Source organism: Mauremys mutica, unplaced genomic scaffold (genome assembly GCF_020497125.1).
Source record: "Mauremys mutica isolate MM-2020 ecotype Southern unplaced genomic scaffold, ASM2049712v1 Super-Scaffold_100583, whole genome shotgun sequence".
Taxonomy (NCBI): domain Eukaryota; kingdom Metazoa; phylum Chordata; order Testudines; family Geoemydidae; genus Mauremys; species Mauremys mutica.
The window spans coordinates 182,870-327,048 of NW_025423350.1; the positions used below are offsets into that span (position 1 = coordinate 182,870).

At 44.6% G+C, this 144,179-nt stretch overlaps 1 long non-coding RNA gene across 1 annotated transcript; it reads right to left on the reverse strand.

Moving 5' to 3' along the window:
- Nucleotides 1-32,783: 32,783 nt before the first annotated feature.
- LOC123361395 lies at nt 32,784-34,316 on the reverse strand. Its single transcript, XR_006576156.1, has 3 exons — nt 34,091-34,316; nt 32,931-33,061; nt 32,784-32,834 (listed from the first exon to the last, which is right to left on the reverse strand). It is a non-coding gene; the product is annotated as an uncharacterized LOC123361395 (long non-coding RNA).
- Nucleotides 34,317-144,179: the final 109,863 nt, after the last annotated feature.

The window sequence follows — 144,179 nt, forward strand, 5'->3', positions numbered from 1 at the left end:
TGATGAAGTTTCCCGTGGAAATGCTTTGGCAGACTCTGCAGCCAAAGCAGCGGTCCTTTCCGTACCTCAGGCTGAACATACTTGTGTCCTGATAGAGCAGCCTTCACTGGCCTCCCTTGAGGATCTGGCTAAGATCCAGGAGGCAGCATCGAGAACCGAGAAACACTCTTGGAGTGCTGCTGGATGCATTTTACATACTGATCATCTTTGGTGTGCCCCGGATGGTCGCCTGGTAGCACCGAAGATGTTACTGCCCTATCTTGCTCGCATATACCATGGAATGGCACATGTGAGCAAAGGGGGGATGGTTGCTGCAGTTAACCGAGATTGGTGTGCACCAAGTTTCCCTTCTGTAGCACATTCCTACTGTCAACACTGTGTGATTTGTCAACAGCACAACATTGGTAAAGCTGTTAAAGCTAAGCGGGCAGCCCACCCTCCTCCTTGGGGTCCTTTTGTAAATATTCAGATTGATTTTATTCAAATGTCTAAAGGTTGTGGTTATGAATATGTATTAGTTTTAGTTGATGTATTTACCAATTGGGTTGAAGCTTTTCCCTGCAGGAAAGCAGATGCCAGGACTGTTGTGAAACTTCTGCTTAAAGATTTTGTACCTCGTTTTGGCATCCCTGTGAGTATCAACAGTGATTGTGGAACTCACTTTACTGGACAGATTGTTAAAGGAGTTATGTGCAGCTTTGCAGATCCAACACAACCTTCACTGCCCTCATCACCCACAGTCTTCTGGGACAGTGGAACGCCAGAACGGGATTTTAAAAAATAAACTGGCCAAGATTTGTGCTGAGACAAACTTAAAGTGGCCAGATGCTCTTCCTTTGGCACTGATGAGTATGAGAGCCATTCCCAATCGAAAGACTGGACTCAGCCCTCATGAGATTTTGACAGGACGCCCAATGCGACTACCAACTGCACCCCCACTAACCCTAGCTCAGATGGACATTCATTTGATGGATGACATAATGCTTAAGTATTGTCAGGCACTAATGAAATGTGTTAAGTCTTTTTATACACAGGTGAAGGAAGCATTACCGAAGGATCCTGTGGAGCCTTGCCACTTGTTGGAACCAGGAGACTGGGTCTACATAAAGGTCCATCAACGAAAGACTGCCTTGGCTCCACGCTGGAAAGCCCTTTCCAAGTCCTGTTAACCACCAACACTGCTGTGAAGTGTCAAGGACTACCTGCCTGGACCCATGCATCGCACTGCAAAAAGACCCCTCCACCTCGGGAGGACACTCCTACTGATGATCAGCGTACTCCTTCTTCTAGCCCTGCTGTACATGCTGGACGGTGGAAGAAGAGGACAAGGTGACGTACTAGCAACCTCTCCCTTGTCCTCTGACAGACCTACTGTGCCTTTGGATTTTTCTAAAGGAATTCCAACATTAAAGACCTCTCCCCTTTATCGTGCTAAGCCACAATTGTTTTTGGAGAAGAAAAGAAGATACATTCGTTCTGCAGAAGCCTCCAGAGTCCAGGGATTCCTGACTAAAAGAGACATTAAGAGCTGGCCCTGGTGGAAGAAATGAAGCATCGTTCATTGGCAAGGAGGGAACTGTGGGGAGCGTGCTTGGGAATGTGGGGTTGAATGGTGGCTTGGATTTCTTCCAGGGGCAGGGCTCTGTGCTTATGGACAAGTACCCTGGGGATGTACTGCCCTCCCTAATTGGCTTTCAGATGATGAATACCGAAAGCACCTTGCTACCACAAAGGTTACCCCCACTAGCCCCTCAACCCTGGCCATCACTTCTGTGATTTATCCAGATATAAACAAAATTGTATATTCTAATGAAATTCATTGGCCGAGGCCTTCCCATCTTAGTGCTTTATTAGAATATTGCTCAGACAGACTATTTTTTAAAGTTCAAAAGAATTCATATGAGCGAACAATTGAGTGGAAAACAAATGGATCAGTGAAAATAGAGCTCCATAATATTACTGCAAATCAGCCCCAAGAATTTATACATGAAATTGATGGGTTCCATAGTGAAGTAGATATGATGGTTATTCCTGGAATTTGTGCTATGTTACCTAAAAGAGGCCCTTATTGTTATTTGGTTACCCAATTAGTGAATAATCAAACGAATACCCAAAGAGTTTGTTCTGCTACTGGAAGTTTTACCTGTATTGAGACCATTCCAGTGACTGATAATGTGACCTGTTCTTTATTGCAATACACTCCCTCTTATACTATTGATATTAATGCCTCCCGGAAATATATGAAGGTATACAACCAACAGATGTGGTATAGACCTACACTAAGGGGAGATGTAGCGGAATATCGATGGACTGTTGTTAACACTACACTAGGGACTGTGAGGTTTACATTGCCTTTATCTGGTTTTCAGATCACCTCTACATATCCAAATTGTTCACAAGGGGCTGCCATTAGATTAGCACAGCAGAGGGCCTGGGTTATTTCCTCTAGAAAGAAGAGGGACCTGACCAGATCCTTATGGGATGGGGCCAATAGTGCCGCAGCAGTTTGGAATATTTTTAAGAATCAAGAACATGATGAGAAATTGGGCCAACTAGAGAAGGCCACCGGTCTAATTTCTGGGGCACAGCTAACCCAAGTGCAAACCAGAGTGGGTGAGTTACATGTCATTTCTGCCCTTAGTTCTATGACCCAGAAGTTATTGAGAGAAATGGTACTGAATATCACTGAGGCTGGGAAGGCATTGCAGTGGGATCTAGCATGTTCGGAAATTCAGGATTTCCTGAATGACCAGCTGATGGCCATTCGGACTGATCTTGAGCACCAAGCTTGGCCCACTGCCCTTACAGACACGTCAGGAGTACCATCTAATTTGTGGCCATGGAGACATACTTGGAGACTTTCTGGATGGAAGTGTGGACGTTCACAGTGCTCCTTCCAAGCATATGGACCGGTTAAGGGGGTGTGGGCTCCCACATACCGAATCCTACCGGGTCCATGGGGAGGATGCATATGGGATTGGGTGATTCACCGAGATATCTGGGAAGTGAGACTGCCTGATTCTCCTAATCGATTTTTAGTTAGTGCTCCTGGGATTACAGCTGATATTTGGACGGGGTTAGGAAATCTATGGACATTTTGGCCGTTAGAACCACCACAGCTTCAGTGTGTACGGAAACTGAAGCCAGGGGAAGTTGTCACTGTCTATGACAATATTTGCTGGGAGGGTAGAGGTCAAGGAACTACCATGACAGGACACCCACTTTTTCAAGCTAATGATAGCTGTGTGTACGTTAATGCCACCACATTGCACGATATACATATTAATCTTACCACTGCTGCAGGCACTCATATCATTTACTGGCCTGCAGATAGAATGTTGCAAGTAGCTCTTAGATTTCAGGTATATTTTAATTGGACTAGAGTAGTGCCTGATCAGTTTCAAAATTTGCTTTCATTGTTACCAGAGGTTCGAAGAATCTCTGACTTGCAAGGGCAAGTTCACATGCTTCAGAATATATATCATGCTGAAAAGAATGCCTTTCATACAGCTTATAGAGTGTCTACTTTATGTACTAAGTATGATGTATTGTGCTTTGTAACCAAAACTGTACGACAACCCCATTATATTATTCCTATGGGAATGTTATTGTTTGTAGTATTGTTAGTTAGCTTCGGATTATGTTATTGTTGTTGTTGTTGTAAAAGATGTAATGATAGTAATACCTTTCATGTTCATGCTAATCATGCATTGTCATTACATCCGATGAAAACCCCTAAGGTTGACATATCTGCTGTAGAATCTGACATCCATGGTTTAATGCAAATAGAGATTTGAGAATATCTGTTGTACTGGAAGTACAAAAGGGGGGAGTGTGGAAGCAGGGAAAGAATTAACAAGGATTTGAAGGGATCTTAATGCATGTCAATTAGTTAGCATGAGTTAGGCTAACTGTGACCCTAATGACGTGAGATTTGTAGAAGCGAAGATAGTGTGAGGCAGAGAATAAACTGAGTGAAAAGTTATTACGACCTTGCAATGATAACCAAATATGCAGGCTTGCTTTTTCTAGTAGTGAGACAAATAAGATAGCAGAAAGACTTATGTATAAACAAATGCAATTGTTTCTCTTTACTGTCTGTATTATTGCTAGCTATTGTCTGTAACAAAGGTATAAATGCTTGCTGTAATTGTTTACCAATTGAGAGAGACCTGTCCGGGACTGGGGCGACCCTGTTTCCTAGGACACTCCCTCCCTCTATTGTAATTACTAGAGAAAGAATAAAGTATTTGATTTTGCTGCGCCCAAACAGAAAGCGAGAACTGAGTTTTTCTCCGACAGAGCTAAGGGTGAACCATTTAATATATGTTTGCTGATGATGTTTTAAAGAAAGTCACACCAGTGAACTGGTGGAAGTCACTTAAGCACTGGGATTCAGAGATTGTTGACATGATAATCTCACTTTTAACAGCAGTAGCTTCTTCTGCTTGTGTAGAAAAAATATTTTCTTCCTTTGGACGAATTCATTCCAAATTGAGAAATCGTTTGGGACCTGAAAATCAGGAAAGCTTGTTTTTCTTTTTCAGATTATGAACAAACAGGAAAATGAAGGTGACGACGATTGAGTTAGCTGCAGAAGCCAATATTTTAAGTTTCTCATGTTGACCTGGCTGACATAATTTTTGCTATTTAATTTTTGTTGGTTTTTTTAAAATATTTCATTTAACTATTTTAGTTCAAAACAACTTTAACAAAAAAAAAACCCCGATTTTAGAAAACGTGAATGTTTAACTAAATTCAAAAATTCATATGCTTGTTTTGTTAAAATATTATGTTTGCTGTTGAAAAAAAAAATCCAGAATATATAACGTTGTTGTTTAGTTAAATAAAACAATTTAAATGTCTGTCTGGTAATGTTCTCCTCCTAATACAGCCTGGCAAGAAAATTCTCCAAATATTAATGATTAACCTGCTGAATTGGAGATAGTTCACCTCCCAATGACTTCATAAATATCTGCTTCAATTACCTTTGGTAAATTAAATAACCAAATAATCATTCATTTTCTGATGTAGCTGTAAAACTCATCTGAAAAGTTTTCAAAATAAATCACTTTTAAAATGTATAGTGTGTACCTTCTAAAAATGAAACCTACATCCATCTCTGAGTTGTGAAGAATATGTATTAAGGTTATAACAACCAACAAGAATGCACTTTTATGTAGAAATCCATGATTAAATCGAGTCTTCCTAACTAGTGATTGAAATCACTAAATCAGCACAATGCTGAATGACAATACTTTCAACCCATGAATACACTCTTGAATCTCTGACCTAGCTCCTGGGCTGTCTCTTGACAGGAGCAGATCTACAAAGGGAGCACATTCTACAGCTCTTTGACATTTCAAGTATTTCAGCACAAGATTGCACAATTTTGCAAGGAAGTTTCATGCCAATTTATGTTGCCATTTTTCAACCAGTTTACAGAGGTGGTTGACATTTTGTGAAAATGCAATTTAAAATGTTGCTGAAAAATTGTGACAATTTTTCTGAAAAGCTGACCACATTTTTGGACCAGTTCCAGTCTATTCCAACCTTTCCATGCTGCTTTGCTGTGGTGTTTTCTGGAGGCTGACATTTTAGCACATGATATGCTAAAAGCCTGCCTGTTCTTCCTTCCTCAGAAAGATAACTGCCAGTATTTTAACTTATTTCCCTTCAACTCCACTTAGTCATCAACAGCAGCCACTAGCTGGCATACTTCTTTTCAGAACCAAAGATAAGTGAACAACATGTCTAATAAAAGCATATCTACCTCTTATATAGTTTTTCCATCAGTAGATCTCAAAGCACTTTACAAAGGAGGGCAATAGCCCCATTTTACAGATGAGTAAACTAAGGCACAAGGTAGCGAAGTGACTCTTCATCTCCATCATCTCTTTTTCAAGGTGGAATCACAGAATTCTCCCACTCTCAAACCAGGTCCTGGGCTGCTGTCTGCTGTGCTCAACCGTGATTACCGCATCAGGGCCTGACTTATCTTCAGCTCCTGCAATTTTGTTCCTGCTGGGAGTAATGATGGTGGGATCCAGTAACCAAACAGCCTTCTCAGAGCAATACATCCTTTAGTAGGAACAGAGGCAGTTAGGAGAAAACAGATTTTAAAACAATAAACTAGGGTATACGCATGCCTCTCCCAAAGGCTTACCATTCCTTGAGCTCAGGAAGGCCCAGCTCCTTCAGATTCCCTCTACAGGGTCTCTCTGTCAGTCTGTCCCACTGGGTAGCCCCTGACAATTACCAGTCGAGTGGGATGGGCTCGGGGTCCAATTTGCCATTGTCTTGAAGCCTCTTTATGCAGGTGTTATGATGGAAGCTGGGTGAAACCATCGAATCTGGTGGTTGTGACAGCCATCCTTCAGGGTAAATGTAAGAAGCAGTTAAGCTCCTTTTTGGAATAATATAACTGGAACAATAGGACCCCCCACTCAAAACATAGCCACATGCAAAGCTGGTCAGAAAATGAGCTATTTGGGAAGAGCGGTTTCACTGGGTATTGTCTGATGGAGGTGTGTGTATCTGGGATCAAAATCAGAGGCAGAGAGAAGCCAAAAAAACCCAAGCCAACAGCAAGACAAGCACTGGGAATATGGCCCTGAGAGAAAGTGAAGAGAAGTCGCTTTGCAGGAAGAGCGCTGGCTGGAAAGAGGTTTGGAACTGCAGGCAAAGAAACTGCTTCCAGTAGTTTGATTCCTCCTGTGTTCAGGGAAACAGGACTTTGTACGTTGTTTGTAAATATACAGGATTGTATCAAAGAAATACCTGACCCCATCCTCAGTTTCTTCTCCTAACAAAAACAGCCCATGGGGTGCCAAATATTGGATAACTGAGCAGGTTGAAAAGGTTACCACTGGCTACACTGGCACAAAAGGGACCCAAAGCAGATGCATGCTCCTTTGCCCCTCGCACAGAGCTGGCTCTGTTGTCTCCTTCACAAGAGTCTGGGGCACCAGCAGCATCTTGTGGTGCACAGGTTAAATGGCTGTGACACTCCTGCTATTCCACAGCTATCACAGGGCCCATAGGGACTAAAGGCAACCAGTGACCTTGGGAGAACGCCAACAGAGGATATATCTTCTGGTGGGCAGTGGGCAGGAGAAACAAATGAGGTGAGTTTTTTTAAAAGTTTGGTTTGGTTTGGGGTTTGTTTTTTCTTCCTTCAAGTAAACATCCTCTAATAATAAAGAATGAGGAGGAAATATAGGAACTTGGTGGTACAGTTTGCAAAAGAGCAGGGTTTTCTTTAGTAGCAAATGGGGTGCATAGCTGAAATAACATGGGGAACTGGCAGGCTGATACACAAACTATTCTCTGAGGGCATAGTCCATGGTTCCTAATGGTGGAATTTTGTTCAAGTGCCTAAAACAGGAGCTGAAGAGTCCTCTTGACTATCAGTGGGATTTGTGCTCCTCAGACACCTTCAGACTTTTGAAAATTCCTGCCTAACTGAGCCAAAGTTGCATTGACTTTAGATGGGAGTTGTGCTCAGTAAAGGATGCAGAGTTTGGCCCTGAAATCGGTGCTTGAAGACAATCATGTTCTTCCTTTAAAAGTAGATTTGCAAACGTGTTTGAAATTTTCTTCTTAGGGACATGAATTTAGTTGAAATCATTCAGTGGTTGTAGCAGGTTTCTGAACTGGAGCAACACTTGGGATTAATGTACTTCAGCTTCAACGCAATCTAAACCTGCTCTAAAATAAATCTGTGTTGCAGCAAACTCTTGTTAGCAAGATCAGGGGGAACTATATGAACCATCATGTGGGATGAATAAGGAAAGAGTCATATTCCTGTTCTCTTTGTACATGTATACTCACAATTTCATAGACGCAACCTCATCAAGCTGATAAGATGGAGCATTATTATTATCACTCTGCTAATTGTGTGAATTACTGGCAAAAACTGTACTGTTTATAACTGTTTTTTCTATGCTTAAGCAAGCGTTAATACACATATTTCCTGCACAGGTCAGAAATTTCCTTTTCTCTGACACCCATTCAACAATGGATTCTAAGTACATACGTAAGATTAATCATAGAATCGTAGAATATCAGGACCTCAGGAGGTCATCTAGTCTACACAAACATCCCACACACAGATGGAATACAAGCTGTCAGGAACAGTATCCCTGATGATGCCAAAGCACAACTGGTTGCTGAGCTCTGTGCCTTTATCCTCACACACAACTATTTCAAATTTGATGACAATATATATCTCCAGATCAGTGGCACTGTTATGGCCCCACAATATGCCAACATTTTTATGGCTGACCTGGAAGAACACTTCCTCAGCTCTCGTCCACTCAAGCCCCTTCTCTACCTACGCTACATTGATGACTGTTAGGATATAGACATTCAGGCCTGTCTGCAAAGGCCTATACTTTAAGAATTTAGGTGTATTCTTATCACTTAGCTAGTTATAGAGGTATACAAGAAAGAATCAAGATCACTGTCTGTGTAATGGCCTTCTCTGACTGTGACAGGCTAAGGCTGTCAGCTAAGATGTAGTTAGGCAGCCATAAGCTGGGAAGTGTATGGTCACATCCTCACATTCCAAACTAGTCACATTGAAATAAGGTGCTATTGGGCTATTAGGAATACAATCCTGTCCTGATATTCCTATTACCTCCAGAGAAAGGGTGGAGCCTAGAAGATCTAAAAGGAAACTTAGTTTAATAGCATCCTGTCTGGCAAGAACTCACTTATCAATAGACACAGCTGGAAAACCCTTATGTCTGTATAGATGTAGTTGTGAAATCCTCACTTCTGTATTGTTTTTGTATGTTTATTTGCATGGTCTCTGTCTGGTTTGATAGATAACATGATTTGTGCTTAGTTGTCTGTTCTGGGAAACGATGCTATTGCTAAATGATCCTATGACCTGCTTGCATAACCAATAATAAACATTGAACAGCACCATGGTCAAGGGGAAAAACGTAGAATGTTTAGAGTACAAGTAAATAGACCTATGTACCCCACGTCTGCAAAATCCTGAAAATATGCTTTGTCAGTGTGGTCTGATATGACGTCAATAATGGTATATATATGTACTCACTGTTCTGTATCGGTGTGTCACTCCTCTGGCATGAGTCGAGGAGGGGGCACCCGCTCAGCTGATCGTATAATAAAGGGCTGATATATGTTTATACTCTATCTTGGTCTCTGTGCCTCCTTGGGGTAATTGACTAACTCCGGGGAGAACGAGCCCTTTTGGCTAACAACTGGCGACTCCGCCGGGACCCTCCCTGTAGAGGGCGCTATCGCTACCGGGGGCTAATGAGCTGGTACCGAGAGAAGTGGCCACCTCGAGCTGATTGTGCGGCTCGTGCTCTCGGATCACCTCGGCCGACCGGGGCGGCGGTGTCCTCTTTAGAGAGGGTCCACGAGGACACAGAGATCGTGCATTTGCCCTGTTCCAAGTCCCCAGAGCCGGACGCGGCCACTCCGGGCGGTAAGTGCGTTTACCTCTAGGTTTGAGGAGTAACGCCCCCGAAGTGTGGGAGGACTAAGGGAATCTTAAGAGGCTGCATGTATACAGGAAGGTATAATGTGAGTATGTTGGTTTAACTTTATGTGTTAGTATGCATGCACAGTGGGATTCAACTAGTTTGTGGGTTATTCATGTTTTAGGCTTTGTACTCTTATTCAGTATGTTAATATTTTTTCTTTTTATTTTGTACCAGAGAATGAGTGTATGTTAGAGAGTTATTGATATATAGGGACTTTATAGACTCCTGCTAGGGGAAACCCGATGACAAGGATATCTTGATTGCAAGGGGGGTCAGCCGACCGTCTGAAGGTCTCTTCCTTTTAAGTGTGTGTATCTTGTGCATATAGTTTACGACTAAGAGAGGACCCTAAGATGGGGTCTACTCAGAGTTATTACGCAGGGACACCCCTTGGCTGTATGCTAGACAACTGGCAAGTGTTTAGACGCCAATCAGACTTTGGTATCCCGTTAAGTAAGGACGATCTCATAAAATTTTGTACAGTAGAATGGCCAACATTCGGAGTAGATTGGCCAGATGGGGGTTCATTGAAACCAGATGTAATACAAGCCGTACATAATATTGTAACCCAAGATGGGCATTGGGACCAGTATCCGTATATTAATATTTGGCAGGATCTGGTGTCCGATTCCCCGCCTTGGCTACAAAGATGTAGACAAAAAACTTTACAAATACTGATGGCCCGGATCCCGATGAAAAAACGACCCCGTATGCCTATGAAAAAGCCATGCCCACCCTTAAAGCCATGTCCACCCCCTGTAATTCCTCAGGCCCCAGATTATGTACTCCCTCCTCCATTATATCCCAGTTTGCAAGCCCTGGATAAACAAATAACGACAGGTGAGGGCCATCAGCAGCCTCCAACTGTAGTAAAAGAGACAAGCCCCACCGACATAGGGATCCAACATACGTTCCTACAGGAGAACGGTGTATATAGATACCTAAGGAGCAACACGGATGAAACCACAGTGCATAAGGCACTGCCTCTCCGCGAAACGATAGGGCAAGAGGGAAAGCCTGCCATGGTATATGTCCCCTTTGCCACAAGTGATTTATATAATTGGAAACTACAAAATCCCCCATTTTCAGAGGACCCGGCCCCCTTGACAGCAATTTTTGAAATGCTTATAACAGCACATAATCCAACATGGGGGGACATGCAAGTAGTATTAAATGTGTTGCTAACCCCGGACGAAAGGCGTATGGTCTTAGCAAAGGCCCGTGAGTGGGTAGCAGAAACCAAGGGCAATTTAGAAGCTGTAGGCGATATAATGCCCGAAAAGGAACCCGATTGGCTGCATAGTGAGAAGTGGTTACCAGCCCATCAGAGATATGCCGCGGCTATAGTGCAGGGTATGAAAAAGTGTATTCGGAAAACCCCTAATTGGGCCAAATTGTATAATATAAGGCAAGAACGGAAAGAAAATCCAGCAGCCTTTTATGAGTGCCTATGTGAAACCTGTAGGAGGTACACGGATTTGGACCCGGGGGATCAAAATGGGAAAACAGTGCTAATTCCCCTCTTTATTGGTCAATCTTATGAGGATATTAGAAAGAAATTACAAAAGGTGGAAGGCGCATCAGGAAAGAATATAGAGGAATTGTTAGAGATTGCTTTAAAGGTATATGATAGACGGGACGAGGAGGAAAGGAAGAAAGGAACAAAGGCTCTCGTTATGGCTTTGAGGCAATGACAGGATAAGGATGAGAAACAGAATATGAGGAATGAGTATGTTTTTATAGGGGATAGAGGAATGCCACGACGTCCCCGATTAGGACGAAACCAGTGCGCTCTGTGCAGACAGGAAGGACATTGGAAGAATGAGTGTCCTAACAGGCACATGATACGACAGGAACGTAGGACAGAAACAATCCCACCCCCAATCCTTTACAATGCAGGAGGCTCGGATAGCGAGTCTCCCCAATGAAGAGACCAAGGGACCCAGTGGTCCCTCTTAGCAGCACAACCTGCTAGACTGGATCCCACGGTAGAAATTAAGGTAGGGGCCTGCCAAATTGAAGCCCTGATTGACACTGGGGCTGCCCTGAGTGTACTCCCCCTTAAGTCAGCGCCGCCAGGCAGACCCTCGGGGCATACTATTGTCCAAGGACTTGAAGGACAAAGTGTAGTAGTAGCAAAAACCCTTCCCCTTTTAGTGAAAGTGGGTAACCATCATATCGTACACCAGTTTGTTTGTCACCCCTCCTGCCCCATTGCATTGTTAGGACGAGATATCCTTACTAAACTGCAAGCGGAGATCTCGTTCAATAGTGGGACCATAGAAGTACGCTTGCCTAAACAACAAACTTCCAACTATATAATGGCTCTAATGGGCGATAGAATCCTTTACTCAGAAAGCCAGGGAACCGAAGGGGATTTGATAGCAAGGGTTAATCCCGAGGTTTGGGCAGAGACAGGAGGCGTGGCGTGAGCTCGTAATGCTTCCCTGGTACAAATTCAATTAAAAGAGGGAGGCGGGCCGGTTCGTGTCCGACAATACCCCCTGAAAATAACCACACGAATTGGACTAAAACCGCTTATTCTAAAGTTCATACGATGTGGATGGTTAAAGGAAGGTACCTCCCCATACAATACTCCAATAATGGGAATCCCCAAACCTGATGGACAATACCATTTAGTACAGGATTTGCGACAAGTTAATAAACTTGTAGAGGCCCCCTATCCAGTTGTCCCGAACCCCCCCACAATCCTCAGTCAGATTCCCAAAGAACATACCTGGTTTTCGGTAATAGATCTGAAAGACGCTTTCTTTTCAATACCTCTTGATACCGAATCCCAGAAACTGTTCGCTTTTGAATGGGAAGATCCGGATACACATTATAAAGCTCAGTATCTGTGGACTGTTCTTCCACAGGGACTGACTTGTGCTCCCGAGATTTTTGGCAGCCAGCTAAAAAGAGACCTGGCCCCATTCCTAGTTAAACATCCCTCATGTACTATAGTTCAGTACTGTGATGATTTGTTGTTAAGTACTGGAACAAAAACAGCATGTAGAAAGCAAACTGTAGAACTCCTGAATTATCTTGGCAAACAGGGGTACAAAGTCTCAAAAAGCAAAATCCAACTAGTAAAACAGCAAGTTACTTTTCTTGGGTATCAAATAACGCAAGGTAGTCGCAGCCTAGGTAAGGAACGAATCCAAGCTATACTCGATAGTCCCCAACCACAAAATCCGCGTGAATTAAGGGCCTTCTTAGGCCTAACCGGATTTTGTCGGCTCTGGATCCCTGACTATGGAGGGAAAGCTAAACCCCTGTATGAATCATAAACCCCTGTATGAATCATGGACTAGGGAGATGGAGAAAGCATTTCAAGAGCTTAAAACCGCACTAATTCAACCCCGTCTTGGCTCTCCCGGACCCACGGAAACCATTTACCCTATATGTCCACGAGCAAAAGGGAATAGCGGCTGGACTCCTGTGCCAGCGATCAGGACCAACCTGGCGACCTATTGGTTATTATTCAAAGGTCTTGGACCCTGTCGCCAGAGGCTGGCCTGCCTGCTTGCGTGCCGTAGCAGCCACCGCCCTTCTTGTGCAAGAAGCTGAAAAATTGACCTTGGGTGGAGATACTGAGGTCATAGTCCCACATGGAGTACCCCAAATATTAGGAACAGGAGCCGGAGCTAGACATTTAAATCCCAGTCGACACTCACGATACGAAATAGGACTCCTGTTAGCTCCTAACCTGACCTTTCGACCCATTAGTTCCCTTAATCCAGCCACCTTGTTGCCTGACCCTGGGGACCCCCGTAAGCCCAGACCCATACACGATTGTATTGAGGTCCTGCAGCAAGAAACTAAACCACGCTCAGACCTCTCTGACGTACCGTGGCCTAACCCTGACATCAAGGGATACGTAGATGGATCTAGCTACGTAATTAATGGCAAACGATATACCGGGGCAGCAGTGGTAATTAAGAATGACAAGACCTATAAATTTAAATTAAATCCACATTGGTCAGCCCAAGCAGCAGAATTGGTGGCTCTCATTGAGGCCCTCTGAATGGGCACAGGAAAGATTCTTAATTTATATACAGACAGCCGTTATGCTTATATGGTCGTGCATGCTCACGGTATCCTATGGAAAGAAAGAGGATTCATTACAGCCTCGGGCCAAAAGATAGCACATGGAGGCCTTATTAAATCCCTACTAGAGGCTCTAATGCTCCCGCTACAAGTCGCTGTAATCCACGTGCGTGCTCACGGCAAAACTCCTCAGGGGGAGCAGTGAAAATACAATCAATTAGCCGATAAGGCTGCACGAGAGGCAGCACAAGATGGGGTTGCATGGCTTTTGATAGTAAAAGATACTGAATGTAAAGTCCCAACCCCACAGTATACTACTGAAGAAACACAGTATGCCCAAAGTATAGGGGCCCGTTTGCTCCCCTCGGGATGGTGGAAATTACCTGGAGGGGAAATTTTTGTGCCTCAGCCAATTTTAAAGGAAACCCTTCGACTGTTACATAAGGAAGGGCATATGGGATCAGCAGCTATGGTTGACTTAGCTACCCGAACCCTTAAAGGATTAAGGATGCATATGGAGGCCCAACAAATTGTTAACACTTGCCCAATTTGCCAACAAACAAATCAAAAGGGCCGAGAACCTCCAGCCCCAATGGGAGGTCAACCCTGGGCCACATATCCATTTCAGAGATGGCAGGTTGATTTTGCCGAAGTACCCCCATGCAGGGGCTACAAATATTTACTTGTCTTTGTTGACCAACTAACTGGGTGGGTGGAGTGTTTCCCCACCAGACATTGCCAAGCCCGAGCTGTTGCTAAGGCCTTGATACAAGAAATAATCCCCCGATACCACGTACCAGAGGTTATTAATTCTGATCAGGGTAGTCACTTTATTTCAAAGGTGACACAAGAAGTATCTCAAGCCTTAGGCATCCAATGGAACTTTCATACAGCATGGCACCCCCAAAGTTCAGGCCAAGTGGAAAGAATGAATAGAACACTAAAAGAGATTCTTACTAAAATATGCATGGAGTCAGGATTGAAATGGCTTGATGCTTTGCCCCTAGCACTAACTCGCCTGCGAAGGGCCCCGAGACGAGGATTAAAACTGTCACCCTTTGAACTGGTATTCGGATCAAATCCGGATTATTCGGATTAAACAGCATGTTTAAAGACAGTGACACGCCCAGATACAAAGAGAAGGAGACATACAACCGCTATTGTGCCTACAGGATCTTTGAATGGGTTCCCTTGTATGCCAGACTAAATAATAAAAGGTCACTAATCTCTTCCAAAGTCTGGGAAATGCCCCTTCTTTTCCTTGTTTACTGACTGGTCCAGACTTTAAAATACATACAGTATAATGTACAGTGCATTCAGTTACAACGTTTTCTGTTGCCTTAACAACAGGTAAGAAGTTAACTGGTCTAGCAATATTTCCTGTTATAAGTATGTGCATTCTGAGTCGATGTCAAACCAATAAGATCTGAGCCCTTTGGGGCAGAGTCACTGACTATGTCTATGGACAGTGCACAGGGCAGGGGGTCCTGATTTTGGTTTGGAACTTTCGATACACACAAAAAAAAAAATGATGTAAACTAAATAAAAGCCCAGACTCTTTGGCTGGATGCCTTTTTAATATTTAAAAACTATTTTAAAATTACTTGTCATTAAGGATCATAGGTGTTGTCCATATAATGTATATTGCGTAGAGTATATAAGGTGACATAGGCTGTTAGAAATCCTCAAAACGCAGCTCTAACTGACTGCTCATGTGACAAATTGAAATAATTTAGCTTCACAACAGCCTCTTGAGGCAGGTAAGTATTATTAGACCCATTTTCAAATGTGGTTTCCAAAGTTAAGTCCTGCCTAAGGTCACAGAGAAAGAGCTGGAAATTAAACACTGGTCATTCAAATTAGAATCCAATGGTTTAACCATAAGGCAATACTTCCTACATTACATAAGGAGTTACTTTCAGTGACCACAGCCCTTTATTTATGATGTAATAATCCATTAATTCACACCACCCTTCAACAAAAAGAAAAATTTCACTTATTTCACTTTTAATTAAACATACTTACCTTTTATTCCCACCAGCTCTCTCTCATATATCATATGAAATCTCCTTGGCAGAGTCAGGTGTATGGAAAACCAAAAATGTTGTTACTTTTCAGATCCGTATCCATTATTTTAAAATACATATAACAGTTGAACATTATGTATTTATGAGGTGGCGTATTCTTTTCTCTTATGGCAGTAGTGCATTAAAATTTTACTACATGCGTACTATTGATTTTACTTTTGCTTATGTCCTGGATGCAAAATAAATTAGTTGCACATTAATAAGTCAGCAGAGAGGATGAGAAGCTAATTGCATGGATCATGAAACAGAATCTATAATTTTATCCAATATTAAAAAAAAACCCTCGGTACAAATAGTGCCAGGCTTCAGTGGTTTCAAAGTTGATATCCATTATTTAAAATACAATAGTGATAAAAAGATGCATGTGGTGTGGTTTCCTTTGGTAGCAAACATGCCTTTATTTGGGTTTTATTATTACAGGGACATTGATTTTACTTTTGTCTCTACAATAACAGAGTGAGACTGTCTTTACTGTGAGGCTTAATTCTGAGAGAATAATGGCAGCTGCTAAGTGACAAGCTGTAATGAAAATCTAGATACTTCATTTCAGTGCCTAAATCGCAGCTGAATTCTTTGGACAAACCCAGCCAATCAGACCTTTTCTATACAGCCAATTGTCCTGGGTTAAGGAAGATAAGTTTTTTAATTGTTTTTTTTTTGTTCGGTTGTTTGTTTTGTTTTTTTCCTCCCAGAAAAAAAGGCAAACTCCAACACAAGTTAAATCAGTCTGCAACAGGCTCATATTGATTTAAACAAAATCAATACCAGTCACTTGTACACCTCTTTAAATACATCCACACAGAGGTTTGCACCAGTTGAACTATATCAAATTAAAACCCAATTTTTGTTACACTGGTGCAATTTGAGCGTGAGGTGCAGGGTGCTTAGCCCTTTTGGAAATCTGGTCCCAGACCCCAGTGATACTGAGCTTATATCCTTTGAGATAATTTTCACTCAAACGTTTTTTGTACCGCTCCACAAAAGAAGATGAACTGGTTCCTCAGAGCGTGCAAACTGGTGTTGCTCCACTGAAGTCAATGGAACTATGCCATTTACACTGATGCCTGTACTCAGTGTAAGTCCCTCCTGGTAATATAAAGTCAGTCCTGTGTAGCAAGACCAATAAACCATTTGAACGTAGGAAAACTACTTCATGTCCCTAGACTAATGCTTTAAATTGATACATATGATCATCTTCAGGAAAGCAGACACTCTGACCTTTCCAAAACTAAAAGTGGTTTCCTAATCAAAATAAGAAAGAAAGGTTGTGCCTACCATCCTTCAAGTCTGATAACGGCAGGCACATAAATTCAACTGACCGGGGAGAGGTGATTAGGATGATGCATTATAGCCAATTCAATAGAGAAGTGAAATATTGAGACAACTCTCAAATACAAATTATTATACTAAATTACCCTCAGCCCACTCCAACGTTGCAGAGAATTAGCCAGGCACCCGGGCGGAATGTTCGGACCATATGCCAGAGTGCTTTTTTCTAATGGTGGTGAAGCATCCCAGAGTTTTGCACAATGTCTAGAATACACAAGGGCTTTCCTGCATCGTAGAATCAGCGGCGTGGGCACATGGGCTCATTCCATTAGAGGACACATCTCCCGGCCTTCCAGTTACAAATGAACTTCTGGAGCAATTCAGAATGGGCAAAACCAATTGATTTTGCAATACTTTGGTTCCTTTGGGTCTGACGGCGAGCAGACTGCTGGGAAATAAGTGCCCAAGTCAGAGATGACAAAGAAGAGATGATGCCCGGTCAGGGCATGAGATCTGGATTGTATCCCCAGCCCTGGCACTGATATGCTGCCTGACCTTGAGGAAGTCACTTCTCCTTTGTGTCTCAAAATAGGGGAGCTAATTAAAACATGGCAACAATAGTTTCCCTTTCTATGTTTTCCAGCTGAAGATCTCAAAAGCTCTGCAAACATTAATGTATTAACCCTTCCAAGACCTCTGTATAGCAGACTAGAATACGTGGCTATACAACATATAGGGTAGGTACTGTAGGTGCATTAGAATAGATCACCTGTAAGTACAGTTGCTGCATCACCTGTTTGTCTGTTTAGTCGTCATCTTCTTCCCATCTTTTTGTCCCTTTTCTTTCCCCAGCCCATTCAGTATTTTCTTCTCCGTCAGTCTGGTGTTTGCGCTGCCTTATTTTTTCCTGCTCTCCCCATTCTGGATCTCAGCACCCCCTGGTGGCCGAGTTTGCTCTTTGCGGTTGGCACTCATCGTGGGGCTGGTATACCCGTCATAATACTGCCCGTGCTTTATAAGGAGAGGGCTGGTCAGCAAGCCTTGACTGAAGTTATCATGGTAGTCAGAGTGCTGGGGGATGATGTCAGGGGTAAGTGGATTCCTCAAAGGCTGGCAGGCCACACAGATTGTTTCCAGCTACTGTCAGCTAGTGGAGGATGGGGATGAGATTTCCACCTCCTCCTGCCATGGGTATCCGTGGCTCTCATCACTGTAATATCTAAGTACCAAGATGAATCATTGCAACCCTGAGAAGGGGTTACAGGAAAGGACCTAGTGGATGAGACTCTGGATATGAGTCAGCAGTGTGCCCTTGTTGCCAAGAAGGATAATGGCATTTTGGGCTGTATAAGTAGGGACATTGCCAGCAGATCGAGGGACGTGATCATTCCCCTCTATTCGACATTGGCGAGGCCTCATCTGGAGTACTGTGTCCAGTTTTGGGCCCCACAATACAAGAAGGATGTGGAAAAATTGGAAAGAGTCCAGCAGAGGGCAACAAAAATGATTAGGGGGCTGGAGCACATGACTTATGAGGAGAGGCTGAGGGAACTGGGATTGTCTAGTCTGCAGAAGAGAAGAGTGAGGGAGGATTTGATAGCTGCTTTCAACTATCTGAAAGGGAGTTCCAAAGAGGATGGATCTAGACTGTTATCAGTGGAAGCAGATGACGGAACAAGGAGTAATGGTCTCAAGTTGCAGTGGGGGAGGTTTAGGTTGGATATTAGGAAACACTATTTCACTAGGAGGGTGGTGAAACACTGGAATGGGTTACCCAGGGAGGTGGTGGAATCTCCTTCCTTAGAGGTTTTTAAGATCAGGCTTGACAAAGCCCTGGCTGGTATGATTTATTTGGGGATTGGTCCTGCTTTGAGCAAGGGGTTGGACTAGATGACCTCCTAAGGTCCCTTCCAACCCTTGATATTCAATTATTCTATGGTCCCAGGCACCTTTCTCAGCCCTACACAGGAGATGCAGTTGTGACAGAGATGACTATTTCCTAGACAAGTCTTACTAAATTATGTTAAACCTTAATGAATTAAGTTTAAGTATTTTAGGAGTCTGTTGTATTACAAATGCAACTATTTATGTGTTATTGTGTGTAACTTCTTTATGGGGGTGTGGGCACGGAGAGAATGAACAAACCCTTGGAAGCCTCATGAGCTTCAAAAGACCTGTGACAAAGTTCCTCCTCTACCTTGGTGGGTCCTGAGCTTATTGGCAGATTTGCTCGCCTCAGAGATTCACCATGTGAGTCAGGAAACAGCCCAGAGACCTTACCCTCTGGTAGAAGCCACAGTCCAGGTCAATTCCTCTTGTGTTGGATCAGGAGTTGGGAGGTTTGGGGGGAAACCTGGCCCACCCTCTACTTTGGGTTCCAGCCCAGGGCCCTGTGGATCACAGCTGTCTATAGTGCCTCCTGTAACAGCTGCGCAACAGCTACAACTCCCTGGGCTACTTCCCCATGGCCTCCTCCCAACACCTTCTTTATCCTCACCACAGGACCTTCCGCCTGGTGTCTGATAACACTTGTACTCCTCAGTCCTCCAGTAGCACACCCTCTCACTCTCAGCTCCTTGCACCTCTTGCTGCCAACTCCTCACACACACACCACAAACTGAAGTGAGGTCCTTTTTAACTCAGGTGCCCTGATTAGCCAGCCTGTCCTTAATTGGCTCCAGGTGTCCTAATTAGCCTGCCCGCCTTAGTTGGTTCCAGCAAGTTCCTGCTTGTTCTGGAACTGCCCCTGTTACCTTACCCAGGGAAAAGGGCTCTACTTAATCTGGGACTAATATATCTGCCTTCTAACACTCTCCTGTAGCCCTCTGGCCTGACCCTGTCATAGACCCTTTTAAAACAATCATCAGACGAGATTGATCTTTTAGCTGAGTGGGTTTCTTAGGAAATACTGGTGGGGACGGAGATGCAAATTACCCAGCTCAAGATCCATCCTTTTGAAGCTGCACCCTGAGGAGAAACCCTTTGTCTGCTGATCATCATGAGGACAAGACCAGAGGCCCAATCTGGGTAAAGGGGCGGCTCTCACATTCATGCAGGTGTTTGTTCTGAGCTAACAGCTGTTATGAACTTCTGACCTAAGGAAAACGCCATGGGTGGGGCGTTTGAAGGACTAAACACCAGCCAGAGCCTTTGTTGGAGGTAGGATGATCTCCGGTAAGATTATTAGTAGGCATGTAGGTTCTTCTCTTCTAATATGCTTTCTCTTGATGCTTTTACCTTAAGAACAGATGTGCATAGAAAGAGCTGTGCAGTAACTTATAACTGTGGCAATTACATTGTTGGTAGCCTCTGAGGAGCAAAGCAGAGCAGGCCAGCTGATGATGCTACTGGTGAATTCACAGTGTAGGCAGGAAACGGAACAGTCTGAAATACCCCGGTCAGGAGGGAGGGAGATGTGGGTATTCGCCCAAGCGAGGGGACAGCTAGGGTGCTGGAAACCTGAGAGTGGGACCACAAGTGGAAAATACAGATGTGGATGCAGAGATCTTTGCAGCTCCAGCACAAGGATGATAGAAGAGCAAGACTCAAGAGCAAGACAGGTTGGATCACTGAAACCCCCCTGGGAGCTGCCAACTGATGTGCCAAGACTACGTCTGCTCTGTTTTCCCTGCCAGCTCAGGACTCCAGCACCCTGTCTTGCTGAGCCAGACACTCCCGTCTGCTCCAACACAGACCCAGGGTCTGAATTACTTGCCCCAAAGCTGCAGGTTTATCTGAAAACAGCTCACAGAAGTGTGCTTGTCTCTGACACTCAGATGCCCAATTCCAAATGGGATCTAAACCCAAATAAATCTGTTTTACCCTGTATAAAGCTTATGCAGGGTAAACTCATAAATTGTTCGCCCTCTGTAACACTGATAGAGAGATATGCACAGGTCTTTGCTCCCCAGGTATTAATACATACTCTGAGTTAATTAATAAGTAAAAAGTGATTTTATTAAATACAGAAAGTAGGATTTAAGTGGTTCCGAGTAGTAACAGACAGAACAAAGTAAGTCACCAAGCAAAATAAAATAAAATGTGCAAATCTATGTCTAACCAAACTGAAGACAGATAATCTCACCCTCAGAGATGCTTCAGTAAGTTTTTTCCTCAGACTGGAGACCTTCCAGGCCTGGGCACAATTCTTTCCCCTGGTACAGCTCTTGTTCCAGCTCAGGTGGTAGCTAAGGGGTTCTTCATGATGGCTCCTCTCCCCCATTTGTTCTGTTCCGCCCCTTTGTATGTCTTTTGCATACGGCGGGAATCCTTTGTCTCTCTCTGGGTTTCCACCCTCCCTGACTGGAAAAGCACCAGGTTAAAGATGGATTCCAGTTCAGGTGACATGATCACATGTCACTGTAAGACCCCAAGCCTTCATTCCTCCCAGCCTGGCTCACAGGAAGGCCTGCCTGCAAACAGAGCCAGCCAGTCAATTGTCCTGGTTGATAGGAGCCATCAAGATTCCAAACCACCATTAATGGCCCACACTTTGCATAATTACAATAGGCCCTCAGAGTTATATTTCATATTCCTAGTTTCAGATACAAGAGTGGTACATTTATACAAATAGGATGAACACACTCAGTAGATTATAAGCTTTGTAATGATACCTTACAAGAGACCTTTTGCATGAAGCGTATTCCAGTTACATTATATTCACTCATTACCATATTTTTATAAAACCATATACACTGCACAACGTCACACCAAGGAGGATTGCCTGGAGATGGGAGGAGCCAGGAGCCTCTTCACTCACTGTATACACTGGGTCAACTACACCCAGGACAGATTGGACCACTGCAGACAGACCCGCAGTACATGGAAGTAAGGAGCTTTCAGAGTACATGGGAGCAGGCAGAATGGAGGAAATACGGATGATGGGATATAGTCTGTAGAGACACTACTTTTGTAACTCTTACTGGATAGCTTCAGTGCTCTTTTTAATGAGTTCATTCCATGATCCTTCTTCATTTCTTCTTCTGAGTCACATTCCATAGGGGTACTTTTTTTTTTCTTACAAGGCAGATCACACACATTTATTAGCTGTAGTCATGAGGACTTCACACACGGATCTGTGTTGGTTTAATTTCAGCAAAGCAGGACATTTCACTAACACCATAATGAAAGGGATTTGAGGGGAGATCCCAGTAATAACTCTTACATCAATTATCTGGCATCGCAGGAGAAGTCTTTCAATTTACAACGCTCCCAAACAACAGTTGTTATCTCACAAGGAGCTACACTTTCACAGCTGCATTAGATAGTGAATTTAGTCTAAGACTTGGGTGTGACACTACTGAATCGTAGTGTTCTACTACTAGCCTCTCCAAGAGGATGGTATTCTGCGGTAGTGCTAAGCATTATAAGCCTGGTCCAAGTGAACTGAAGACAACTGAAAGAGTTCCATTGACTTCAACTGGGCTTTGGATAAGGTCCTACATCTTTCTTATCACCTAGAAAAGTTTGCTTGCCTCACTTCTCTTTTGTAACCTGCTGTTGCCTCATATGGTCTATCATGCCCTGTAGTTTTGTGGAAGGGCGTATGAATTCAGAATATCCATTTCATTGTTTTTAACCCAAGATCTGTCCCTGCTTCCCCTACCCACAATTCAATAGCAGATATTTAGAGTACGGCTATAATTCCTGGCTCAGCGAGACATACACAGGCTAGCTCGGCTTCAGCGAGCACCTAAAACAAGCAATGTCACAGCAGCAGCCCGGGTGGTGGCTGGGCTGGCTGAGTATAATCCTGCCTAACCCCCTTGGTATAACTCGGACAGCTAACCTGAGCCAGCACTGGAGCTCCAGTACAGCTAGCTTGTATTTATCTACCTGAGCTGGGACTTGCACCTTCCAGCTGCCGTGTAGATCTGCCCTGTTCTGGCTAGAGCTGAGCAAATCTTTCTAATAAATGGGTTTGCCAAATTTAAAATCTCTAACCCACTTACAATTTTCTCACATTAGATACTCAAAGTTGTTTCCAAAATCATTTCAGCAAGTAACGCTTGGTCAGTGGATTGTTTCCATGCAGTTTGTGGTGAATAGTCCATATCCAGAATTCAAGCTGGTTTGATTAGTTTGATTGAATACATCAGTCAGAGGTGAAGGTTGTTCTGTTCCTTGAATGAATGAGCATAACTCCTAGAAACAGGATTTTGGTGTGAATACTCATGCTTAGGAATTCAAACTTCCCCTTCACAAAAGTTTTCTATTCACTGCAGCGCCCATCCTGCAAACACCTATGAACATCCTGAACTTCAAGCTCCAGTAGTTCCAATAAAGACAATGGGACTACTCACATGAGTACAATTAAGTGCACGAGTCAGTGTTTGCACATCAGGGCCTTAACATTCATTTGTTCTCACCAATACTTCTCCAATGTCTTTCTATAGGGGTTTGAACCACCCTATAAAATTCGGTAGCAGGAATATGATTCTCTGTTAAAGTCTCTCAGCTTTAAGAGTAATTTCTATAGAATCTCATTATACTTTTATGAAACCTTATAGTCATTCAGAGAGGCAGCAAATTAAACGTTTTATTGGAGCCAGTATCTGTGGAATGGTTTGTGAGTTATTTAGTGAGAGACTTAAAGAGTACAATCTGTCTAGTTTATCAGAAAGGAGATCAAGAGGTGACTATATTACAGTGTATAAATACCTTCATGAGGAGAAGGTACCTGGTACTACAGGGCTACTTACTCCAACGGAAAGAGGCAGAACAAGAGCCAACGGCTGGAAGCAGAAGATAGACAAATATGAATTAGACATAAGGCACAATTTTTTAGCAGTACTGTGGGATTGACCATAGTCTGTATACACGGGCACCGACTTTCCAAAGTGCCGGGGGTGCCCGACCCCCGGCTCTGCCCCAGGCCCCGCTCCCACACCACCCCTTCTCCCAATGTCCCACCCCACCTCTGCCCACCCCCTGCTCCACCCCACCTCAGCCTGCTCAGTTCTGCCCCCTCCCCCTGAGCACACAGCATCCTCGCTCCTCCACTCCAGAGCCTCCTGCGAAACAGCTGATTATGGTGGGTGGGAGGCATGGGGAGGGAGGAGGAGCTGCTGATCCGTGGGGCCTGTTGGCGGGTGGGAGGTGCTGGAGGGGGGAGCTGATAGGGGGACTGCCGGTGGGTGCTCAGTCCCCACGGGTACTCCAGCCCCAGAGCACCCATGGTGTCGGTGCCTATGATAGTATAAGAACCTATATAGAATATAACAGAGAGGGTGACTAACTGTTGGAAAAAACTCCCAGGGGAAGTGGTGGATTCGCCATCTCTTGATGTCTTCAGATCCGTACTGATGCCTTTCTGGAAGATGCTTTAGTCAAACACAAGTTATTAGGCTCAACACAGAGGCAAGTGGGAGAGGTTTAGTGGCCTGTGCTAGACAGAAGGTCAGACTGTGATTGAATGGTGCCTTAGAAGCTATGAATTTACTTGGCTCAAGTCCTATCACGCATGCTTGGGGGCAGGTTCAATAGCAGAAATTCTTATAACTCAGGTTGGCAAGTGAGACTTGGCAGCAAGAATAAAATTCAAACAAAGCATAAGACACACTTTAAAAATGCCCGCACTTAACTGTAGCTGACAAGCCATCACAAAATAAGCTTATATCATCTCAGACAAGAGTGGTATCTAGGAGCGTTTTTCAACAAGAGAAATTTGTACTAATTATAACCAGTGCAAATCCCAAATGTAGGCACTGGAGAGAAATGGGGTTTGCACGGGTGTCACAGACAGTATGCACAGTTATCACATTTGCTTCACCCGGCTAGCCAGTTTGTGAATAGAAGCACCTTCCTATGCACACAGCTACAACAGCTGTACCCACAAATGTTTTTAAATGTGGGCCCTGCTCGGCAAACACAGATGTAGTTGCTCATGGATATAAAGTTACTCAGGTACATAAGTGTTTGTGAGACCAGGGCCTCACATGGGGCAGGGAGGATGCCAGTTACATGGAATGACTGTGCATCATGCTCCTTTTGGATAACTTATCCCAGACTGGTTTCAGTGATGTGGATCTATCAACAGGAGACACACTGGAAGTATGGGTGGGGATGCAAGCTCAAAACAGTCTTTAAACACAGCAGCATTACGCACCAGTGCAGGACAGGAAAGAGAGATAGGTAGGGTTACTAATTACTTAACTGGAATTTAGTCAATGTACAAAGCCTAAGACACCTGGGGCTAACTTTTAGGCACTTAGAAAATCACTGCAATTCACAAAGCCTGAGTGCAGTGCCTAGGCTCCTCATACACTGACCGGGGCAGGAGAGACATCTCTGAAGGGGATTCAGAAAAGTCAGCATGCCAAGCGGCTGCTCCCCTAAGCCAGCCAATGGGAGATGTCAAGGTGAGGAGTGTCTGCTAAGCCTTCTCAGGGAGTCTGGGCTTCTTGGAGTCACCTCCCTCTGCTTGGGATGCTCAGCTGCAAACCCTCTCTTGGCATGGAGGCGGAAGGAGGGGAAGAAAGGAGAACCACTTCCCTCATACATTTTAGTGCAGAGTTTCGGGGTATTCACTGGGGATGTGGGAAGCTCCACCGGAGGGGAACAAGGGTTTTCGTTTCTGCACCCTCTCAGTTGAGCGCTATAACCAGAGGGCTATGGGATATTCAGACGTGCGGTTCCCTCAGGCTACTCTGTTGAAGCTGTTCCGCTATGAATAAAGAGCAACAGACTCATTGGGCCAGAGAGAGAGCAAGCAAGAGAATGACTCTGTAGGCTGGTGGTTAGAGCACTGTGTGACGGGTTGGATGACAGAAACCTCCTGGGAGCTGCCACCTGATGTGCCAGGACTACCTCTGTCCCCTGCTTTCCCTGCCAGCTCCGGACCCCAGCATCCTGCCTTCCTGAGTCAGACACTCCCGTCTGCTCCTACACAGACCCAGGGTCTGAATTACTTGCCCCAAAGCTGCAGGTTTACCTGAAAGCAGCTCACAGAAGTGTTCCTGTCTTTAGCACTCAGACACCCAACTCCTAATGGGGTCTAAACCCAAATAAATCCGTTTTACCCTGTATAAAGCTTACGCAGGGTAAACTCATAAATTGTTCACCCACTATAACACTGATAGAGAGATATGCACAGGTCTTTGCTCCCCAGGTATTAATACACACTCTGAGTTTCTTAATAAGTAAAAAGTGATTTTATTAAATACAGACAGTAGGATTCAAGTGGCTCCGAGTAGTAACAGACAGAACAAAGTAAGTCACCAAGCAAAATAAAATAAAATGCGCAAATCTATGTCTAATCAAACTGAATACAGATAATCTCACCCTCAGAGATGCTTTGGTACATTTTTTTTTCTCAGACTGGAGACCTTCCAGACCTGGGCACAATTCCTTCCCCTGGTACAGCTCTTGTTCCAGCTCAGGTGGTAGCTGGGGGATTCTTCAGGATGGCTCCTCTCCCCCTTTGTTCTGTTCCACCTCTTTATAGCTCTTTTGCATAAGGCGGGAATCCTTTGTCCCTCTCTGGGTTCCCAACCCCTCCTACTCAATGGAAAGACACCAGGTTAAAGATGGATTCCAGTTCAGGTGACATGATCACATGTCACTGCAAGACTTCATTGGCCACTTGCCAGCACACACTATACAGGAAGACTTACAGGTAAAACACACCCATCTGCAGACAATTGTCCTGGTTAATGGGAGTCATCAAGATTCCAAACCACCATTAATGGCCCACACTTTCCATAATTACAATAGGCCCTCAGAGTTATGTTTCATATTTCTAGTTTCAGATACAAGAGTGGTACATTTCTACCAATAGGATGATCACACTCAGTAGATCATAAGCTTTGTACTGATACCTTACAAGAGACCTTTTGCATGAAGCATATTCCATATTCATTCATTATCAAATTTTTACGAACTCATATAGAGGGCAATGCCACACAGGGTTTCTCAAAGTGTGGGGCATGCCCCCCTGGGGGGACCATGGAGGAATGATTGGGAGTGTGTGCAGCAGAGCCAAGGCCACCCCCAGTCTAGCTCCACCCCCAGCCTCATGCCTCCTCCTACCCACTCCTGCTCCGCCTCTAGGCCCAGCTTCACCCTCACTCCCTCTCCTCCCCTACCCCAGCTCTGCGGTCAGCCCGAGCTCCGCTGCTGAGGCAGCCCGGACTGTGCAGTAACGGGGCGGGTGTGGCCAGATTCCATTACTGGTTGTGGGGAAACGTTTGAGCACCCTGAGTTAGAGCACTCCCCTGGGGGACACAGGGCCAGTGCCCCTGCTCCAGCGCTTTTCAAAAATGATTTATCCACAAGTGAAGCTTCAAGAGCAGAGGCTGAAGGAGCCTCCCCCACCATCAGAATGTGGTTAGTGCACTCTCCTGAGCGGTGCAGTCCCCGCATTCAAACCCCTTCTCCCCCTCAAGCAGAGGGGGGATTTGAACTGGGGGTCTCTCATATCCCAGGTGAGTTCCCTAACCACTGAGCTATAAGTTAGGAGGGAGGTTAGCCACCCCAAGCCGTTTTGTGTAAGCTCCCATGTGGGGGGCCTTATCCAATAGGCAAGCTCTCAGCACCCTTCCCCGATGGCACCCTGTGGGTGAACTAGGCAGAGGAACGCTTATCTTCCTCCAGCTCAGGCATCCCTGTGGGGCTTAGGGGTCTGCACACTTGGCACAGAGCTGCAGTGTGCATGCTCAGAGGCAGAAACATGGGCACTTGCAGTTCAAAAATGTAGGTGCTGTCGTGGAAAAATTTGCCACGCCGTTGATTTTTGGTCAGACAGCCTTGAGGCTCCTTTATTATAGTACAAGTGTGCACACAGGGAGGGCCGGCATGTCCCCAAAGGATGGCGGGGGGGGGAACCGCCCTCCTGACAAGGGGTAGGTTCCCAGGAATATTACCTCTGCTGAACCTACAGGGCGAGCGGGTAAGGGGGGGCGGGCTAAATGGAAAAGCCCGTGGTCCCCGCACGTCTTTTCTCAGCCCTGAGCACCAGCCTTCAAGCCAACGGTGCCTCAGCAGCTTTTGAGCTGACGGTGTGGTTTTCCCGAGGCTTCCCTCCTCTCCGAGAAGGGAAGGGAGCTTGTGGCTCCAGGGGGAACAAAAGGGACCTTGCGGCCTTTGGTAAAGGCAGTGCTCGAAGAGCGGTCACAAGGACATGGGGACGTGGACTGGGAAGGGTAACGGGACAGGGAACACGCAAGCACCTCGACTGGTTAGCCACTTACCAAGGCCTGCCAGTCGGGGAAGCTTTTACAGTCTCTCTTCAAGCAAGGTTGTGGGGCTTGCTTTCAAGACACTCCTGGTCATGAGCTTTCGCTTCGCAGGAGGCTTGGGGCGTCTTCCCACAACCAGCAATCACTCTGTCTGCACGGCCTTATACACACGTACAGGCACATTTCCTGGCACAGCAGCCAGGGTGAAACAGTCCCCTGGTCCCTCCCAACCTAGTGGCTCCGAGACCCCGAACTCCTAACTAGGGGATCAGTCTCCTCCAGCCCAAAAGAGCGTGGGCCAAGGTGTGGGGCTGCCGGCACAACCAACTCTACAACTGAGAACGAAAACTCAGCCTACCTGGTCCAAAACGAAAATGGACCTCCCCAAACTCTAGGCTCAGACCGAAAACTGAACCCCTAGAGCGTCAAGCGTGTCTGACAACAACAAGGGTCCAGATCCAGCTTGTGACTTACTCCAGCCGGAGCCTGTGGACCAGTCCTATCCCAAACCCAGCAGCTAGAGATTTCAAAAGGTCTCTTACCTCTCAGATGGGCCCAGGGGTTGGAAGGGAACTGTCCGCGGTCCTCCGATCCAGGGATGTCATCTGTGGATCCCGGACGAGCCCCCAAATTGTCGTGGAAAAATTCGCCACGCCGTTGATTTTTGGTCAGACAGCCTTGAGGCTCGTTTATTATAGTACAAGTGTGCACACAGGGAGGGCCGGCATGTCCCTAAACGATGCGGGGGGAACCGCCCTCCTGACAATTAATTTTGCCAAGCTTGTAAAGGTAAAAACCGCAAAGCGTAATTCACACATCACACATATTACACTCTATTATCGCCTTATTTGGCATATATCTTTAACTTCAAGCAAGCTGGTCACTGCCCTTTTCCATCTAGGGTTTTTCCTGTTATTGTCCTGGCTGGTGGTTTGACTGTACCATGCCCCTCTTCTTGCGTTAACCTATTGCTAAACTTTTTGTTGTATGCACCCCTTACTTATGATAATATTGTACAATAAGCTCTTTCCTAACTGTAAGTTTGCCCACCTACGTGCGGTTACATTGTACAATATAGCTTTTGCTCAATTGCTATTGCCACTGCTGAGCTGGTACACTGAGGCCTTGTTGCAAACTGTCCTTTTGGTCTCTCTCTCGCCCCCCCCCCCCCCCATCCTCAGTTGTGTCACACAAGCTATTGCAAACTTTTCTCTTGCCCTAACCCTGAGTTTGGCTCTTGGGCCTTGGCTTTTGCTTGCAGGCTCACAAACTTGGGCCTGAGTAATGATTCGCAAAGCGCTTAGAATTGTCGAAGAAAAACTCAGTTCTCGCTTTATGTTTGGGTGCAGCAAAATCAAATACTTTAATTTCTCCAGTAATTACCATGGAGGGAGAGAGTGCCATAGGACACAGGGTCACCCAGTCCTGGACAGGTCTCTCAACTGGTAAACAATCACAGCAAGCCTTTATACCTTTTACAGACAATTTCTAACAATAATACAGACAGTAAAAAGCAACAACTACATTTTGTTTATACATAGCAAAAAGGCTTATCTTATTTGTCTCAATCCTAGAAAAAGCAAGCCTGCATTTTGGTTAGTGATTGCAAGGTCGTAATAACTTTGTACACAGTTCCTGTCCTGTCGCCTCGCACTATCTTTGCTCCTACAAGTCTTACGTCATTAAGGTTACAGTATGGCCTGACTCTTGCTAACTAACATTCATTAAGATCTCTTCAAATCCTTGTTAATTATTTACTGGCTTCCACACTCCCCCCTTTTGTACTTCTAGTACAACAAACAATTTCAAATCTCAATTCGCATGAAACCATGGACTTCAGATTCTACAGCAAACCTGTCAACCGTCATGGGACGTAATGACAATGCATGATTAGCATGAACATGAAAAGGTATTATAACTATAATTATGTTTTTTTTTTGTTTTTTTGTTTTTTGTTTTTCAAAAACAACAACAATAACATAATCCTAAACTAACTAACAACACGACAAACAACAACAGTCCCAGAGGAACAATACAACGGGGCTGTTGTACAATTCTGATCACAAAGCATAAAACAACATACCTAGTACATAAAGTAAACACTCCATAAGCTGTATGAAAGGTATCCTTTTCAGCTTAAAATATATTCTAAAGCAAGTGAATTTGCCCTTGCAATTCAGAGATTCTTTGAACCTTAGGTAACAATGAAAGCAAATTTATGAAACCGATCAGGCATTATTCTAGTCCAATCAAAATATACCTAAAATCTAAGAGCTACTTGCAACATTCTATCTGCATTCTATCTGCAGGCCAGTAAATGATATAATTGCCTGCAGCAGTGGTAAGATCAATATGTATATCTTGTCAGGTGTTATTCTAGGGGTACTGTCTATAAATCAGGTAGGTATACCAGGTGGTCTAATTTCCCAGATGTCTCGGTAAATAATTCAGTTCCACATGCATCCTCCCCATGGACCCAGCAGGATTCGGTATGTGGGAGCCCACACCCCCTAACTGGTCCATATGCTTGGAAGGAGCACTGTGAATGTCCACACTTCCATCCAGAAAGTGTCCAAGTATGTCTTCATGACCACAGATCAGATGGTACTCCTGACGTGTCTGTAAGGGCAGTGGGCCAAGTCTGGTCCAGATCCCACTGCAATGCCTTCCCAGCCTCAGTGATATTCAATACCATCTCTGTCAGTAACTTCTGGGTCATAAAACTAAGGGTGGAAATGACATGTAACTCACCAACTCCAGCCTGTACTGAAGATAGCTGAGCTTCAAAAATAAGACTAGTGGCCTGTTCTAGTTGCCCCAATTTCTTATCATGTTCTTGGCCTTTAAGAATAGTCCAAATGACTACTACACTATTGGCCCCAGCCCACAGGGATCTGGTCAATTCCCTTCTTGTCCAGAGGAAATAACCCAGGCCTTTTGTTGTGCTAATCTAATGGCAGCCCCTTGTGAGCAATCTGGGTATGTAGAAAACTGGATAAGGGCAATGTCAGTTAAAATCCAATTAGGGAGGGCAATACATACTGAAGGATTTATCCAGAACACAGGGCGCAGCCTGTAGAATAAACCCCAAAATCCAATTAATACCACAGTCCCAAGCATGGGTCCCACAAATTTCTTCCTGCCAGTATGTAATTCTGTGTTTCTTCACCAGGGTCAGTTCTCAATGTCCTTTTAGTCAGGAATTCCTGGACTTTGGCAATGTCAGTGGAGTGAGTGCTTCTTCTGCCTTCCCAAAACAATCAAGGTTTAGCATCCTACAGGGGAGAGGTTTCCAGCACATATCACCCTGTAATAGCTGTGCTTTTTCTAGAAAAGTCTAAAGGCACAGTTGGTCTGTCAGTGGACAAGGGAGAGGTTGTCCAGAAGCTGTCCAGAAGCACAGTAGAACTAGAAGAAAGAATAGGCTAATCATCAATAGGAAAATTCTTCTGATGTGGAGGGGTCTTTTTGCAGCGAGAATCCTGGGTCCAAGCAGTCAGTCTGTGGCACTTCACAGCGGTGTCGGTAGTCAGCAGGACTTGGAAAGGGCCTTTCCAGCATGGAGCCAAGGCAGTCTTTCGTTGATGGATCTTTATGTAGACCCAGGCTCCTGGTTCCAACGAGTGGCAAGGTTGCACAGGATCCTTTGGTAGTGCTTCCATCACCTGTGTATAAAAAGACTTAACACATTTCATTAGTGCCTGACAATATTTAAGCATTATGTTATCCAGCAAATGAATGTCCATCTGAGCTGGGGTTAGTGGGGGTGCAGTTGGTAGTCAGCAGTGGGTGTCCTGTCAAATTTCATGAGGGCTGAGTCCAGTCGTTCAATTGGGAATGGCTCTCATACACATCAGTGCCAAAGGAAGGGCATCTGGCCACTTTAAGTGTGTCTCAGCACAAATCTTGGCCAGTTCATTGTTTTGTAAGTCCCGTTCCGGCGTTCCACTGTCCCAGCGTTCCCCCCCCCTTCTCTTGGTAGGCAGCCAAGCGGTGTCCTTGACTGGGGCCAGCGCATGTTAGCCATTCTCTTCTTGGCTTTTTTTTTTTTTTTCAGTTAACCTACAAAGAAAACTTTTACTCTTCAATTATACACCTTTTTCATACCATGAACACATAAACAGTACTGTTATACAGTACAGAAGTAGTATCATTCAATGTATGCCACATATACCCTTGCACTAAAATAACCTTATTACAGAACTTTGGAAGAACAAGCCAGGACAAGCACACCCACTTTGAGAAGTTCACTTAATATAACTTCTAGTCCAATAGCTATCCACCATCCCCAGCCCTCTGGCTAAAAGTCTGAGGTAGCCAGAAGGATCCCTTGTACAATATGGGGAGTGGGTTAACTTTTCATGTCCTCGCTTCCAAAGACTGTCAATATGCAAATTTTAACAACAATTCTCAATTAAAAGATTAGGCCAATGTAGTTTCTTTCTCTTACTTGAAGAAAATGTATTAGACTCTAGTATATCACATTCCTCTAATGTAACCAAACACTTTGTATTCCAAGTTGAACAAAACAAGTATCTGCATCTCAATCCAACATTTCCGCTTGATATCAAATCAGACCATCTCATGAAAATATTAAACACAACAATTCTGGCCACAAAAAAACACAACAAGACAGAACAGAGAACACACAACATAATTTTTTTACTGTGCCAGTAAATCAAGGTACGTTGAATGCTGTGCAGCTGGCATTAGTTTTCTTTGATTATCTGAAAGACAAAAACAGAGGTCCACCCCGTCTGGGCAATTAAATACTTAAAATATACAAATACTCTTGTTGATTCGAGGCAAAACAGAGGAATTACCCCATATTTTCTCGTATGTGTTTCTTAGACAGCCTTGGTTTCAGCGGCCTCCACCTTATCAGTTAGTTAATTTGCATTATCACAGATGCTTTCCGGCTTGCTTTCCTATTGTTAACTCCTGCTTTTAAACACTGAAAGAAAACATCACCACTTATAGTGCCTGTAGAGCCTAATAAAATTATCATTACATAGTACTGTATACAGTCTTCAACTGATTTAACAAAATTGGTCACAGCCAAATTATTACAATCCAATAAATTTATTTGCCTGAATTTATTTACAAACATTTCAAAGACACCAAAAAACTGTCCTCACTTGCTTTTCCCTTCCAACAGCCACTTTACCAATTCAAATCACCATTCCAAATATACTTCTGAGTATTTGAAATTCTCATGCTTATATTCACTTACTCCTTTATTCCACTACACCCTCAAAAGTTTCCAACCTGTTGTCCAATCACTCTGTCTGTTGCCTGCTCGCCTGGGCCCGATCCTTTTTTCTTGCTGAGCCGTCCCTTCCATTTTGCACCAATTTGCTCCACTACCAGTTTAGCTAGGAGGGTGGGCTTCACAACTAGCCCTCACCCTTCTGGTCTTGTCCCCAAAACATTTCTACTCACAAGACTACCCGAGTCCTCCCTAGTAAGGCTTGCCACCTGGGCAAAAATACATGGCCATTTACTTAACACATAATCCAAACCCCTTTGGGGGTCTACCCAGAGACCCACCCATTTGTCTGCTGACACTTAAACAGAAAAGAAAATTACACAGAAAGCAGAGAAAATTACAGTCTAAGCCAAATTTTTCTACTTCTATTATATTGTCCGCTACGGGGGGGCGGGACTGTAAAAAATCTCAGGACAACCTCAGAGCTTCATCGCACACATGGCTTCCACCCTGAGGAATTACGAACGAGAAGTTCAGTTCCGCTCACACACCTAACGGCCAAATGAACAGAGCAGAAAAACATCAGTAACCGGTTAAACAAAACAAAGCCAAAGCTAAATAATGCACCAAAACCAAATAGTGTTTCCGTATTCTATATCAAGTTTTAAAGCTTCATTAAAATAATAAAACAACAATGGAGAGTATTGGGAAAGCTCCCACCTCACACAGAAAAAAACATGAATGCCCCAAGCCTTAAACCACTTTAATACTCACACATGTCTCACTGGGAAGTTAAGCTTTGCAAATATAATTCCAATTCCGCAATCTGTACTGCCTTCGGTTTGCCCGTCTCTATGTTCCACAAGTGCAAAGCAGTTTTCCTTTGCACTTAGCATAGTCCGCACTGATTTTCGACCTTGAACACAAAACAACTTCTCCTATCTCTGGGTGAAGCCGAATTTCAAATTAACCCGTTCCTAGACAAATTGCTCACACCGTGTCAGAGGCTTTTCTTTGGTGATTAAAAGCTCCTCTTAGATATATGATCTTATCTCGATTGAAGGTGCCTTCTAATGGACATTGTTTAAATGAATTTTTCACGCATGTACAGATTCCAATCATTTAAATACCTGCAGATTTTAGGACCATAATGTACGTACATGTAATATGCTGGGGCACCCTTAGGGGGTAAGGTGGAATATTTAGACTGTCAGTAGCCCACACGGAAGGGAAAGGGGAGGGAAGATGGGTTCACACACCCCTAGACCCAGGCAGCTTCCTCGCCGGACTATGCCAGGCTGAGTCAGCCCACCGTGGGTCGGATCTCCTAAAGATCCACTAGTTACTGGGCTAGCCCGGTAACAGCCACTCACACTGGTGTACACACACACACACCAAGGCCTCTTTTTCTTCCTTTTTCTTTTTTCTCTTTTTTTTTTTTTAACCTTTTTATCTCTTTTTTTTTTTTTTATTTTAACCATGATGCATCTTTACCTGGTCCGGACCAATACCATGAGGCGGTATGACAACCCCTCTTGAGGCGGTAAAAACCCCTCAGCACCGGTGCATTCTAATGCATTTACCTATGCATTTACCTTATGCATTACCTTATGCATTTACCTTGGCCAACTCAGCAGTTCCCAGTACTGCTATAAACTAACCTTATTGGGGCCTCTCCCCAATACCACTTTGCATCTGATCCTGCTGCACAGTCAATAAGTTCAGATGGCGTGAGCCCAACAGAGACAGACGTCCTCACGGAAAGTCCTCCTCCGATACCCCAATAGAGATTTCAAAAGGTCTCATACCTCTCATGTGGCGCCATGGGGTTCGAAGGGGAATGATCCGTAGTAGCCGTCTGTGGGTCCGTGGGCGTTGCCATCCCGGACGAGCCCCCAAATTGTCGAAGAAAAACTCAGTTCTCGCTTTATGTTTGGGTGCAGCAAAATCAAATACTTTAATTTCTCCAGTAATTACCATGGAGGGAGAGAGTGCCATAGGACACAGGGTCACCCAGTCCTGGACAGGTCTCTCAACTGGTAAACAATCACAGCAAGCCTTTATACCTTTTACAGACAATTTCTAACAATAATACAGACAGTAAAAAGCAACAACTACATTTTGTTTATACATAGCAAAAAGGCTTATCTTATTTGTCTCAATCCTAGAAAAAGCAAGCCTGCATTTTGGTTAGTGATTGCAAGGTCGTAATAACTTTGTACACAGTTCCTGTCCTGTCGCCTCGCACTATCTTTGCTCCTACAAGTCTTACGTCATTAAGGTTACAGTATGGCCTGACTCTTGCTAACTAACATTCATTAAGATCTCTTCAAATCCTTGTTAATTATTTACTGGCTTCCACAGCTGTGGGGCCTTGTACGACCCCTAAAATTCCCTATCAGTGCTCAGTGAATTTAGGCACCGCTAGAGGGCAACTGAGCAGGGGCCTTGTGACTCCCAGCAGGACCCAATTCTGGGATTTGGGGAACTAAAGTGACAGTCAGGCACTTACCTTCTCTTGTGATTCTAGCTCCTAATGCCAAAGGACTCCTAGTGACTGTCAGTAGTCAAGGCCTCACTCCAGAAAGTATAACTAGCCCTTTGTTAACCTAAATCTAGTCAAAAGTCAAGTCTGAGGCTTAACATGTTACAGCCTGATGTACTGAGACCATCTGCGGAGTTGCCAAGACCAGGTAACATTTTTGCCAGTGTGTGTGTCCTGAACCTCACTCTCAGAAGGAGATCGTCAGACACGGAGTGACAGGCACTCACAGGGAAATGGGCTGACATTTAAATCCTGCACTTTACTGCAAATGACATGTAATAACGTTAATAAAAGCTTTATCAGCCCAATGCAATCTTGGAGAATGCCATGAGAGTACAAATATCAAAGAGGGACATACTCCACCAAGGATAGGAATCTAAATGTTGTCATAAAAGCCCAAGACAGGAAGAGATTTAGCAGCAAGAAACCAATATACTGTCCTGTGCCCCTAGATAAACGTCACTGCAGCACAAAATGTGCCCTTTGTGTTTTTCCATTGCCTTATAAGTGCATCTGCAATGTCTGCTTTTAATGCAGCAAAATGTACATTTTGGTTTTAAATCATTTGGTGTTATTACTTTACTTCCAGAGGGGGGAAAAATCGACATATCTGAGTCTTTAAAGTAGGATAAAGTCCAGCTTCAACAAACACCTCCCCACAGCTGAAAGTCTCAGTCACATAGTTGATTACACTACAATGTATCCTTCCTCTATTGCTACATTTCCATTGCTTTGACCACTAACTGTGGAAGATACAGGTCTTCTTTTCTGAGTACTTCACTCCCATTCTGTTTGCAGTGGGCCTCAGTCTGCCCTCATGTAATTTGTAACAATCTAGTGTGCAGTGACACACCTGGGATTTTTGTTTGCAGTCAGCAAATAGCACAAGCTCTGTGAGAAGCAGGTGCTTTAGCACAGACCCCTTCACCTCTAGGAAAGGTGCACCGTCCCCCACCTAACAAGAGGGGTGAGTCAATAAAAAAGCCCTGGCAAAATGATTTCAAACACTGAGCTGGGATCTAAATGTGAAAAGTTTTTGTTAATATAAAGGCCAGATTTTCAGTTAGCCTGGCAAAAGGGGATAGTAAGGAAGTGGATTTTGAGCTAATGTGTAGTGACCTTTGCATCTGTCTTTGGGTCACTTAAAGGTTGAAGGAAATCAACAGTCGGACAGTGTGTGCCCTGACAGCCTGTTAGCACGTGTAAAATAATTGGGGTTACCTTCTGGCATTCGTGGAGGAAGAAATTTACAAAAGATCCAACTGATCAGCTCCCCCAACATGCTTATAGACCTAATAAAGTGGAAATGGAAATGTCTTATACACCCCCTAAGTCATTAGCATGTCATTCTCGACTGGGACATGGCCTTATGATTGAAGATCAAAAATGCAATGTGGCAATGTTCTGAACTGATTACCTAACGTTCTTCCACTGGGAATCTTTGGAGGGCCTCCCAAACTTTTGTCTAACTTGTGCCTTTTTATTACTTGAAATGGGTCAGTATATATTTGGTCCAAACAGAAATCCAGTATGCACTTCCCTGCATTAGCCCTGGTCAAGGAGGGGCAGCAGGTCGGCACAGAATTACTATACTTCTCACTTGTGCAGCTGAGACTTTCCCAGTAGATCTGGAAATGCAAAGTAGCCTGTGGAGCTGTATTGCTTGGCCGCTCCAGCATGAAAGTAGTGATGGCTGGAACACACAATGCTCCATATGCATGTCCAGGCCGATGGATCTCCTGTAGACTACATGAGGGATCTGCCTGGGATGGAGAGTGCTCATCCCTAAGCTAATACAATGCCTGCCTTTTGAATTAGCAGCAGAGTCATTCAGGAAATTGAACCTTTATCCAGTTTAATCCACTGATGCTTTCATCTTCATCTCTTGTACAGAGGCTGAAGAAAATTCAGAGGCAGTGGGGAAGGCTCTCGATTTTGACTTGTTGGTGCTGATTGGAAGAATGGGTCTAACAAAAGGTTTGACTTGCGGGCCCCAAGTGTATGCAGCATGCTAGGCTCCAAAGCGTCAGAACCGTGGCAGCGTGGTTTCACTGGTGGCCCAATCTGAAATGGCGTGTGTGTCCGAGGAGGACAGCTCTGTGGCAGGCCTACACACAGCACCCTGGGCATGCCAGGGGCACAGTCAAAGGAGAGTCATACAGAAGCTGCATCTGAGACGCCTCCATCACTAGTCTCAGTCGGATGTGGGCTAGCCGCCCAGTCTACTGAGATTTAGAATTCTATCTGCCATCTCCCTCGGCTTTGCACCCAAGTCTGGTTATCTGGTTACCACTGTGCTTGCCAGGAACTAGTCCCGGGATTAGTTCCAGGAATGCTATAGCAGGTTGAGCACTCACCACCATGGCACCTCCTGCTGGTCATCCGGAAATGAGCTCAATTCCAGCCTTGGCGTGCCCCCTGCTGGCCGGTGTCTCGCCTGCCACAGGCCCCATGTCCTTCCCAGACCCCAATGCCCTCTTATCTTGGGATGCTGCCCCACAGCTCTGGGTCTCCCCTCCCCCTATGGCCACTTTGCCTCAGTGGCTACTGCCAGTTGTCACCTAGCCCCCTTTCTCTGGGGCAAACTGCAGTCTGTCTTGGCCTCTCATCATTGGCAAGGGGGCTGGACCAGCTGCCACTGCAGCCCCAGTACCTCCTTAGGCCTTTAACAACAGGGGCGGCTCCAGGCACCAGTGCACCAAGCGCATGCCTGGGGCGGCATGCCGGTTGCCGTGAGGGCGGGAGTCAGGCTGCCTTCGGCGGCATGCCTGCGGGAGGTCCGCTGGTCCCATGGCTTAGGCGGAAATTCAGTGGCGTGTATGCCAAAGGCGCGGGACCAGCAGACCGCCTGCAGAAACGCCACCCAAAGCTGCCTGACTGCCGTGCTTGGGGCGGCAAAATACATAGAGCCACCCCTGTTTAACAAGACCTCAGCCTGGGGAGTTGCCAGGCTGGAGCGCCCCAGCTCCTCTTGCCTTCCCCAGCCCTGCTCTGTGTCAGGTACCCTCAGCTCCCAGGCAGCCAGGCCCTTCCCACTCCAAGGCTGAAGTGAGACTGACCCAGCACCTCCCTGAGCCCTTATATCAGAGCCAGCTGTGGCCTGACTGGGTGTGGCCACAGCTGAGGCTGCCTCTTCAAGCCGCCTACCTCAGCTGACTTTAACCTTTTCTCCTTGTAACTGCCCCGCTACAGACACACACTGCAAGGGATCAGCAAGCTCCTGGCTACGTCCTGTATGAGGCTGGGAGCTTGGATAATGTACATCTAATATGTTATGACACACGGTATTAGCAGACTCACAAAATCCACAAACGTCAATGCCTGTGGGACCATTGTATCTGTCTTGCAAGTCACTCCAGCAATTATTGCCAAACTACACCCTTTACGCCCACATTCCTGCTTATCAGAATCACCACACCTAGATACTACAGAGATATGTGCAAACAGGGATTTGGGCAACACAGATATCTGCAGATACCGGCACACACTCTGTTAACGCATCCTCCTGACCCTGATTCTGCACTGTGCCCAGGAACAGAGGAGGGACTAATTGCAAGCAAATGCTGCTTCAATTCTCGACTACCTTGCCCCAGCATAGGCTAAAGCTGTAGAGGAGAAACTTTCACGTATGCTTAGGCATCAGATCCGTCAGAAACCAAACTCCATTGGGGGAATATCTCCCCACACCTCTTCTCCCCTTTCCCCAGCACACCCCATACTTCCTCTTTCGCTGGGAGAGTGGAGTTCTGGTTCAGGACGCAGCATTTCAGGTGCAATGTGTGAGTGAAACAGACCTGCCTACCATATAGTTCCTGTTACCCTTTTCTGCCTAGTTTTTCTGCATATACCCTGTGTTTTAGAATTCCTACTCAATACATCTCTCCAAGCCTGAAATCACAGAGTGCCCTGGGTTGCACCCTCTCCAGGGTAATGGCATAACAAAGTAAATTGCAGATAAGTGGATCAACAGCAGTAGCATAATTTGTGACCTGACCATCGCTGGTGCTCCGGATAATTGGCCCTTGGATAAGTTTGAAAGGCTGATGCTATAAAAGTCTGTTGATGGGCTGAAAGGTGAGCGGGAACTAGTGGGGAAATGGATTTGAAATTCATAGCTGTACATGAAAGAGAACTTCATTTTGTAGCTATACTGTGTGCTTTTGAGGGCTTTTTTTGAAATGTAACATTTTACACGTGGGACATGGGAAGAAAAAACTTACTATAGCAGGGCTGCTGGCCTGTTAGAACCACTTGGGTGTTATATTGCAAATGTTAGTCTTTGAACTTATCCTAAGGGTCATATCTTGCTAGCTGGTGGATTTCATGTGAGTTTTTATGGGATGACTTTCCCATGCACCGTGCACCCCAGTGTTCCAGTGTGAAATACGATTCAATACCATATAGTTTATATTTGTCCAGAGCAGTTTTGCAGCGCCTAGTGTTACAAACTGGGGTCCCAATCGTGCACTAGGATCTGCGTAGGCACAAGGGTCGAATACCAGACCAGGGCCTAGTTTGTAAGCAGAAGGTTCCAAGCAATCTTGTTTACAGCCATTTTTCTGACCATGCTGACCACACTTTAAAAGACTGATTTTATAATTTACTGCATCTGAGACCCTCTCCTCCCGCACTTCGCTGCACTGGTCTCTGCTGCCTTTCCTGTTTAGACGTAATGGGGATGAAATTTAATAGCAGCTCTGCTCACAAATAGTTTCTTAATACGTCTCATTTTGCTGGAGTAGATTTCCCTATGTATGAAAGTACAGCCATCATCGCTCCTCGGGGCACTTTTCATTCTCTCAACATCCTCTTTCTGGAAGCCTCGCACCACTGACTCTTCCCTTTAGTACGTTGCCATCATGAGTATTTTGATATTGGAATCACTAGATTCTAGATGGCCCCGAGCTTCTACCTTATTTATCATGTATAGCATTTTCCCTAGTTTGAAGTCCATAATAGCCTCCGTGTATGGAGACTTCAAAACCAGCCACATAAGAAAGTAGTAGTGCCTCTGGAAAGAGAGAGTCTTACTGGTTATCTCACGCAATTTCTAAATAATTAATTGGCCATGCCTACCGTTATAGCCTTCATCCAAACCCTATTTTCTATAACAACTGTGATACTGCTTTACCCTCCATATGAATGACCCTTCCTTCTTGCTATGGAATTGTATCCCTGACCGACTTCTGAGTTATTTTGTCTACATTTTTAGTAAATTCTGTATCCTAGCAGTTAAATCTCTAGGCATTCAAATCTCTTTGGCTCAACCTGGTTTCTACATCTCTAATAATATTTTTCTCCTTGCAAATATTCAGCTCCAACCCAGCAGTCATGTTCTGTGTATTCTTAGCATATTTTTTCTCATTTAGACTTGTTATTGTTTTGTACACTGAGAACAAAGTGAACCTGTCTATTTATAAGTAAGGACACCTTTGAAAAAGAAAAGCAGGGATGGCTACACACATGTTATACTGCAAATATTACTTACTGTGAGTATCTAGGTCTGTTTGTTAGCCTGGGATAGAATTTTGGGTTTGACTTTTTGATACTCTTATACTAATACGTGTAAACAAGGGACAAAGACACTGTGATGTTGCTTCTGCCCAGTCAGCTGGATTTGTTAGGACAGTGGGAACAGATAGGAGCAGTGAACGTGTTCCTCAGAGCACACTTTAATAATGCCTCAACCCCATCTCAAGGCACAGTCAACCAACCAGTCGGGAGGGGCAAAGGGGCTTGGGGGGAAGATGTAAAACACTAAGAGACCAAAGAAATGCCCGTCCCTGACCGGAGCAGAACCTCACTCCTGACCCCTCCCATGGGGTACAAAGAGGTGAGATGAAGACCCCAGACCCAAAATGGAACATGACCCTAAGTTGTAAGGGGTGGGACTGAGGTCCTGCATTGCAGGTATAATTGTGCCTCTGGGGGGGAGGAGAGACACTGGGAAACAAAGCTCTGTGGCGTCAGAGTTATGGAACATGTTTGCTGGAAACTAACCCCAATAAACATCACATTGTCTACACTTCAGACTTCTGCTCTTCTGCTTTCTGTCTGCGTGACAAGAACCAGTGGAGAGGGTGAAGGGAAACCCTCTAACACCTACTAGGAGCATGAATTCAACAAGCATCCTGAGAACCCTTCAAAGAGCATTCTACAAAATTAAGTGGAAGCCCTGTTTGCACCAGGAAGTTTAGGAGAGGATATTTCCAGCTGAAGAGCTGGCAGTGATCACATCGCGTTCGGAGCAGTATCGCAGTGTAATGTATGAAATTTAAGATTGCATCATTTAAGACTGTATGGGAGCATTAGATTGATATTTTCAGAGTCAATAGCAGCTGGGTCCCTAATTTTCTCCAGTTCTTTTGAGAATCCAGGCCCTAATCCTCAGCACCATTTCTCCTGTTATTCATCTTCCATCACCCACTTCTGCTTTTTATGCTCCCGTTCTTATAGAGTTTGTCTACAAAAGAGCTGGTGCTGCAGTTTTAAGTTAACTGACTGCCAATTAGCGAGTCTTATTGTGGAAAACTGGTCTTGATGCGCCACAAAATGTTTGGACTAAGGGGAAGAAATCATGAGGGTTTGTGAAATGTCTGGATTAGCATTTACAGTCATCTTAGCTAACTCAAGTTAATTGGTGACCAGTGAACTCCACTTCAAAGAAAACCACAAACTCTAGTCTAGAGGTAGCCTTTGGGCCATGTCTACATGGGGACACTCAGGAAAGCTAAGCTGTGAAGTCAATGTGTGTTAAACTCCCATATGGATGCTCTCATTCAGCAGTAAAGTGACTTCACTTCACTGCAACTCATCCTCCTCAAGCTGTAGATGTACCCTTAGGGGTTGTCCACATGGTGCATTAGTCCCATTTTAACAGTACTACACTAATGTGTACTGGGTAACTTTTAGCGTGCTCCAGCAGGGTCCACATGGGCCTGTGAGTGCACAACAGGACAGCACACATTAGCCTTTACTCCCAGCTGGTATGAACTAAGGCAGCACGTAGACAAGCCCCCAGTCTCCTCTTCCCTTCCCACTGCTTTCCTCCTCTTTCTTCTCTTCCTTTTTGCATTTCACTATTATCCACAGTAATGCCCAAGCATGGAGTAAAGCCGTAACGCAGCCTGGTATTCAGCTCCTGATTTCAAATGCTGGAGCAGGCCATACACGTTAGCTAATGATGAGAGTTGTTTTCAGAATACTGTAAATAATTTTAAATTAAAATATTTGCATAGTGAATGCCAGATGATTGCTGATCTTAATCACTTGATGTCCAAGCACAGTAGACAGCAGAAATCGCCAGACATCACAGCATTAATAGAAGTAATTTGATAGTCCTGACAAAATGAAGACCCCTGTTGCTAGTTGTGCTGGCTGTGAAATATGTAAGGGAGATTTTAAAATTATTATCAATAAATAACTTGTAAAAGCTCATTTTTTAGATAGCTAGACATAAAAATGAATGGGTAAAACATAAAAAAACTAACCTAGGTTTGCTTTTATCCAGCAGAATCTAAATATTTTAGGTCCTTTGTGTGTCATTAAGCAACATATTTTTCAATTAATGGCTTTTAAGAGGTGGAGTTTCTCTCCCCCCACACCCATTCCGCTTCAACACAATGTGTAATACACCATCCTATTGTGAGCTAATATATTAAGCGGCCTGTTCTTGTCACCATATGTTGCCCGCCCCTGAACTTCTTCTGGATCTAAAAAAAGTTTGGCACAGATCACAGCAAGTTCCTGCCAACAACAAGTGCCTCAAGCAATTTAGTCTGTCTGCTTTTTGGTCTTTATTTCACAGAGGTTGGGCTCTACAACCCCTGACTATATAGCCATGGAGCCAGACTGTGAGCACAGTACAGGGGCATGAGTTTCAGTGCAGTACTTATATGAGAGGCACCAGGGCCAACAATGTGGAAAAACAAAACTTCCTCTCATTCCCCTGTGAATGAGTCTGAGGTTTGTTCTTCAGGGACTGGCTGTAGAGCCATCATGAGACTATATGCTAGTCCCATCAGTGACCTCCTCCGCTGAGACCTAGACAAGGGGACCAGTTGTGAATGTACTTATGAGTAATATTACAGTGGTAATGGCAGGCACTCACCAAGATCAGGGGCCTGTGTGCTAGGCACTATACATGCACATGGTGAGAGACAGATGAACAGCTTACACTCCAAGTGCCTGGTTCAAAACCCTTCAAGTCAATGGAAAGATGCCCATTGACTCCCATAGGGTTTGGATCAGGCCCCCAGTAGACAAGACGGACAAAGGAACATTATTCAGATGGGGAGCTAAAGCACAGAGAGATGACGTGACTTGTCCAGGATCACGCAGTGCTATCTTTGGACCCAGCACAGTGAAGGAGATAGACACCAGAGGAACTGATGCGCTCTGGCAGCACACAGGAACAAACGGAAGTGAGGCTGTGTGCTGTGTGAAGAGTGCTTGGCCATTTAAAGGGTCCAATTCGCCCTCTCATCCGGGATGAGCCACCTTTCTCCCTGTTCCAGAACTGAGCCAAATTCTACCATCCACGGACTGGTAAAATGGTAAGGAGTGGATATTTAGAGCTGGGTGAATATTGGATTATTCAGTTTCACAGCTGAAAGAAAAGAACAAAGTGAAAACATTTGTTTTGGGTCAAATGAAACAGTTTGTTGGACCTGACACTAAATTTTTCCTTTCATTTGGGGGTGATTATTAATTTTTATTAAGTTAAATCTAGCTGAGTTTCTGAATAAAATGTTTCAAAATGAAACATTTCATCTCGAAAGCATTGAAATGAAATTGTTTTACTTTTGGAAGTTTTTCCATTTTTTCCCCTTTGGCTAAATCTATTAGCGGAATTTGACCCCAAACTGCACTTTTCAGCATTTTTCACTGATTTTTTTTGCCAGGTTCATAGAATCATAGAATCATGGAATATTAGGGTTGGAAGGGACCTCAGCAAGTTATCTAGTCCAACCCCCTGCTCAGAGCAGGACCAACACCAACTAAATTATCCCAGCCAGGGCTTTGTCAAGCTGGGCCTTAAAAACCTCTAAGGAAGGAGATTCCACCACCTCCCTAGGTAACCCATTCCAGTTCTTCACCACCCTCCTAGTGAAAAAGTGTTTCCTAATATCCAACCTAAACCTCCCCCGCTGCAACTTGAGACCATTACTCCTTGTTCTGTCATCTTCTACCACTGAGAACAGTCTAGATCCATCCTCTTTGGAGCCCCCCTTCAGGGAGTTGAAAGCAGCTATCAAATCCCCCCTCACTCTTCTCTTCTCCAGACTAAATATCCCCAGTTCCCTCAGCCTCTCCTCAGAAGTCATGTGCCCCAGCCCCCTAATCATTTTCATTGCCCTCCGCTGGACTCTCTCCAATTTGACCACATCCTTTCCATAGTGTATGTGTGTGGGGGGGCCAAAACTGGATGTAATACTCCAGATGTGGCCTCACCAGTGCCGAATAGAGGGGAATGATCACTTCCCTCAATCTGCTGGCAATGCTCCTACTAATACAGCCCAATATGCTGTTAGCCTTCTTGGCAACAAGGGCACACTGCTGACTCATATCCAGCTTCTCATCCACTGTAATCCCCAGGTCCTTTTCTGCAGAACTGCTGCTTAGCCAGTCGGTCCCCAGCCCGTAGTGGTACATGGGATTCTTCCTGCCTAAGTGCAGAACTCTGCACTTGTCCTTGTTGAACTTCATCTGATTTCTTTTGGCCCAATCCTCCAATTTGTCTATGTTACTCTGGACCCTACCCCTACCCTCCATCATATCTACCTCTCCCCCCAGCTTAGTGTCATTTGGTTCTATTGACATTCATGTCAAGGGGGTGATTTTCCCTTCTAAACATCAGCGAAGGGATGGTTTCATTATGCTGTGTCTAAACAACGGACATTCCCATCTCCATTAGGACAGCAAACAGCATCAAGATGGTTGGAGAGCCAATCAGATCGGACTAAAGCTAAGGCAGGTTGGGTACTGAGCCTGGAGACTGAGGCCTGGTCTACACTAGGGGGTGGGGGAATCGATCTAAATTACACAACTTCAGCTATGTGAATAACATCGCTGAAGTCGACATACTTAGATCTACTCACTGCGGTGTCTTCACTGCAGTAAGTCAACTGCTGCCACTCCCCCATCGACTCTGCCTGTGCCTCTCATGGTGGTGGAGAACAGGAGTCTATGGGAGAGCACTCGGGGGTCGATTTATCGCTCCCCACCGATCCGGCAGGTAGTATAGACATACCCTCAGTTATCTAATTTCACTGACACGGATAGTTATTTCCAAACCTAAAATCCATAATTCTGCTCTCACATTGGAAGCATCTCCTGCGACTGCCATCAGGATCACTCAGAGTAGTTGGTCTCTCTCTCTGGAAAACATGGCAACCCCTCTGAAACCTCTCTCTGGAGATAGCACATCATCTCCTCACAAAGACCACTTGATGAAGAGAGCACAGAAGATTACATACAGCAAAAAGAATTTGTATCTGGTCAAGTGGCTGTTAAAGATGCATGTATGTAAATGAGGTTTATAAATGCTGTTCTGTCAGAGAAGCGTGAGCTGGTACTGTCAGAGTGGTGGGAGTCTAAGCAAACTTGGAAAGCTGTCGTCTGCTTTGCCTGGTGGAGTTCCTTTTGTTTCTGTGTTGTGGTGTGCTGCTGGACAGAAATCCATACAATCTTTACATAGCACTTGTCAGGGTTCCCTCCTCACTCTGAACTCTGGGGTACAAATGTGGGGATCTGCATGAAAGACTCCTTAAGATTATATTCCACCAGAATAGATTAAAAACTTGCCCAAGGCACAAATTTCTTTCCTTGTCCTTGGATGCTATTCCTGCCACCACTAAGTGATTTAAACAAACATTTAGGGAGGGGCCACTTGGAGCCCTATCCCCCCCCCAAAATATCCCCCCAAATCCCTTCACCCCCTTTCCTGGGGAGGCTTGAAAATAATATACCAACCAATAGGTTAACAAGGTGAGCACAGACCAGACCCTTGGGGTTTTAGGACACTAAAAACCAACCAGGTTCTTAAAAGAAGAACTTTATTATAAAGAAAAAAGTAAAAGAAGCACCTCTGTAAAATCAGGATGGAAGGTAATTTTACAAGGTAATAAAAAGATTTAAAACACAGAGGATTCCCCTCTAGGCTTAACTTCAAAGTTACAAAACAGGAATAAACCTCCCTTTTAGCATAGGGAAAATTCACAAGCTAAAACAAAAGATAATCTAATTCATTTCCTTGCTATTACTTACAATTTCTGTAATTTTAGATGTATCATTTCAGTAGGAGCTGGGTTACGTGCTTGGTCTCTTTCTTTGTCCCGAGAGGGAACAAAAACAAACAGCACAAACAAAACCTTCCCCTCCCCCCAAATTCTTTCCCCATTGGTCCTTCTGGTCAGGTGCCAAGTAGATTAATTGAACTGATTAACCCCTTACAGGTAAGTGATTCTGTACCTCTGGCCAGGAGGGATTTGATGTTACTGCATACATAAAGGTTGTTACCCTTCCCTTTATATTTATGACAGCACTCTTCTTATGTTATTACAGAGCAGCTCCACATCTGTCACATTCCAACTCTTCCAGATTGGACACAGCGGGGTTATCTGTCAGGTACCCTCAGGAAGTCCACATATATCCTCCTATGTTTGCCCAGTACTCCAAATTAATCATCCTAATCTCCTTGTAGACCCCAAAGGAGGGGTACGTATGGGCAGAGTTCCTGGGCCCACATATGCTCATCACCCCTATACTTCTGACTAGTGCATTAAAAGGTCTTTTCTCTTAGCACCCCGCACATTAGCATCCCTACCCCTTCCTGGGTCTGTATAGGAATCCACAGCAGGCAGTGTGGATGGTCTCACATTTGGAAGAGACAGTGGACACCCAGATGTCTGGGACATTCACACCTAGACCCAACAGCCAGGAGGAGGAGATTTCCCCACCACCACCTCTCTGCAGAGCAGAGGAAAGGCCTCGAGGTGCAGAAGAAAGGAGAAAGGTGTCATTGGGCTGTGTCAAGACCTGAACTCACAGAAACACAGGGTCTCACCGAGGGGTAAGACAAAGGAACAGAGACAAGGAAAGGAAACGGAGATGGTTCCAACAGCAGCCTGGCTCAAGGAAGCTGTGTCTATAGCTAGTACAGTCTGTGTTCCAACCTCTGCTTCTCTGTGTTAACCTAAGGTAGGGTCGCCATCTTTCCATTTTTTCAAAACCAGACACTACAGGACCCCCTGGTGCTCCTCCTCCACCCCTGTCACTTGCTGCCCCCTTCCCTGGGACTCACCTGCAATCTGCATAGCCTGGCTGGGAGGAGTTGAGGCAGAGCCTGCCTGCCTGCCTGAACCTGCCTGTTCTGCCAGCCTGGGCCCCATTTACCCTGTCTTGCTGAGCCAGGCTCTTAATCTTCCTCTAGCACACACCCAGCTGCAGAAAGACACAGACACTGAGATCAGCTCTGGCAAGACTCAGCTTAAGGGACGTGCCCCAGCACTCAGCTGCCCACCTCCCCTGAAGCGCAGACCCAAACATATATTACCTTGTGCTGTATAGAAAAATCTGCCCAGCACAAGCTCATAAAAATTCACTGTCTCCTTCAATGTGAACAGAAGGATGCACGTCTCCCCCCCTCCAGTTAGAAATTGCACAAACTGGGTTTAATAATAAACTAAACAAATGTATTAACTATAAAAGGCAGATTTTAAGTGATTATAAGAGATAGCAAACAGAACAAAGCAGATTACTAAGCAAATAAAACAAAACACGCAAACTAAGCTTGATTCAGTAAAGAAAGAGGTTATAGAATGTAATTTCTCACCCTAAATGTTGAAGTAGGTTGGATGCAGAGTTTCTGTGACTCAGAGTTCCAGATATTTTTTCTTACAGACTGGACCCCTGTCTCAGTCTGGACTCACCCCTGCCTTTTCCTTCAGGTTAGTTCCTTTGTCCCTTCAGGTTCTTTCAGTCATCCTTCTTCTTGCATAAGCAATGGAGGAGAGTCCACATCAACCCCCTCCCCAGCCTTAAAAGGATTTACCTAACGTGGAAATCATTTGTTTGACTCCCATCCCCCTACAGTGGGAAAGTACCAGCAGTGTCCAAGGGGTATTTTGCATCAGGTCACATTATCACCTGACCTTGTGGAGTCACAGCTACCTTCCAGGACACCTCTCAGGAAGGAGAGAGATTAGTATCTCCAGAGTTCTATTGTCCTTCTTAAATGGGTCATTCAGGAGGATTTCCTACTGCATGGTGGGCGTTCCCCCAAGTACACACACAGTTGTAATTGTTCCATAGTCAATTATACAGGCATACAAATTGGATAATCACGTTCAGTAAATCACAACCTTTCCAATGATATCTTACATGAGCCGTCTTGCATAAAGTATATCTTAGTTATACCAGGCCATATTCATATCATGACCATATTTATATGAAGACTATGGGGTGTAATGTCACAGTCAGTCCCCAGAGTGAGGGGCCAGAGAGAGCCAGGGCCCTGGGAGGCAGAGAAGGCAGGACGTGGCATCACGGGTGGCATACCTGGCCACCGGCCCTGCTCCTCAAATGCTGCGCGCTGTCAGGATCCCTCCTCCTCTAGCAAAAGCTGCTCTTCCCGGTTCCCACCCTCCCAGCAGCGAAGGCCGATCACAGTTACTTTGGTAATTGGACTGTTGGTGTCCAGTCAGCAGTACTGACCGAACACTGCATAGATCCCCTTTTGACCAGACTTTTCAGTCAAAAACAGGACACCTGACAACCCTGCCCTCGGGACTTTCAGATGCTGCATTCGGGGTGATTATTAAATTGCTACCTTGTTTTGAAAAGTCTGCCTGGTGCCATTGCAGATGCATTGGGAATATGGCACCCTGAAAGGGGTACAGCACGAGCCTCCCGCAGGAGTCTGGACTCACTGCAGGGAGCCATGGAGGCAGATAGGGATTCTCTGGCACCCGAAGGCCCCATTTTGGAATCATGGAGGCCACTGGCCTGCCTCTGTGGAACTGTGTGGATCCTTGGATTCTGGTTCAGTAAGGGGGCCAGACTAGAGGACTGGTTACACACTGGGGCATGGAGCAGATCATGTGAATCAGTGACAAGGGCAGACACCATATACCTGGGTCTTCAGGAGTGATAGATTCTAAGTTATTACCCCATTAGAGGGGCCAGGAGGACGTCAGTGTGTTTATAAATGCGTTTGAGATGAGTTGTGAATTTAAATGGGTAGCCACCAAGCCCAATGTCTGTCCCACTTACTGATGGGGAAGGGACCAGTCACATGTTCCCAATTTCATGTTCATGCTGACATTCCTTTTCACTCTCTGGTGTAGCTTGTCTCTTCAGTGCCAGTTCCTGCTAAAGTGGTGAACTCATCTGGATGGAGCCCATTGCTTCTTCTGTCATCATCTTTTGTGCTCCTGTCCAGGAGATCTCCTGGTCCCTTCTGGCCTCTGTCTTCCTCAAGCTCTGCTATCCCCACTGGTGATCTGGATGTTCCTCTAGAGTTCCCTCATGCTGGAAAATGATTTTTTTCTGGTCCTCAGAGTAGAGCAGGTCAACCAGCTGTGCCTGCGTCAGCTCTCAAGGGTTTGGCTGCCTCTGACTGCATATCTCCGCAAGCTGACTTTTGTTGAGTTGTTCATAAGCTTTTTCCAAAAAGACTATGAAACCCTTTTTGTCTTTGCTGTTTCCTACTACAACACTTGCTTTCTCAGCCGCTGGCACTTATTCAAAATTCACCACTGTCACCATCCCACCAGGCTAACCAGGTCACATGTGGCATTTGTACACTTATTACATATCAGTATTCTTAGGATATTACCCAGATGCTTCACATCTGTCACAGGAGTGATATCTACTCTGGCTTTCACCAGATCCAAGCCCCAACCAGCTCTAGAAGATACCCACCCCTTCCTCCTCATCTAGCATTTCCCTCTTCACTGTGTTTACCTTCACCAATCCCCAAGCCCAGCAGGCCACAGAGCCCTGGTTTCTTTACAGAATTGTCCCAGAATTTCATATTCTGTATGTCTGTGTCTATGCAAATAGTTGGTTACATGACACTGAGGAACTGCAGGAATAGATCCTGGGTTTTGCAATTCTAATAAAGCTTCTTTGCTGGGGGCACTGCAAATGGCTTCCTCTGTGCACTTCTTCACATCCACCTTTAACATCTCCGTGGGACGAGAGGTGATGTGAGTAAGTAAAGGGATCTGAAACTTCCAAAGCACTAACAGAGGGGAGGGGACCGGAGGGAAAAGTAGCGACCAACACTTTACATTTAATGAACACTTTTCCCTACACTGGTCAGTCTATCCAAGGTCCTGCTGAATCAATACGAGAAAGCAGCTAAGCAACATGGAGGAATCTCAAGCATGCATGAAGTCTGGGAGTTAACAAAAAGCAAAACAAAAATGCTGGAGCATGCAATTTGGTTTGAAAACAGAGCAGCCGCTTCTTTGAATCGGATGACATAGGAGGTTTAATAAAAAATAATTAAGGGGCTATGTTGTCTTGTAATTAGTTTTAACCCCTGTCGTTATTAATTATTATTATTACAGCATTTCTCATCTGCATACCTCTTGAAATGTATCTTTGATAGTTTTAAAGCAAATCTGCTGACATAAAAACTGGGAACATTAAAGATATATTAAAACTCTTGTCTAAATGTTCAACTTGAATAGAGTCTAGATTAGTATATTACACTTTCATAGTAGAGAAAATGTGTGAGCATTAAATTGCTTCCCTTGACTGGTCTATTATCAGGCATAAAAGAACATTAGTACTTCAAGTCTATAACACTAAATACAGGTTTTGCATCAAGAGAACTTCAAATCAAGGTGCATTCAGTACAAAGCTTGATCAAAATAATATAATAAAGTGTGTCTGTGATAAGTTTGGCAGATCTGTATTTCTTTGGTTTATATTAAGAGTGTCCCAGATATTTGCTTGGATCCATGAGGACTCTGAATAGGATGTGCTAGTTATTTTGTCAGATACTAGTTCTGTGCATGATGCACTAAAACAGGGAAGCCACCTACCCTAGGAAGCTGAGATCACTGAGGCTTTAACCAAGAAAAAATAAAAATGTTCCATTCCCAGCTTCCCTTCCACCCTGCTCCCCCACAAATGAATAATTATTAACAAAATAACATTTAACAACAAATTATGGATGCAGAGGAGGTGCTGGTTTCACTACTTGTCCAGATCTAGTCAAATCCTGGCCTTTGGGAGAGTTCTGAGCAGCTGATTGGCCTGGGTTGACTTTCCTGGTCAATAGCTTTAGGATCCTTTTCAGCAGGGTTATCTCCTTTATCACTGTTGTTACAAGAGTCATGATGCGACTCAGTTGAGTTTGAAACAAGCTGAAGATGCCACCTGTTCCTTCTAGACCAGTGGTGGGCAACCTGAGGCCCGTGGGCCGTATGCAGCCCATCGGGGTAATCCGCTGATGGGTCACAAGACAGTTTGTTTACATTGACCATCCACAGAAACGGCCTTCCGCAGCTCCCAGTGGCTGCAGTTCACCGTTCCTGCCCAATGGACCCTGCTTGCAAACCCTGGTTTAGGCGGCGTGCGGGGGAAGGGCTGGGGACAGGGATTCTGGGTAATGCTGTGACCCCAGGGCTATCTCTATTACATGAGGGGTCCCTCCAGGCCCTGAGCAGCTCCAGGACGGGAGGGTGAACAGGTGGATTTCAGCCTTCTTCATCCCCTCTCTCCCTGGGCTCTGAGTTGTGTTCTGCACGTCTAAGACTCTCACCCATCCTGGAGAAACTGTGTTCTCTCATTCATTTACAAACGCATTGAAAATGGGATTCGATGCTAATATTAGCCATCAAAAGCAAAGCTGTTGACATTGCCCTTTGTGCCCATCAGAGCCAGCTGGCCTCAGTGCGCAGAATTCCAGTAGGTTTGTTTAACGCAGTGTTTCTTCCCCATTGGCTTTTAAAACATACTCAGCTTGTGGGACGGGGCAGCGTGCTGGAAATCGTGACTGGAATGAATAATCCATCCCCTTCCCCACCCTGCCTGACAGAATACAGACGGGGTTGCGTTATCCCGCTGTTCTGCTGGGATAGTTTCCAACAAGCACAGGAGTTCAGCCAAACCGAGGCAGCAAGGCTAGTGCAATGGTTTGGAGGTTTGCATGCCTCCCCCCGTCCCCTTCTCAACTAGCTGGTCCGCAGACAGCCAAATGCTGCAGCCTTGGAGGGAGAGAAAGAATGAGACCTTCCATACCCTCCTCCGCCAAAACCAGCTCCCTCCAAGAGACTGGGAATTTTGCATGAAGAATCATGGCCCAAAATTCTCAAGTGGTGTAAATCTATTGGTTACATCAGTAAACACTCAGGGCTTTTTTCCCCTCTAAGTTTCATTGAGTTTTCTAGCTTGTCTTGGAAGCAGGGCTGCTTGTCTCTGAGCCTGAAACCAAATTAAACAGCTGCCTGGAAAACCAGGAAGCATGAGACTACGTGACAGAGAGGTTTTGGAGGCTTGTTCTTAATTCCTTCAGCACTAGTGACAACTACAATAATTTGTATTAGACAAATGCCTACAAGTTCCAATCAGAGTTCATAAAATGAGCATGCAGTCCCTGCCTGAAAGAGCTTACAGTTATAGCAAACACTGCCTGCCGTGAATTTCAATGCAAACCAGTTGCTTTGCCATACCACTAACGCTGCTGAAACAGACACTGTGCAGGAGAGATTCTGTGTAATCATGAATAGATTTGAATAATGACCATGATAGAGGAAGAGCTCTGGTAAGAATCGATGCCAGTTTGAAAGTGTTCTAATTAAATATTGATATTTTTAAGTCTGCATTAACACTAATGGCAAAACTATAAATCATGGACAAGCTTAATAAAATGTATCCTGTCTTGTGACTGCTTAACAGAGGCCTTTGATTGATTTTTGGCACCAATCAGGTAATTCTGAGATCAATAGGACACCGAATGCACCTGTTTTCTTGTTAATAGCTCAGAAACACGCACCACACATAAAGACATGATGCTTCCCACTAAAGCACCCCTGTGTTATGTGTAAAGAATAATTCTCTTTTAGCTATGAAATTGTGCTTTATCACATAAGAGGTGTTTGAAATAAATGCAAACACCTTAAACTGCTTATTTTAAGCCTAAATCAAAGACCTGTTAAACCTCTTCAACTGAATCTTGTGAATAATCAAATCAGTATACAAATGTAAACAGAATATTGCCAAGCTTGAAAACATGAACACACAACAGTAATAATCCATAGTGCACTCTGCAAATACAGCTGCAGATTGACACAAAACAAGCTGTTCCTGCAACGTAAAATTGCTCTGAAATTGGCCTGCTGACAATTACAACAAAGGCCAAGTTTTATTTGTAAAGCATGTATGTGGGAAATAGCTCCTTCAAGGAATTTGCACCTGACCTGAGGGAGAAAAACAAACAAACAAAAATGATGACAAGTTCTTAAAACTACCTGTGAATACTCTGACAAAAGCATGGCCAGGTTACATACTTGGGGCTGAACAATGTGACCCATATGTTGGGATTCCTTCCCAGACCTTTTCCACTCGGCTTATCTGAACACTTCATCCCGACCTGGGAGAATGCTTCATCCAGTTTTCTGGATCCCCAAAACCTCAGTCCAACTGCAGCTCGTCACTCAGGTTACTTTATTGGGCATGCACCAATATTCCAAATCACTCTACACGGTTTATGTACATTTTTCTAGCTACTAACATCTGTACTTCTTGAATCTAACTGGTTTGGACATTGTATGGATCACATAAGGACCAATTGCTTTGCAGATCATATAAGGACCAATTCTTTATGTCCGCACCTTATCTACATTTCAAGCTTATCAGTTCAGGCTGTTCCCACTCATCTCAACTAGCCTCCAAACACCATCTCCAGCACACAGCTTCACAGTTTAACCTTGCACTCAGACCAAGATATATACACGTTTCCTCATGCCCAGCAAGATCTATGCCTACACCATATAGCTCCTGTTTAACAATGAGGGGTGATGTCGCCTCAACACTATAAGGTACAACATGAAATTAATTATTCTAATCATGGGGACTGGCTGTTCAGTCAAAATGAAGCACGTCACGCTTGAGCCCTTTGGGAGCTAGACCTTTGCACTAAAGATGACAGTAGCTGCCATGTTCTCCATTTTATGATAGAAGTGGCACATTTACCATCTCTTTGTGTCTTGAGATCGAGCCTGGATGCCTTTGTGGAATAGATGCTTTAGCCAAACCCAGGTTGTTGGGCTCGATGCAGGGATAACCAGAGGCCAGACTAGATGATCTGATAATCTTTTCTGGCCTTAAAATCTATTAATTCAGGAGACGGTGCCAATGCAGCAGAACTGTTGGCTAGCCTTTGGCCATGCCCTTCTACAATTATTTGACATACACTCCTCCAGAGTGAGCAAAACATTACAAATATGGATTATTCACTGTCACACCTGACATAAAACCTCTTCCATTTGCCACTTTGACCAGACTAACCTCATCCATAGTGACTAGAGTTATGGTCTCGCAGGCAATATTCAAGAGCCAAAGTCTTATTGGATTAAGGGAACCATTTACATTAGAAACAGATCGATTTTGATGCAACATCACTAGAAGGACTGAAACCAAAACAGAATGGTGCAACACAGAGCATTATAAATAGAGCAATGGTACCAGAGGACAGTTATTATGGCAGGAAGTTAACTTAGAGATTTGGGAATTGAGAATGGCATAGGATTTAGTTAGGGAAAAACCAGTAGCAAAGTAAAGTAAGAGGTTTTGAGGGTAATGGTTAGCAATGTGTTAGCAAGAGGAGTTTCATGGACAGCTCAGTAAGTTCAGCAACAGGATACAGAGGTGAGCCATGTCTGCAGATCCCAGTCATTATTTTGAAAGAGTGGGAACATGGACAACTTTCCAGCTAAGGCAAATACTTCATTGCAGCAAAGCTAGTTCTCATCCTTTGCTGTACGCCACCTTGTGCCCTTGTTTTTGCCAGATTTATGTAACCCATCTGTTCTGCTAAACTGCTTCTAGTTTGTAAAGCCAAAGTAATTGCTTTTTTCATGCGCATTTATGATAATTTTTACTGTTTGTAACCAAATACCCTGATTCCTGCAGAACCAGTTGTTATGCATCAGGACCTCCAAGTTTTGTGAAATGGCCGGCAGATGGGTAAAGCATCAACTTACGTGCAAAAAATAGCACATGGAAAGGGGAAAATGAACCCACAGTCTCTGGGCATTATCATTGGGAAAACCCAACAAATCCCTGGTGGGAGGAGTATCATCATAATAAAACAATAGCTAATGCAAATTCTGTTGAAAATGTTGAATACAGCCCTGAGTGCTGCCAAATCCATGGCCTCTCAAACTGAAGGAGGAAGAGGACAGGCTTGAGATGAATAGAGTAGTAGAGCACATTACAGATGCAATACAGCGGTGCCCCTATGGTGTCTGTTGTTTTAAATAAAACGGTCATGTCTGTATCTGTGTAATGACACTCAGGACAAGTCTACACTAAAATGTTGCAGCATCTCAGCTTAATGCAAGATGCTGTATGCTGACAGGAGAGAGCTTTCCCATTGGCGTAGTTAATCCACCTCCGCAAGAGGCAGTTGTTGGTGGGAGGGCTTCATGGCACTGTCTACACCGGTGCATACGCCGGTATAACGGCATCACCCAGAGGTGTGGATTTTTCACACCCTAGAGCAACGTAATTCTCTAGCATAGATCTGCCCTTAGTGAAGCAGAAGTGGGGAACTGATTCTTGCCACCATGGGATACGTCATCTCCAAGTTAACTGGTGCAACAACATTTTCTTCAGTGGACTCTGGCAAGTTCTGCTCCACCCCAACACTGCTAACCTGACAACTTTTATAGTGCCATTGAGAAGATATTGCTTTCCTTGTTTCCCATTCAGCATCACAAGTAACATTCTGCAAGGCCTGGAGGGAGTGCACGTTTATACAGGTGACATTTCCATTTATGGGAAGACAAAGGAAGACAATATGTGAGGTTCAAATGAGTTATGAAGGCAGTTAAGGATGCTGAAATTAAATAGAGAAAAATGTATGTTATGACAGTTCTTAGGGCATGTTACTGATAAAGTGGGGGAAGGGCGTGCCCAGAAAAAGTGAGACCAAATGCTGAAGTGCTGCCCCCTAAAACGATAACAGACCTGATGTGCCTCCTTGCAATGATGAATGTTTTGGAACAGATTTGCACCTTTTTTGTCCTCAACCCCCCAAGCTCCTTATGCACACTGCTTAGAAAAAACTCTGTTGATCTAGGATAAAGCAGAGGATTGCACATTTGAGGAACCAAAGAGTCCATTAACCACATTGGAAGTAATGGTGTTTGATGAGATTTCCAACTCCACAGGCAAGAGGATGCTACTCCAGTTACATGGGGATCATCTGAGGCATATCACTCCAGACAGCTTGGAGATGCTGAGACCTGGTGACTCAGATGAAGAGATTTAGTGAGAGTTTGTACACACGAGAAATTCCCATGAATATTTTCAGTATTTTGGTAAGTTTAAACTGGTAACAGACCCCTTGGCATCACCAATAAACAGTAAATGCCTACACAAGGTGGCCATTAGGTGCCAGAGACTTTTCATAATTTGACACAGTCAAACCCAACTGCAGAATATGTGCCACGGAAGTGCCTAATGATCCCCTCAGTTCTGTTGAGGTTCAGGGTGACATAGTAGAACATGGGATGCCATCTTGAGAGGCTTGACAATCTCACTACAACAATTAGAACTGATTGAAATAGCCACCACTGCAAACTATATCCAAGTTTATGAGGACTAGTTGGTTCAGTATTTTATTGGTAATCCCATACTGAGCCAGTGCCTTCTACGCAATAAGAGGTCTGACTATTGCAGTCCTTTAGTCCTTGATGGACGTGTTCCAGAACAGTTCAGTTTCTTTCTCTGCAACATGCATCTGAAAACATAGTTATGTATGGTATGGCTAATCCAATAAAATGCTTTCAAAGCATTTTATAATCTACGTCTGTTAAATTGCATTTCCTATGAATGTCTGTATAGCTGTAATTGAAAGTATTTTCCTATTGATAAATACTTAAGCATTTTTAAACCTGTGAATGCAGAGAAATGATAAATAATGTGCCTAAAATGTGGGTTTCTGCAGTGCTCCAGAACACATTTTACAATGAACAAGGACGAAATCAAGATGGAAATTGTATAGGAATTTGAGCATCACAGGGAACATATTCATAGATTTTAAACATCATAGCCAAATTAGAGAGCTTTTTACAAAGCAGGAGCTGGTTTAAGAGCTCCAGGAAAAGTGACTTATGGCTGTCATTTAATTAAAAGCCTGTCTCCACAGTCACAATGATTTATAGTTACAGATCTGACACATAAATTGGGAAAGACAAATAGCCTCGTTTTTCCTGCTTGAGCTGCCAACTAGCCCTGAGTTGGTTGCACATCAGAATATGGGAATGGCCATTTCAATATTGGCTTCATTTTCCAGAGCATGAAAAATTAAGAGTTTGCCACATTAAGAAATAATCTTTCTGATCAGCCCTATTTTAGCCATGGTCACTTATTGTGCGCACAGTGATGGTCCAGATCTCAGCTGGTGAACTTCAGGGAAGCTCTGTTGAACTGAAGGGAGCCTAGTAGATTTACAGCAGCTGAGGACTGGCCTTAAGCGTTGATTGGGTTCAGAACAGCTCTCCTCATTTCTGCAGTGTGAGGGGCTCTTCCCATTCCTAAGAGTAAGAACAGCTAGCTGTGTTATTATTCATTATTTGTGTCTTAGTGTCCAGAGGCTCCAACCAAGATTTGTTGTCTCATGTGCTCAGTGCTGTACATACACATACTAAGAGGCCACACGCACAGATCCTGTACTCAGGACAGCCAGGACAGACAAATATTATTATTTCTTTTTTTTCAAATGGGGGAACTGAAGCAGTGAGATATTAACCACTGTGCTCAGGGTCACATGAGAAGTCTGTGGAAGTAAACCCTACCACAGTGCCTTAAACACAAGGCTATCCTTCCTCCCAACTTTGTTTCTCTCTTTTAAAGCATTTTATATCTATATGCCATCACATGCGCCCGGAACAGTAATATTATTGGTGTCTTGCTTGGAATCTACCATGTGCTCCCTTGATCCAGCTTCTGTTCCCAAAGCATCAGTCCTGTGCAGCGAAGCGTGAGGTGAGGAATGGTGCCGGCCACTGGCCTACCTACAAAACACACACACAGGAGAAGCAGAGTCCTCCTGCAGAGGGTCCTGGCCTGCATACCGTTCTAAGGAGAATAATTCGCCCAGCTCTTTCGAAAGGCACCCAAAGTACATATCGGAATCCTTCCCATACCGTCAAATATCACGTAGGGCATGAACAAGACTCCATGATCCCTGTCTATCCTGGGCTGCTCTTTGCAGCTCACAATGTGGTTAAGTCCCTATGTTTTCCCTCTAAGTACTGTGACTTTGGCATGCTGTTTGTTGGAATGGCTCCCTTGTTGTGTTCCTGCAACTTATTTTTTTTAGAGCAAGCAGATAGATTATTGGCCTATCATTGAACTTCCAACCTGGAGACCCAGTGATGCTGGAACAGGTTTTATAGTGGGGGTGCTGGAGGTGGAAACCAGGCATTTGGGTTGTTATTACTACTTCAAGCCAGGGGGTGTGGCAGCACCCTGAGTTCCAGCACCTATGGAGAGACCCCTCATGAAAAATCATTCATGATCTTCACTTAGCAATTATTCATTGTCTTCGCATCACTTCAGCTGTTGTGTCAATGGGAACATTTTGCAAGTATGTTTTTGTCTGTTTGGCTATTTAGACAGCAAGCATGTTAGGGTAGGGGCTGTGCCGATACAGCTGCTCATTCATCATCAATGCAACGGCAAGGTTAGCCACCACACCACCGCCATGTTCCAAAACAATCCGATCATGCCAAGTGGGTTTGGTGCAACTCTTGCATGCTAGGAGTTCTGACAGCCTAATGCAGGGGATTAGTAGTTACATCACATGAAACATTCCAGTTGAGCAGGGATATTTTCCACCAGTCATATTTCAGCCACTTGCTGCCTCTCGCTGTAGAGTCTAGAAGATACTAGTGCTTATGCTGTAAGAGTAACCTTTGATGTCATGTATTAATGTATATTAACAGAATGACCCATTAAGGAATAGTGCCACTGATACAGCTGCAGTAAGAGGAGTGCCTAAATCCCACAAAGAACAGCTGTACTCAAAGGCCTTTATAAGGTTATCGGAAATTTAAAAAAACAACCATAACATATTGTGGATTAATCTCAAGGCTAGCAAGAATCACACAAGGCACTAAACAGATAAAGACACAGCCCTAGTGCAACTGCACTTGAAATATCATGTGCCATTCTAGGGCCAGATCCTTAGCTGGGGTAAATGGGTGCAGAGCCATTGACTTCATGAGCCCATTTATGCCAGCCGAGGATTCAGCTCCTGGTCTCCACAGTTTAGAAAGAACAAAATAATAAATAAAAAAAAGGCAATGAAAAGAAGAAGAAGTGGAGCGGAACGTGAAAGAGTTACTTGTATATTGTCAGCAAAACGAGGGACACAGGAAAGATGTGATCAGGGTTCCAAATACCTTCCAGGCAGTATAAATCAAGGGAAGGACTTATTCATACTCTCATAAGATGGTAGGATAATGAACAAGGATGTGATGCTATGGAAGGACTAGGTTAGCAACTGTGAAAATCTGCACAGTGAGAAAAGCCAGCAGGGAAGTAGACAGCTGGGAGAGGTAGTATCACCACCACTACTGATATTCAGATACAGGTTAGACCAGGTATGACTATTAGGAGTAGAAGAACCCGTTTTAGAAAGTGAAAGGATCCCTGCGGTTCTTTGCATGCAAATGCACCTTCACAGAGAAGTGAACACAAACCTCTGAGGTTCTAAACAAAGAGTTACTCTCCAGAAATTGAAATATATTGGGGCAGATCTTCAGAAGCTGTGATATTAGAGCACTGAGGATCTGCCTCATTGTCTCTGCAGATCCACTTGAGTGCCTGCCTCAATGCAAGCCCAGGAACCCTTCAGAAAACAGCATTTGTTGGGGGCCCATCTATGCCCTCTTGGCTATCTGAATGTTTGCTGTAAGACCATTATAAGGCATTGCAAATCCAATTGCCCTCTGCTCCCTGCAAAGACCTGGAAGAGCACTGAGCAAAGGTGGGTGGGTGTGGATCTGCAGAGGTGAGGCCTGTATTAAGAAAAGAACTTCAGTTGTTGGTGAATAACTTTCCTTTCTTCATTGGGACTTGCTTCTGCAGATCCTCAAACCTGGAGGTTGGTTAGTAGAAGTTACAAGGTCCTACTAGGCAGTATTGATAAGAGAATCAGCAGTAAGTTAGGGGGCCCCATAAACCAAGAAGAACCTGAACGTTCAGGTCAGCAGAGAAGCAAAACCAGGCTGAGTCCTTCTCTCGTGGTGACTTGATGAAATACGTTGCATGGCATGAATTTCTGATGTAGCTGAGAAGACCAGAGACCTTTGTTTAGGGAGATTGCTAAGATCATTGGAATCCTTGTTGTGGCTTTCGATGCCGGTGGTCATTGGTCAGCTCCCACTGCCAAACCATACGTGAGCAGAGGCCTTTGGCAGTCTCTACAATTCCTTCATTGATGAAAAGAACAATCTTTTCCTTTTCTTTGACTTTCAGTGTCGCAAACTGCTTGTGACTCCTTCTTGATACTGAAGTAGCATGTCATGAGACATCCACGCCTGGACTTTCTGGCAAGCATGGGACTGGACACTATAGGGAATCCCTTCAAAGGGGCTCAGGCAGGGCTGCTCAGAGGGGGGGGGCAAGTGGGGCAATTTGCCCCAGGCCCCGGGCTCCGCAGGGGCCCCCACGAGAATGGCTGAGGCTCCCTCCCCGGCCCCAGCCTGACCCAGTCTCTGCCCCTCTCCCGGAGCCTCAGCGCATCCAGCAGCGTCCCTGGACAGGTGGGGCCCCTAAGCTCCGCCCCGCTCAGAGCCGTGTGGTCAGGGGGCGGGGCTACGAGCTCCAGCGGGGCCTGAGCTCCCTCCGCTCAGCCTGGCGCTCGCAGCCCCGCCCCCTGACCCCGCGGCTCTGAGCAGGGAGGGGCTTGGGGCCCCGCCGGAGCCATGCTGCAGCTGTCAAGCGAAACTCCTGGATGGGCTGAGGCTCCGGGTGAGGGGGGAGCCGGGGTAAGAGGCCGGGGCCAGGGGTGTTGGCTGCGGGGCAGGGAGTCCCAGGGACAATCAGGGGACAGGGAGGGGGCAGAGGCTGAGGGGGGCGGTCAGGGGACAGGGAACGGGGGGGTTGGATTGTGGGCGTTCCGGGGGGTCTGTCAGGACTCAGCGGGGGGCGGGGCGTGGATAGGGGTCGGGGCAGTCAGGGGACAGGGAGCAGGGGTAGGGTCCTGGGGTGGTGGTTGGGCGGGGTCTCTGGGGGACGGTGAGGGGACAAGGAGCAGGATGGGTTGGGGATTCTGAGTAGGGGCGGGCAGTCGGGGGGCAGGAAGTGGGTGGGGGTCGGATAGGGGGCAGAGCCAGGCTGTTTGGGAGGCACAGCCTTCCCTACCCTAAAGCTCATTCAGCAGTTTGAGGCTTGCAGAAGAGCCAAGCTGTTAGCTTTTCCATTAGGGCTACCGTCCTTTTCACTTCACAATGCCAAATTATAGTCTATATGTAATTTCAGTGCCATAGGGAGATTCATGTCAGGGGAAAGTAGCTTCATTTAAAATTAGCCACTGGGGGAGGGATCACATGAGAAGAGCAATATCCTTCCCAATCCTACCAAGGAAGACCCCCCCCCTGCATTCCCTGAGGCTTCTGAGGGGTTAATTCAGTGGTTCTCAAACTTTTATACTGGTGACCCCTTTCACATAGCAAACCTCTGAGTGCGACCACCACCCCCCTTATACATTAAAAACACTTTTTAATATATTTAACACTATTATAAATGCTGGAGGCAAAGTGGGGTTTGAGGTGGAGGCTGACAGCTCGCGACCCCCAGTAATAACCTCGTGACCCCCTGAGGGGTCCTGACCCCCAGTTTGAGAACCCCTGGGTTAATTTAATTTTAGCACCCTGTGTCCATTCACATGCATGTGCTATTTTGAGCATTTCAGTTTTCACAACATAGGCCCATCACAGATTCTGGAACAAGCTCAAATGCCCAGTTCGTGCAGTATGTACATAGTCTATACTAAAGACAAACCCACAGTAACCGTCTCCAGTTTGTGAGGGACCCCATGGAGCCAGTCTCTAGGAAACAGATAAATGCATGGAGGTTAAGTCCATTAATGGCTATTAGCCAGGATGGGTAAGGAATGGTGTCCCTAGCCTCTGTTTGTCAGAGGGTGGAGATGGATGGCAGGAGAGAGATCACTTGATCATTGCCTGTTAGGTTCACTCCCTCTGGGGCACTTGGCATTGGCCATTGTCGGTAGACAGGATACTGGGCTGGATGGACCTTTGGTTTGACCCAGTATGGCTGTTCTTATGTTCTAACCTAAATGAACCCAAAGTTATGGAGATGGATGAGAGCCAAGGAAGCCAGCAGAGTATCAGAAACCTGGAAAAATCTCTGACTGGATAGGCTCAGGCATTTGGTCACAAGCTGAGGTGGTTCAAAAGCTTTGGATTTTTTTAAGCAGAATTTTTTTATTGTTTCTTTAAACAATCAAACACAGCAAGAAGCAAATATTTGGCCACACATTTCTGAAACCCCAAACCATATTTCGGTTTTGGCAGACTAATTTCAGCTTTTTAATTAAAAAAACCACAACAAATTTTGAAGGAAACCAGACATTGGCTGTGATTTTGTTCTGCTTTTTAAAAACCCCTAGTTTTCGATCCAGAAAAAGTTTTGACGGAAAATATTTGTCCAACCCTTTTAATGAGCTTTAGTGCCTTTTAGCACTAGCTGATGCCGAGAACCAGTGATACCTTGTAAAGAAGTTTTCTCAAAACTGGGTTTGTGCCAAGATGCAGAAGGTTTATTTTTCTCAGGGCTGCCTGTGGGGGGGGGAGCAAGTGGGGCAATTTGCGCTGGGCCCCGCAGGGGCCCCCATGAGAATATAGTATTGCTTTTTTTTTTAATGGAAGGGGCCCCCAAAATTGCTCTGCCCCAGGCCCCCTGAATCCTCTGGGCGGCCCTGGGCTCAGGGACTGGTGTGCACCCATTGTTAACCTGCAAAGCAAAGTAAGGGCTAGTATTGCCCAGAGGAGAGGGTTTGGGTGACTGACAGGCTGTCAAGTCAGGAAGCTGGCTCCCAGCTCAGCACCAAGCAAGGCTCCCACACACTGAAGGCACGAGGGTAACATGATGACTCAGAGTCCTGGGTACCCCGAAAATCATCACAGTGGTATTAAGAGGTTTTTGGGCACAGAGAAGGACACCTGATTATGACCCAACATACAGCAACCATCAGGGCGGCCACTCACCCAACTGCACATCAGCAAAGGGAAACCATTCAAGGGCTTAATAAAGCTGTCAGCAAAAATAAAATCAACTATTTATTGTGAAACCAAGATTTCTTTTTGATTTTTGGCAACTGAGAACCAAAATAAATTTTTAAAAAAGACCCAAAACTGAAAATCCACAAACATTTTCGGTTAGTTGAAAATCAGCCACAGTTAACAAAATAAGCAGGAAGTATGATCAGCATCAATAAGCACAGTTGTTTCCTTGCTTGGTGGTTGCCACACATCCAGTGTATGGGGCATGACAGAGCCCTGTGGATTTTTACATCATTGGACTTGTCCCTCTGAAAAGCTTCCTGGATTGCTGGGAACTATCTGTCTGAGGAGATTTTGTTATCAGATTTTGTCATCTCCCAGGCATTCTCTGTCCAGGATATTGCTGGAGAGAAATGTCGTCTGTTGACAACTACAGTTAGTTGTGATCTATCACTTTAAATTCTCAGGGCTTTTCCTGGTGCTGCTTGCAGGCTAGGAGGGAAGCGTGCAAGTCACAGTCAGTTCTGCACACAGACAGACTAGAGGTAGGGTGAGCTATGCCTCCATTTTTTTTTAGGGAGTAGCCTGTTTTCTCTGTGTGTTTGGGGGTTCTTGTGTGTTCTCATTCCGGATTCTAAGAAATAAAATAGTGTTATATTTCAGCCTTGCAGCAAGAGTATTTTATGTTTTTGGCTACTGTCTCTGTGTCTGTGCTGTGAATATATGAAAAATAAAGAGTAAAATTCTTTTTAAGAAAGTTCTCATTCTTGCATTGAGAAGGTGTATATTGGAAATATTTGTTTTTGTTGGACTCTCATGAAAATGTTATCAAAGGAAGTTTCCTCAGGTGACTTCCCATGCATAAAAGATCCCCACGTCTCCTGAAAAAAAAATATTTTTAGAACTTAAGAATGCCAAGCCTAACAATGCTTTCAGTGAAGTACAAGAAAAATGAAATCAGCAGGACTGCCAACATACTAAATAACTTTCCCACTCTTGTTTATTTCATGCTAAGGATATATACTGATTTTGTCAGATCACTGCAACAAGCTGTGCAGTGTGAGCAAGATATCCTTTCACAGAAGGAACAGACATTGCTTTGCAATAATTCCAACTCACACATAGCTAGAAGACCAAGTTCAGGAATCCTACACAAAACACACACAGAGAGAGATAATTTATTTAGGCCTCAGTCTTCCAACCAAATACACACAGTCCTTACATCCATGCAGCTTTTTACTGAATTCAATGGACTCCCATGCAGCATACACACACACATCCAATTGGAGGACTAATATTTTCATTTCTCCTGACACTTCCTTTGGACGCTGATTCAGAAAGGTGCTTCAGTTATAGACATGCCTACATTTAACTACATGAGCGGTCCCATTGAAGTCACATGCTTAAAGTTAAGCACACCCTAAATTCCTCAAGGAACTGGGGCCTACAAACCAGAAGTTTATGGCCTCAGTGAAAGCAAGCATTACCCTGAGCTCATTCAGAATAAAAGACACTGATATTTCAATCAGGTACAAGTCAAAGAGAAAACAATTGCAAATAAGTTCCTAAAATTCTTTGCAGAGAGGGGTATTTAAGTGAATTAAAGATTTTTTTAAGTCAGTACAAACTGTTCTTAAGAGCAATTCTGAGCATTCTGGGACATTGCCTTCCAGCAAATACCTTAAAGTGTCCCCAGGAAAGATGATCAGGAACCAGAGCTTTGTAAAGTTAGACAGTCTTTTGGCCTTGGTCCACTCGTAGGTATTTCAAGGGGAGAGATGCTGAGCTACAGCCAAGAATGAAAGTGCCGGGTTCAGCTAAAACTAGAGATTTTAGGCTCCTAGACTTAGCTGAAAAGATCCGTTACTATGACCAGTCCCTGTATATTCAGTAATAGATGGATTTTTAGCTGTTGATATGATGTTCAGTTTCCCAAAATAAGAGATTTATCTAAAGTGGGAAATGTATTTTTCACCCCAGGAAGTAATTCATATCATTTCACCCTTCAGGAACTCATCCTGGTTCAGATAAGCCCCCAAAGTGGGCCTACTTAATGGCACTGTTGCCAACTCTGGCCGTTTTATCACAAATCTCACAATGGAATTTCTCACAGACTCAGCTGATTGAGTCAACAGATTGCATGAAAGTCTCTGCTTTCATCCTAAAAAAAAAAAAAAGCAAGATTTTAGGTTTCATAATTGCACAAAAAAACCTTGAAAACATGAACCAAGTGTACCCCAAAGGCTTAGAAACCAGAAGGCTAATAAAGGAACCCCAAATTCATTAATTTTTAAAGTCTCGTGATTTCCAAGCCAATCTCAGGACTTTTGGGACCTGACTCATGATTTCTGAATGCTTGGAGATGGCAACACTGTAACTGTAGAACAGAGTCAACTTTTTTTAAACCTCAATAAAAGGTGTGATGCTTAGTATTTTGTCCAGGCCAATTTGCTGATCTCCACCAATTACATGTTTGATCTGTGCTAACATTTCCAGTAACTATAGAAAGACAGGACAGGCTGCATGCGTGACCAGCAAGATACTCATTGTCCCTACAGTAGGTAGAAATACCCCATTTTGGACGTTCTTTAACAATGGGGTGTGTAACATTTAGGAGCTGGGTAATATCCCAGGGAAGCCCAATAAAGAACCTTCCAGAATGCTTCCATAGCAGTGGTGTATATAGGAATTAGGACTTGTATATTTATGCATCATTAATAAACATTATCTGGAATCCAGTTGTGCCAGTGCGGTTTCCCCATATTCTAAAGGTTGTGCAGCACGCGAGAACTCAACAGTTTGGTTAGGCGTGATTTGTTGCTATTGAATTGAGTCAATGGTTTCAGAGGCAAGTAGGACATGCCCAAAACTAGAATAATCAAGATGGAAGGATCTGCAATAGCCTGAATTTTTTTAACAAAGTTTCTCTGTTTAATAAAATACAGTTTATATTTGTAGCTACCAGCTCAGCAAGTTTTAAAAAATAGCTACAATTGGAGTCTACAGTGACACTACGATACGCAGGACACAATTAAAACATCTATCAACCCTTATGCTTTGAACATAAATGAGCTGGTCCTAAGCGCATTGTCAATTTCCTTTACCCTCAGTAGGCTTTGGATCATGGCCAAGATGAAAAAAATCGTGTCAGGAGATTTGTGGTTTGTTTGTTCGGTTTTTTTGTCTTACTCTACTGACTGATTAAGCGGCTTACAATGTATTTGTGTTTTTCTGTGGCGGGCATGATACCAGACTAAATGAACCAGTGTCTATATGTGCTACAACATTCAGAGACAAGGTGGGTGATTTATCCTGGGACTGCCCCAGCTACAATGACACTGCATACTGCAACATTCACACATCTCAACAGCTCTTCAAAGACGGGCACTAAATACAAAGGTGAGAAATTGCAGAACAGTTCTGAGAAATGTTTGGACATTTTGACAGTGAGAGCCGTGCGTTTTCTTTTTTTAGTAGGCCAGTGATTAGAGGTGGCTGAGTGAGAAGTGTGGGGAGGTCACTCATGCCAGTTGCGTGCGGAGCACGGCCTTTAAAAAGCATACCGGCTCCCAGTGGCTGGTAAGGGATGTGGCTGGTGAGCTGAAGGTAGCTGGGAGACTAGCTAGAGCCAACGGCTAATGGCGGCCAGCACATCCCTCGGCCCACGCCGCTTCCCGCAGCCCCCACTGGCCTGGAGCAGCGAACCGCGACCAGTGGGAGTTGCCATCGCCCAAACCTGCAGACGCTGCAGGTAAACAAACCTGCCCGGCCTGACAGCGGATTTCCCTGACAGCCACGTGCCAAAGGTTGCCAATCCCTGCATTAGACATGGTCTTGGAGAACTCCTGGAGGATGGGTAAGGTCCCAGGGGACTGGTAAACGGCAAACACAATACCTATCTTTAAAAAGGGGCCCAAACAGGATTTATAGACCAGACAGCCTCACTTCAATACCTGGAAGGATACTGGAACCAATTATCAATTTGTATGTACCTAGAGGATAATAGGACAATAAGTAATAACCAGCATGACTTTGTGAAGAATAGATCATACCAAACCAACCTAATTACCTTCTTTGACGAGGTTACTGGCTTACTGGATCGGCGAGGAAGCAGTACACATAACATATCTTGATTTTAGTAAGGATTTTGAAACTGTCTCGCGTGACATTTTCATAAGCAAACTCGGGAAATGTGGTCTGGATGAAATTACTGTAAAGTGGGTGCACAACTGGTTAAAAGATCATATTAAAAAAGTAGTGATCAATGGTTCACTGTTAAATTGGGAAGACGTATCTAGCAGGGTCCCACAGTAATCTGTTCTGGCTCTGGTACTATTCAATATTTTCACTAATGACTTGGATAACTGAGTGGAAAGTACGCTATAAAATTTGCAGATGACCCAAGATGGGAGGGGTTGCTAGAACATTGGAGGACATGATTACAATTCAAAACAACCATAGCAAATTGGAGAACTGAGTCATAGAGTTTAAGGCCAGAACTGACCACCAGATCATCTCTTCTTCCATTCTGCATGCCACTAGCCACCAACACCATGCAGCACCCACACATTAAACCCAACAACCAAAATTATTCCAAAGCCTTATAGCCTGTGTGAGACTGATCTATTATGGGGGACAGGCAGAGAATTTGAGGGGTTCAGGTGAACCAATGCCTGAGGCTCCAGCAATAGCAGGGAGTTCATTAAGTGAAATATACCCAAATAATCCCAGCAAGTGACCCTCACTCCACCCTGCAGAGGAAAGCAGCAAACCCCCAAGGTCACTGCTAATCTGTCCTTGGGGAAAATGCCTTCCCAATCCCACATCTGGCCATCAATTAAACCCTGCATATGTAAGTGAGAACCAGCCAGCCAAGCACCTAAGAGAGAGAATACTCAGTGCTGCCTCAGAGCACTGACCCACCCCATCCAGTGTCCCATCTCCAGCCATGGCCACCCCTCCGTTCAGAGGAAGGAGAACAAAACCAAACAACCACCCAGAATACATTGGGGGGAAAATCCCTCCCAGATCCCTACAAGTGACCATCTGAAACTCTGAAGCATGAGCTTTGGGAACATAACACACACATAAATCACCCCATGGCTCCTGACTTCTGCACAATCACAAGCAACCTTATCATACAAACCTGCTCATGGCTAGAGCAGTCAGGAGGGGGTTAAACTTATAGCAAAGGGCAAGGCTAAAAAGACAGAAGATATGAGTGCTCAACACAACATTGAGACCTTGAGAACCACACTGATCAGGGAACCAAAGGACATGAAGAGAAGAAATTCTTGAATGGCTTATACACCAGCACTAGGAGCCTGGGTAACAAGCAAGAGGAATTCCTCTTTATGAGTATAAAGTTGATCTAGTTGGTATTCCTGAAACCCAGTGCCATGATTCACATGATTGGAATATTTAAATCAATGGTTATAACTCATTCAAGAAGTTACCAAGTGGGCAAAAGGAGGAGGGAATGCAGCACTCTCAAAAATGGCATTACCTGTTTCCAACTCACTGAAAACTTGGACGAAAATGACCTTGAGTGCATATGGATCAATGTCATGACAGATAAAGCCCAATATTGGGTATTCTGTCTGCTACAGACCACCAAATCACACAAAGGAATAGGATGATGGCTTCCTTAGGCACCCATCTACAATGTGTAGGGAACCGAACTGTGTGGTCATGGGGGTTTTGCGGCAAGTGACACTAGCTGGAGGTCTCATGCCGCCAGCGCTAAAACATCCTTGGAATTTCTAAACATTAGAGATGACAATTTTCTAACTCAAAAAGTGCGGCATCCAACACAGGGAAGTCTTTATTAGGCCTTGTCCTAATAGATAAAGAGAACTAAAAATTAATGATAGCTTATGTACAAGTGATCATGACTTGATCACAGCTGTACTCTGTAAGCAGAATAAAGTGCAGACCAGAGAGATATATAGTTGGTGCTTTAACAGGGCCAATATCACAAAGCTGAATACAACTATGAGCCAAATCATCTGGAAGGAAGAATTTAATGAGAAAAATATGAATGATCATTGGGAATCATTTAAGAATATCCTACTAGATGAGCCAAAAGACAGAAAAATAAAACCAATAATATAACTGAACGTGCTGCCTGGGGTGGCGGGTCGCAATGAGATCACGCAATCAGGGAAAACTGCAACGAATGCAGCAGATGATCCCCCAAACTGGTGGTTTGTTCTAATAATTAGATTCCCCACACCAGCAACAAAACAGCTTCTACAATACCTTCCTGGTGACCCAGAAACCAAAACACAGCTCCCTTAAACCAACCCAGCCTTGGGCTCCCACCCAGACAGCCAAGTCAAACAGGGTTAGGATTATGTAAAATCTTTCTATGAGGAAAAGTTAAAAAAAACCTGGCATGTTTAGTCTTGAGAAAAGAAGACTCGCTGGCTTTGACAAATGCGAACGTGCCCCTCTCATATGCATTCAGAATGCTGCTACCACGACTGTTTGCCTAGCCCTTTGCCTTGGCCATGTCACCCCTCTCTTTGTATCCTTCCACTGGCTTCAAACAAAAGCGGCTTATCTTCACTTTCAAGGCCGTTCACAGTCATTCCCCACCCTTCCTATCGTCTCTGATTTGCTATCAAGCTGCCGATGCTCACCTCAGATTGGCCAATGCTGCCAGCTTCCATTGCCCACCAGTTACATTTTCAAGGAAGCTCTTTTGTGATGCAGCCCATGCTGGGCCTCACGCTTGGGAAGAGCTCCCTGTAAACATCCACAACACTCATTATTAGAGCCTCCTTCAAATCCCTCCTTAAAACTCTGCTTTGTTGGGGCACCGCCAAAAAATGTCACGAGGATTTTGCTCCTGGTTAACAGCCTATTCTGCTGACCCATAGTGTCTCATTGGTTCCTTTTACTCCTTGGTCTGTCTTTAGCTGTTGTCTCTTGTCTTACACTTAGATTGGAAGCTCTTTGGAAAGACTGTCTTTTCATTCTGTGTTTGGATAGCACCTATCACAACGGGGTTCTGGTCCATGATTAGGATTCAGAGATACTGCAGTAATACATGTTTGGGGTGCTTTTTTTGGGGGGGGGAGGGGGGAATTATTCATATAGACCCAGTTTTAAATTTGCAGCAAAACATGCCAGTGCACACATTTCAGGAATTCTAGCTTTCACTGACGCTGTCTTACACGTGTTTTAATTACAAATGACCCCATGTTAGATCCTTATGCTCAGAGTTGCAGGGAGTTCCTCTGAGCCTTGGTAAAGACCTTGACACAATGCTGCTGCTACCGTTTCTCTCTTTTTTTCTAAAATCGCCTTTTAAGAGAAAGAAGCCTGCATAATCCTAGAACTTGCAGATAACAAGCATGTGATTTTATGAACTGATCTGACTATAAACAACCACCACCAAACATGAATAACATTTGATTTTATGTTCCTGGGATTCAGTGTAAGTCAGGAGGAAAACCAATTTATTATTCTTTGAGCACAGGAGGAGTATAAAACTTTACATAAATAGATTTTTAGCTCCTGGCTAATAATGTATATGTGAACTTCTACTAGGTAAGGATTGCCACTGCTCAGTAATCCAGACCTACATGCTACGTTATCTTTTTCTTCTATGTTTGAGGAATTGGAGAGAAGGCTTCCAATGATACTCGCTCTGCAGGCAGACTACATTTGACCGTACTTTCTGACCAGGGATTCCACTGTATTTTATTTTTTTGGCTAATATCTGTTTGTGTTATTTTGCTGTAATGGCTTCTATTTTCCACTCTCAGTCTCTGCATTTCTCTGGTTCCCTCCCCCGCAACCCCTCATTGCATCTGACCTTTTAAATCTCCCTCCTCCCCCAACCAATTCTTCCTTTTATGATAAGGGCACATTAAATAGCTCCAGCACTGAGCACACCAGGGCTCATCATTGCAAGTGCTGAAATGTCAGGAAGTTAAAAGCACATGCAGTAGTTATACTTTCAGAGGTCGGCTTTCCATAGGAATTCTGAGTTTTCTTCCCTTTGCAATCGGAAATTGAATTAAAAAACTGTATATAACCTGTTCCAATTTTCTGCAGGGCTTGGGCCAGCAGCAATTCACTTCTGTGACTGGCCCCCATGCACTTGGGGAGTCTCTTTCCTGTGCCAAGAAGGAACAGCTTCCCCTCTGTAGCAGTTAAATTATGCCACGGTACTACGGGTTCTGCTTCTGGCCCCTGAAATGAAGCAGAGCTGTGACTCCTCAGGATATAGTACACTGGGCTTCTGAGAAGGATTGTTCTTTATGATTTCTAAAGCACCATAGTAGCACCTAACACTTTACAAAAAGCCCCTTTGGCTTACAATTTCAGGACCTGATCCTACAAGGTGTCATGTGCCCGCAACTCCAATGGCACTCATTTTGCAAATGCACTATAGCAGGAGGTGGGAACAACCCAACCTAAAGGCTAGCCGGCCAGCTTGCCTAGCCTTAATTGGAGACAGAACTGTGAACGACCCAAACAGAGTTGCTAAGTGGAGTTATGAGCGCTATATATACACTGTACTGTGAGTAGGAGGGGCAGAGCATGCGATAGCTTTTCACAACCACTGGTGATAGGAGGACATTTTGGCATATTTTATGGGGAGGCAGTGTGTCCTAGTGGATAGAGCACTCAGGACACCTGGATTCTATTCCCTTCTCTGCCACTCACCTGTTGAGTGACCTTGAGCAAGTCACGTCATCCCTCTGTGCCTCGGTTTCCCCAGCTGTCAAATGGAGATAATGATGCTGACCTCCATCAAAAGCTCTTTGAGATCTGCTGCTGAAAAGCGCGATAGATGAGCTAGGTATTATTACGTCAAAGGGTGAAACCCTGGCCTTGTTGAAGTCATTGGGAGTTTTGCCTTTGACTTCAATGGGGCACAATTTCACCCACAAAGACTTGCTGAACAAGACAGTGTTCTGGAGAACAGAGGGTCTGATTTTGATTCAGAGTCAAGCAATAAATTGTTGTTATCACATAGCATCTACACAGGGTTTTCCCCTATGTATCTCCTGTCAGGCAGGAATCCTGCAGCCATGTGTGATGACTGGTGCATTTTTAAAATGACTGCCTTTTAGAAATGCGTGTTTAGGCCCCAATCTTGCCAGCAGCTGACACACATTTGGCTTCGAGCCAGCAGGATCTGGGCCTTAGAGTCTTCATTGGGCTTAACAGCAGGGCTGTATGGCCAGATCCAACCCCCATTCACGTCAATGGAAAGAGGCCCATCCACTTTAATGGGAACTGGATTAGACCCCTAGAGTGAGAGTTAAAGTGGCAGGCAAGATTACAATCCGGTCAAGCCACAGACCCCAGAGTTGTTCAGACAAGACCATGCTTCATATTCTCCGTAAGTTACATAATGCCTCTGGCCAAAGGAAGCGTTTGTACCCTATGTGTATTGACAGTGAGATAACGATGCCATCTAGCTGCAACTGCTGAGACATGCTGGTTCAGCATGCAATGCTGGCAGCCTGTTCTTTCAACTGCTTTGCTTGTCACATAACATTCATAACATTTATTTCTTCCATGCCATGCTGCATATTAATTCCTGCCAAGGCGGTTAGTCCAGCCAGGAGCTGCATTATTAGCAAAAAGGACTGATCAAACATTTAGTTGCTATGAATATTTATAATTTTATTCTATTGCAAGCTTAGCTAGTTCTAGGATTGCCATTTTGTGCTACTTGTTTTGCATCTCTCTCTTGGTTTTCTGTCTGGTCATTTTAGGTCCTGTATTTCAGCAAGACACTTTTTACCCCCAGATCTGGCTACTTGGTAGCCAGGCAGTTCATTCCCATGTACCTAATCCAATCAGCTGCAGCAGCCTCCCTTGCACACCCAACTATTGAGTTTACAGGCTGCACAATAACACACATTTGGAAGGTGCGGGGATAGAGCTCATAATTTAAACTGTAAACCTGGCCTTCCAAATAAATGTAGATTAATCAAACCACCTGTCTTTACAGCATGGATTGGTTTAATGATGCAGAGAAAAATGAATATATTTTGTTTTCATTTGTCAAGCATTTCTGGGTGATTTTTATAGGTGATCTAAACTGCATATTTTCCACCAGGAACAAATTCAGTGACTAGATAAAATCAGATTAATGGATCCAGGGCCTAATTAGCAGTGGGTTTGTGAAGCACTATGTTTCCGGTCATTCTGGACCAAGTCTCATTAACCCATCTATATAGTTTGCTGCCTATTGACTGACATAGTAGAGGAGGATTCAGGAAAAAGACAAATAGAAATGGCATATTATCATTCCCAATTTACACATGGAAACTGAGGCACAGAAAGATTAAGTGGCTTGCACACTCCTTGGTCACACAGAAAGTTTGAAGTACACCTGGGAATTGAACTCAGAACTCCTAAAACCTACTCTAGTGCCTTAGCCACAAGATAACGCTGTCACTCCATGGACTGCTTGAGGGAAAGCACCTTACAATCATAATTTGTATAGTGTCGATTTTGTATTTATAGACGCAAACTAGTGTAGTGAGAGGCATTATACTGCCTTGACGTACAATCCAGCCAAGACCCCCACTCAGGGCTAGGCCTAAAGGCCAGAGTCTGGCCCTACATGCTAAGGCATCCCCATGCCAGTCAATATTCCACAGACCAACAATGCTGCTCACGGGATGGCCAATAACCTCCGCTCACATCCATCAGCACAGAGAGCTGAAGTGGAATTTTACCACAAAGGGACTCATTACAAACTAACAGGTTCAACAGCAAAACCAGTGTCCTTGTCGAAGGCCAGAGCCAGACAACCTTATTCACATTTTGTGCTGTGCTCAAGTGGCCAGCATATACAGAACTGTCAGCATCTGGCCCCAATATAGTGGTACTGGCTACTCATCACTGATTAAAGAATGTCACTGAACTACTTCCTGTTACTGGTACAGCAGCTGTCAGAAATACCAAAGAAAGTCAAAAAAATATCGACCACAGCTGCCGGGTGTTACATATTGTTCCTGCTTGATTGCTGTCATGGCACATCATGGGCTTGAAAGACAGCGAGATGCTCATTGCCATCATTAACACTGAGTTAGTTTATCATCCAATCTCTAGGTTCCCCTTCTCGTTTGCCCCTCTGTTCTCTCACTCTACTATTGTTCATCTCTCATTTCTAATTTCCCTTAAGATACACTTCCCCAAATTAAAATAATTCAAACTCTTTACTCTTCTGTTTTTTACATCTTTCATTGTCTTTACTGCTCTGTTTCGGTTGGATTTGGCTCACTTTTCCTACTGGAAGTGTTTTACGGTATCTCAAAAGCCTTCCTGTTTTTCATTTTCTTCCTCATTAGCAGATACATAATCACCACAGGACAGTGTTCCAAACCCTTTGTTTTGTAAGCCCAAATTCAAAAAGAATCTGTATCTGTTTTGTTGGCATCAGAGCCTGATCCAGTCTCCTGGTAGCTGGGTGAAGTTGGCAAGCAGGGTAGGAGACCATCTGTCGTACAGTTCTGTGCCCTCCCCAGTACATTTGACAGAATGCCTGGGCTCAGAAGTCATGGTTTGCTTTTAAAGTAGGTTCTTCTGAAGAGGAAGGAGACGTGCAGATCACTTGAGAAGGAGTTTTACATTAAAAGTTATACAAACACGAGAAACATTTCATTCAAACCATAATGTGCTGTATTTTCCATTTCAGCATACCATCTAAGACACCAACTAAGCTATGCCAAAGATTGAACATTCAAATCCCAATGGCAAACTTTACTTTGTTTTGGTATTAAAATGAAGCGCAAACATATTTTTTTGCAAAAGCAAATCTACTCTTCATCATAAACAAAAAGCACGGGGCATAGAGAAAGCTGCGGGTGAAAGTCTCTGTTCCTCTTGCTACAGTGCATGGTTTCTCGGGCTGAATAAAGCATCATTTGAGCAGCAGCACTTGGATTTCTGAGTCTGGGATGTGGCAAGCATGGTGGATAACTCCAGCAGACATGAGACCATGTAAGTGCTTAACACTCAGCTATTCTCACTGGGACATGTCTGGGCCAGCTCTCAAGAGAACTCAGCATCCAATGCACTAACCTCTAGGGAAAATTGGGCCATTGATTTTGGTGCCGTACTGGAGCTGGGGTCCAGACTGTCTTGAAGTATTTTTTTCCTTCCTCTCCAATTTCAGTGGTGAGGATTTTCAAAGGAGCCCGGGATGTTTAAATATCAAAGTCAGTAGGCGTTAGGCATCTAGGTCCCTATGGCAACTTTTAACATTTCAGCTAGTCATCTTTTTTCATGCTCCTGTATGCCTGGAGTGTCCTCCACTCCCTGTTCCATAAGCGACCATGCATGCCTGTCCCATGGGGTGGTTTGCCTTTCCAGTGCCAGGACTGGCTCTGCCTCAATTCACTGGCCTCCAGCTCAGCTGCCTCACTGTCTCTGGTTGGTTCATTTAGGCCTCCCACCAAAATGGCAAATTCTATCATTTCAAGGGTAATAAAAGTCCAAGACAACCCTTCGCCTTCCCCGGGTCACAGCTCTTCGCCTAGGGTCCATGCGACCATCACCCCTTCGCAGCAGGAGTTTCACTGGACCTTCTCCCCTTGGTTTAAGGGGGTCAAACTAGACAGTATCCAGCCAGCCTTTCAGCTTCTCTGGTCCTGGGCTGCCCGACTGGGTTACAATCAGCTCCCATATGACTGCAGTGGATAAGCCTTAGGCTAAGTTTCTACCAGCATCACTTGTTTCCAGGTGTCCTTCCCAGACTGCTTCCTACAGCTCTTCCCAGGCTGCTCTTTGCAGGTCCTCCTCTCATTGCTGAGACCCACAAAGGGCCTTGCCTCTTCCTTGATCTCGTTCTTTCTCTTTCTCTCCTGGTGATGAAACAGCTGCTCCTTTATTTCCTGCCTCTTTCCCTGCATGCATTGCTTCCCAGCCTGCAATTCCCATAGTCCCTCTTTAATAATAGGGGAGGTTCTCCTTTGCTTTTGATTCTAGTGACACCCTCTCTTAGGCTAGCTACAATGACACGAGCCCTCTGGAGTCAGTCTGTTGACTCTTTTACACGAGGAATAACAAAACTGAAACAAAGGACTAGCTCACAGCAAGGAATTGCCTACTGGGGAGCATAGGCAGGTGCCATCTCAATGTGCTGGCTTTGGTGCATCCCATTCTGAGGGACCTCATTATAAAAAAATTAAAGCTGCTCCTTGAACCAGCCAGGATGTATGTAGAGTGGGTTTTTTTCTAACCTCATTACTGCTGATAAAAGACTGTTTACAAGTTTAAATCGCTTTTAGAGATGGTTCTAATTACTATAGTCTCGTCTGCTATAGTAACCCTAGCAAGGAAATTAACCTCAACTTCCATTACACTTGCTGACTTTCAGCCTGGCACATATAACTCACGTCATGCTCAACTGCCTAGTCATAGCAGTGCCAGTAATAGAGGAGATGAAAGTTTAGACAGAAATAAAACCCCACAAATGTATTTAAAAGATGTAACTTAGAGGTGCAAAGCTCTGCAATGAAATGGTTATAGAGGCTATAGCTACCTCATCATTTTACTCTCAGTCATCTAACCATGGGGAACCGAATCGAGCCAGAAGTGCCGGAAGCTCTCTGGACGTGGGGGAGGCAACCGGTGCCCGAACCAGGGCCCTGCCCCACCTTTCTGCCCAAGGCCCCACCTCCACTTCAATTCTCCCCCGAGACCCCTCCCTCACTCCACCTCTTTCTCCCAAGGCCCCACCCCCACTTCAACTGTCCCCTGAGACCCCTCCCTCCTCCTCCCCACATTGATCCCCCTAAGGCACAGCCTCCCACTTTTAAAAGTGATGGGGCCATGGGCCCCTGGCCCCCCCTGAACTGAGAGCCCCAACTCATTTCACATAGGGTCATTACAGCCTCTGCCAGATGCTAACCAGGAAAATAAGGCTACAATGCTCCCTCCTAGCCCATTACTGGCCCCCTGCACTATCCACCCGCTGGGAAGCTCTATCTGCAGTGGGAATTACCTCTGGAAAACTATTACTGGGACCATTTCCTGATGATCATCTTTCAGGTCACTAATTTGCATGTAATGCATTTTCCATAAGGCAGTAGTTGATGTCTTGTATAAAATGAGTTGAGCTTTAAAAACACAAGGGCAGAAAAGGTGGAGTGCTACAGGAGGTGGAATCATCCTGTGATAAATGATACTCTGTGTTTTACAGTAAACAGTTTGCTTATGCTGGAGCTTCATCTGCATTCAGATCAGGGCTGTTGTAGACAATGCTGGATCTCTGATTTGCTGAAACCGAGAACTTTAATTTTGTCTAATAATATAGTTTGTTTAGTGTGCACCGGCTAAATTGCCTTTGTTTATCCTAAAGACAAGGTGGGTGAGGTGGGTGGTGATATCTTTTATTGGACCTACTTCTGTTGGTGAGAGAGACGAGCTTTGTAGAGCTCTTCTTCAGGTCTGGGAAAGGCACTGGGAGTATCACAGCTAAATTCAAGAGGGAACAGATTGTTTAGCATAAGCAATTAGCACATATTCTAAGGGACCATTCATGGTGAAGTGGCCCATTAACACCCCTTTAACATCGGACAAAAAGGGGGGTTAGTGGTTTACAGAATGTTGTAATAAGCCATAAATCCAGTGTCTTTATTAAGACTATGATTTTTAGTGTCTGTTTATCCTGGCATATTCCAAAGTACTAGTTTTTCCAGGACATAAGGGGCTAACAGCATTGCTTGGTGTAATTGCATTGACGCCAGTGGAATTACACTAGGGATGAACTTGGGCCGAGATGCACAATTAGTTTCAAGAGAAGCACTGTAAGTATTTTAAAACCTTCCCCTTGGCAACAATCAATCTCATGTGGGAAAAACCAAACCTGTGTGCGATAAATCCTAATGTCACAAAATCCAGGCTGGGAGGAACGAGGCTTTAGCAAGCAATTACCTTTTCACATACATTTAATCCAGTAACACTGTAGTTCACTCTGCTAGCGAGATAGAATTCGGTCTCTGGTACTTTGCTGCTCAGCCTACACAGAACCAGTAGAAGTTTGCCTTAAACTAGGTCCTCATGTTCCTCCACTTCTTCTGAGGCCCATTCAGGAGCGGTGCCAGGGTTTTTGGCGCCCTAGGCGCAGGGCCGGCTCTACCCATTTCGCCGCTGGTCCCGCGGCTCCGGTGGACCTCCCGCAGGCATCCCTGCGGAGGGTCCGCTGGTCCCGCGGCTCCGGTGGACCTGCCGCAGGCAAGACTGCGGATGCTCCACCGGAGCCGCGGGACCAGCGGATCCTCTGCAGGCACACCTGCGGGAGGTCCACCGGAGCTGCCTGCTGCCCTCCCGGCAAAATGCCGCCCCCCAAATCCTGGTGCCCTAGACGACTGTCTAGGTCGCCTAAATGGAAGCGCCGGCCCTGGGCCCATGTTCCACCCCTGTCCTTCAGCAAAGAGTCCTGTGGCACCTTATAGACTAACAGATGTTTTGGAGCATGAGCTTTCATGGGTGAATACCCACTTCGTCAGATGCATGTATTCACCCACGAAAGCTCATGCTCCAAAACGTCTGTTAGTCTATAAGGTGCCACGGGACTCTTTGCTGCTTTTACAGATCCAGACTAACACGGCGACACCTCTGATCCCTGTCCTTCAGACATCTGGGCGGGAAGACTGATAGCAATACCACTCCAGCCAGCAGATGGTGCTCATCTTGTGAGCCGCTGACACTCTACCCTCGCCAAACACCGCCATGTACGTACCTGTCACCAACCCAGGGCTTGTTGGGATGGAAGAAAGCTCTATGGGGATCGGGAAGCAATAGCTGGAGTAGGAAGGGCTATGTGAAAGGTTGCCAGGAAACCCTGTAGTCTCTTGCACGATAGTGAAAGCCTACTTACGAATGCATATCTAGTCCAGCGGTTAACCCAGGGGTCAGCAACCTCTGGCATGCGGCTCGCCAGGGTAAGCACCCTGGCGGGCCAGGCCAGTTTGTTTACCTGCTGCGTCGGCAGGTTTGGCCGATCACAGCTCCCACTGGCCGCAGTTTGCCGTCCCAGGCCAATGGGGGTGGCAGGAAGCTGCAGCCAGCACATTCCTCACCTGCACTGCTTCCCAGTGGGAGCCGCGATCAGCCAAACCTGCCAACACATCAGGTAAACAAACTGGCCCAGCCTGCCAGGGTGCTTACCCTGGTGAGCTGCATGCCAGAGGTTTCTGACCCCTGGGTTAATTTAAATTTTTTAATTTAATTATTGGAGATATACCAATCTCCTAGAACTGGAAAGGACCTCGAAAGGTCATTGAGTCCAGCCCCCTGCCTTCACAAGCAGGACCAAGTACTGATTTTTGCTCCAAATCCCTAAATGGCCCCCTCAAGGATTGAACTCATAACCCTGGTTTTAGTAGGCCAGTGCTCAAACCACTGAGCTATCCCTCCCCCTTATGAGCAGGGCAGGTAAGGAATGTGCTGGCCATGGATTCCTGCCACCCCCCCCATTGGCCTGGGATGGCAAACCCATTCAAGAGCTGGTGTGGATAATTCAAAGTTTTCAAGCCACTGTCATGAGGCTTATTGGGCCTCATCCTCAGCTGTTGTAACTTGGCTTAATTCCATTGATGTACATTTACAGCAGCTGAGGATCTGGCCCCACTGCATCTGACCCCGTCCTCCTAAAGATCGCCTGTCACTATAAGATATTAATCTACAATCCTTCTAAAAACAACGAGGAGTCTTTGTGGCATCTTAGAGACTAACATATTTATTTGGGCATAAGCTTTCATGGGATATAACCCACTTCATCAGATGCATGAAGTGGAACATACAGTAGGCAGGTATGAATATACAGCACATGAAAAGATGAGAGTTGCCTTACCAAGTGGGAGGTCAGTGCTAATGAGGCCAATTCAATTAGGGTAGATGTGGCCCATTCTCAACTGTTGACAAGAAGGTGTGAATATCAACAGAGGGAAAATTATTTTTTGTACTGACCCAGCCATTCCCAGTCTTTATTCAGGCCTAATTTGATTATGTCAAGTTTGCAAATTAATTCCAGTTCTGCAGTTTCTCATTGAAGTCTGTTTTTGAAGTTTTTTTGTTGAAGAATTGCCACTTTTAAGTCTGTTATTGAGTGTCCAGGGAGATTGAAGTGTTCTCCTATTGGTTTCTAAATGTTACAATTCTTGATGTCAGATTTGTGTCCATTTATTCTTTTGCACTGAGACTGTCCGGTGTACATGGCAGAGAGGTATTGCTGGCACATGATGGGGCATATATCACATTGGTAAATGTTCAGGTGAATGAGCAGCGTAGCTGATGTGGTTAGGTCCTTTGATGGTGTCCTCTGAATAGATATGCAGACAGAGTTGGCAACGGGGTTTGTTGCAGGGGTTGGCTCCTGGGTTAGTGTTTCTGTTGTGTGGTGTGTAGTTGCTGGTGAGTATTTGCTTCAGGTTGGGGGGCTGTCTGTAAGCAAGGACTGGCCTGTCTCCCAAGATCTGTGAGAGTGAGGGATCATCTTTCAGGATAGGTTGTAGATCCTTGATGATGTGCTGGAAAGGTTTTAGTTGGGGGCTGAAGGTGATGGCTAGTGGCATTCTGTTACTTTCTTTGTTGGGCCTGTCCTGTAGTAGGTAGTTTCTGGGTATTCTTCTGGCTCTGTCAATCTGTTTCTTCACTTCAGCAGGTGGGTATTGTAATTTTAAGAATGCTTGATAGAGATCTTGTAGGTGTGTATCTCTGTCTGAGGGATCAGAGCAAATGCGGTTGTATCTGAGGGCTTGGCTGTAGACAGTGGATCGTGTGATGTGGTCTGGATGAAAGCTGGAGGCCTGTAGGTAAGTATAGTGGTCAGTAGGTTTCGGGTATAGGGTGGTGTTTATGTGACCACACTGGACCTTGAGTCTGCAAACCCTGTGGGCTGTCAATCATAAGAATAAGCCCTCATGAGTTTTCCAGATAAACTGGCAAAACCAAGAAGACCGCTTCCTTCAGAATATTTTAGCATTTCCACTGCATCTTCTGGGCAAAACCAGGACGTGAAAAATAAAAATGCTGGCAACGCTTTTGAACATAAAAAAAGGATTAATTTCTATTTGGGTCCCTTTTCTACACCGCCCCCAAGACCGGTCTGCACAATGCTAACGCTGCTCTGAAAGGAGACATTTACTGACCCTAAAACCAAATACCTGCAGAATCTCAGCATTCAGTGCTCTGGGAGTTGTTGAGATTTAAGGAGCATTTAGATTTTAAAGCCAATGAAGCAGATAAAAGTTCTAAATTGGCAACAATAAAGATACATGGGACAGAGCTGAATAGTTTATATCTTTGCTGAAATGTTAAGACCATTTAATTCCTTTTTTACATATTGCAGATATTATCTTAGTAGCATCTTAGATGCATCTAAAACACTTTGCATTCCTCGCCAGTAAAAATCACAGACTATTTTCAAAGTGGCTGTGCATCTCTTGAATGCCATAATCTCCCTCTACTGTCTGACTGAAGCTAAGAGCATTTCAATTTCCAAGGTGGTGGGATGAGGAACCTTCAGGCTTTGTCATTTTTGGTTTTGCTTTACAAATATATTTGCTCTACACCAATTCGTTCCTTTTCTAGGATCTAAAATTCCTTTATGGCCACTGACCTAAATAACTGGAGTGCAAAACTTTTATAATGTGCTAGATGACCATTAATTCAGGCTGGCAAATCCAATCCATCACTTGTCCTTGATAGAACTATAGAATGCCCTGGATTGATAATTAGAACCGTCCATGGAAAAATGTACTCAGCCACTGAATGAAACTTAATTTTACATGACAAGCCATTGTCCCTTCAGTTACTTATATTCACACATCAAAGACATAGTATATTGTTTGCACTAAAATGGAAGATTTTCCCAGCTTCTCTCTTTATTCTAAACCAGCCATATCTCGTCTTGCTGATTTAATTCCCTTCTGGTGCTGTAGTGTGGCGTCTTTGTAGATAGATTCACAGAGCAGAAATTATTTAATTAAAAAATAGGCTTAGCTCCTTTCAGGATGGTTAAATGTATATTTTTTCTCTCTCATGCCACCCTTGGCAATCTTGCTGGGTTTGTAACTAAGATATAGTATACAGGGCAAATCTTACTCTAAAGTCCAAAGTCACTTCTTTAACCTCTCAGGAATGACCTGATATTTTTCTACCATGATAAATGTGCAATGATTGCATTATATCTTTGTTGTATATTAATGTCTTTATGGATCTCTGTAGTTGAGGTGACAAATCTATTATTTATGCATTTTTTCCAAAGTTCAAAATACATCTGTGAGGGAAGTGGAGCCGCTCTGTAACCATTTATGAATATTGTATGCTGACCTGGTTAATGAAATGTTTACAGGGGGGCTGTATTGTTTTAGTTTAGCAGGGGGCTGCAAGGGAAAAACCAACCAAACAAGAATGGAAGAAAGACAGCTCAAGACAGCTTGAGAGTTTGCTCACCCAGGATCTGGGGTCCAAAATATATTGGAAGGCCAGAAAAGTTTGTACTTGTGGGGGAGCGGCACTACATGTGAAAGAGACCATAGAATCTAATGAAGTAAAAATGTTAAATGAACCAAACTGTACCATATAATCTCTATGGATAGTAATTTCATGCCTGAATAATAAGAATATAGCAGTAGGGATATACTACTGACCACCTGACCTGGATGGTGATAGTAACTGTGAAATGCTCAGGGAGATTAGAGAGGCTATAAAATTTTTTTAAAAACACCTCAATAATAATGGGGGATTTCAACTATCCCCATATTGACTGGGTACATGTCACCTCAGGATGGGATGCAGAGATAAAGCTTTTTGACACCTTGAATGGCTGATTCTTGGAGCAGCTAGTCCTAGAACCCACAAGAGGAGAGGCAATTCTTGATTTAGTCCTGAGTGGAGCACAGGAACTGGTCCAAGAGGCAGATATAGCTGAACTGCTTGGTAATAGTGACCACAATGCAATAAAATGTATCATCCCTGGTGGGGGAGGGGGACACCAAAGTAGCGTACCACGGTAGCATTTAATTTTAGAAAAGGGGACTACACAAAAAAGAAGACGTTAAATAGAAATTAAAAGGTACAGTGCCCAAAGTGAAATCCCTGCAAGCTGCATGGAAACTTTTTAAAGACACCATACTAGAGGTTCAATTTAAATGGGTATACCCCAAATTAAAAAAACATAATAAGAGGACCAAAAAAAGTGCCACTGTTGCTGAACAAAGTAGGCACTTTGAGGGACAAAAATGCATCCTTTGAAAAATTGACGTTCAATCCTACTGACAAACAGCTAGCCAAAGCCTCAAAAAGTAACAGCAAGTGCATCAGAAGCAGCGAGCCTGCTAAACAACCAGTAGGGCCACTGGACAATTGAGATGGTAAAGGAGCACTCAATAAGGCAAGGCGGTTGCAGAAAAACTAAATGAATTCTTCATATCGGTCTTCATGGATGTGAGGGAGATTCCTAAACTTGAGCCATTCTTTTTAGGTGACAAATCTGAGTAACTGTCCTGGATTGAGGTGGCATTGAGGAGTTGATACACTAAACAGTTATAAGTCACCAGGACCAGATGGTACTCACCCAAAAGTTCTGGAGGAACTCAAATGTGAAACTGCAAAACTACTAACTGTAGTTTGTAACTTATCATTTAAATCAGCTGCTGTACCAGATGACTGAAGGATAGCAAATGTGATGCCAATTTTTCAAAAGGGCTCCAGAGGCAAGCCAGGCAATTACAGGCCAGTAATCCTGTCAGAAGACAGGATACTGGGCTAGCTGGACCTTTGGTCTGACTCAGAATGGCCGTTCTTATGAGTGGTTAAAGGACAATGCCAGGACAGGAAAAGGCCTGGGAACCAGAGATGAAAAGAACTGTGGCAGATTTGCTAGCAGAGCAGTGCAAACTGGCCATGTATCCTGGGAGAATCAAGGACCCAGTTTGTAGAGCCCATTGGGAGGAGAGGCACTAGAGACGTGTGACACTTTTCAAATTAATGGTCTAAAAATTCTGGAAACCCTTTTTTGTGTGTGCCATACCACCCTTGTGGCCAAGATGGAGTCTGTTCTGTGAGCAGTTCCAGACATGAAAAGGTGCACACAGGAACACGGCAAGGAAACTTCCTTCTAGCATAGTGGCACCAATTCCAGCCCTCACCTATTCCCCCCCTCCCAAGTAAATACACACGCTGGAACAGTACAGTAATTATAAGAAAGGGAAATATTCACTTAGAAAGGAATGGATGGCGAAGATAGGGGGAGCAGTAAAACACAGTTACATCCAACACAAGGACCCAAGGGCCCAGTGGTACCACAATATAAAAGCACCGACGCTAAGCACTGCATCTAGACTCAGTTCAGGAATTTAGGGCAGAATTCTAGTCCGGCAGTGAGTTTTGGGTGCTCCTAGTCAGCTTTGATGCCAGTGAACTTTCCCCAAACCCTTCTGGTGCCCTCATCTACCGCTCCCTGCAAACCCACACAGAGCGACAACTCCCCCCTTAACTAGCTACAGCCTCCTCCCTTATTCCCAGTGCAAGGTCACAAGCCTCAGTACTCATGGCCCCAGACAGCTCTGGGCAATAGTGATGCTGCGTCTGGCTCTGGTTTCTCCTTGGGTGATTTCCTCCTGGCTCCTGTCCGTGGACATCCCCCAGTTGGCCACTCTGTCCTTCCCGGGCTTCAGGCTGGTTCTTGGCTGCTTCACTATGTGGGGGCCTGCTCACTGTAGGCCCTCTTGTCTGGACACACACACACACACCTGTTGTCAGGGCCGGCTCCAGGTTTTCTGCCGCCCCAAGTGGCGGCGGGGTGGGGGGGGCAGGGGGAGAGGCAACCGGCAGCTCAATTGCGCTGCTCCATTCTGCGGCCGCAGCGAGTCCTTCACTCCCTCCCTTCCTCTTCAGTGGCACTTTGGCAGCAGCTCAAAGATAAAGAGAGGGACTGTGGGACCTGCCACTGAATTGCTGCCGAAGACCCGGATGTGCCACCCCAATAGCGGACGGAGTGCCGCCCCTTTGTATTGGCTGCCCCAAGCACCTGCTTCCTACGCTGGTGGCTGGAGCTGGCCCTGCTTGTTTTTCTCTCTCCCCCCACTCCCCACCCCCTGGAACAACCAACACTTTCTTGCACTCAAGACAAAGTTTTAAAGGGGCTTTCTAAACCCCAAGGAGGGTAGATTTATAACACTGAAAACCAAACAGAATCACTCCCCTCAGTTACAGAATATTATTCTACTCTAGAAAAAAGTTCATTACACCCTTTGCTCAAAACAATGACCCTGAGAGTGAGTCCTTTCTCCACTTTGGGGTGTTTAAAGAGATTGCAAATAGGTAATCAGCAAGGCAATGGGTCCCCTCCCCGGGGTGAAGCATCAAATGGTTGAGTTCTTTCATAACCAGAGGAGTTACATTAGCATACCCCCTCCTCCTGGAGAGTTCCCAAAGCCCCACTTACGTTTAAAAGTCCACATTGGTTCAAAGAATCCTTTGACGTTCTGTCTCCTAGAGAAGTTACATATAATCCCACCATAAGACAAACAATTGCATTTTTAATACAATGGACCTCAAAGGTATTAAACTTAATTCAATAAGATTTTATCCAGGAGTTTGCCCTATTTGTCACACTCATCTAAGTATCCTAAACATAGAGGCAATGAGATATCCATTGATACAGTAAGTCTGTCACATAAATGTTAGAGAAAAATGTATCAGGACTCAAAACAGCAATTTTTCTAGACTCATTTTGTACTGCAGGCCCAATGTATTAGCATCAAAAAGGCAGTAGAGAGAAGCTAAGGGCCACTAAACATTGGAGTGTGTCTCAGTGCAAAAACGTTCATGCTAGGAGCAGCGGAAGGTCCCTAAAAGTGGGGGGGACACCAAGGTCCCCCTCCATTGCTCGCCCTTACAGATGGTAAAAAGGGGGAGTGCATGGCTCCCTGCCTACCCCCATTTCAGTGCCCCTGATTCACGCTACATAAGTCATTCTGAGCAAGTGTAAAAGTGAGCAGAGCTTGTCTGTGCCTGGCCCTGTGTAGCAGCAGAACAAGGGGGAGGAGAGGCGACAATGAGCCTTTTTCATCCCCTCTGCTCAGGGCCTGGGCACACCTGCAGTCTGTGCGCTCCGCTGAATGCCAGGCCTACACAATTCGAGTGTCAGCACCATTGCACACTATGTTCTGTTAAAGGGCATCACAGCGGCCACTCCTCGCTCTCCTACAGGCCGTGTGCTCCCATCTGCACTGCCCCCGCTGTGAATTTGCACCTTCCAGACCCAACTGAGCCTGCAACCTTTATCGCTTGCAGTGGGTGGCTGCTGGTTGCAGGGCTAGCAGAGATACAAACTGCGGATAACTGTGACGTGCCCTTTTAGTATCATGTGTAGCCACAAGGTATAAAAAAGAAACAAACCAAGCAGCTAGAGTAAATAGGGGACCCTGGAGTGAATCCAGCTAAATGAGCTTGGAAACATTCTCCATTTCTTAATGATATTAAGAGATGTGTCAACCTCCACCCCCAATTTGTCAGCTCCCTCTTGAAAATTACATTTCAAAGCCTTTTTTGTTAGATTCCATTGCCACAGGAATAGCTAGAGGGCTAGACACAGACATCTGCAGCCAAACAACTGCAGTGTGATCTCCACATTGGTTCATGAGTCCAGATGAGACCAGGGACCACACTTATTAACAGCTTGTTTCAGGAACCTGGCATGCCCGAGGAGAAGAGGCTGGGATTATACAACTAGAAGCCCAGTGGGAGGCAGGAGGGCAGTGACCTTGCAGTACAGAGCAGTGGATGCGACTTCATTAGCCGCAGTCAGAGTGCCTTCTAGGCTGGGGAATTGCTGTGCTGGAAGAGGTCACACGCACTGTTTGTGGAGGAGTCTGGGGTGTCTGTCTTTCACTAGCTGCAAATTGTTGCATTTTATTAGTATTATTGTGGGGAATTTAGTCTCAAATGCTTCTCTGTGGGGGCCTGATCCAGGAGTCTCATGAACAAGAAGCTGTCACACGCATTAAAATTATTTCAAAAAGTCCTGGCTCTTTGTGGACAGACCCCAGCTTTGCTGCGTGGGAGGTGCATGAGCTGCCTTAATGGCACTACCCTCATTACTATGGCCCTATGGCGTAGCGCCGATTCCATGAGTTCTCTGAGCTGGAGCACCCACAAGAAAAGAAATCATGGGTGCTTAGCACCCACTGGCAGGCCTCACCGATCAACTCCTCCTCCTCCCCCGCAGCACCTCCCGCCCACCGCTGATCAGCTGTTCAGTGATTTCCAGTGATTAGGCCCAGATGCAAACAGAAGCTAGTAATATTGTTTCCAAATCCTGGTGACCCAAGAGGATCACATATTGACCATTATGAGCAAAAACTGTAGACTCAAAAACTGGATGACTGATGATCCCAATGAACAAGAGCGGAAGAGAAAAGAGCATCGCAGTGAACCTTAAAAACAAGCAGAAAACAATGGTCCCAGAATTTGCTCTACTCAAGGATACTGGCATGAAAAAAATTCAAATTTTTGGAAGGAAAAAAAAAAACACACGTGTACCAACCTGGGATGAAAGATCAGAAGTCAAACTTTTCAGAGGAGGGAAAAATAAGAAAATTCCATTTAGGAAGGATTTGAGGATTGTGCTGGGCAGCTGAAATCCTGGGGACGTGCAGAGCCTGGGGAAGCGGCGGCTGGCAGGAAACCAGACAGGTTTGTGATAGAAATCTGCCTGGTTTCCACTGAAAGTTTCAAAAGTCGACACATTCCCACACAACATTTTCCAAGGAAGAGATGTTCTATCAGAAAAACCTCCAATGTGCTCTGATGCAGGCATGACTTCCTCCATTCTTACAGTCTACAATGCAACAGCCTCTAGGGTGGAGGCTGTTAACAGCCTCTAGGATGGAGGCTGTTTCACCAGTCAAGCTAGGGAAGCAAATTCCATGCCCAAGCTCTTTCCTCAGAGTGTTATTTAGAACAACCATCACAAATAAAACAATTGAGAGTACTGGTCACAATGCCAGAGGCTTTCCCCATGGCTGGCTGAGGCAGAGAAGAGGAAACCATCTTCCTCTATACCCCATCAGTCATGGGATAGGCAAGGATCTCTTAACCCTTCCCAGCCAACACTTTTACCTTGGCACACCGGTTCTGGAAGAAGCTTCATAGTTGACAAGCACACAGCGACTGGCTTAATAATCTTAAAAGTGAATTCAGGGCTAAAGGAAAGTGACTTGTGATTAAAAGAACAAGAGTACTTGTGGCACCTTAGAGACTAACCAATTTATTTGAGCATAAGCTTTCGTGGGCTAGAACCCACTTCATTGGATGCATGCAGCGTTAAATACAGTAGGAAGACATATATACACAGAGCACATGAAAAAATGGGCGTTGCCATACTAACTATAACGAGAGTAATCAGTATAGATGGGCTGTTAGCAGCAGGAGAAAAAAAAACTTTTGTAGTGATAATCAGAATGGCCCATTGACAAGAAGGTGTGAGGAGCAGTGTGTGTGTGTGTGTTTGGGGGAGGGGGGAGAATTATAATGGGGAAATAGGTTTTACTTTGTGTAATGACCCATCCACTCCCAGTCTTTATTCAAGACTAATTTAATGGTGTCCAGTTTGCAAATTAATTCCAGTTCTGCAGTTTCTTGTTGGAGTCTGTTTCTGAAGTTTTTTGTTGGAGTATTGTTAACCCTGTACCAATCTCTAAGGTAGGGGAAATTTAACTTGAGAGAGATTTCTGGGACTGGTAACAAACCTGTATCAGTAGCCTAACAATTCCACAACTAATTTAATGCCATCACTAGTAACAGGTGTGTGATCTTCAAAAGAGAGTGCACGAGCTGTGCTGTGGATAAGTATCCACATTTCCAGACACACTTGAATGTCAGGAGCTCTCGCCTCTGTTTTCATACAGGGAATTTCAGCACTTTGGATTCTCGTTCTATACAGAATGAGGAAGTACAGAAGCTCATGCAACTGAAAATAAGCTTTCACTTATTCTTGAATGTCACCAACATTGACTTCAAACTCAGGTCAGGTTCTAGGCTAAAGCTGGTGAACTATTAATTGCAAATAGAACTGGTAAATCATTTTTAATCTTAGATGACAATCTTAATGATAATATGTTTGGAAATTTTCACCAAAAAAGTCACTATCCTGCCTAGCTCTAGTTATGAATAACATAGTCAACTAACACAACCCTTACTTCTAGCTGTGAACTATCTGCAAACAAACACCAATTCAGTCAAACCATTATGAACAACAAGAAGCAGTTCATGTAAAAAAGTGGGAGGGTTTCCACAAGCAGTGCACTTTGACTATTCATGTGGCAGATTACCTAAATCGCAGAGTATTGCTCTGCTTCTTGACTGGGTATCTGAACCTTCATCAACTAGAAAAGAGTAGATAGCTGGGTGCATGTATGTGTGTATTCATTCAAAGAACAGCAATTCCTAAACATTAGTACAAAATCTTGTCTACCTGACGACTGGAGAAAAGCAGATAAAAATATGGGCAAAAGATGGCTGCTTTGGACTCTCATTTGTCATTCATATAAATGTTAATGAATTTGTTGCAGAATTCACCCAATTCCACTCTGGGCAAGGTTTGTACTTTGGGAAGATGCATTTGGATTGTTCTCGCTCTCTCATACCGTGTCTAGAGTTATAGCGTGATGCTTCTAGTTTAGCCTTCTCCATAGTTTTATATTATCTGTTCAGAGATACATCGATTGTTTCGTGTGTGCAATCATGAACTCCTATATATTCCTGCCAACTTGATATATCTGTATCTGCTCTTCAGTGATTTGTGTATTATGATTATTAGCCTTGTAGCGGTAGGTTTATAGGTTAATAAACTGCATGTGAAAGAGCAGGAGGGAGCGTGGTCTCACTCTTAAATGAATACAAGGAACATAAATCTGACTCAGCCTTTGTCTAGATTTAATTGCCCCTACCAAATTGTTACTTGTTCTTCAGATTGTAGTCACACTAACTAGTGACTCATTCCTCCTTTTCAAAGCACTGTTTGTTTATGATCATACTGTGTACAAAGGATTACAACTGTATTTGGAATTGCATTGTGAAGCTGTGCTGTGAAAAGTGCATCATGCTGGGTAAGATTTACATTTTGGAGAGTCTGAGATAACAGAACTTAAAAAACAAAATTAGACAGATTGTTTTGCAGTGATAGCTAACTGAGACGCAGACTGTCTAAGTCAGCAGCGCTATGGCCAAATCTGCCATCCAGGACAGAAGCTATTACTGAGATTTCCCCAGGCTTCGTTCTTAAAAGCAAAATGAGGTGATTTTATTGCTTATATAAAGTCCTGGCTTCACAATCCCATGGACTGAGTTGATCATAAATGGCACAGGCTGCAGCAATGCAAATTGTCCCATTATTTATTTTTTAAGATTTTGTACTGCTCCCCATCACCATAGTATCAGAGCCCCTTCCTCATAAAATCAATAGCAAAGTCCCTAGTGGACTTCAAAAATGGAGAAGAGCTGGAGATCCCATGGGGATTATTGTTTGGTTTTGGGATGGGTTTTTTGGTGGGAGGGTTGGTAGAGGTTTGGGAATGGAAGGGTATACATATTGTATGCATCACTTATTATGGAAAGTCTTTTTCCTAGAGGAAGGTTTTACAACATTTCCTAGAAAAGGAAAGACTCTGGATTCACCTGATCCCCTCTGGAAGGCTGTTCCCTACCTGGATCCCCTGGGCAGAGAATGCTTTGGCCACAGGTCACAGACTTCATCCCAGTGGATCATAGTTGGTACAGTAGTTCAGATATCAAAATTTGATCTTTTGATGTAGCTGGGGTTTGATCCATTAACTGCTTTGAAAATTAGGACGAAAGTCTTAAACTGGCAGCAGAAGCTGCTGGGAAACCAGTGAAGGGACTGGAGCATGGGCCTGATGTTCTGAGAGCAGCCTGAGCCATGGAGAAGGATTGTTGTGGCCTGGTCCTCATCCAAAAGGAAGGGATGATGTTTCCTACCAAGACAGAGATGAAAGAAGGCAATTTTGGAAACTGATACTCCTTGGTCATCCAAGCTTAGTGAAGAGTCAAAGAGGATCTGAGACTTCACAGCATGTTGATGAATGGGGGTTGTAGCCTTCAGTGAAAGGTGGGGATAAAACATTGGCCAGTTCTTCAAAAATTTCTTCTTTCCAACCAGCATCACTTTGGTCTATTCCTGGGTTCAGTTTGAGCCAGCTGCTGTTCTTGTAAGTGTAACCTCACTGGCCTGATGATGTCAGCAGCAACAAGGATAGCTAGAGGTCCCTTTTAAAATAGACACACCCCACCTAGAATTCCTAGGATGAGTAAATACTTTCCCTGAGCACCCTCAGCAGCCATACCTTTCCACACACAAGAACCAAGTTTGTGTATGAAACAAGAAAAACTTTGTTAGGGGAAAGGGCACACAGGCATCAACTTAAGAAAACAATCTGTATGAATGATTAATAGAATATCCACCCAAGGCAGCTTTGTCAGTGATGGAGAATTCACCACATTTACCAATGTTTAAACCAACATTGTATTTTCCCCCCATAAAAGATATGCTCTAGTTCAAACAGGAATTAATCCAGATAAACTCTATGTCCTCTGTTACACAGGAGGTCAGTTTAGATGATCCCAATGGTTCCTTCTGGCCTTGGTTTACCACCTAACACAGCATAGTGATTTCCTGTTTAGCTAGTGGTCTGGTAGGAGAGGCCTCACCAGAGTTCACTGAACTCTGCTGCTGTCTTCTGCATCATCTCTTATGAAAGAGGTCTCTCAACAGGACTGAATCCTCAGTGGAAGGCAACCAGTAGCATATAGGCCCTTAAGCAAACTCCCTGCCACTAGAGATGCACTCCTTGCTCTTATTTATCTTAATTTAGTTCCACTATCCAACCAATTCTGAGCTTATGTGCAGTTATGGTGACTCCCAAAGTGTCACTAAAGGCATTCTGGGTAAAAAAAAAGTATTCAAAGGAAGCTATCACTGTAGCCATATTTCCCCTTGTTCACCAATGGATGGGAGCAGCTGAGATAGGAGCAGAGCTCCATCTAGAGCTTCAGGCCATCAGGTCTCCATAGATATTCAGACATGTTAGTGGTGGCAGTGGTTGCCTCAGCTGAGAATGTTGAGTATCTTTGGCATGCTGTTGGCAGTGGAGGGAGGGATACCTCAGTGGTTTGAGCATGGGCCTGCTAACCTCAGGGTTGTGAGTTCAGCCCTTGAAGGGGCCATTTAGGGATCTGGGGCAAAAATCTGCCTAGGGATTAGTCCTGCTTTGAGCAGGGGGTTAGACTAGATGACCTCCTGAGGTCCCTTCCAACCCTGATATTCTATGATTCATGGTGTCTGACTTCCCTCTCTCACAGGGGTCTCATGTAGCTAATGAAAAGAAGCAGAGGTAGTATGGATCCCTGCCAAAGGCCTTTGGACTGGAGTCACCCCAAGAGTTCTCCTTCTTAGGAACAGCAGGAGCTACTGTAGTGCTGGGCCATCAGCTCCTGCTGCTTCACTAACACAGTTTACTCTAACTGGATGAGAAGGTGACCCCATTCACTTGGCAGCCTCTCTAAAATCTTCCCACAAGGTTGCCAATGATGGTGGTGACTTTTGTCAAGTTGACACTTGCCCATTAGGAATTGGACTGAGAGCACCTCTCATTTCACACAGGACACCAGACAGTATTCCAGTGATAATAATGGCTGGTAACTACCAACCAAGCTGGATTAGAGCCAACGATATAAAGATGAAATACTTCCTGTGCCATTAACAATGAATGCCCTGATTCATCAAAACACCAAAGCATGTGCTGATAGCGTATTGACTTCAGGTGCTCTAACCACCAGATTACAGAATCATTTCTACTAACTTCGGCTTTGTGGTTCACAGTAGTGTTCTTATGATTGTCTAGGCGCTATGCCAATCAGTGTTGCAACAGCTATGTCCCTTTGTGGATTTGGGCCTAGGGTACGTACCTTTAAAGGTATCAATATTTTAGAGAAGAAATACCCAACCTGCCTCAGTTTCTCTAGCTGAAGTCCTGCATGGATTAATTAGCTAATTCATGTTTGTGGCGCACTTTGGATAAGTAAAAGGCACTGTAAGTGGCATTATTACTATTGCCCCTAAAAGAGCTAAGAATTGGAGAGCTGTTGTCCTAAGCAGAAGGGACCGTTACAGTGAACGGTAAAGGCAGAAAAGCCCTACATAGGATAGGTTTGCAGTAAGGAACAAGATCCAGAAAGAATCCTTTGCCTTATGTTAGCAGCAAGTTCTTACTCTATACCCGAGTGAAGTGAGCTGATTGATAGGATGGGACTGGAAGAGTAAGGGCTAGTCTAGCCTGTGGAAACTGTCACACTGCAAATGTAGTCATACAACACACAAAACAGGGCTTCTCTCAGTGTGATTTACAGGCTGTGATGGGGCGGCTGCCCCTCACTGGCAGAAAAGGGGTTAAAAGCAGCCCTAGGGAGGCTATGCTGGAGGCAGCCAATCAGAGAAGGGCTAACGGGAACAGCCAATTAGGGCCAAGCAGGCCCACATAAAAAGGGAGCTTCAGGGAAGAGGATGGTAGTTCTCTGCTTGGAGCCCAGGGAGGAAGGACTGTGTCTCTGGAGGGCTGAGACAACTGCCAGCACCCTGGACAGAGCACTGCTGCTAGCAGAAGCTGGGGGCCTGAGACAGAGCTCTGGGCTGGCTGCTGGGGTTTACAGGTTGAGGTCCTGAGGCAAGGGCAAAGAGGATGCTAAGGCCATGAGGAAGTGGTCAGACAATTTGCTGCAGTAGCCACTGGCGAGACGTGGCTGAACAGCAAACTGTAGGTCCCCGGAAGGGGGGAGCACAGTGTGTGGCATGGTCGGAGGGCTGTGTCGCTGAAGAGGACACCGTGGTCCTTGGAGAGAGGTGGGCCCTAGAGCAGGAGTGACAGCGGCAAGGCACCACCCAAAGAGGGCACACTAACACACAGAGCTAATTCCCAAGACAGCCAGCAGGAGTCGCCAGAGTGCTGTGTGAATGCCATTACACAGGCCTAAAAGGATTTTTGAATCTTGAGTAACAATGAAATTCAGCCCTTGCAGTAGCCCAGTCTAAGACCTATGCACCTCTTAAGTGGTACTTAAATAGTGCATAGACCTCAGGCTGGACCTTTGTACGGGGGTGAATTTCACCCCAAACTTTCCATTGGGCATTACAGTTTTGGTTCCTTAGTTAGCTAAATTCTGTATTATTGCTGACCATAGCATACACGTCCACACAGAGAGGGGCTGCAGCTGCTGCAACATTTTTAAATGAATATCAGAAGTAAAGTAATAATGATGTGACTGATGTTCACTCAAACAGCGCAGATGACACTATCCGATTCCATACTTCCTGAATGCAAATGTTTCGGTTTCTGGAATGATAGTGGTTGGGAGAGTTTGTCTTTTTTTTTTTTAAACATACATCAGAGATGTCTATCTTTCAGGAAGAAGTTATTTATTTGTAGTGGTGTTGCTCTCATTTACCAACGAAGCATTAGATGCTAACAGAGTTTGTATTATATTCTACTTGTCATCTTACTGAGAGTCTCAGCCTGAGATATTTAGGAGATTTCACTTTGACAAAGTCATATTAAATATACTTTCCTTTTGGCTCTGCTTCTGTTTTGTAGATATTATAGATCATTAATTACACATGTAATCTGTATAAAATTGAGGAGGGGGAAGAAAAGATGAACTAGCGCTGCACTTACACATACTAAAATGACTGAAGTCAAGGGGGTGGGGGGAAGAGAGCTTGGATTTTAAAAGGTCACGTCTTGCAGAGATTTTTGATTTCCAGACAGCCACCATGCTCTCCCTACAGCAATGGATGGAGAAAAGGAGCTGTGCAGGCACTTTTTGCAGAAGTTTATTAAAGTTTGCTACCTTTTGGAAAGACCACAAAGATGCAGGAGTTTGTTGAAGACTGTAATTTATTATTGACTTACTGACACAAAATGGAAAACTCTTCACTCATGGCAATACTGATTTCTAACATTCAGCTGCCCTCTGCTGGGTGTGGTTTTTTTTGTTTTTTGTTTAATTTAAACAAGGTTATTTTCTTCTCCATTAGTTTTTCCTCTAAGTTTTCCTTAAACGGATTTATTATAAGAGTTCCAAATCCAAACACTGCTTTGGCACAAGCTGCAACCGTTATTTTTACAACATACAGATGGATTGCATGCAGTCAAATTCCTCAAGCTTCATCTAGCCTTGCGCACGTAGACAACAGCACAAGAGTAGAACAGCAAATCAGAAAAAAAGACAGAACAATGAGGCTTTTCATTCTGTGCAACAATATTGTTTGGGATTGGAGCCACAGAAAACTGTTTGTCCAAACCACATTCTTCCAAGCCTGATAAACAACAACATTATGAAACTCTCGTTATTCCCCATAGGATTGAAACTGGAAATGGTCCCGCTTTGAAGATTGAGAAGGACATTTTCAAAGTTTTCTGGGATATTAGCGAAGCAGCTTCCACTCTCTTTAATTGGAGTCACGTAACCAAGCTTCCCCCTCACCCCAACACCCACGAGCTGCTGGTAAATGGCACATTCTTAAAATGAACTTTTCATGCCTGGAATTAACTCATTACCCACAGATATTTTTTTTGCCCTTTTTAGAGTAGTAGTATAACAATCTGCCTAGCTACTGTGAAATAATGCACATTACTTTGCAGTAGCTATATGGTAATGCCATTAAGTAGTAATGGTTAATACACGATCATTTGTGTTGACTTTACAGCTTAACTTCCTGAGAAATACAGCCCCAGAACTTTCTCTCATTAAAGTCAACAGGCTTTGTGCCATTTACTTCAATGGAAGCAGGCTCACTCTCTGGGTTTCTGGCCAGAGACGAGATGAGCACCAGCAGCTCCCATTGGCTTCAGCAGGAGTGGCAGATGATCCGAATCAGACCCTATGTGCAGTGGTCACCATGAAAAACTCAGCATTTACCAACAGTTCTTGCAGAACAGCGCCTAAGATGCTACCAGTGGGAGAACACTTCAACCTTTCTAACCACTCAGTGACAGATTTGAAGGTGGCAATTTTGCAACAAAAAAACTTCAAAAACAGACTCCAAAGAGAGACTGCTGAACTTGAATTAATATGCAAACTAGATACTATTAACTGTGGTCTAAACAAAGACTGGGAATGGTTGGGTCATTACACCAATTGAATCTATTTCCCTATGTTAAGTTCTCCTCACACCTTCTATGGGCCATCTTAATTATCACTTCAAAAAGTTTTTTTCCTCCTGCTAACGATAGCTCATCTCAATTGATTAGACTCTGCCTGTTGGTATGCATACTTCCACCTTTTCATGTTCTCTGTATGTATAAATATCTCCTGTCTGTGTGTTCCATTCTATGCATCCGAAGAAGTGAGCTTTAGCTCACGAAAGCTCATGCTAAAATAAATTTGTTAGTCTTTAAGGTGCCACAAGTACTCCTGTTTTTTTTAAGATGCTACAGTTATTTCCTATCCTAAGTATAGGAAGAAGCTGTGCTATGCTAGAACCACTGCATAGTACCTATTGGCATAATTCCTTCCCTCTTTTCTCCAGCATGTAGCACCTGATATGAGCCCATACCAAGATATGACAGCCCCACTTGTGCTGGCTTAGCAGGTCTTGTTCATGATGGCTCTCCAGATGGCCTCCCATCCAAGACTCTGCCCATTCTGCTCTGCAGCAGGGAATAGCAGACAGCTAAGGTCCAGGGACGACGCATAGGGAAGTAGGATGTAATATGCTGCCTCTTATGTCTCTTCGTGACACTGGAGGATGAGATGCAATCTAGCCCCTTAGCATCAGTAAATGTAATTAAACAGAAGATACTGTAGTACTGTAAACAAACAAAATAGAGAATTGATTCAGGGTAAAGCTCTAAAAATTTGCCTGTCCATTGAAGAAGGCCCCTTTTATTGGCTCATTTCAGAAACAGTGCAGGTTCTTAGCTACTAATCAGTCTGCCTAGTTACTACTGAGATGTAGGATGTATAAACAACAGGAACATCTTTCACTCATGAATTTTGTTATCCTCACAGCAGCCGCACGAGATGGAGATTACCATTCTTCCCTCTTCTACAGAGAGGGAACTGAGAGAGAGGCAGAACTGCCCCCGGGCAGACAAGAAATATGTAGCAGATCCAGGAGGTGGACACAGGTCTCTTCCTTCCCAATTTAGTGCATTGAGCACACAAGCCACCTTCCTCCCAGTAGCCAGCATCTTCAGAAAGGAATAGCCTGGTTCCACACACATCCTGATCTGGTTCAGTCATCTCAAGGGGACAAATATTTGTGCCAGAAAGTCAAAACAGTCACTATCCTATTCAGATATTAGAATGAAAATTACGCACAACTGTGCAATGTATTTCCCATGCACATTTCAGACCACAATATCAGTGTTATGGTATATGCCCCCATTTGTTATATCTGCTTGTTGTCTCATCTTATACTTAGATTGTAAACTCTCTAGGGCAGGAATCATCTTTCTGTTGTGTGAGTGTCCAGCACTTCACAGAAGAGGGCTCTGATCCCTGATTGGAGGCGCTAGGTGCCATCTTGTGTGACAAAGCACCGAGCCTATATTGGTGGGTCCCACAGTTCCAGGCAGATTCAGTGGCCTCAGAAGCTTGCTAAGGCCCTCAATGTGACCTCCCTTTCTCAGTACAGCGGCAAAGGTCACAGTTTATTGAGCTACTTTCATCACAGGCCAGTATGGGAGGTGGGAAGGTGGAATGCCCACAGTCTCTGTTGCTCCTTAGTACTTCTAGACTAATCAAGGCACCCCTTAACTTTCTTTGTTAAACTAAATAGATTGAGCTCCTTGAGCCTATCACTATAAGGCAGGTTGTCTAATTCTTTAATCAGGCTCGTGGCTCTACTTTGAACCATCTCCAATTTTTCAACATCCTTCTTGAATTGTGGGCACCAGAACTGGACACAGTATTCCAGCAGCAGTCACACCAGTGCCAAATACAGAGGTAAAATAATCTCTGCTCCTACACGAGATGCCCGTGTTTATGCATCTCAGGATCGCATTAATCCCTTTGGCCACAGCATTGTACTGGGAGCTCACCTTCAGCTCATTATTCACCAGGACCCCACATCTTTTTCAGAGTCACTGTCTCCCAGGATAGAGTCCCCCATTCTATAAATATGGCCAACATTCTTTGTACCAAGACGTATACACTTATATTTAGCCATACTAAAAGCACAAGTTGTTTGCTTGCACCCAGTTTACCAAGTTTCCTTGGTTTTAGTGGCCAGTCCTCTTCATTGTTTTCCATCCACCTCCCACCCCAATTTTTAGGTCATCTGCAAATTTCATCAGTGATTATTTTATATTTTCTTCCACATAAATATGTTAAAGAGCATAGGGCCAAGAATCAATCCCTGTGGGATACTACTGAAAACACTGGATAATGATTCCCCATTTACACGGAGACCCATCAGTTAGCCAGTTTTCAATCCACTTAACGTGTGCCATGTTAATTTGATATCTCTAGTTTTTTAATGTAAATGTTGTGCGGCACCAAGCCAAATGCCCTAGGTATGCACTAACACTACTACTTTTATCAACAAAACTTGTAATCTCATCATAAACCATAAACCTATGTTGACTGGCATTAATTCTATTACCCTCCTTTAATTCTTGATTAATTAAGTCCCATATCACCCGCTCCATTATCTTACTCAGGATCAAAGCAGACTGGCAGGCCTATAATTACCCAAGTCATCCCATTTACCCTTTTGAAATACCAGCACAGTATTCTCAGAAAAGCCAGAGTCAGCACCACACAGAAGCTGTATTTTGCATTTTCTTTTCTCTTCCCTTGAGGATTTGGTCTTGCTTTGTCTTCAGGAAAAGAGGATTGGACTTTAACAGCTCCAGCCCAGCTCACCTATCTTCTTCTCTTTTCCCCAAAGAGGACAGTTATGACCATCTAAACAACTGCCAAGTGGGGGCTTCCCTTCTAAAAACTCACTCCAGTGAGAGGGAAAGGAATGCTGTTAAAATGAAAAACTTAATCATTTACATTTCTAATGCTTTTGCTGTTTTTTCCTTCTTTTCTGTATCTATCTAAAAGGATTGTTAGTAATGTATTTGCCACAGCCCTAAACAGGCAGAGGTCTCTGTATACCAAACCCTGCATCATGTTTAAAGTTGGACAGTAATATTAGGAAAGGGTCATGTTAACACCTTTGATTCTTTGGGCCCATTCATTCAATTGCAATTAATTCAACATAGCTTTGGGCAGGTGAAAAGTTTGGCGCACCCCTTTTCACGTTTCCCTACAAGCTGACATGGTACCTGCAGATGGAAAGTGCCACAGACACTATAGGGCATTGAGTGTTCAAGCATAATGAGAGAGTGCACCAAAACAGTGCAAAACACTGAACCTATTCCTTCCTCCACATATTCTGTCCTCCCTAACATGCTTCTTGGAAGTAGAGTGCTCTAAGTTCCTAGACATTACCCTATACATAAGCATAGTATCATACCATGTCCCCCTATTAGTGAGCGAGCCATCATAACATAGGGAACAGTGTGATATTTATAACTCAGGAACCAATGAGTGCCAACACATATGGGTTCTTGCTTTGTTGTCTGGTGTTAATACAGGCTGAGTGTGGCAGGGAGGAATACAGTCTTGGTTCAGGATTAGGTTACAGGAGCAATAACCTACAGGCAGGAGGAAAAGTAGCAACCTCAGGCACATCTGTAGTATTATTCACATGTGGATGCGTGGCTGGGGCAGAGGGGGCCCAGCCGTCTAGGCACAACAACAAACTACAGGAGACATCACATGAAGTTCTCAGGACACAATAAATGTGGATTCCGGCTGAACCATTGAGGAGACACTTACTCTGCCAGAGCAAATTGGACCTTCACTCCTTGCAGACCATGGATATTGGAATAGGACACAGAGTTTCCATCCAGGTAAGCACCTTAGAATGCTACCCAGCCAGAGGTTCATGGTGCTTGAGATTTACTTCATTAGTCCAGCATTTTATGTATATTTTCCTAGGGATTGTTTACTGTCTGCGGGAAATGCGACAAATTGTAGTATGTAACAAAAGGTGTCCCATCCAGCTGGACTTAGGAGAAATAACTCCAGCATTCCTAGCGTATCACATCACCTGTAGCTAAATACTTCAGGGAAAGACTGTTCCCTGTCCTACACAGGTGTCACAGGGATGTACAAGGAGCCTTCACTCCACAATCCCCTCACAGGGACCGAATGCAGTGTGGTACTTGGTACCAGGAATATGGGCCTAATTCAAAGCCTACTAAATCAATAGAAAGATTCCAAGTGCCTTCAGTGGGCTTTGCATCAGGGTCTATGTAGCATAAGTGCCACTCCTGGCAAATGCCCTTCCAAAGTGGGCAGGACCCTATCTCCATCTTCTATCTATCAGCATAGCTGGCCATGCCCAGAAGGGAGTGGCATTTCTTCTATGATGGCAATTTAGGTCCTTCAGCGCATACCTGTGATCCCGGCTGCTCCAGGAAGGGCTGGCCGACTTCATGCATAAATGTTCCTGATGGAGTGGCGTACTTCCAGCTAGTGCCAAGACAGGGCTGTCTCAGGACACAACAGGCCCTTTATGAGGATGGAGACACATCCCCGATAATGTTATACGGCCCAATTCTGCAACCCTTATTTGCACTGTCAGTGGGACTAACTCTCTTGAGAGATGCTCAGTGTGGGAAATATTTGCAAAATTGGGCCCACACTTTGTGGAGTCTATTGCTGCTATGGAACAAATGGAAAACAAAACCGTCTTTCAGTTTGGGACCACAGAGCCATCTAAAAGTGTAACTCCTTTTGCACGCGAAACACATATTACATAACAAAAGAATTCAGTGTGAATGAATAATGGAAGAGAACATTTTCTTTTCTGAGTGAAGAGATCGTGTACTTTTTGATCCTAGTCTTGATCACGTTCAGTCAAGTGCTGATTTGAAAGACTACCATGGGTTAGCCACTTTATTGAGTAAACACTTTAATTGTGAAAAAGCAGGAAATAGCTTTACAAGAGACAAAATAAGGAAGGCTTTTCTAGCATTCTTCAGTTTAGAGTTGAAGACTCCGTTGAAGAGGTTGCTTAATGCATTGAGGGGGGCATGGTTCAGGGACAAGAATTTTCACATTTTAATTAGGAAAAAAATAGATCTGGCTTTCAGAAGGTGCATCACCAAGCCGGAAGTAAGGGAACAAGACAAAGACCCCACAAAATCCCACCAAAAAACCAAGACACCCTATGGCACGCACAGTTCCCCTGCTGAGGGGAGAAAGAACAATTTCCAATAAAGTATCCACATGTGACAGAAGTTAGTTACACTGCTGACTGCACTATTGGCAGGAGCTCAGATACTACCATGATGAGGGCAGTACAAGAACAAGAACAGGATAGAATATACCGTAATAGAAAGACACTCCCTGATTCCTCATGTCAAGTTATATCTTACTCCAAGTCATCCCACTGAAATCAAATGGGGCTTAATCAAGGTAAGAGAGGGTGGCAGAATCAGTAACTATCATGCAGCGGTTGCCTCACCAGAGGAATGTTTGTTGTTCTTGCATTTAACCCATTCACTACCATCTCATATTGACTTAACAAACCATTCTATTAAGATCCCTGCATTTCTCTGGGTAAAGCAAGTTTATTTTTCCCCTTCAGGACATGTGCAGATATGGTTTATGATGGGGCACACTCACCTCGTGTGAGCACCTCCTGTCAGCTAGGTGCAAACCTGCATTCTCTCTCGGCTCTCAGTGGCCCCTATTAGCTGTTGCCCCCATCAGGCAGGAGATCAGTGGCTCAGCCCTCCACTAAGAAATACAGTTTAGACACCTGAAGGATCCCTTGCGGGGTAACACAGCCCGAATGGTTGGCCCTCTCTTGGGTCTTCAGACCCATCCCTAGGCCTGTTTAAATTCTACCCCCTTTCTTGGGCTTTTAGTACTGAGTCTCATCCTCTTCTTGGGGCTTAGGCCACTTCCCCAGTGGCCCGTGGGGAGACCTGGGTCAACCCACTACTCCGGGTCCCAACCCAAGGTCCCTAAAAACAGCAACCATGTGCTGCTTCCCTTTAACAGTGGCTGCTGCTATTCCCTGGGCTCTTTCCCACTCTTCGGTTCTGTCTGTTCCCTGCTTGAGCAAGGTCTCTCCCATGGCCTCTTTGCCTGGAGAGTTTCTCTGTCTTCGACTCCTTCTTTCCCCTTCTGGCCCCAGCCAGCAACTGACCAGCTCAGGCCCTGCAGCTCCTTTTAACTGAAGCCTGCTGGGCTTTGATTGGCTGCTTCCTTGCAGCCTTTCTAGGCAGGCCTGGAGGACCCACCTTTACTGCTCCTTTTCTGGGAAGGGTATGGTAGGACAAGTAGGCATCATCTCAAAGGGCCTGGTACACCCCACCACTAGGGTTGCCAATTTTGATTGGATGTATTCCTAGAGGTTTCATCACATGACAATCTTTAATTAAAGATTAATCTTTAATTTCTTGAGACTCCAGGCCAATTCTGGAGGGCTGGCAACTCTACCTGTCACATAGTTAAACACCAGAGGGAAGGTTCTCTTTTCTGATCCAAGCTTCTTTGAGCCACTGAGGCAGCACAGAGAGGCCGGAACTTGACCATAACAGGCCAGCAGAGAATCTCCCCAGGGAGGTGATCTCTCAGCTTGTGTATAGCTTGCAGAGCTGGCTCCTGCTCCAGCCCCTCACCACATACTGCCAAAGGGGAAGGATGAGGTGGGGCAGACACCAGTTCTCAGCTGGTGCATGGCCCTCTGGGAGCCATGGCCAGCTGTCGAAAGTTATAGCAACCCCAACTCTGCTCACGCTTACACACAGAGATGGGTTGGAGCAGCTTTGACTTGAGAATCAGGGGGCTGCCGCTGGCTGTGAATGGCATCTTTCCCACCCCTCTTGTGCTGAATGGATTTCAGGGCAGGAGAGAATCCAGGCCCTGCCCAGGAGTTCAGGTCTGAAGTTTCTCTTTGTTACTGTTCTCTACCAGCTAATTTAGGATTTATATTCCTCTTCACTAGACTATCACCATGCTCTGCCTCCATGCTATAGTGTCTCTCACCATTCTGCCCTGGCAAACCCCACATTAGCACCATTGCTACTGGAGCTACAGTGCCCTGCTTCCACGGTTTGTCTTTGACCAGCACTCAGAATGTAACACTGATGTCCTTTGTGCATGGAAGTAGGCACAGAATGCTAGTGAGCCTGTAGCGGTAAATGGACAACCGTTCAGCTATTGCCCTAGATATTGCAGTACTCCTAGCAGTACAGTCAAAATAGCCTAGATATACCCAACCACAGGCTATTGGCGGTACGGCAGCATTCAGAATTTAGTAGCGCTGGTTACTTACTAACCCAAATCCTGCCATTGTTCCATGTGCAGAACTCCCCCTAAAGTGAAACAGAGCGTGATCCATTACACAGGACATGGGAATTGGGCACAGGAGAGCTGGATTCTATTCCCAGCTTTGCCAGTGAATCATAATGTGGTCTTGGGAAAAGGCGCTTTGCTTCTGTTTCCTCTACTACCCCTTATCTACTCAGACTGCAAGCCCTTTGGGCAGGACTGTAATGCACTACATGTATGTGCAGCGCCTAGCACATGTTAAGGGGGAGATTTAAGTATTGACCTATATCAGGACTAAGCTCCAACTGCGTTACAAGTAGATTAGAACTATCATTTTAATCCAATTTTCCAACCCTGGAGAGTGGGATAATTTACAGGCTTTTTATTGTAAATATTCAGAAAAAAATTGAGAATTAGCATAGACAAAAGCACAGGAAGAGTATGGGAAAATGATCAGAATACACAAGCTGGAGTAAACTAACTCTTGATTCTAACACTGAAAAATAGCTTATAAGTTCTCATCAAAGAGATGGCTGCATAAACAATACTGATTCAGTGGATGTAACAATCTAATTGTGCCATTTTTTATGTATGAAGAGCAACATTCTAATTACAGCGAAAAAATGAAAATTTTTCAATTCTTCAATTCGATAGATTCCGTTGTAACTTATTCATTTTCCCCATGTTATTAATTAACATCTGATTGAATCCCCTAATATTACAGTATTGTTAACATACACAAAATGTATAATTTCTGCAGGCTCTTTCCCATCAGGCAAGAATGTAATTATCCCTTATCTTTCAACACAGCCAAGTCCTGCAAATATAATTACAGAAATTTATGTTTACTGGAGTGTAAAAAATAAGTCAAAATTAATATTGTATTTATCCTCTTACTTGTAGCAGTTATTAAAATGCACCATGGATTTTGCAGCTATTCCTTTTGACTATAATTTCTTGCCAGCGTTGTCTATGACCTTGTCTCATGTTTTCAGAGTGATTTGATGCTTGCTATAGGTAGAATGACACTATAGAGGCTATAAGATGTGTATTGTTTATTTGTTTGTAACATGCCTGGGGCAAGTAGGTGAACATAAGTAACTGGAAAAAAAACAGGAGTACTTGTGGCACCTTAAAGACTAACAAATTTATTTTAGCATGAGCTTTCGTGAGCTAAAGCTCACTTCTTCGGATGCATAGAATGGAAAAGTAACTGGGTTATTAAACTTGCTGTGATTAAGGGCCTGTTGTATTATTGTGAGGCCTTGTGGAAGTAGTTATGCTAAAGGTTGAGTTTTAGCTAAGATGTGCTAGGCATATAAAGATAACCCCAGGTCACTCATTCTGAGAAGGAGGACAAGGGACCATAAATGGGACTGGGCACTGCAGGATTTTATAAGAAGGGAGTTTTGGAGAGCTTCAGCAGCATCATTGCTAGGCAGTAACTAGGCAGTTAGACTGCATTCACTGAAGGAATGATTAGGAATTTCTTAAGAAATCTGTGATATAGTTTATTAATATTAATGATTACGTTGCAGTTATGAAAATGGGAAAGTCCACATATGGATAACGGGCAGGTGTCAATCTTGTTATGGTCACAGAAGGTGCTCAGATATGGTTACATATCCAACAGGGTATATGAAAGTGGAGTATTCAGTTTAGTTCCCTATTTTTGGCTTCTTTAGCTCCTGAACTGGTGTCAACTAGACTTTTGAGGTGCTCCACTGACTTGTACACATCTCTTTATTTCTTCCAGGCATTGCAAGTATTCAATGATAGGTTGATGCTTCAAAGGTTTTGTTCACTTTATATCATGGTGCTGTGCAGTTATATTAATGAGTGTCTTTATTCTGTACATACATAAAGTCAGCATGAAGGGTGTATCTTGCTATCTCAAGTTATGTCAATGCCCTAAAGAAAGAAGAATTTCCAAGTGAAATTTTGGTGTACGTTGCCTCATGAAAGAACCCGTGATAATCAATAAACATTATACATATGGAAAATTTCTATTCTTTATTACAGCTACAACAGAACAAACGTTGACTTTGGTTTTCCAATTATTACAATCACTTGGATTGTTGAGAAACAGGCTTCAGGCAGAGGTTGGAGACTCTCTGCCTCTAACATTAAAATAAGCTTTGCTCAGAAATTGTGCAAGTCAATGTCATCATTTGCCTCTTGTTTTTGTACACTCTGTTCATTCAATCTGCAGCTACACTGAGCCTTAAGACTCAAAGCCCTTCCCAACCCCCAGAGCAGCACGGAGAGGATTTGTGACTCCGGACCTCCCCTGCTCCTGGGTTGGGTGGGAAGTAATTTGAAGTTGCCCATTACAAGATGAGCCTTACTTCCGCCCTCGTGCCAGCTCAGCAACGCCTGCGGGTGTGTTAGGGTGGACGATGGAGCCAAGGCCCTGCCCATCCCCCTCCCACACAGCCTGTCTAGCCCTGGGGAGCCCAGCAAACCACGCACAGAGTTGGAGTTAGGCAGCACAAGACACACCCCTACACAGCCTCATCACAGACAGGGACAATCTGGAACATGACGATTATATGCCAATTACCAATACAAAAACAGATTATACTGTCTCTGCTGCTAATGGGTTGTTCTTTTGGGGGTGACCATGGTCATTTAGGTTTATCACTAGTCTCTTTAAGTGGGAGTAGTAAGAGCTAAAATTCCTTCTGTAGAATCGTCCTGTCTACTTTTCTACATACAGTGCTTGCCTTCTGGATCAGACACAAGAACAAAACTAGACTGAGTCACCTCTGCTAGAGAGATCCCCCCCAAGTATTTAGGCACTCAAGTCTCATTGATTTCAATGGGAGTTAGGTGCTAAATATTTTTGAGGGGCTGGGCCTAAGTACACCTTATCCCAGGCATGATATATCCAATGAGACTACAAGTTAAGTCATAGGTATTTATAAATGCAGGCTTCATTGAATCACGACCCAGGCAGCTGTGACATTCTGCGCAGGACACCCAAACTGTGAGCCAGTGGGTTACCTCTCTGCCTCAGCAAGAGGGAGCTTTGTGGGAGATTAGACTGTGGATCAGCTCCTTGCCACTCCAGCCTGTCCTCCTCACCAGCAAACTCTGAGACTCTGCCAGCTTAAACCCTGCCTTGAAGGTAACAACCAGTAATAGAAGGTCAGGGAAAGTGTGGGACCCCAACTGAATGGGAGAGGAAACCTAGTGACAGAGGATGTGGAAAAAGCTGAAGTACTCAATGATTTTTTTGCCTTGGTCTTCACAGACAAGGTCAGCTCCCACACTGCTGCACTGGGCAGCACAGTATGAGGAGGAGGTGAGCAGCCCTCAGTGGTGAAAGAACAAGTTAAGGACTATTTAGAAAAGCTGGACAAGCACAAGTCCATGGGGCTAGATCTAATGCATCCAAGGGTGCTGAGCGAGTTGGCTGATGTGATTACAAAGCCATTGGCCATTATCTTTGAAAACTCATGGTAATCAGGGGAGGTCCCGGACAATTGGAAAAAGGCAAATCTAGTGCCCATTTTTTAAAAAGGGAAGAAGGAGAATCCGGGAAAACTACAGACCGGTCAGCCTCACCTCAGTCCCTGGAAAAATCATGGAGCAGGTCATCAAGGAATCCATTTTGAAGCACTTGGAGGAGAGGAAGGTGATCAGGAACAGTCAACATGGATTCACCAAGGGCAAGTCATGCCTGACCAACCTGATTGCCTTCTATGATGACATAACTGGCTCTGTGGATATGGGAAAGTGGTGGATGTGATATATCTTGACTTTAGCAAAGCTTTTGCTATGGTCTCCCACAGTATTCTTGCCGGCAAGTTTTAAAAGTATGGATTGGATGAATGGACTATAAGATGGATAGAAACATGGCTAGATCATTGGGCTCAATGAGTAGTGATCAATGGCTCCATGTCTAGTTGGCAGCCGGTATCAAGCGGAGTGACCCAAGGGTCGGTCCTGGGGCCAGTTTTGTTCAATATTTTCATTAATGATCTGGATAATGGGAATAATTGTGGATGACACTAAGCTGGGGGGAGAGGTATATATGCTGGAGGGTAAAGATAGGGTCCAGAGTGACCTAGTCAAATTAAAGGATTGGGCCAAAAGAAATCTGATGAGGTTCAACAAGGACAAGTGCAGAGTCCTGCACTTAGGATGGAAGAATCCCATGCACTGCTATAGGCTGGGGACCAACTGGCTAAGTGGCAGTTTTGCAGAAAAGGACCTGGGGATTACAGTGGACAAGAATCTGGAAATGAGTCAGCAGTGTGCCCTTGTTGCCAAGAAGTCTAATGGCATATTGGGCTGCATCAGTAGGAGCACTGCCAGCAGATCAAGAGATGTGATTATTCCCTTCTATTTGGTACTGGTGAGGCCACATCTGGAGTACTGCATCCAGTTTTGGTCTCTCCACTACAGAAAGGATGTGGACAAATTGGAAAGAGTCCAGTGGAGGGCAACAAAAATGATTAGGGGACTGGGGCACATGATTTATGAGGAGAGTCTGAGGGAACTGGGTTTATTTAATCTGCAGAAGAGAAGTGTGAGGGGGGATTTGATAGAAGCCTCCAACTACCTGAAGGGGGGTTCCAAAGAGGATGGAGTTGGCTGTTCTCAGTGGTGGCAGATGACAGAACAAGGAGTAATGGTCTCAAGTTGCAATGTGGGAGGTCTAGGTTGGATATTAGGAAACACTATTTCACTAGGATGGTGTTGAAGCACTGGAATGGGTTACCTAGGGAGGTGATGGAATCTCCATCCTTAGAGGTTTTTAAGGTCAGGCTTGACAAAGCCCTGGCTGGGATGATTTAGTTGGAGCTGGTCTTGCTTTGAGCAGGGGGTTGGACTAGATGACCTCCTGAGGTCTCTTCCAACCCCGATATTCTATGATCTCCCGGCAGTGTCCAGTCCTTCTCACAGTGACACTCACAGAAATTTCTAAGTTCACAGCCTCCAAAGAGATGCTGTACACTCCAAAGGGTTGGTTTGCTGAGGACTGACACTTACTTCCACCCTCATGGAGCTCAGCAATGCCAGGGGTGTGTTACGGTGGAAGATGGAGCCAAGGCCCTGCCCATTCCCCTCTGAGCTGCTTTGTAGTAAACCTAAGAAAAAGTTTATTAACAAACTAAAGAAACAAACCAATTAAAGGTTTAAGAGATATTCAGCAATAAGAAGAGAGACAGGTCTAATTACAGTCACAACAAGACATGCTTTCCAATGATGAACTTAATTTTAACAAGTTCCAATCTTTGCCTAAGCAGTTTTCTTACTTACATAGACTCATAGATTTTAAGGCCGGAAGAGACCATCATGATCATCTAGTCCAACCTCCTGCACATTGCAGGTCACAGAACCACACCCACCCACCCCTGTAATAGACCCCTAACCTCTGGCTGAGTTACTGAAGTCCTTGGGTCATGATTTTAAGACTTCAAGTTACAGAGAATCCACTATTTACTCTAGTTTAAACCAGCAAGTGACCCATGCTACTAAGTGTACAGCTATTAGTCAGTGTACACCCTGCTCCTAGATAGCAGCACGGAGCTCCTACCTGCCTAGCACCCCTACAGGCCTGAGTTCTAGACCTGTGTGGCCTCACGCAGCTGTATATACAGTACCCAATGATATTCATAACTGATGTGTCACCAGCTTTTGTAGAAGACCTTTCCTGATGCACTTTTGTAGTACAGTAATAGTGTATATAATCAGCTGATTCAATTGGTTATTCTTTGGGGTTCAGACCCCCTCTTCTTCCCCTACCACGTCTACACACTGATTGTCACAGGAGCCTATTAGGTGGTACAAACAAAGAACATGTGAAGGTCCCCAACGTGCTTTACACCAAAGGCCACACAGCCCACTGACATTGACCCAGGGGAAGACAAGCCATGAGTACTACAAATCTATAGTCTTCTAACCCAACATTCATCACATGGTCTTTACCAATATTTGCCAGCTTTTGCAAAGCCTTACTGCCAGGCCCAGAATGTCCTGAATCCGATCCTAGAGAAGCAAGGCTCGGAGTTCAGATGTGCCTGGCAGAGCAACTCTGTACATCTTCCAGTTGTCTTTTAGGGACCTGCTGGGACTTGGGTAGTTTCTCATAAACCTTATTGAGTCCAGCTTTGTGATGATGGTACAGACTGATTCTTAGTGATTGTCTCATAAGTCTGAGAAACATCCTATAGATGAAATATGCCTTTATGTGCAAAAACAACTGCAGGCTAAAGAATACATCACCGCTAGAAAGAACACAATTGTTCCCAGAAACACCATCTTGGGTTTTTTTTAAACTAGATAGAAATATGAGGTCAAGCATGAGACAGAGACTTCTTGTTTTCTGGGACAAAAATCAAAGGAAAAGCAAAGGAAAGCAAAGAAGCAAATTATGTAACCTCACTGAGCATATGTCTGAATTCAGTAAGTGCAACCAGGGATAGAAGGCATGGGGTGGCCAAAGCACTACCTAAAGGGTTCCCAATGGCTTGAAACTTGAGCTATAGAATTTATAATTAGTTACATGCTGAAAGCATGAACCCAGATTAAGGAAACCACCACATCAACCCAGAGACACCTCCTGAAATTGTCTTACTTTCTGGAAGCACCGAATGTCATATATTCATAGATTCCCAGGCCAGGAGGGACCATTGTGATCACCTAGTCTGACCTCCTGAATAACACAGGCCACAGGACTTCCCCAGAATAATTCCTAGAGCAGAGCTTTAAGAAAAATATCCAGTCATGATTTAAAAATTGCCACTTATGGAGAATCCACCACAACCTTTGGTAAATTGTTCCAGTGCTTAGTTACCCTCACTTAGTTCCAATGCTTAGTTACAAATTTACACCTTTTTTCCTGTCTGAATTTGTCTAGCTTCAACTTCCAGTCATTGGATTGGGTTATATCTTTCTCTGCTAGATTTAATAGCCCATTGTTAAATATTTGTTCCCCATGTAGGTATTTATAGACTGTAATCAAGTCACCCCTTCTCTTTGTTAAACTAAATAGATAGAGCTCCTTAAATCTATCACTAGGAGGCATGTTTTCTAATCATTTAAGCAGTTTTATCTAGTTTCAGCTTTGAACCTATCTTCCATCAAAGTCAGACTACCACAGAGAGAAACGAGAGGGTAGCTGTGTAGAGACATTTTACCTGTTGGAGGAAGAGTCCATCTAATTATGAGCCCAGTTATGCAAAGCATAATTTGTGAATAGTCTCATTGAAGCCAATAGGGCTACCCACTTAAGTAAGGGTGTGCAAGATCAGGCCTCGTGTCTAATAATCCATCAGTAGACTCGGGGCCAGTAGATATTCCAAGCAAGAGAGTTCTTCACTAATATGTCTCTAAATTAATGTGTTTGATTTCAGCATTTCGAAAAAGCACAAAGTATGTTCTCGGGTAAATGTTTTAACTTGGTATTGATACTTTATGGAGTTTAAGTGTTATTCAAGTGTTAAATGAATGCTTCCGTTTTATCTAGGTGTTTATGGAACATAAACTCTCACTGAATGGCTTTTTTCAAACTGTCAGATTTGGGTCTGAGTGAGAGAAGTGTAATGACTTGACAAGTAAGCACTGTCTGTATCATGTTATAATTCTCTTTCCTTTTCTGATTTACCGTCAGCACACTTTGGAAAGAGCAGAAATCATAGTGCTACATGCAGCCTTTAATCATAATGCTGCTGATAAGGTTACCCGTGCAGTGAAGGCTACTTGGTCAGCTCACATGGTTCCTCTTGACACCTTAAACTAAAACGAAGAGTGCAAGGATGCTATATAATTACTGACAAATCCCTGCTCCCTGATTAGCTGTGCACTGACTCTGTTTAGTGACTATTCATGGATTTCACTAGCTATGCAGAGATCAATTTTCAAACCTGTGAACCTAGGTGAGGGCACCCATTTCCCTGTTTAATTATTTGATGTGAAACTTAGACACCTACAATAGCAATTTGCGACCCCAATGCTTGGGCTTCCAAGTTTGAAAATTGTGCCCCTGTTATACCAAATCCCTGCATTCTGACTCCTAAAGCCATGATAAATAGGACCACTTTACCTCACCTCATCATTGCATCTAGTTTTGCTGCTAATTATTTTAACCCAAAGATGTATCACTCAAGGTCCCAGAGATTCATTTTCCCATCAGTGAAAACTGAATTCACGCTTGCATGGTATTTTGAGACTCAGATGAAAAGTGTTACAGAAAGAGCAAAGTATTAATATCAGCATCATCATAATGGAAAGCAACCATAGACCTCCATGTGCCTTCACTTTCACTCTGTGGGGTAGGTGTTGATATTTCATGGACATACAACAGTTCAGATCCTTGTCCCACTCAAGAAGGGCCAGCTCAAACTTTCCCAGTAACTTCATTGGGGACTGCATGAGGCCTACAAGGCTTTTGGTGGAAAGACGTTCCTACATTTCCTTGGGGAAGTCTCTGAGAGTGACCGAGAGGCATTACTCTTCATGCAACAGCTGGAATGTGACTGCAAGTACTCCTACTGGAGCTCTGAGGATCTCTTTCTGTATAATATTCAAAATCTGAAACAATATTTGTTTGGGATTATATGAAAAACTGTCAATCAATGCAGAGGATGCATCTCCCACTCAGCACAATACAGGTATCAATGCACCTTCCAATGACTGATACCTCCTGAAAACACTAAAAAGATTGTACAGGGTTTGTTTGTTTTTTAATGTAACATTTTATATAGACAGAATCATAACACATTCCAATGGCTGGAAGTTGAAATCCGAAAAGTTCCAAGGGAAAATAAGATGCAAATTTTTGAAAGAGAGGGCAATTAACAATTGGAACTTGTTATCAAGAGAGGTAAATTCCTCATCACTTGGAATCTTTAAATCACAGATATTTAAAGGGGGGCAGATATTTAGCTGGTGTGAATTGTCATAGCTCTACTGACTTCAGTGTAACTCTGACCATTTACATTAGCTGAGGATCTTCCCTAGGTGTCTTTAAGAGATATGGCCTCGTTCAACCACATATTACTGGGCTATATTCACTATTGCTCTCTCTCTTTTACAGGAAGCGACTGTATGAAAATGACACCTTCTGATCCCCCAAAATAGCTGGTCACCTTGTGGTCCATGCTTTGGCCTCTTAGTGTCACCAGAGCAGTACCAATGCCCAGTCAAGCTTCCTAAGTGGGCAGCTGAGGACTCACCGGTGCAATAGCAAAGACTAGAGCACGTGAATAACCAATTTTTTGGCTCAGAGGCCAAACCCAACAGAAATCCTTCTTGGCTGGCCCGATATGAAAACTTTTCAGTGAACCAAAAGAAGTAAAACACTTTGTTTCAGGTCAAGCCAGACTTTTTTCCCCAACTGAAATGAAACAGTTCAGTTCAATGTAACCTTTAAATATATATAAAATTGAATCAAAAACCTAAACACAATGTCTTTTAGAATTAAAAAAACAACAACCCTGAAACATTTCATTCTGAAAATGTCAAAATAAAATGTTTCAGGTTTTTTCAGTCTTTTTTGGCAGGAGGTCGGAGGTTTCCAGCCAGAATAATTTGGTGAATTCACAAACTGTTTTGACCTGAATCTGCATTTTTCAGTGAAAATAAGTTTTGTCCAAAAAATTACAGCCAGTTCCAGAGTAGACAAAGCATCGGGGCTTTTCCACCACCGTGCCCTCTAGACTGGGGCTGAGCAGGGTAGACAACAATGTGGTAAAAATCTCAATGGTCACCCACTACTCCCCTGCACTAGCACTACCACCATTGCTGCCCTCACTGGAGGTGCAAAGGTCTTAGCAATGGTGGGAAATCTTGGGTGGGGGAAGCAGGAAAGGCTAGAGTAGCCCCACCACTTTGGTACTGTAGTTGAGAGGTGGTAGCATTGACATGGGGTATTGACCAGACTGGACTCAGTCTCCTATACAATATGCTATGAAACTGTGTAATAAACTCATCTTGTTGGGCTCAGTCCCAAAGTAGTTACTCAGACACAACTCCCAGAGTCTCCAAAAGGGTAGGGCTAATTAAAGGCATCAGGACTAAAGCCCCAATTCAGCAAAGCACTCAAGAAGCAGCAAAGAATCCTGTGGCACCTTATAGACTAACAGACGTTTTGCAGCATGAGCTTTCGTGGGTGAATACCCACTTCTTCAGATGCAAGCAGTGGAAATTTCCAGGGGCAGTGTGTATATATAAGCAAGCAAGAAGCAAGCTAGAGATAACGAGGTTAGATCAATCAGGGAGGATGGGGCCCTGTTCCAGCAGCTGAGGTGTGAAAACCAAGGGAGGAGAAACTGGTTCTGTAATTGGCAAGCCATTCACAGTCTTTGTTTAGTCCTAAGATGATGGTGTTAAATTTGCAGATGAACTGGAGCTCAGCAGTTTCTCTTTGAAGTCTGGTCCTAAAGTTTTTTTGCTGTAGGATGGCCACCTTAAAATCTGCTATTGTGTGGCCAGGGAGGTTGAAGTGTTCTCCTACAGGTTTTTGTATATTGCCATTCCTAATGTCTGATTTGTGTCCATTTATCCTTTTCCTTACAGACTGTCCAGTTTGGCCGATGTACATAGCAGAGGGGCATTGCTGGCATATGATGGCATATATTACATTGGTGGACGTGCAGGTGAATGAACCGGTGATGGTGTGGCTGATCTGGTTAGGTCCTGTGATGGTGTTGCTGGTGTAGATATGTGGGCAGAGTTGGCATCGAGGTTTGTTGCATGGGTTGGTTCCTGAGCTAGAGTTACTATGGTGCGGTGTGCAGTTGTTGGTGAGAATATGCTTCAGGTTGGCAGGTTGTCTGTGGGCGAGGACTGGCCTGCCACCCAAGGCCTGTGAAAGTGTGGGATCATTGTCCAGGATGGGTTGTAGATCGCTGATGATGTGTTGGAGGGGTTTGAGCTGGGGACTGTATGTGATGGCCAGTGGAGTCCTGTTGGTTTCTTTCTTGGGTTTGTCTTGCAGTAGGAGGCTTCTGGGTACACATCTGGCTCTGTTGATCTGTTTCCTTATTTCCTCGTGTGGGTACTGTAGTCTTGAGAATGCTTGGTGGAGATTTTCTAGGTGTTGGTCTCTGTCTGCGGGGTTAGAGCAGATACGGTTGTACCTCAGTGCTTGGCTGTAGACAATGGATCTTGTGGTGTGCCCGGGATGGAAGCTGGAGGCATGAAGGTAGGCATAGCGGTCGGTAGGTTTTCGGTATAGGGTGGTGTTAATGTGACCACCACTTATTTGCACCGTGGTGTCTAGGAAGTGGACCTCCCGTGTAGATAGGTCCAGGCTGAGGTTGATGGAGGGGTGGAAGCTGTTGAAATCATGGTGGAATTTTTCCAGAGTCTCCTTCCCATGGGTCCAGATGATGAAGATGTCATCAATGTAGCGTAGGTAGAGAAGGGGTGTGAGTGGACGAGAGCTGAGGAAGCGTTGTTCCAGGTCGGCCATAAAAATATTGACATATTGCGGGGCCATGCGGGTGCCCATAGCGGTGCCACTGATCTGGAGATATACATCGTCATTAAATTTGAAATAGTTATGTGTGAGGATAAAGGCACAGAGCTCAGCAACCAGTTGTGCTGTGGCATCATCAGGGATACTGTTCCTGACAGCTTGTATTCCATCACTGTGTGGGATGTTTGTGTAGAGAGCCTCTACATCCATGGTGGCTAGGATGGTGTTTTCTGGAAGGTCACCAATGCATTGTAGTTTCCTCAGGAAATCAGTGGTGTCACGGAGATAGCTGGGAGTGCTGGTAACATAGGGTCTGAGTAGAGAGTCCACATATCCAGACAGTCCTTCAGTGAGAGTTCCAATGCCAGAAATGATGGGGCGTCCAGGATTTCCGGGTTTGTGGATCTTGGGTAGTAGATAGAATAACCCTGGTCGGGGTTCTAAGGGCATGTTGATTTGTTCCGGTGTTTGTGTAGGGAGTGTCCTGAGTAGATGGTGCAGTTTCTTAGTGTATTCCTCAGTGGGATCTGAGGGAAGTAGCCTGTAACATTTGGTATTGGAGAGTTGTCTGGCGGCCTCCTTTTGGTAGTCAGACCTGTTCATGATGACAACAGCACCTCCTTTATCAGCCTCTTTGATTATAATGTCAGGATGGTTTCTGAGGCTGTGGATGGCATTGCGTTCTGCACGACTTAGGTTGTGAGGCAAGCGATGTTGTTTTTCCACAATTTCTGCCTGTGCACGTCGGCGGAAGCATTCAATGTATAGGTCCAGACTGTCATTTCGACCCTCGTTATCTCTAGCTTGCTTCTTGCTTGCTTATATATACACACCTGCCCCTGGAAATTTCCACTGCTTGCATCCGAAGAAGTGGGTATTCACCCACGAAAGCTCATGCTGCAAAACGTCTGTTAGTCTATAAGGTGCCACAGGATTCTTTGCTGCTTCTACAGATCCAGACTAACACGGCTACCCCTCTGATAGAAAGCACTCAAGTAAGTGCTTAAATCCCACTGAAGTCAACTGAACTTAAGTGCTTTGCTGAAACAGGCCCTGGGCCCACAATCTTTTCATTAACACACACAGAGGTTGCTTTGCACTGGATCTGCTTTCACCCTGCCCAGCTTGGCAAGGAGCAGTGCGTCGGGCACAGCACGTTTTCTACAGCGCCAAAGAGAAAGAAATGACAGTGCTGCCATGACACACACTGGGAGTCAAACGGAAAAGATGGCTTCTATTAATCATGGTAACTACCCTGAGCTGACATTTGCCAGCAGATAACACTGTGCAGCTTTATAACAAAAATGTAATATTACCTCCAGCCCCCACACTTTTACAGTAAACACCACTGCACGAATCATTTGCCAATACACCTACCCTGGCACCAAAACAAACATTGTACGATTGCAGAGTCCAGCCTGAGCCAAGTAGCAGCCTGAACTTGGCCTCCACCTGCATCTCGTCCTTGATCCACCCCCCCACGTAAGGAGATCGGTGTCAGAGCTGGCTACATGCAGGCCCAGCAGATAAGAAATTGACAGATGCAGATTGTTTTCTTTCTGACAGACTCAGTTTCCAGTGAGTTAGAAGCACAGTGAGGAGCAGGTTTTCTAGCTGAAGTGTGTTGTGAGTGATGCAGATGCTACAAGAAGACTGATGCATTTGAACTAAGGTTCCATGCAGAGCAGTAAAATCACAAAAAGCCACCGCACAGACAAAATCTGACAGATACATGCATTCCATGGAGTTCCTCTCTAAAAGATCCTTGAAATCACCCACTTCCCCCCAACCCTCCATTGCATCTAGGTTTGACATACCTGTTATATCCTTGGGGCAGCCGGTTTAGGAAGAAATCACTTGAGGCCAGAGAGCAGACAGCTAACCAAAACCTCCATTTTATTTACAGAGACAGAAAGCTCACTCAGCCGGTTGAAACCGGCTGAGCTATCCCTTAATAGTCTAACTCAGTTGCCATAGTAACAAAACCCATGACAACCAAATACACAACATATTCCTCCCCCCCTAATAAGAACATCCCCTAAATAAAACACACACTAAACTAGAGAAGGAGGGTAGACTGCCTCCATTCCCGGCTAAACCCTGGGGATTATTTTGCCCCATAACCGTGGGTTCGCCCTAACTAAAGCTCCAGCCGATGAGGAGGCCTTCTGTCTCTAGGTGGATTACGGCGAACTTCTGGTGTTGTTGCACCCGAAAGTACTAGGGGCTCAGGGTCCGCAGCACGAATAGGTGAGGAGGTGGTATCAGCTCGTGCTGGGCAAAGGGGTATCTCAGCTGCCGGCAGTAATGGAGGAGAACAGTCAGGAACAGGTGACTCATGATTCGGTGTCTCACCAGGAGGGGTGAAGTCAGACCCCTCAACTGCAGATGGGTCCTGTAGACTGGCATGACCTGGCAACAGCTGATCTACATGTCGCCGCCAGGTAAGATTATCTGCAGTCCGGACTGTATAGGAAACAGGTCCTGTTTGAGTGATGACTGGCCGGGACCCATTTAGCTCTGGAAGTATAATTCCGAGCCAAAACTGGCTGCCCTGGACTAAAGGTTCGGTCTTTTGCTCTGTGTGCCCGTCTGATGACTTGATATTGCTGCTGATGTTGCACAGTTTGTCTGGGTTCAGAAGGTTTCAGCAGATCAAAGCAAGTGCGCAGCTGTCGTCCCATCATTAGAAAGGCTGGGGAAGCCTGGGTCGTAGCATGAGGTGTGTTTCTATAGGAAAGTAAGAAGGTATCCAGACGCTTTTGAATGGAGTGTTGTCCCTTTGCTGATTTCAAAGCGTTTTTCATTGTCTGCACAAATCTTTCAGCTAATCCGTTGGTGGACAGATGATATGGTGCTGACGTGATGTGGTGTATCCCATTTGCCTTCATAAAATTTTGAAACTCCTGAGAGACGAACTGCGGTCCGTTGTCGCTCACAAGTTGTTCTGGCAGACCAAAACGACTAAAGAGTCCTCGTAGTTTTTGGATAGTACTCTCTGCAGTAGTGGACTGCATTATAGAGACTTCTGGCCATTTAGAATGGGCATCTACTGCCACCAAGAACATGCTTCCTTCAAGGGGGCCAGCAAAGTCAACGTGAATACGTTGCCACGGGTTTTCAGGCCAGTCCCATGGGTGTAGGGGTGCCCACTGGGGTGCATTTCTTACACCCTGACATGACATACAAGCTTTTGCCTTCTCTTCAATAGCACTGTCCAATCTAGGCCACCAAAAATAGCTTCGTGCAATTTCCTTCATGCGCACTATTCCACAGTGACCGGAATGTAGCTGTTCTAACATCTGTGATCTCAGGGGTGGTGGAATAATGACACACCTCCCCCACAACAAACAACCAGATTGGACTGATAACTCCGTCCGCCTGGACATGTAGGGAACAAGGTCGGGTGAGACCGAAGAGGTTTGTCGAGATTTTCCATGCATCACTAGGTCCATAACTTGGGATAATACTGGGTCAACGCGGGTTGCCTTCTTTATCTGAGTAGCAGTGATGGGTGTATTCTCTACCTGTTCAAAGTAGAAGATTTCCTTTTGGGCACTATCTTGATGTTTGACCGGTAAAGGCAACCTTGAGAGGCCATCTGCATTGCCGTGCAGAGTGGATTTCCGATATTTGATTTCATATGTGTGTGCAGAAAGTATCAATGCCCAACGTTGCATACGACTAGCAGCTAATGGGGGAATGCCTGTGTAGGGTCCAAAAATTGATGTCAGAGGTCGATGGTCTGTAAGAAGAGTAAACTTTCGCCCAAACAGGTACTGATGAAACTTCCTAATTCCAAAAACAATTCCTAATGCCTCACGTTCGATTTGGGCGTAGTTAGTTTCTGCTTTGCTTAGAGTGCGTGAAGCAAAAGCAATAGGTCTTTCTTCTCCCGAAGGCATAATGTGTGACACGACCGCTCCCACTCCATAAGGGGAAGCATCGCAGGCCAATTGCAGGGGTAAGGACGGATCAAAATGCGTTAGAACTTCAGAATTTAACAATGCATCCTTAGCTTTGTTAAATGCAACATCACAGGCTTCAGTCCACTTCCAGGCCTTGTTCTGCCCAAGGAGCTCATGAAGTGGTTTTAGCAGTGTGGCTAACTGTGAGATGAACTTCCCATAATAGTTCAGTAGTCCTAGAAATGAGCGCAGCTGGCTTACATTTCGAGGTGGGGGAGTCTCCACAATAGCTTTAACTTTTGCAGGGGCCTTATGAAGACCTGCAGAATCGATGATGTGTCCCAAATATTCAACAGAGGGCTTGAAGAATTCACACTTGTCTTTGCGAACTCGTAGGCCATACTCTTCCAGTCTTTGTAGGGTAGCCTCTAAATTCTTTAAGTGATCCTCTTCATTTCTTCCAGTGACCAGGATATCATCCAGATAGCACTGAACTCGTGACAAGCCACACAAGATCTGGTCCATAGCCCTCTGGAACAGGGCGGGAGCCGATGTGATTCCGAAGGGTAGGCGACAGTATCGATAAAGCCCCTTATGAGTCACAATAGTCAACAGCTCTTGGGACTTTTCATCGACGTGCATCTGTAAATATGCTTGACTCAGATCAATGTTACTGAACTTTTGTCCCCCAGCCAGGCCTGCGAAGAGGTCATCGATGCGGGGAAGCGGGTATTGCTCTGCACACAACACTGGGTTGACAGTGACTTTAAAATCACCGCAAATCCGGAGAGAGCCATCTTTCTTTACTATTGGAACGATAGGAGTGGCCCATGAGCTATGGGTAACTGGTATTAGGACTCCATTGGTGACCAGGCGCTCCAGGTCTGCTTCAACTTTTGGCCTGATGGCATATGGCACAGTTCGGGCTTTCAGATATTTTGGTGGACTGCCAGGTTTAATGTTCAATGTCACAGTGATTCCCTTCATACTTCCCAAATCATCTCCAAAAACAGCAGCATGTTTCCTTAGTATAGGGGTTAGACTGGTTTCTTCTTTAGTCATCCGGTGCACTTCTGCCCAGTTCAGCTGAATCTTCCCAAGCCAAGACCTACCCATTAAGGCTGGGTAGTCACCTCTCACCACAAACAGTGGCAATTTAGCCGCCTGTCCATTGAGCTCCACCTTAACATCAATAGTGCCCAACATGGGCACAGCTTCACCTGTATACGTCTTCAGAACAGTTTTTGTTGCCTTAAGCGGAAGATGCTGTAGCTTTTCCTTATACACAGTCTCAGGAACCAGCGAGACAGCTGCACCGGTGTCTAGTTCCATGCGTATAGGTTTGCCCTCCAATAAGGGGGTTACCCAGTATTCATGTGAGCCCGCTGCCAAAGACAAAGCATGCAGTGGCACTTCCTCTTGTGAGGAGGTGTCACCTTGATCATCCTGGGTCTGCTCTAGGGTATGCAAGGTTCCTCTTTTTGTCGGCCAGACCACAGGCCTCTTTTTCTTTTGTTTACAGGCATACTCGATGTGTCCCTTTTTGCCACAGTGTCGACACACCAGGTCCTTACACCAGCATTCTGATGCCTGGTGACCCAGCTTACCACAGCGGTAACATTCTTGACTCTGCACCGTTTTGTGGGTCAGTTCTTGTGACACTTTTTGCACCCTAGGGGATGCACCGATGTATTGTGCCTCCCTTGTAGCCAGTTCCATGGAGACAGCAATATCAACAGCCTTCTGTAATGTAAGCTGAGCCTCTGTCAGTAGGCGCTTCCGTATAGCTTCATTGCAGAGGCCACACACTAACCTGTCACGCAGGGCATCATTTAACATCTCTTTAAATTCACAGTGTTCTGTTAGCTTTTTTAAAATGGCTACAAATTGTACAACTGTTTCATCTTCCTTTTGGTCTCTTTTTGGAACCTATATCTTTCAGCAATTACCAGTGGTTTTGGGGAGAAATGAGACCCCAGGATTTCCACAATGTCACTGTAAGATTTAGTCTCAGGCTTAACAGGGTGTAGTAAGCTGCGTAGCAGAGAGTAGGTTTTAGCCCCTACAACAGTTAAGAATATTGGCACCTTCTTCGCTTCTGTAATGTCATTTGCAATACCAAAAAGCTCAAAACGCTCAGTATACACATGCCACTGCTCTGTATTCTCATCAAAAGGCTCCAGGGGCCTGGTCAGAGTAGCCATGATTTTTAGTTTCACTTTCACAGTCAGTTCAAACAAGCAGCTTTTTTTCTTTGTTTGGTCTTTACCTTGACTTCTACTTCCTTCTGTTACTGGAGCAGCACCAGGATACCACCCTCGTCGCCAGTGTTATATCCTTGGGGCAGCCGGTTTAGGAAGTAATCACTTGAGGCCAGAGAGCAGACAGCTAACCAAAACCTCCATTTTATTTACAGAGACAGAGAGCTCACTCAGCCGGTTGAAACCGGCTGAGCTATCCCTTAATAGTCTAACTCAGTTGCCATAGTAACAAAACCCATGACAACCAAATACACAACAATACCCATTGATAATGACATCTGTGGTAGTAAGTCCTCTGTCACTGCAAACAGTCACATCTGGAAATCCCAACCAATGACAGCTCTGGACAAGTGTCACATGCTGTGCAAATCACACAAGCCTTTAATTTGGTTCATTGTTTCCCCTTGACCAGTAGTTCTCAAACTATTGTACTGGTGACCCCTTTCACATAGGAAGCCTCTGAATGCAACCCCCCCTTATCAGTTAGAAGCACTCATTTATATATTTAACACCATTATAAATGCTGGAGGCAAAGCAGGGTTTGGGGTAGAGACTGGCAGCTCACGACCCCCCCTTTGTAATAAACCTCACAACCCCCTGAGGGGTCCCAACCCCCAGTTTGAGAACCTCTGCCCTTGACAGAGGAGAAAAGGGAAATTGTGAGAGCACTAGATGGCCACAATGAAATGCTAATTGTGTTGGATAGACAGACATCCCCCTTAACGAGTCATGGTGGAAAATATGCTATCAACTTCTGGTTTTTTGTCCATAATCATCATGCAAACTGAATCATAGTCGGTATATTTTCCACTCAGATTGAGGTGTATTTGTTGAGGTTTTCAACACATACCTTTTTCAATGAAGAAAACAATCTTTTGGGGCCCAAAACATATCATCAAATTCAGGTTTAAAAAAAAATGTCAAAAGAGTCTACATATTTCTTTCAAATTTTGTTGCCAAACATTTCATTTTGAAGCAGTTTAAATGGTTTGTTTCAACTTTTCTATGTGAAATATTTCAATATCAAATTTTGCCAATTTTTTTTAAAAGCCCACAAAATGACTGAAATGAAACAGAGGAGGTCATTTAGAGACAGCTGAAAGTGTTTTCATCAACTCAAAATGGATGCAAGTGAAAAAAATTCATTTCAAGTCAAAGCAAAACATTTTGATCAATTCAAATTGAAACTGAGATTTCAATTAGTTGAAAAAAACTGAAAAAGTTTGCTTTCAGTTCGAGTTGAACTGGATTTTTTTTTGGTTTGGTCCCTTGTCTTTAAAAAACAAACAAACAAAAAAACCCACAACAACCCACCAACCCAACGTTATAATCTCAGCTTTAGTTATAGCCACAGTTCTTCCCCCTATTAATGGAAGCTCTGCACCTACCTTAAAATGCACCACAGAATGTATCACAGACCAAATACAAAGATCACTTTAAAGAACAAAGGATCAGTTTGACATTAAGGTGCAATTTATGTACTAACAGGCCATCTACTGTATCCCTTCTCCAGTGAGGCTGTGTGTTCATGTCCCAATTTTAACCCGAAGAGTGTATCTATTTACAAACCTATTGGATTTTCCTCATTGTTCTTTGCAGCTTTACAGGCACGCTTTCAGCATGAGGGGTCAGATATATTTCTGCCAATATCCCGTTGACCATCTGCCATGCTCTTGTGATTAAACTTCAGCCCAGTATTGTTAACCTTTTATTGTTCAAATTAACTGGTTGGATTTGGGAACAAAACATGTTTTGCAAAGCGAGAGAAAGAGACTGTGTTAATAGTCCCCACTCTGATGCAGATTTGAATTGCCAACAACTAGAATAATAAATAGCTGGGAGTGTGGCAGATAGCAATTAAATCTCCTGCAGTCAAAACATCTGAGGAAAAGAGATACTTACCTTGTAGATAAATGTTTCTTATCAGATGCATTTCATATGGTCCAGAGTTTGGCAGTCATGGAAAGCTTTGTCTCCAGGCATAGCAAAGACCTACAGGAATGTGGGGATTTTGGTATCTGTGCTGCTGCTACTGAGCTTAGAAGTGTGATGGGGTGTTCACCCCACACATGCCATGACAGGGTTAATATGGGCCTGAGTGGCCAATTAACATGTCTGCTCAGATCTGGAGGGTGGGCCAGGACTAATTAGTAGTACAGCCCAGGTGAGGGAGAGCAGGGTTGTTTCCATAAAGAGCTGAGTGAGCCCAGCTGAGAGAAGGAGACACCTCCAGAGCTGAGAAGTGGTCTGAAAGGTGCCTGAGAGGGAGAGCTGAGCAGGCAGGATTCTCCTGAGCGAGCTGGAAGTCTGACTGAGGCAGGAACCCTGATAAGCTGCAGCTCTGAGCAAGGGGAGGAGCATGCCAGCCCCTGGACAGTGGGGTTTTTGGAGATGTGGGATGAGGCGTGAGGAAAAGACTACAGAAGCCACGATGGACCTGTGAGAAAGAGGTGGCCTGCTCAGCCCAGTGGGGCTGAAGGTTTGATCATTTTGTTGCACTTTGATAAAAGATTCTGAAGCCCAAGAAGAAGATGGACTCTAACATGGTCTGGCTGGAGGACCAGGACATGCTGGCAGCTGGAGGAGAGTGGGGGAAACTGAGGCAAAAGTTGCTGACGCTCCACAGCCAACCAGGAGTGGGGGTGTTGGGATGGCAAATTTGTACAATGTCAAGTTGGCTTTGTTCGGAGGAACTTTGACAGTAGCCAGAAGGCCATCATGAGGGACCGAATGGCTGGGCAGTAGTTCTGCAGAAAAGGACCTAGGGGTTACGGTGGATGAAAAGCTGAATATGAGTCAACAGTGTGCCCTTGTTGCCAAGAAAGCTAATGGCATTTTGGGTTGTATAAGTAGGGGCATTTCCAGCAGATCGAGGGATGTGATCATTCCCCTCTATTCAGCAATGGTGAGGCCTCATTTGGAGTACTGTGTCCAGTTTTGGGCCCCACACTACAAGAAGGATGTGGATAAATTGGAGAGAGTCCAGCGGAGGGCAACAAAAATGATTAGGGGGCTGGAGCACATGACTTATGAGGAGAGGCTGAGGGAACTGAGATTGTTTAGCCTGCAGAAGAGAAGAATGAGGGGGGATTTGATAGCTGCTTTCAACTACCTGAAAGGGGGTTCCAAAGAGGATGGATCTAGATTGTTCTCAGTGGTAGAAGATGACAGAACAAGGAGTAATGGTCTCAAATTGCAGAGGGGGAGGTTTAGGTTGGACATTAGGAACTACTTTTTCACTAGTAGGGTGATGAAGAACTGGAATGGGTTACCTAGGGAGGTAGTGGAATCTCCTTCCTTACAGGTTTTTAAGGTCAGGCTTGACAAAGCCCTGGCTGGGATGATTTAGTTGGGTTTGGTCCTGCTTTGAGCAGGGGGTTGGACTAGATGACCTCCTGAGGTCCCTTCCAACCCTGAGATTCTATGATTCTATTCTATGATTCTATGAGTCCAAGGACATTTCAAGAGTTATTTGTGTAGGCATAAAACTGAGGATTTACCCTGGGAAGAGAGCAAGGGGGAGAGAAGGGGTGATAAGAGTCTTCCGGCTTGGCTTTTGCATCTTTAATAAACCAGGCACTACATATCACTTTTCTTTGCACCCCTAGAAGGGTCTGGACTCCTGTAAATTTCTGGAAAAATGGTCTAGGCTAACTCAGGGGGATCCCAAAACTCAGTGGCCACTGTTAAAATCTTGGAACAAGACCGAGTGGACGTCTTAAAGGACAAACTCGGCCAACCTAAAACTAAATTGGCTAAAGAAGAGGTTAATTGTTTCACTCAGTGGTGGGAAGAGGCAAATCGTAGCTGGACAAAATAAAAAAACTCGCCTCTCTCAAATATTCAAATAATAAGTTGAAAGCTTTATTAAAAGCCTCCTCTCCCACCACCAGACCAAGCGCTCCCCTTTACCCCGTTCTCAAAAACCCACCCTGGATCGATCCAACCCCCTTAATACTCCCATCTCATTGTAAAAAGGACAAAAAGCCCCTTGTTCTGTTCCCCTTTGTTGTCTGCCTCAAAAACTGATTCTTTAGTGTTCCACTACCAATTCAGCAAAGAAGGTGGGCTCCTCAACTAGCCCCCCACCCTTCCTGGTCCCTTTCCTTGAACATTTATTTCAAAATTGTGAAGTGACCACAATATCACTCACAGACGGTTCATTGGGAAAAAAAAAAAAGCAAAAGCAGGATCAGGCCCAGAAAAGCAGGCAAGCAACAGATAAAGAAACTGAAAAACAGGTTGGAAGCACTAAGGGCATAGTATAAGGAGTAAGAAAAGCAGCAAATGCAGGCATGAACCCCTGGAACAATATTTAAAATGGTGAAATCTGAGGTGATAAAGGTGTTATTTTGGGAGATAAACGAGTGATTTAAGGAAAGAGAGTGAAAAGTTAACTCTACAAAGGCTGGAGAGAATTAAGCAGTTAAACTTTGTGAAAATGTTAAAAAGGACCATGTTAAGGAGAGAATTCTTGGTTTCTTTGCAGTCATTCTGAAGGGAAAATGGGCCCTTTTCCAAAAGAATGCCTGTAAATAATCCAAATATATAGAGAGCTATGTAAAAACAAAGCAGTGTAAAGGAATAGAAAATGTGTATGTATCTATTTGTCTGTGAAAATATGCAAAGTTCTAAGAATCTAAACCAGCACATCTGGTTTGTAAAACTCCTGTTTTGTGGGTGTAAGATAAATTGGTTTTGTTTTTGTTTTTAATGCCACTAAAAATTCATTTGACTCTTAATTCAAAGTTGCAAAACTGACAGACCTTTTTGCAAGACACAGGTAATTAGTGTTGTTTGGCTTTGGGATTTAGCATTTAACCCTTAAGGGGTAATTTGATTCTTTATAAAATTTAAAATGTTTTTTTTAAATAAAAACCAAGTCATGGTTGCAATAGGGCAGTCAAAATCAGGAGAATAGGGAGAGATTCTGGAGTCTTTTTGGTTGTTGTTGGGTTTTTTTTGTGTAACAATAGCAGATAAGAGCTGTAGTGAAAGAATAAAAAAAAAATTAACAGTGCCCCTCTGAAGCAACAGCAGAGGTGAGGTGCATAAAACAAAAAGAAGCAATGTTAAAAATACTGAGCCTTAAAATGGCTCTGTGTAATCAGACTGTCACTTTTGATAAGGGTACATGAAAACTCTGTAAGAAAAAAGAAACAGTTACATTGTATGTAAAAATTGATATGGCTAATGTTTTAAAAAAAAAAGTTGTAGTATAGAAGGAATGTGCTTTTTCCCTAGGACATGTGCAGTATATATTGTAAAAAGGGGTAAAAGAAATACAAATGAAATATGCTACTGAATTAAAATCCTATTAGGGCTCCAAAAAGAGCCGCAATACACTGTTTTCTTTTTCAGATCTGTGTGTGTTTTGTAAGCAGGAGTTGAAAGTGGAAAGAAATCAAAACTCTGGTGGAAGCTGATTGTGTCCCTTTTAAGACAGAGTCTCTGAGCTCTGCTGATGGCTTTGACTCCAAAAGCCAATCCTGTGTTGAAGCAAATTACCTAACTGATAAAGGAAGGTGAAAACTGCCAGCACAAAAGAAATTGCCTAAATAAAAGACATGGTATAACAAGATCCCTTTAAGAGATTTGATGCTAAATGTTATTGTTAATATTAAACATTTAAATAAATTTAATGTTAGTAAGTACCCCTGTAACAACGTATAGTGTGTATGATTTTTGGAAAAATCCTTGAAGGTAATATGGTAATGATGCTTCTCAGCTATTACCTGTGAATAAACTTAAAACTTAACACAGCAGGAAAAACATTACAAACTTGGTCTGCTATATAAGAAGAAAAACTTGAGGTACACCATCTCATGAATTTAATAACTAAACAGTGGAATACCGTATTTTCCGCACTATAAGGCGCACCTAAGAGCCTTAAATTTTCTCAAAAATTGGCCGTGCGTCTTATAATCCGGTGCGCCTTATGTGTGCACTGAGTTCCAAAATCTGTAAAAATGTTGTTGTGCGACTTTGGTAAGCACTTTGCTTGATTGACTGTCGGACCATTTTTCGCTGACACAGGGACGTAATACGCAAACTACGTACTCTGGCAGCGATAAACCAATCAGAGAACATTACATAATACGTACAGTACATATGTTTACCTTCTCCACTCCTCCGGTAGGTATACTACCGGTATGCTGCAAAACAACATTTGTTTGTCTAAGGACCCCCGAAAATGGCACCAGTGAAGAGACATGCTTACGAGGCACAATTCAAACTACAGGCTATCAGTTACGCGGTTGTAAATGGGAATAGAGCAGCTGCGAAAGAATTCAACATCAATGAATCTATGGTTCGGAAGTGGAGGAAGCAAGAAAATGAACTGCGCCAAGTTAGGAAGACGAAACAGAGTTTCCGTGGGAACAAATCGAGGTGGCCACAGTTAGAAGACCAACTTGAACAATGGATTATTGAACAAAGAACAGCCGGGAGAAGCGTCTCTACAGTCAGCATTTGACTGAAGGCAACAACGATAGCACAAGACATGAAGATCGAACACTTTCAAGGAGGTCCGTCTTGGTGCTTTCGTTTTATGAAAAGGCGTCATCTCTCCATCCGCGCAAGAACTACCGTGGCGCAGCAACTGCCGGCGGATTACAAAGAAAAGCTGGCCATCTTCCGCACCTACTGCAGTAACAAGATTACCGACAAAAAGATCCAGCCCAACCACATCACCAACATGGACGAGGTCCCCCTCGCTTTTGACATCCCCGTGAACCATACTGTGGAGAAAAAGGGGACCAGCACGGTATCGATATGCACCACGGGGCATGAGAAGTCGGCTTTCACTGTTGTTCTTGGTTGCCACGGTAATGGACAGAAACTACCACCTATGGTCATTTTTAAGAGGAAGACGCTGCCAAAAGAAAAGTTTCCAGCTGGAATCATCGTTAAGGCCAATCAAAAGGGCTGGATGGACGAGGAGAAAATGAGAGAGTGGCTGAGAGAGGTGTATGTAAAGAGACCGGATGGTTTTTTCCACGCATCACCGTCCCTGTTGATCTGCGACTCCATGCGTTCCCATCTTACCGCTACTGTGAAAAACCAAGTGAAGCAAATGAATTCGGAGCTTGCCATCATTCCGGGAGGATTAACAAAAGAACTCCAACCGCTGGACGTTGGTGTAAACAGGGCGTTCAAAGTGAAGTTGCGAACGGCGTGGGAGCGATGGATGACAGACGGCAAACACACCTTTACTAACACTGGGAGGCAGCGCCGGGCGAGTTACGCCACCATATGTGAATGGATTGTGGATGCCTGGGCTAAGGTATCTGCTTTAACTGTTGTCCGAGCTTTCGCGAAAGCTGGCATCATTGCTGAACAGCCACCTGGCAACGAGACTGACTCCGACAATTATGAGAGAGAACCCGGCATGTTTGATGGCGAAATTGCCCAGCTGTTCAATTCAGACACAGAAGATGAGGACTTTGATGGATTTGTGGGAGATGATTGATTAAAAAATAATGTGAGTGTATTGTTAAATAGTAGAATAAAGTTCAACTAAACTCACTGTTTGAGTGAGTTGTTCCGTTATTCCGTTAAATAGTAGAATAAAGTTCAACTAAACTCACTGTTTTGCTTCCATTACCTTTTTACTACACTATGAACACCGTTACCTTTTTTTGTAGACCGTATGTTTTAGCATGCACCTTATAATACGGTGCGCCTTATGTATGGGTTAAGTACAGAAATAGATCCCGTAATTGAGACTGCGCCTTATAATCCGGTGCGCCTTATAGTGCGGAAAATACGGTAATTTCCCCATAACCCTTAAAAAGTAGAAGCCATTAAAACCTGGCCTGCCTATATAAAAAAAACCAAAAAACAAAAAAAAAAACCACACACACAGGAAAATATGGGAGTAATTCCTCTGTTTTGCCTGCAATCAGCAAGGGTATTTGTAAAAGAAAGGAATCTTTTAAGCAACAATCAATGCCACCCTGAAAGGGGTAGAAAAATGTTATTTTTGTCTTTCAGAAAATCAGAAAAAGCTAATACCAGCTACAGAACAACCTATTACAAAAACAAATAAAAGTTAAAAAAAAAAAACATACTGCAATAGCTATGGAATGTACTAAAATGCAGATATTTAGAACATAAGATGTTTTGGGTAATATCATAGAATATTAAGGTTTTAATACATATGTTAAAGCAAAGAAAAAGATAATTGTTTAATACCTATCAATATAACTGGATGCAGTATGTCTCCAGTACGGTAAGACAAAATTTGTTAAGTGAAGAAATTGTTGTTAAAATTGCACACCAACAGGCTCTGGAAGCAAAGATATGGAAAGTTAGCCCACTCCACAGATTGCACCTGGGATCCTTCTGGCTACCTCAAACCTCAAGCCAGTGGGCTGGGGAGGAAGGGAAACTATTGGACACTAGAGGTTGTACCAAGTGGACTCCTCAAAAGTGGGTATGCTTATCCATGCCTGTTGCTCCAAAGCCCTGTAGTAAAGACGTCTCACTAGGATCCTATATGTGGGATAAAATTAATAATTAGACCAAAGTATTGTATAATGGGCAATGTGTGTGTTAATTCTTGGAAAGAAGTGTTTTAAAAGGATAAAAGTGTTAGCAACCCACCAGTAGACAAATGTACATGTAATGTAAGTACTGTGTTTACCAATAATCACATTTACTATTTGCCACAACCAAAAAGTCTCAGCTTACTGTAAGCACTGATTTAGCTGAGTTCTCTATCAGTCTTGGCATTGAATGGCAAACAGTTACCAATTATCTGTTTAAAAAGGTAAAAAGGTAACATAGTTCCTAAAAACAAACAAACAAAACAATGTGGGAAACAGAACCATTCATATTATCTGGATTGTCTCCCACAACTACTGGCATACTAATGTTGCTACCCCTAATTGTTTTTGGTTTTAAACTGTATGTGTTTAATTGAAACGTTTAAAATATGCTGGTGGATAAAACAAATGTATGCAAAGCTAGAGCCCACAGGCCCAAATCACCTCCCAGTATTTTACTATATAAGAAGTGACACTGGCGATTGATAATCTTAGTGTCAAAAGGGGGATATGTAGGAGCTGGACTTTATAATGTATAATTTAATTTCATCCTGCCAGCCACCCTTTTTGAATAGCAGAAAGAAATGACCCTCTGGGACTATAAATAAGATTCTGTTTTCCCATATGCATTACAAATTGGGCCCTCTCTAACTCTTTGTTTTAAGAATTAGGTAGTAAGAGACAGGATTCTCTATTGTGTCTATGTTAAGTAAATTAGAGAAACATTGAAGGACTGGGTCTCAATGTAAATTGTCTTGGTTATTAATTGTAAAACTTAGCAAGGTTTAATTTGCAATGCCTTTTTGCTCGATATAAAATACTACTGTTTGTATTCTCAATCTGTTTGTGTGAATGAGGAATGAATGCATCAGGAAAAGATAAGGTGTGAAGGCCATTGTTATAGCCAGAGTCAAGGAAAGAAGCAAAAAGACTTAAAGAGTATCAAAGAATCATCAGGCACTGCTTACTACCCAGACAGCTGTTAAACTGTCTGGCATCCGCAGCATGAATACATGCTTTGCCGTGTAAGAATGCACCACCCCCAGCGAACCAATCATCACCTCAGGACCACGCAGAGTCAATTTTGACTCCAGAAGATGACGTAGAGGAACAGCCTGCAATACCTTACAATCTACGTTCTCGTAAGGGTTGCCAGAAGCAGATGACGACCTAAAGCAAGGCCCAAGAAAAAGCAGTAGTGAGCCTAGCGCCTGCTGCCTGGTGGACATAAAACTGTGACTACAGTTCCCTCAGCTGAGGTTGTCAGAACCAGAAGGGCCCTGTCTCCAACATGCGCCTCTGGTGGTGCCTGTTCCTCGGCTGTTGGTGTCTGTAGGTCTGGGGAGCCCACAATGACAATTCTTTTATCCAGCAGCAAGTGTGGATAGCTCAGACCCTTAATATTTCTAAATGCTGGGTCTGCAGCCACATCCCTGCCCACTCTCAAACTGATGTTCCTGTCCTGGCTATCCCACTCAATTCCCCAGACCTCACTGGAGGACCTTGACCGTTTAACACAATATGGAACAGTAATGATACCTGGGAAGAGACTATTGGCAGTTCCTTTAACCCACTTGGGGGAGTAATACACCAGGAAAAAAAAAGGCTCCTGAGGTTAAAAGAAGTAGTTAAAATAATAGCAAATAAAACTGGAGAAAGTTTAAGAGCCCTGGCCAAAGAAACAGGGGCAATCCAACAGGTGGCCTCCAAAACCGTCAGGCATTGTACATAGTGCTGGCGCCCAAAGGAGGGACCTGTGTTGGGAATATTTTGCTAGCTTGGCAGATGGTAGTGTGGGAAGCTTGAGATGTTTAGGTTTCTAGGTTGGGTTAATTAGGCTGTGAGTTTTGTTATGAGAAGTTGGCCTTGGCTAACTTCTCTCTAGCAGGCAATAATAGGATAATAAATTAGAAAGCTGTCTAGGATGATGTTACCCTATGAAGTTATGGCAGTGCTTGTGTGTATTTTGTTAACCAATTAGCAATTGCTTGCTTGCCTGCTTTTAGAGTATAAAGATGTATGCTGGAGAGAAATAAATGACTCTGCTACCAATCATACTGACTGCTGAGCATATGTCCACGCCCACATGAGATGCACTGAAGTGCAACAAATGGTGACCCCGACGTGATTCGAATCGAATGGTGATAGTGTCGGTGGCCTGACCCAGGCGGAAGAGCCACAGCGGGGAGAGCTGGAGAAGGGCCAGCCCCTGGCGTCCGAAGGAGAGGCGCATCTGAGCTCAGAGGTGAGCGGCTAATATGGGTACCGCTGCATCAGCGGAAGAAAAAACAGTGCATGAATATTTGATACGCATCGCGGAACGGCAGGGAGAAAAGCTCCCCTCTGATACGTTATCCCGCCTGCTACGGTGGGGACAGAAAAGGGGACTTTTCGTTAAGCCGAGTACAATTTTTGATAAAACTGTTCCGGAGCGGCTAGGCTCCGAGCTTTGGAAGTCGGTGGCTCAGGGCGATAAGGAAGCTTTCTCCCTGAGCCCAGTATGGGATAAAACGAAGAAGATAGTGGAAACTCTCGCGGCCGAAGCAGGAGTGCAGGCGGCCCTTTCTGAGATTTTCCACCCACCGCCCGAAGTGCCTTCTGTGTTGCCGGTTGGAGCCCGGGAGTTTTTCGGTGGCGAGCACACGGTGATACCTTTGGCTTCCGACCTGGATGATTTTGCCCCTGCTACGGACCCACTACCCTCCAGTGTGGCTCTTGGCCCCGACATGATTGATCCTGCTACGGTCCCGTTACCCCCCGACACGCCCGAGCCTATGGAGACGGCCTCGCCGTATGCACCCCCCCCAAAGCCATGCTGTGTCCACGGGGCCTGGGGGTGTCACGATTGCGGGGAAGCAGAGGGGGCTCGGACGGAACATGTGCCATTACAGACATCACAGATATATCCCGATTTGACGACGTTTACTCAGTTTACTCAGTCTGATGCCTTTTATAAGGAGATGGAGCGCCAGAGGCAGCAGCTGCAGGATATTGGTGAAAAGCTGGATCGACTGCAAGGCTTGCCGCCTGGATCATCGCGTTCGCATCTTCACGAGTGTTTTCATCCGACTCACCCTTCCGCCCCGCCTGGCCCCGGGGACCTTCCAACTGGGGGCCCTCCGGATCCAGTACAGCGCTGGCATGGAGTTTTAAAGGAAGCCATCCTTGAAGGTTTGACACCCGAGGCTTTTCCAGTGGTCACGCCAGACCCTCAACATCCTAACCGTCGGCAGTGGGCTCCTTTGGATTGGAAGTTGATTCGTGAGGCGCAGAAATCGATTATGGCTTATGGACTAGATAATCCGTATGTACAGTCTATAATTGAACAGGTGTTTACTGGACAGGCAATGTGTCCATATGAGGCGATTAAGCTAGCTGATATGCTTCTTACACCTACCCAGAGACTTTTGTGGAAAGATGATTGGGCTAAAAGAGTTGATTTGGCCCTTGTCCACAATCTGGATTTACCGGACGATGATGTTCGGCGTATAGCCACCGTCGATATGTTTTTGGGGACCGGCCGATTTGTTGACCCGCATCTGCAAGCCCACCTTGACCCCCGAATCCTGCAGCAAACACAGGAACTGGCTTTGGCTGCCTTTAAAGCGGTGCCCCAGATGGGGAAGCCGGCCCCTCCATATGCTAAAATTACACAAGGCCCGTCGGAACCTTATGCCACCTTTTTGGATCGCCTTCGGGAGGCTATTGATAGATCCCCTAATCTCACGCCAGAGGCCAGAACCGCAGTTGGACTTGATCTTGCCACCCAGAATGCAAACCCCACTTGCCGCCGCATATTAGCCACTTTGCCAAAGACTGCGACCCTGATGGAAATGATTGAGGCATGTAACAGGGCCGCCATGTTTGAAGAAACGGATAAAGCTACAATTCATGCTAAGGCATATGCCACTGCACTGGCTGTTGCATTACAACTTCTGATCGGGCGGAAGCGAGGGGCCAGAAGGCCAACCCGGTCAAGCGGCCTCTGTTTCGGTTGTGGACAACCCGGACATATCCGGCGGAACTGCCCTGTGCAAAATGGGCAGCGACCCCCTGATGTTCGCCTAAAGCCGCTACCGGCGTTTGTGCACGATGTGATAAGTTTGGCCATCGCGCTTTTGAGTGTTGGTCGCGTCGTAGAAAGGATGGCACACTGCTGCCGGGAAACGGATCTCAGAGCGCCCCTCGGAGGAGCGCGACGACACAAATGCCTCCAACCACCAACCCGGCTGCCTGGACCGCCTCACCGGAGCAACCCGTGGCAGTGCCGGAGTGGATGTGGCCACAGCGACAGACACAGTCATAGAGGATGACAAGGTCCATGTTCTTCCTTCTAATACTGATGGCCCATTAGGATTTGGACTGAGTGCCCTTTTGATCGGCCGCTCATCAACATCAAAACAAGGTATTTTTGTTTTGCCTGGCCTTATTGATGCTGACTATACGGGAAATATTGGAATTATGGTACGCGCCCTTTGTCCCCCTATAACCATCACTGCTGGCACGCGCTTGGCTCAGTTGATACCTTTTAAAGGATGTGTGCCCAGGACGACCCAGATTGATCGCGGGTCTCGGGGGTTTGGATCTACCGGACCTCCCCAAATTGCCTTTGCCATGGAAGTTACTCCGCGTAAGCCCATTCGCACTGTTCGGCTCCAGGGGTCCGATGGGCGACAGATTGTTCATGAAGCCCTCTTGGACACGGGGGCCGATGTGACTATAATCCCCTCTCGATTTTGGCCGGAGTCTTGGCCCTTGCGGGATGCCGCCACGCCTGTGAGCGGGATTGGCGGGACTCAGTTGACTCGCATTAGTGTGGATTTTATTACCATTGTTGATGTGGAAGATCCGGCCACGAGCGCAAAGGTTCGTCCTTATGTGATGCAGGCTCTGATCTGGTTATTAGGTCGAGATTGTTTAAGTCAGTGGGGCGTTGTGTTGCAGAATTCACCTTTTGCCTAGCGGCCATTGAGGGGCGGCCGATCCTACAGCTGGAATGGACAACCACCACGCCGGTCTGGGTCGCTCAGTGGCCGCTGCACAAAGACAAGCTCGCCCGAGTACATGAACTTGTGCAGGACCAACTGGCTAAGGGTCATCTTGAACCTTCCCTTAGCCCCTGGAATACCCCTATTTTTATCATACCCAAAAAATCTGGGCGCTGGCGTTTGTTGCAAGATCTACGAGCTGTTAATGCTGTGATGAAGGACATGGGCGCCCTCCAACCTGGGCTGCCCACACCTACTATGCTTCCGCATGGATGGCCTTTGCTTGTTATTGATCTTAAGGATTGCTTTTTTACCATTGCTTTGCATCCTGCGGACCGAGAGAAGTTTGCCTTTTCCGTGCCTTCTGTTAATAAGGCTGAACCTGTCAAACGGTATCAATGGACTGTTCTGCCACAAGGTATGAAAAATTCTCCTACCATTTGTCAGTTGTATGTTGCTTGGGCCATAGCGCCCCTGCGAGCGGCACATCCTGACTGGATTATTTATCATTACATGGATGATCTTTTGTTTACCAGCGCCCACCTTTCAATGGAAGCAGCCATTGTTGAAATTGACTCTGTGTTACAAAAGGCTGGTTTGGTCATTGCTCCAGAAAAGATTCAACAGCAAGCCCCGTATCGGTATCTTGGTATGGAGATAACCGATTCGATTGTGTGGCCACAGAATTTAACCATTCAATTGGATATTTGTAATTTACATGATGTGCAAAGTTTTGTGGGTGACCTGCAGTGGATTCGCGGTCTCTGTGGTATTACAAATGAGGATCTTGCACCCTTCATTTCATTGCTCAAGGGTGGTCGTGCCCCGGATGAGCCACGCTCTCTTCAAGCTGAACATCATGTTGCTCTGCAAACCATTGCAAATAAGTTAGCCACGCGGTACTCCGGACACATTTATCCGGATTTACCTGTGTTTTTGGCCATTTTTTCTACGGATATTTCCCTGACGGCCCTGCTTTTCCAGTGGCATGAAGCTCTTTCAGATCCGCTTGTGGGTATTGAGTGGGTTTTTCCGCCTTCGCATTATGCTACAACTGTGACCACACGACTTGATGCAGTCGCTCATCTCATTCGAGTGGCTCGACAGCGTTTGTTAGCCATTGCGGGCATGGATCCGCACATGATTTATTTGCCCTTTGATGATGCTACCGTGACTCAGTTGCTTGTTACTCACCTTTCCTTTGTACTTGCCACCATGGATTATGCCGGTCAGTTTAGTAGCCATTTTCCCCCACATCGGTTTTTTGCTACTATGCTGCCCTTGGAGAAAGCCCTGATGTTACGGCCCAGTCCTGTTGCCGGCCTCACCGTTTTTACAGACGCCAGTGGTAGTGCTCAGCGTGCAGGACTTCTTTGGTTTGCTGACAATCGCTGGCACCACGAATTTGTCCTTGCTGATGGCTCCTTGCAGGTGTTGGAGCTTCGTGCTATCGTTCGAACCTTTGAAAAATGGCCCGACACTCCATTGAATATTGTTAGTGACTCCTTATATGCTGTGGGTGTGCTTCACCGTTTGGAACGGTCCCTATTGGGCCGAGTCACGAATTCCGTTTTGTGGACTGCTCTTTTTCAGCTTTGGCATTTGCTGAATGCTCGACGGTGCCCTTATTTTGTTATGCATATTAGGAGCCATTCTGGACTGCAGGATGGTCTTGCGGAAGGCAATGCCCTGATTGACCATTTGGTTGGCGCTGCCCAAGTTCCGAATTCCTTTGCTCAGGCACGGGTCTCTCATGAATTCTTTCACCAGTCTGCTCGTGCTTTGGCACGCCAGTTTGCGATTTCTATTACTGATGCTCGCGCTATTGTGGCCTCCTGCCCTGATTGTCAACAACATGTGTTGCCTCTTGTATCCGGTGTTAATCCCCGTGGCCTTTTGTCGCTTCAAATTTGGCAGTCTGATGTTACTACGTTTGCTGAGTTTGGCACCTTGCGCAATCTTCATGTTACCATTGATACCTTTTCTGGCTTTATTTGGGCAACGGCACTAACCTCTACCAGCTCCCGCGATGTGATTAAGCATTGGCAAGCCTGTTTTGCTGTTATGGGGGTTCCTGCACTTATTAAGACTGATAATGGCGGAGGTTATGTTTCTCACCGCACTGCCCGGTTTCTTTCACAATGGGGTGTGCAGCATTCTACCGGTGTTCCTGGCAATTCTACTGGACAAGCTATTATTGAGCGTGCCCACGCATCTTTAAAGGCGCTCCTTTTGAAACAAAAGGGGGGCATTCGCAGTGAAAGGGCAGATGCTTTGGACAAGACGCCTGCCGCCCGGTTGCTGAAAGCTCTTTATGTGCTCAATTGGTTACATCTTGGGAAAGACAGCCAAGTACCCCCCGCGATTAAACATGTTGGCGGGATAACCGGGGAAGAGCAGGGTACAAGCCCACGACCCTCGGTCAAATGGTTTGATTATCAGCAGCAACTTTGGAAAGGACCAGTTGACTTGCTAACGTGGGGGAGGGGTTATGCTTGTGTTGCCACTGACGCAGGTCCTAGGTGGATACCGGCGAAATGGGTCCGGCCTTGGCTGCGTCCTCGGACGCAACAACAGACAGATACGGAAGAGCCACACGAGACGCGCCCAGACGCCGAGGAACCAGAGCCCCTGGAGAATAATTGTTCGCTGGCCACGCCAGGAATCTTGCCTGCTTTCTTTGATTTTGTGTGATTGCATATTAATTGTGTTGTACCCTTTTGTTGCCCATAGGTTTAGAGACGTGCGCTCCGGGCAGTGCAGCATGGCCAGCTTTCCAATGCGCCCCACAAGCCTCCGTGACCCTGGCCTGGGCTCCTATTCTGCTGGATGCGAAGAGTCAGCCTCGCCTGGTTTTGCTCTGTTGCTTGTTTTGGCGCTCCTTATGAGGGGAGGCGCCACGTATGATCTTATACCCCCAGTTAATGCTTGGCTGACTTTGGCGCAGAGTGCCATAAATACAATGGCCTTTTGCCTGCCCCATGTTGCTGCAGTGGGAGCCCTTATGGAAACCTGCTTTGTGGGTGTGTGTACTGAATTGGAGGTGTTGCAGCAGCACACCTGGTTGTTTCGTATCCCCAGGGATATACCTTATGAAGAGTTGTATGCTCTGGGCCCTGGAGCCATTTCAGATAAGCTAGATGCCAGTATGTATTCGTTTCGTTTGGCTAATGTGACAGCTGCTGTTACGTGTATGAATTTTGTTAATGCTAAGTATGTAGCTATTAATCATGATAATGTGGAGCTTGTTTGTCGCCATAAGAGGGATGTGTCCTTTCCTTATGGACATATGAAGTTGCCCCTGGGGTGGTTTTTGTTGTGCGGCCGCACAGCCTTTACTTATGTTCCAGCTAATAGTTCAGGTGGTCCCTGTGCTATTGGCCGTGTGGCCCCTTTGTTGTTTCCCCATCCCATAGTGAAAGGGCATCGCCAACGGCGGGAGAGTATCCCCTTAGGCCCTACCTGTAAGGCAGATGTTACATTGTTTTCAGAACGAGAGGCAGCAGCCCTTACTTTCACCTTGGTGGGCCTCCCTGGTTTGGTGGTGCATAATTACCATGCTGTGGCACATCTTGCCTGTACTGTGGCGAAGGCTTTGAATTTGACCTCTACTGTTCTTGCCTTGCTAACTCAAGAGATGGGAGAAGTTCGCCGAGGAGTTTTGCAAAATCGCTTAGCTATTGATTATTTATTGCTGCGACATGGTCATTCCTGTTCTGATTTTGTGGGTATGTGCTGCTTTAATATTACAGATGCAAGTGCGGCTATTGAAGCTGATTTGGATCGTTTGCGCCATCTAGCGGAGGGCATCCGCCAGCAACAGGGAGATTTCTGGCTGTGGTCATGGATGTCGTCGCTACGTGGCTGGGCTGCACATTTATTGCAAGGGTTAATGTTAGGAATGCTGTGTATTTTTGTTGCATGCCTTTTATATTTTTGCTATGTGTGTGCCCGCCGTTGCTGTTGTGTGGCACGCACGTTGGCAGGACCCTCCTGGCCCCTTGGGCCACTTGCGTTACCTGGAGGGGGGATGTGATAGGTAAGAGCAGGGCACTGCGGAAGATATTGTTACGGCTTAGTTAGATAGCTGGTGTTTTATTTGCCTTTTTGCTGATGCTACCGTGAATGTAGTATTGATATTGTGAGTTGGGATTGTTTTGCTATTGCTTTTTTTTGTTTTGATTTTGAGTTAAGGGGGGAGGTGTTGGGAATATTTTGCTAGCTTGGCAGATGGTAGTGTGGGAAGCTTGAGATGTTTAGGTTTCTAGGTTGGGTTAATTAGGCTGTGAGTTTTGTTATGAGAAGTTGGCCTTGGCTAACTTCTCTCTAGCAGGCAATAATAGGATAATAAATTAGAAAGCTGTCTAGGATGATGTTACCCTATGAAGTTATGGCAGTGTTTGTGTGTATTTTATTAACCAATTAGCAATTGCTTGCTTGCCTGCTTTTAGAGTATAAAGATGTATGCTGGAGAGAAATAAATGACTCTGCTACCAATCATACTGACTGCTGAGCATATGTCCACGCCCGCATGAGGTGCACTGAGGTGCAACAGACCTGTGCTCTCATTGGAAAACAATGTTGTGTGTTTATACCTGACGATACCAATGAGGTAATAGATCATGCTAGCCACTTAGAACAAATCGCATATCTTCCCCATGAAGAGCCAAGTTCTTTATGGAAGTGGCTAAGTATTCTCTGGCATAGGAAACTGGTTGTTTCAGGGAGCCCTGACTATCCTGTTTGGAATCCTAATAATTTTTGTATGTTTTCAGTTAGTCTCCTGTTGTACCCAAAATTGTGTAAGGCATGCCACTCAGGTGACTGCCCCAGAACAGAGTGCTAATATGATGATTTTGAATATTGCTGATGAACAAAGAGATAAAGAACGGTTAATACGTGGAACCCAGTAAAATTTTGGTCATGGCGTGAGCTTGACCAAAAGGAGGGATTGTGAAAGTAGAATGAATTATATTGTAAAAATAAGAATGGATTAAAGAAATGTTGTATGTACCTTTAAGCAGAAATAAGAAATGTTGAAATACAGGTGCCAGGAAAAGAAACATTAGGCATAAACAATGGTGCTAATGGCGAAACATTAACAGAAGATGGGTAATATTTAGTAAGGAAGTAAGATATGCATGCCTAGCCCAGGTAAACTCATCTGATTCTGCTTCCTTTGTTATCTTGTTAAGTTCTCACCCTTTATCTGTATAAATAAGATAGTTTGTGTCTTGCATGGTGCTCACATTATCTGGGTGTCATTAGCAGAGCGCTGTGCTAATAAAACAGAGTGGTCTGACAAACTGTGAGTCCTGAGTCTAACTTTGACAGCCCCAAATTGGCTTAGGTGGCCATCTGCAGGCTCCCTTTGAATCAAGAAGTGGCATCGCACAGGCATTCAGGCTGTTTAGGAGATTTAAGAGCTTACCTTTAGGCAGCCAGGTGTAATATTTTTGACCCAGGATGTTAGTCCACTGCATCAAACATGCACTTTAGTGTCTTCTCTAAGGCCCACCATAACTTTTTTTTGAGAGGGGGGGTTATAATCTTCATATTATGGATGCTTCAGGAGCGACTCCATAGTTACAGGTGTGTTGAAATTTTCACTCCAAGCGGAACTGCTTTGCACTTTAATTACTGAATCCACATTTGATGTAATAACTCTTTCAGGGACAACTGAATTTTCCAAAGAGAAATATTTACGAACCTTTGCAGAGGAAGCCTTTCAAAATGCTCTTTTCTGAAACGTTCCCCCTTTTCATTCTCTTTGAATTCCTCTCACTAAACAACCACAGTGCTCTCAAATTCCCAATGTCATGAACACACACAGATAATATCTTTGACATAGGAGACTTTTGCACTTTTAAAATTGGACACAGAATTATTCCCTTCTTCAGTAAAAGGACTTTTATGCCCTAGAAAACTCTTTTCCTGCCATTTTTTCTTGTCTCTCTTTTTCCCCTCTTGCTTCAGGGACTTTTTCCCTTTAGTTTTGGTTCCGATTTACAGAAAATCTTCTCCGAGCTGAGATTTAAGACACTGCCAATGTTTTCTGTCTGTATATACACTTTTTTCAGACAGATTGAAAGTAGATTATTAAATTATGCAGCTTCTTGAGACATTAGACAAGCCCAATATACAAGACTGGATAATAATCACAAGAGGGAAATAAAAACTGGGAATATGACCTGAGGTCAGTATGTGAAAGAGAAAAAAAACTGTTGTGAAAACATCTGAACAATGAACATCATCCCCTATTAAATAGGGTCCTTTTTCTCCTAAACAGAGCAAGCATTTCTCTATAGGGAGAAGACATTTGATTTATAAAAGGTAAACATGATCCAATATGTCACCTTCAGTTCAGACTGCAATGCAAATGCGGTGCCGCCATGTAAAGGCTGAAATCTTCTGAGACAGTTCAGCATAAAGAACCATGAATATTTCATGACACTTTCAGCCTATTAAATTGTACGTGCCAGACTCTAGAATCAACAGGATTGACGAGGCTCGTGCCACTTGGCACCAAGTGTCAAAAGACTAGGAAAAAATTACCCCCTTTAATGGAAGCAGGAGGTCAATGTTCAACACACTTTTTTTCTGGGAAAAGTAATGATTTCAGAGCAATTACCCCTCAGCTGCCACAGTCTAAAGGTCAGGTTTGACCCTTGACTAATTTTTAATGCATTTACCTGGGCTACCAGCCAGGCTGAAGTTTGCAGGAACCAACCTTTAGCTATTTTTGACCACTTGGGGTGGGTGGGGGCGGGGAACTGTAAAGCATTGTGCTAATTAAATGGACGATTGCTGTTATCACCCCAGGAACAGCTTGTCCCCACATCTTCAGAAACCCAAAGGAGGGGCTTTGCTATGATACAAAAATATTAAAATGATACATATGGACACAGAGGTCAGGAGAAAAATCTAAATCAGACCTACTAGGGAGCAGAGAATTCAGGTATAGCAAATAAAACAAAACCACTAGGGAAAACATCATTTTCCCTAAGCCCAGGGTAACATCTTAAAAAACTCCTAAATGATTTAAGAGCCTAAGTTCCATTTTCAAAAGTGACTTAGGCAGTTAATGCCCAGATCCTCAAAAGGCAACTATTTAGGTGCCTAACCACCATGGAATGTCAATGGGACTTGGGTCCTTCTGCTACCAGGTCATGATGCAAACCCCCCTGAAATCAATGGCAGTCTTCAATATCCACCCACTCTCATAGTAATGGGTTTACAGGACCAGATATTTCCCAATGGCCTTGACCTGGCCTCTTTTTGCTCATGCACACCCCAGTGCATTCACACACATTTTTCAAATGTTTGCACAAGCAGGTGATGGGTTTGGTGCCTCTAAACCTGATCACCTATATGCCAAAGCACAGGTGCCCCAAAACTACATACATGGGAGTCTGCATGTTCAAAGCTACCACTTCCTGAGCCTCAGGCCCCACATATCATTGCAAACTCCACGGCTAATCAAAATCCTTTCCCAGTTGGCATGTATAGAATGGCATTGCTATTTAATGAAAAGCAAACCCCAGATGCATTCTTTAGCCCAGTGGTTCTACCTGCATCCAACTCAAATACCTTTTTAACTGACAACATTCCCTTCCAGTGAGTCACCATTGCAGCAAAATGTCTCCGTTTTTATCGGCTTTCTGGAGCGAGGACTCTGTAACACTCCATGAATCCTTTAGCACTCCAAAGAATGCTGTAACAGCACAGGACTTCAAACACGTTCCATGCTTTGTAGCCTAAGAACAAGGAGGTTACAGCTGCAGTTTGTAAAAGCATGTTATACAGAACAGCAGAACAGTTCATCTACTTAACAAGCGCTGGATATTGAGACAGCTGGGTTTTTTTCCATTGCATACCTGACTACGTACCCTTTCCATTCACTAACAAGCAAACAAGAGGAAGACTATAAAAAAATGAAAGTCACGACACACTATTGAGCCAGCAGGAAATTTAACGTTTTGCAAGTTCAGGATTGGAGGTGGTTCAACAACATAAAATATAAACTAAAAATTCATTCACTGAACTTTTGACTGAATAAATTATCCAACAAATGCCATTCAACTAGCAATCAAGTTGGGTGAATAATTTATTAAAAAAATCAAATAATTCAATTAATGGCAAAAATCCTGGGACTGATTCACCTCTGATTCATGCCAGTTTTAAGTCAGTATAATTCTCTTGGCATCTGGAGTTGCCAGCAGAAAACAAGAGTATCACTGAGCAGAATCAGGCCCAGCAG